Source organism: Solea senegalensis, linkage group LG13 (genome assembly GCF_019176455.1).
Source record: "Solea senegalensis isolate Sse05_10M linkage group LG13, IFAPA_SoseM_1, whole genome shotgun sequence".
NCBI lineage: Eukaryota > Metazoa > Chordata > Actinopteri > Pleuronectiformes > Soleidae > Solea > Solea senegalensis.
This window is the reverse complement of record NC_058033.1, coordinates 21,037,477-21,159,372: the sequence shown is the minus strand read 5'-3', so window position 1 is coordinate 21,159,372 and position 121,896 is coordinate 21,037,477. Positions and strand designations below refer to the sequence as shown.

The window sequence follows — 121,896 nt, the reverse complement described above, 5'->3', positions numbered from 1 at the left end:
ATATCACCATGGGAGACTTGTAAATAAATCAGACTTTTTTTTAAACGTCACATTTTTATTCCTTCAGATCCTCGTCCAAATTTCAACCACAGTATTCATTGCTATAACATCATTTTTCACAAAATAAGTTAGGAATAAAGTGAATAAATGAATGAAAATGACAAAGTCTAAAAAAAAAACGTTCTGAATCCACATCCATAGTCATTTTTTTTCTGGGCCAAAATCAAAATCTACTCTTAACCTTTTATTCTCTTAAACAGACATAAACACCCGAAAAAACAAAGGTTTGGGGGTTTGTACATTATAGCTTGAACGTAATCTGCGGTTCACCCTCCGAAGCACAAGGGGGCGCAATGCACCAATCACACTGATCATCAACTGGAGTGAAAATGAGGAAGACCAATTAGCGCAGGCTATTTCACCTGTCGAGGCCCCGCCCTCTGCTTCTCTGTTCCGCAGCTCGCGAGCTAACCAGCTAACCAGCTAACTACAATGGACTTTCTTTGATTGTTTCACAGGAAGGTTTGGTTTTCACTGAGAGTAAACCATCGCTTCACCTGCTTCACTTCACTGAAGAACACTTGTAAGTATTTCCTGTGTGTGTGTTTTTGTGTTTTTGTCTGTGTGCTGTGAAACAAACATTTTAGCCTCTGCTGGATGTTGCTCTTTGTTGTTGTTGTATTTCTGCATTTATGTGGCTATGGAACTTTGTACTGACCAAGAATTGGGGACATAAATAAACAAATGAATGTTTTAAAGTAGTTATAATTTAAATAGTGTGGTACTTTGTACTTCATTTTCCCCTGAACTCCCTCAGTTTTGTATTCTACTTCATCATTTAGTCACTTACTTTTGTCCCTTCACTTTTTAAGTGATATTAATTGTTGTCTGCTATTGATGTTGCTAAAATATAAGCTAATATTCACTTAAAGACACTGCGCTCATCTTCCAGATCACAGTAGATTAAAATCTCGTCAGACTGTAGAATTTTATGAAGCTTCATCTTGTAAAATGCTTTTTTTAAAAGTTAAAAGAAACGCTTACTACAATTAATATTTATTTTGGCAGCTGCCATGTGGGGAAATATGAACTGAAGCTGTGAGATCGACTAAAATGACTGATATGATGGACTCCATGGATACCAGTGGACTAGAGATCCATATCATGGATCATTCAGGTATCAAAATGCATGTCGGCATTGACAACCAGTTATTACTTGCACTGTAATCCATAAAACATAATTCCTACATGGATTCAGCCTGTTACTGCATCTCGGTTTGTGCTTGGTTGAGCTTATGTGATAAATTCCATCACCTGCATATCTTCATAATTTACAAAATATGTTTTTTTGTTTGTTTTGTTTTTCAAACAAACTTCTGAATGATCGTTGCTTCACGAGTTCAGCTCCTCCAGGTCAAAATCTAAAATCTGTTTTCCAGACGATTAAACAAAAAAGGTTTCCATTCTCTGGTTCAAAGCTCACTTTAATAAAATTAGAGAGCAAATTACGTTTGTAATGAAAAATAATTTAACATCCTGTAATTAAAACCAAGACAAAGTGTTGTGCCAGTCCGCTCCCCTTTAGATATTTAGATTTCAGATGGTTGTTTTAGTGGCTGTCTCAATGACTGAATTAAGGAGTTATCTTCATGGTTGATTAGTGTGCTGACTTTCTGCCTGTTTCTCTTTAATTCAGTTACCTGTTTGCTCCCTTTTGTTACTTCCCTTTGCCTCCTGCTTGGCTTTCCGGCTCTTTGCCAGCACGTCATTAAGCAATTTAAGAACAATTGCACTGCAATACTCGAAAAAGCTTAAACATGATTGATTGGTGCTTGTGGAAGCGTGGCAGTTGAATTTATATGCCTGTGGGAGTGTGGTACTTCTGCGAGTTTAACATTGTATCCTTCTCTCTGCGGAGCTCTTTAGTTGATCTATGTGTTCTTGTTTTTTTTTGGCTTCTTGAACAACGTGAGTGAAAGAAAAAATAAAAAGCATCAACAATTCTCTCTCGCTCTCTCTTCCGCCAACGATTGTGCGGAATTCCCTGCTCTCTGATTAGTCTGTGCTGCTCTGACTGGCCATTGCTCTTGGAAGACAATGGGCCCAAATAGGCTTTTTGCTAAATGCCCAGAACTGACGTGAATGAAGTGGGAAGGCGAGGCGGGGAGAAAAATGCTGTCATAAAGTTAAATGAGTGGTGGCAAAGAGAATGAAGTCAGTGACAGAGTGAGGTACACGAGAGATGGAGAGAGCGAGAGCGAGCAGGGAGTTAATTCCGGGACTAAATGGCTTTAAATGGCAGAGCGATTATATGGTGAAAGAGTCTGAGCTGGTTCGCCACCTACCACGGGCTGTCAGAACTGACATGCCAGTGTGTGTGTGTGTGTGTGTGTACATTTCAATTCATTTTTATTTTATATATCGCTGAATCACAACATAGATTATCTCATATCATCGAGAGCAGAGAACCCCAACTATTCACATAATGAGCAAACACTAGGCATCAGTGGAGAGAAAAAGAAGAATTCTGTGACAGAACCAGACTTAAAGGTATGAAACGATTAAAACTTGAAATGATTGTATCAAGTTTTATAAGTTTAGACAAGACAGTTCTGAGTCGGTGATGGCATGTTTATAGAACTAAAAAGTCATTTATACAACAGCAGCAGACATTGTTGATAACAAACTATACTGATATCAACTTTAATCATGATATTATAATAATAATACATGCATGCATGAATGCTTGCCTGAGTTTGGGCCTGTTTATACTTCAAGTATTTGTTAAATCTGGTGCTCAGCAGTCAAACAAGCCACGTTCTATCATATGCTGCTTGTGTGATTCTTCAGGTAAATAAACATACATATTATGGGATGTGTTGGTTTGGTTACATGGTGGATTTCAGCCCCCTTGTGTTTTTTTTTGTCTTCCTAAATAAGCTCTCAGGTCTTGTACGGTTCTAACGTCTCGCTGTATTATAAGGTTTTGTTGTTTTTATTTAAATCCATTGAAACAAAGATCTGCCGGTTAGCATTTCACTGACACTTGATTTCCTTTTGTGAGTTCACACGAGCACCTGTCAGGTCGACGTGACGGAGACACGCTCGCCAAATCACTGCTGATAGTAATTTATTCTATGTGTGCTGTTTACTCGTTTCGCCTCTTCCTGGTGGGTCGCTGCATTTGACTGATTGACATGGACGGAATGTTTATTCATGCAAAAACACAGCGGAGTGTGTCTGTGTCTGTTCTTGTAACAGTATCTTTGTAAGGACCAAAACATTTATAAACCACAGGGAGCAAGCACATTTTTTCTGGTCCTCTCCCACTCCCTAAAAAGGGCTTTTGGGGGGCGGTTAAGATCTGGTTTTAGGTTTAGGGTTAGGCATTTAGTAGTCATTGATATGGCTAAGGTAAGGGGCTATGCACTAGGTGTGTCCTCACTACAAATGCTGCACAGACATGTGTGTTTGTCACTGCGCATGTGGATAAATATACGGACGCCCGTTATATTTACATCTTGACATTAATTGTGATGCTGATGTACTGTGTCAGAGGTAGATGCGCACACACACACACATGCACACAAACATGTTCCAACAGCTGCATGGACATCTTACTTACAAGCCGTTTTTGTCTGCCCGAGCAAACAATTAACCTTGAGCAGAATTAATGGAATTGGATTATTGAGCAGCACACGCAGAGCAGGGAAGGTTCTGCTGCTGCTGCTGCTGCTGCTGCTGCTGCTGCTGCTGCTGCTCATGACACATGCACAATACGTGATGTACAGATATGGAACAGTGCCACATGTTTGAATAAACATGAAGGTTTGTACTGTTCAGTGTCTCCATATGATCATGTATAGAGTCGTGTACTGATGGATCGCCTTGCTCGGTGCCTTTTTGGTGCAGATGAATTAAATTAAAATGGCTGCATTTTGTCATTTGCATTCCTCAACACACAGACACGTGTGGCCACCAGTTCCTCAACATGATGAATCCAACGTGGGCTGCTGGGATGGAGGATGATGGGGGCTACTCATGGAGGTGAGAGGACGGTGCTGGCATCGCTTCAGTTCCACGGGTTTGACCGGAAGAGAGAGGTGAGACGGGTGTGAACTGTCAATATCAGTCAATAAACCAAAGAAGGACAGTGGATTTTAGCTGTTTATGTGAAAGCGATTGTAAATGCATGAAAATCGCACACTCTTAGTCTGTCCTCTAACCTGTGAAGAACAGGAAACACAAACGTGTAGCAGTCAGACGTTTTTCCAGTAACTTTCTGTGTAACTTCATCAGAGATGTTATGAGAAAGGCTTTTTGTTGATCCGTCTCCGATGATCGCAGCAGATGTTCGGCGGTCGGCCTTTAAACGATCAAGTGAACACAAGTGAGTTCCAGTGTTGTGCGTCCTTTTTACTGTGTCCCTTCTGACACATGACTCGCCGTCACACGTCACTACATGTCATGTTTACAAGACGGCATTGTGTTGTGTATTATGATGGTCCTACAACTTTTAAAGTTGTCCAGACTCTATATAAATCAGTAAAAATGCTGTGGGTAAAGTTGTAATTTTAAAACACGCTGCATAGAGAATAACCTGGTCTGTGTTGTCCTGTTTAAACTGGTGCTATAGTAGTAAAACAATGATTTCTCAGCCCTCCCTATGAAGCTCGTACTCACATAGCTAATTGCCTGGCCTGATTTCTCTGAACTCAGTGCTGTTTGTTTGCTATAGAGAAATTGCATGCGTCACAATTATGAAGGACAGCAAAGCATATACTTCAATAAATCAAAATAAACTGCGGCATTATTGATAATTGTGTGAAATTGATTTTCTTTTGTTGGTAAGTCGATTACGTGAGCGTGTGTTAAGCTAAAGTATGACACTGGAAATAACATGAATTGATTGTTTTCAGTCGTCAGTAATCAGCAGTAATTACTGAGTTATGGTGATTATTACATTTCTCAGAAGCCTAAATCATGACGAGGCTTGGAAATACATGGTTTTTCCTTTTGTAGCCTTGGTTTTCAACAGGAGTTGAGTTGTTGTTGTCTGCACCTTTTTCCTCCAGCAGTGTCTGGATCAGGGTCGGCAGGTAGACTGTGTAGGATTTTTGTTGGGATGTGTTTATCAGTGGGTAGAGGTTTAACAGTATTGATTTTTTACCTCTTTAGGACCTTTTTCATTTGCTTTGTCAGGACCAGTTGTCCTCGCGGAGACTCAAACCTTTTCTTAACGAGGCAGAATCTCCTTTCTGAAGAACGAGTTCAGTTTAGGGCTAAGATTTCACATGCATTCAGGTTAAGGTTTGTCATTAACTGGCTATGGTTGAGGTTTGTTCAGGCTGTCGTAATGAATGGAAGTCGATGTCTTGTCCTTTAAAAGGACAGCTGCGCAAACCTATGCGTGGGTGGGTTGCTTTACTTGTAAGAGCTACATTGTTATTAGATTTTCTGAGTTAATCCCAAATTCATCATGTTGATGTGCCTCATTTTAAGATTATTAGGTAACTGCCTTTAAAACACAACTGATTATAGGTATATTCATTGGATTAGAGAAGATTCTTCATTGTTTTGTTAGGTTAAAAAATGTTTGTTGATTCAATAATTTCATTACCCAATAAATAAATAAATGCAGATTCTTCAAGACACACTTGCTCATATACGTTCACTTGCACAGTTCTAAAATTATCTGAGGCATCGCCATATATTGCTCAGTCTGCACAGTTGGTACAATCATTCCTCTCAAATGAGGCAGGATTTTCAAGGTGTGAAACATGGAGCCGGAGAGCGGCAAAAAATGTCTCGCGCTCTGTGCCAAACGCAGCATGCCAGCATAGACACAGGTGGGAGACGGTGACAACACACACAGCCCACAACCTCTAAATTGGCAGCACCTTCGTGCAACAGCTGTGCCAGGTGACAAATGCAGCACAGGGAGAAAAAACAGAAACTTGTGCTACAGAGAATTTTGAACTGTGGAAAGAACTAACAGTGAGTCGTCGTCCTTAATTTTTGCTTTCACTTGTGCGTCCACTCACACAAAATGACATGAACATTTTGGGAGGGATGGGATGTGTATCTCTGTGGGCAAACTGTGTTCTTATTTACCACAGCCATCACTCAAACATTTTAATAACTGACTTTTCCATCCATCTGGCATTCCATAATATCCACATGTCGCACCGAGCCCACTCTCGTTTTCTAATGAACGCCGCGAGAGCTCGTTGAATAGGGTTGAACATCGCTCTTGTCACCATGCTGCGGACCTTACCAAGAGTAAGGTCCAGAAATGTGTGTGTGTGCATGCTTGTGCACTCTGCTCCTCATCAAAGACTTCCAAGTTGTCTAGCAGTCAATGTCATGGATGCACTTACCAAAATATATTTATATTAAAGCCCACTTTTGCCACCAACTGTCCAATCAAAACCTGGTAGAAAAAGATGATGTTTTTCATCCTTGTCGCAGTAGACGACAACCAAAAGTGTGATGAAATGTATTGAGAGAGAGGGAGAGAGGCTTTAACGTTTGTAAATAAGTCCCTGAATTTATTGGGACTTGTCACTGCAGAGGTCGATGTTGCTTGGCAGAAGTTACATAGTGTAGCTCCAAGAAGTGTCTGTTTTAAAAGAAAAATAAATAAAAAAATAACTTTCTGAGAACCACAGACTGGGGGGAAAAAAAGTTATCATTCAACTCATCAATGGCTGGTAAAACATCAGTTGCAATAGTGCTTTTCTGGTTTCATCGACCACATCTGTGCCCATAGCCAGACTGACATGCAGCCACGAGAAGCTGGTACCTGTTATACTGTACATCCTCCAACACTCGCCCCAAATTGCCACCTTTTAAGCTCTGACTCACACCTCACTTTCAAGGTGCCAGTCAGTCTGTACTTCTGACTCATTTCTGGCGTGCTATTGCAAGACTTGATCATGCATTTCTATTCCGCCGCTTCACTTCTCCTTGTATCAGAGCTCAGCACGCTCCCCCACCTCATCTTTTTCTCGCCACTACTCTCCACTGCATCAGAGGCGAGACGTGCCCCCAGCTATGTGCTGCACCTGTAGGGAATCTCGTCAGTCACCCGGACGTAGGACACCTCCTGACAAGGTCACAGAGGTCTGCCATTTTGAGATTAAAATGGCTCCATCCATCCAGCAAGTTCCCCCCTCTGGGCAGCCATTATCATAGCAGATCGTCTTGCCAAAAAGCTCAAATGGAAATATAGTGCACCATAGGCTGTGACCTTCTGGGAGACTGCTGTCATTTTCAGGTCCCTCTTGTCATGTGAGATGGTGATGGTTTGTAGTTAGAGTTCTTCCTTTATTTCTGTTTGTTGGCAATAATCGTGTTTTTAGTAGGAGAGAAGTTCATCATTTCATGTTTGTCCAGTTTTAGTATGTACTTGAGAGCAGGAGGTTACTTTTAAAATGTATACTTTTATCTGCCAGTTTTCATGCTGTGTGTGTTTATGTGTGTGTGGCATCAGGATGAGCCAGGCTCACAGCTGGGATGGGCAGGCAGCCTGGTTTAGGTCTCAATGCCCAAAGGTTTAGCACAAGCCCAGCTGTCAAAACTGGCACACGATTCTTATTAGTACTTACTGGTGCACAGATGTTTGCTTGTGTGAGGTTTTTTTTGACTCGTGCTTCACCTTATGATAATAAGGTTGCGTTCTCACACCGGGACCTCGGACCACTCAAGCTTTTATCCACCTCTCCATTATTTCTTTCTTGAGATTAAAAATGGTTGTGTTTTTCTGTGCAGGCTAAAGACAGGAAAAAAAAGAAGAAAGAATCCAGACACAGGGTCACTCTGCTGCCATTTGTTATCTCCTCTTGAATAATGATGAACGTTAAGTGCTGCTACTCATCACCCCCACCTTTAACTTCTGTCAGACTTTTTTGTGTTGTTTGAAGAAGAGAAGAAACACATTTTTAGGCCGGTTGCGGCACGCGGTGACCACGAATGTGCAGCCAAGTGGACTGGAAGAGTTTAAGTGAGAAAAGGCTTTCTGTTTTTGTTTGAATATTTCACATGCGCTTGTGAAGTTTTGCATGTACATGGATAGTTAAAGCATTAACGCCTGATATGGAATTACCCTCTAATTTGTTGAGATTTAAATGTAACGCGAAGCATTTCATGAATAGATACACATTTGTATACGTTAACGAGACACTGAATAGTTGAAATGGAACAGTTCAAATGGTTTATGATTTCTATATGAGAGGTGGGAGTCACAGGGCACCTCAACATACGCGATACATGGTCCACGATACCAATAATATCACGTTAACTCGGTTCTGTGACGATACATACATTGCACGACAATCCTATAGCGATACATCACGATATCTGTCTAACTGACAAAAAGAAAACGGCAGTGAAAAGTTAAAAGTGCAGGATTTCTCTATTTATTCCCAACATGGAAAGCAAAGTGCATAAAGTCTATATAATGAATGTGGATGGAGCACCTTTTAACGTAGCTTTATGCACCGTTATCCCGCTGTAAAACTCCCGTCTTTGGCCAGGGAACTTTTGCCCAAGTTATGCCAATAATGTGTTAATTAAAATATCGATATTTGCCATGGTGTGTCGATTATCACATTGCAGGAGGAAAACCGACGATGTATCACCAAATCCAGTATTTGGATAACGTGAATTTGAAAGATGTCTGACTGTTGATATGCCAGTGTTGAGATAATATTAAGCTTAACTGAATTATCGTGTTGCTTAGCAGTAAACATTAATAAATGTCATTTGACTTGCCGTAGTTTCACATCTCCTGCAGTGCACAGAACTCTGACTGCCACATTTGCACCGTATATATCTCAGTGTCCTGCTGATTTTGAAATGAAGCAGAGAAGATCATAGACCATAGACGGGGGGGGATCATGTTTTATCAGTCTTTTTGCTTTGGTTTTATGTGGTCGCTCAAGGCTCTAATTCAAAGTGAATGAACAGTCAACGAGAGAGCGATGGAAACGGCGGAGGGAGCGCTATAAGACATAAACAGCTGTTGGTATGATGTGCTTGATGTGATGCAGATAGACGCGACCTCACAACATGGAGCGCTGGGTTATTAACATAATGTCTTTACGTCAGTGTTGGAATTGTTTAACATGTTACAAAAGATCAGTTTCCAGTGAGTGATTTCTGAGAGTGAGCGGATGTTCATATTCCCACTGTGTTTCCATCACATGTGACTGACATGAAATATCATTCTGTCTCTGCCTGGTCTTTAATGCTCGATCACTTCCTGCCCTTTTGTTCTTCCCCCTTTCTCTTGCACCACAATTTGTTCCATATTTAGATGGCATTAGCTCTGAATTGATTAGAGGGTGAGTTTGTGTGTGTTTGTCTGCCTTTGAGCGACTCTGGGCCTTGTGGGGAGGAGGGGGAAGTGGACGAGGGTGGCATCTGATGCAAGTGTGAGGAGAGTGTGTGTGTGTGCGCACTGTCAGCAGGGATGCCAAGGCAAATGCAGCATTTGCCCGCGAGCTAAGGAGAGCTGCGATGTATTTGTCTGGAGATGAATAAGTGCACACATACAGACGCGTGCACAAATGTGTCTAATTGGCAGAAGACAGCTGCTGCCAACCAGAAAATCCATGTGAAACTGTTCATCGTGCTCTTTGCCCACGGGCAGCCACGCCACACTTAACAATTTACTCTCATTGTAATGAGTGCAAATCAGCGAATTCATCTCTTGTCTAAAACGCTTTATTTACAAGTCATGTAGCAGTTAGCGGCACAAGAGCCAACAGCACTGCGATTGTCGCGATGTTCTCATCATAGTTATGGAATATTGTCTTTGCTCCAATTACGATTCATTAGAGTGGTGATTTGGGCGGTGGAAGAGAAGCATTAGCCACAGTGAGGAGGAGGAGGAGGAGGAGAAGAAGAAGAAACTAGGGCTATTGCGATTTCATTTGCGATGTTCTTCTTCAGTTCAAAATTCACTTTGTAAAGGATTTAAAACTTTATGACGCATTACCAAGTGAGATACCATCTAAATATTATCTACTAATGGAAGCATGAAGACTTGAAGATGACAGTTTACGAAATCCTTGATCAGATACAGTACTGCATAACAAATATCCGAAAACGCCTGTCTTTGCTAATTGCGTTTTTAAATTGTGATTTAAATTTGAAATTTGTTCAGTCCTAAAGAGAAAGCTGCTGAAAATCCTCAGAATATACGTCAGACAGTCATCAGCCCTGCCTGAGTTCAGCCTGGAAGGAGAACTTGTTGTGAGTGTCCCAGTGCAGGAAGTGAGAGATGATGAGGAGACAGATGGTTCGGTTGTTTACAGAACTGAGCAGTAATTGTCACAAGTTAGTAGCTCATTACAATGATCCACTGATTTGAAATATACCATCCCTGATGCATGATAAATAAGCGATGTGAGATTCGTCTGACCCTCCCCTTCCCGCCTCCCTGCAGTGTTGCCTCCAACCAGTAGATGGAAGCAGAGCCACACGCACCAAGGGCAAAATAGGTGGGCGTGGGTTTTTCCCCATATTGTGAGTGGTGTGGAACGCAGGGACTCATCCCCCTTTCCCCAAGACAGCAGTGGCGGCCCTTTCAACTCTCTTCAATCAAGTTAACATAAAGGCAGAAGGAGACCCAGTGCTTCTTACAGGAGCTTTTGCCAGAGCCTCACTCCAAAGTGCGAGATAATGTCGCTTTAGGTCCAAACCCCCCCGACAGGAAAATCGGGGGGGTGGGGTTGGGACTGCATTGGAGGGAAGTGAGGAAGAGGAACTGAATGCTGTGATGTTTGGGTATTCTGCACATGTTTTTCTATCAACTGGCCCTTGATCTAATGTTGAACTTTCAAAGCCTTGGAAATACTGCACCTTCTACTCTCCTGCTCTTCTCTTCCTTCTTAATTAATGCTCAGTTATATGTGAAATGAAGGATTAGATTAGGCCAGGGAAATCAATAGACGGGGGCACGGCAAAAAATAAGAGGAGAGCGGTAAGCAAGGTGTCAAATTTTAATCAGGGAAGGTGAGGAACACAATATCGGCAGTGCACTCTTTAAGGCAAGTGGGCGCCTGTTCGAGTCACCTGCGTTCAGGTGAACGCAGTATGTTTCCACATGTGGAATCAGTGTGTGTGTGTGTGTGTGTGATGTCTGTGGGAGAGGTTTGACCCTGAGTTTCCCACATAAGCACCGGCTGATCCTTGGAAGTCTTGAAAGCATGCATGGGTATGCAATAATGCAACCTCATCAGCAGCAGCAGCACATTCGTTAGAATGGGAGCTTCCCAGCAGCAAGTTCTTGCAAACTGGCCTCAAGTGAGGTAAAAAAAAAAAAACAACTCCCAAATTGCTTGCATGATTTCACCAGAGTGCTGAATCCTGCAAATTTAAGAAAGCATGAAAAGAGAATTCAGAGCAGCACTTTGCTTTAAACTTGCACTTTTTTTTTTTTGATGTTGTCTCTTCTAAAAACCCTATACTCTTTAAATTTTTTAACGTGAAAAACATCGAAGCAGCTCATATTAGTGTTCGTCTTGGGGGCATGAGCCAAGTGTTCCACTGATCTCACATTGATCACTGCAGTGTACGCAGCACAAGTGTGATTATTCCTCCGTAATGGCTGCGATCGACTGAACAGTGGAGACCCAGCATTTTTTGCCAAAAACACATGATTTTACATGATTTGCAGTTACTGTTAATTGTATTACACTTATTTTTTATATCTATATTCAATCAGTTCATAAATTCCGCAGGTGTTTGAGTTCTGTGCCCTATTCGCTTATTTTCCCTTGAGTTTCAAGTTATTAGATACAGTGAGATCTCACAGCTTCCTCTCCTCTTTATATTTATCACTTTTGTTACGTAGCGTTTTCAGTTCTGGACCAGAAAGGGGGGGGAATAGGCCCTCTGGGTCCACCTATAGCTGAACTCGACTCTCGCTGAATGTTTTGTTGTTGTGGGTGAATTTAACCACATCTAATGGCTGTCTCCGTCTTATCACCACTGCAGCTCTCTGTAAACCGGATGCTAAAACCTTTTTTGCCAAGGGGGCACGACTACAAAAGAAAAGCCAGGAGACAATCCTCCGGATATTCTGAACAACTGACCCAGCATTCATCCTATTAGTGTTCTTTGTGTGGGAAAAAAATAATTCATATTGCTAATGTTACAGCTATTCATGCATAGTGTTTGACTGTTCTTTTTGTTCTTTAATTTTGGTTCAACTGAAGCGTGAATGCGGCTCCATGTGCTCTAAATAAAGCCGACAAAAACAAGAGCAGATATTGAGGGGAAATGTAACATCTTATTCCCCGTTCCTCTCGTAGCCGCTGCAGGTGTTTAGGAACAAAATATTTCAAGCAAAAATAACCTAAACATTTGGATTTCAGTCGTATTTGCTCCTCTGTGGCTGGATTTCCTTTGCTGCTCCAGGGGGAGCGTCCTGAGTGGAACCTCGTGTTTGCTAAGTGGTGTCCTTCCATTTCCCCTCCGGACATTTAGTACCTATGGCAGAACTGTGTGTTGGAAAGATAACCTTTCATGGTTATTGGATCAGATAATTGAAAGTGGAAGAAAATGGCCACACTCTCAGTGATCAATGGAAAAACTCAAACCCCAGTAGATTTAAAAAAAAATAAATTAAAATCTAGAAGAGCTGAATCTGAAGATTATAATGCGTCTCGTCTCCCACGCCGTCAGTTAGCAGACTGTTTGTTATCCTTTCTGATGTTATGAAGCAGTGTTTGTCTCAAGTTAATGAGTTTGTACACGTGCAGAACAGAACAGTGTTGTTTCATGGACTCTCAGCGGTGCCGTTGTGGCACCGATGGCTCAGTATGGGCGGATAAACATCAGGATTTGCCGGAGCATGGGCACTGGTTTGCTTCTGTGCTGTGAAAGTTACCGTATCACTAAGACGTAGCGCCGTTATAAATGCTGGCACTCGTCCAAATGAACACGGCAACAGGTGATTTGGATTTCAATATTTGGCTTGGCACGTTTGGCGGAGCAAATGAACAGTGAAATCAGAAGCTGCTAACGCTGGAGTGCGTAAATTCTGTCGGCCCCTGAGGAAATAAATTTTTTGAGTAATTACCAAAACGCTGATGGTGTTTTCTACTCGATATAACACTTGAAAGAAGTGTTCACATCACACTGATGAACATCCAATTTTCTTAAAGCGGTGGAGTTCACTTCTGAAACTTTTTTTTTTGGCTCTTATTGGTGTTTTCGGCTGTGCCCCATTCTTGCTTTACTAGTTTTGTGCGTCCTCTTTGGCTCCGTAAAGCAAATCACTCCCTGTGCACAACTCGGGTTCATGGCGATTTCAACAAAAGTGTTCATTTAAAAGTGAATCGCCATACCAAGATGACTGCTACTTGGTAGGCATCACAAGCTTTCAGGCATTGTAGAATCAACGACATTTAAGTAACATTTTCCAACATCATTTATTTAATCTAGGTCTTAAAGGAATCACACTTAAATTATACTACATTAAAAAATAATATAGATTCAAACAAATGTACTGTAATGTAGGGGCAAAAGTCTGCAGATAAATGTTTGCATATTCAAATAATGAAATGTGTTGGGAACAAGTTCTGGTGGGAGTTAAAAGGCACAGAGGAAAAGGTGCAGTGGGGAGGGGAAATCACAGAAGATGCATGGCAGAACATTAAAGAGCAGTGGGAAGGGAGAACCGGAGAGAGGGAGGAGGGAGGACTTGACTGAGACTGAGGAAAACACAGTGTACAGAAAGAAGCTTGGAGAGAGAAAACAGCCATTTGTCAAAAACGGCATGCATGCTCAGCAGACTGAGAAATTAAAAGGAAAGAAACAATTGCTTACTCATTATGAATAATTTGAACAATATCCTCTATGAAGTCAGTATTGCAGTGGTGCCATCAGTGGAGGAGCCCAACAGTGACCCCCCCCCCAATATATTTAAGGTGTACTCTGATGTGAGTGAAGCCCCCTGTGATTAAGTGAAGAATAATGTATTATAATGAAATGACTGATCCAAAAAGAGATACTGCCAATGCTCCACTCTCCTCAAACAAACCCTGATCTGTATCTACTTCACAAGAGTCCCTTATATCTATCCCACCTTCCCTTGGTCCCAGCCTTTGTTCACTTGCTTTCTTTTCTTCCTCTCCTAACTTACTACATATGTTACTTTAATTGTGCACTCATCAGACAGCTTGTCCAGAAAAGGAAGGCGCTGACAGAAAGACTTAAGCTCCACAGTCTGTGTCACACACACGGTGTCCCTGGCAGCTTTCAATCTGTTTCTCAGGCCCGGATCAATAAACTTGACACCCACAGGGTTCAAGTTGAACCAGCCGACCGAGGAAAAACCATTCAGGACAGGGAGGCTGAGGAATGTCAACATTTTACATGTACACACACGCGCACGCATCCATGCACACAGGTTTCAGGACCAGGTTTTGGTCCTGACATGTTCAGTGTTTATGCTACGAAAGATCTGAAACATGTAACACATAGTGTAGAATGTACCCACACTCATTTTAAACAAAGGGGTGACAAAGTTATTTGTCACACAAACTCTTGACTCTAACCCATAAATCCTTTTGGGTTTGTAGTAGCTTTGTAAATCAAGTAAACCACAGAACATACAATAGAACATGGAAAAGCTGTGTCTCAATCCAAGGGCTGGAGATGGAAGTCAGGTTTCGGAGTATAACTGCTGGTTTAACTTTTTTGCTGGTTTTATATTGACATTTTATACCTGTCTGCTCCCCGTGTTCAGGCCAAAATGGGGAAAAAAAAAGCTTTCTGTTTCCAAATTGAACTAAAATGATCAATCATCATTTATTTCACCGGGAGAATTGCGCTCAATCTTAAAAGACCTGACAATGGGAATCCATTGAACAGTGCCTCCCGTGTTCTTAAATTGTCTATTTACTTGCACGTTTATATTTCAGTGTTTGTTTTGTAACTGTTATCTCGCTGTTTTATTAACTATGACTATGTGCTGCGGCCTTTCTTGGCCAGGTCACCCTTGTGAAAGAGGTCTTGATCTCAATGGTTTTTATTTGGTTAATAATAATGAAAAACCCTCAGCCAAAACATTTGAAAAATCTGATTTTTTTTTGTTGACGATGACCTTGTTAGTTTTGTGGTTCTTTTTGTGGTAGTTTTGAGGGACCTTCCATCATTATTGTTGTTATTATTATTATTATTATTATTATTGTTATATTTTATCTAATGCTGGAGGAAATGGAGATGCATCAACTCAGACTCTGGTGTGTGACGTATCTCAGGCTGAGAGACAATTAAACAAGTGAACAAGTCAAAATAATTTCATAAGCAAATGGAATAATATGATTCACAAGCATAACATTACTCCATACAGATGTATAATTGCAACAGCACCATATATATGCAAGTCAACTATTCATGTCAAATATTATCAGGTGTGAATTATTGACCAGGTCAAACAAATGTAAATTCTTCACAACTGTCCTCCCTTTGTATTGATTATTTTTAGTTTGCTTTTGTTATTTATGTTTTTGTCTATTTGCATTTATCCACGAGTGTTAGTCACACACTGGGTCCTGATTCAACAAAAAATGATTTGGTGTATGTTTGACTCGAGTTGTCGTCGGTGTCATCAATCAGCTTAAACTTTCCAAAAGTTTTGTGGGACACTGCGGTGCAATGTTTTATGTAAAATTGCTGACATCATAAAAGCTATCCTCCACGAGTTTTATTGCGAGCGATGAATGAGGTCACTGATTTGACAGCAGTAATATGGGTCATATACTGTGGCCTCCTACAGAGGGTGGACTGTGCAATGTTGGTGCAATGATTTGGAAATTAAACCAGAACACAACAAGCTGAAGTTTGCTCTAGCTAAATATTTTTGTAATAATTTGCAGTCCTGCGACACTTGGCTTGCAACTGAGCAAAAAAATGCTCTCAACAATGCACTGCATCCATTACCTTTATGGTCTTTAAAACTCGGGGCAATAAAACACTCATTGGTACCATTAGAACTTCGTCATCTTATCCTTCTGAATTATTGCTGAATCAGCGCTCTCTTCATCAATGACAAATGCACCTTTTATAACTCGTGCCAACCTCCAATCAATGCACTGACAAAAACCTCCATCCCGGAGTGCACTTACAAAAACGGAGAATTATGCGTTATCTACACAGTTCTGTTCTAAGAATAAACAAAGTAAAGTGAATGAATGGAGAAATAAAGCAGCCAACAAATGAATTAAAAGTAATTTAATACATGAATGCATGCATGAATTCACCACTGCCAACTGCTGTAAAACACACAATGAATTAGTTCATTCGTAACCAAAAATCCCAAATCGCAAACCAAACAAAAAGGAGATTCGATTAAATAAACTCTGCTATCTGTGAAATAACTAATTCCAAGTCAGATTTTTTTTTTTTGCAGTTTATTTTGAACGAGTGAATGTGTCATAAAAATGTTGTTATGAAATGTATCTGATGCATTTTTAAGGTCAAGTTTTTTATTTTGGTTGTATTGGCTGTGATGAGAAGGTTGGACAGCCTCTGCTGTCGTTGGCTCACCATGCTACGAACTGAAAATTGTAAAATTTAACTAAATTTGTTCACGACTGTGGTAATGTTGAGTCCCATCCAGAAAAATGCCATGGCGATGAAATGCTTATGGCATAACTGGGTGCCAGACATGAGGCGATTAGTTACATTTGCTAGAAGCTGCTTAGTGCCAAATTGCTCGGGGAAAACGATTGTTCCTTTGGTGTGGCCAAGAAAAAGTCATCTCTCCCTCCCTCCCTCTCTCTCTCTCTCTCTCCTGCCTCGTCAGCCTTACCCTCACAGCGCGAGATGCCCTCGCACCTTTTGGACAAACCAACAATCAATACCTTCCCCATCCTGTCCTGGTGTTGGGCGACGAAGACGCCAGTGTCACATTTTGGTTAGTATTTTCGTGTCCTGTTTCTGCACAAAATATATAAATTTGGAAAGAAGAAGTGTTTTTTCCCCAATCTTCATTAAAACGGCTACAAAATAACACGTGCACTCCTCTTCTCTTATGGTTCTCAAAGGAGTTTAGGGAGAAATAAAATATTAAATTGGTTGTTCCGTGTTGCAGTGTGCAAATGAGATACCAGGCATTTTGTCTGATTTGATATTTTAATATTTATCTCTTCACTACTGGCACTGACAGGAAAATAAGTGTTGGGTGTTGTGACATGTTTCTCCAGAGATGAATTAAATGTGATTTGGAAATAATGACCATTTAACTGTATGAATCGCACTGTAGACCCACGGCTAAAGTTTGAATTAGAATTACACCCACCAATTAGTGTGGGTGAATATGACCTCTACATTTAACCCATTCACGTGTAGGTGCAGGAGCAGTGGGCAGCACCTTTATCTTTGCCCGGGGAGCAATGGGGGATTGGGTACCTTGACCCGTCCCTGGATTTGAAACCGTGACCTTCCAGTTACAAGCCCAATTCCTCTCCTCTTGGCTGTGGGCCACAGTATCATTAAGCACTGATGTTAACGGCGCTGGTAACCATATTGGACAAAGGAAGCCATTTGTTTATGATGGTGTTTGCTGTTCCTAATCCTGCAGAGTGATCTGTTTGTGTCTCTGTTGGAGGCTACCAATAATGTCTGGCTGCAGCCTGGGAGTGGGGCTATAGCTGTGTGTGACAGGCAGCGGAGGAGCTTCATATGGAGACTCGGACCATCTCCGACTGAGTTGTAGAATTCAAAAGTCTGGTTATATTTCACCAGAATTGTAGCTGATAATAGTCATTAGTTCAAGTGCAGCCAAACCTTTGCTCGTGAAGGTTTAACAAACATTTACTTGAAGTGCGTCAGATTCAGATGTTTGATATTTTATTAGAATATTATACTTTGCACTGTATTTCAAACATTCAAAATGAGAAATAAAAAAAAAGTTTAATGTAACAGAAAGAACCAATAAAGTACCAGTATCTACTGTATCAGCAGTATCAATAAAAGTAGTAGTACCTTTTTAATATTTGATCAATACCCATCCCTACCTACATAACACTCCTCACATAATATTATTTTCATAACTGAGTGACATTATGAGCCAGACAAGAGTGAACTGGGGAATTGGCAGACTTCTCTGTTGGAATTATTACTTGTGTGCATTGGGAGTGAAGGTGAAGATTGTGTGGGGTTTAGTTCACAGCACGAGGAGGTCAGAAGGTCGTCAACAGAATGTAGGCCATCCCTTTTGTACTGTTTTCTTGGAGTCATTGTTAGTTTAGTCTAAAGTTTAAACGTTGTTGTTATTGGACATGGATTTTATAAGGTTGACCTTGGCAGCTTCAAAATTATTTGCATTAAAGGGCATTAAAAAAACACCCCGTTCGTCCCAAAGACTTCCACACTCTGTGTTGATTTGCCGTCATAATTATCCTTCATGCACGTCTAACACATTTTCTTCCTTTTTCAACTCGCAAAGAGATCAACAAAGGTAATATCCTGAGAAGGTATACAACACTGCATTGCCATATATCTTAGTGACAAAGTATATATAAATGCCACCCAGTGGAGCACAGGCTGCAGCCTGCATCGCCCATAGATTGTGAATTTGGAAATGGACCAGATCATTACAGGTTGACTGGTAGTTTACACCCAGTGTGGCTTGGTGCAGGAGATGTTGTGACACCACGGATGACAGGACACACACACACACACACACACACACAGTGTGGATTCACACTGTGGTTCATTTAAAACATCACTATATCCACTGTCTAAAAAATGCCTCGCACCCAAAGTCAGATCGTCATCTTAATTAATTGGACTCTCAAACATTGTAATTGGCTCGATGTCACTGCAGTGCGGGCTCGCAGACCTTAACAATGTCCTTAGTCGTGACAGTGAGATCTCCATTAAGAGTACATCAGTGTAGCTCACTCTACAATCCTCCGTTACTGCTGAGTCTAATGGTCATTAGACCCCAGTGCGGCGCGGCCTGGACAACTTGCCGCCGCTCATGACAGTTCCATCAAATGCTCCAAACACCTTAGGCCCTAGGGTTTCATTATGTTGCCTGCCTCTGCATGCCTGTGTTGGACGTGATGGAGTGTCATTTGGGAATGTTTGTTATATGTGCAAGGTTATTCTGTTATACGCCACATGTGGAGAGCATAGGAGGGGGAGAAACCTTCACCTGATTGGTAAATTTCATGGAAAGAGTCTTTAACCCTTACTTTTCAAAGACATGTCAAGGAAATTGTTGATTGTAGAGTTCCATCCACAGGTTATAAAAATCCTTGCTGCCTTCTGTCCTCAGCTGCTGACCACGGACTGACACTTGAGGTCCTTTCTTAAGTGTTTTTTGCAGCATAGGAAGTTTTCATTGGTCCATTCAGCACTGGAATAGACCTGAATACAGAGTAGGTGAAGTAAAAAATGCCCAGTGGACTGATGGGTAAAAAATTGCCAGTCACATTATCGATTCAGTTGTGACACCGTAGGAGGTGCACAAGTGTTGTTATTATGGAATAATTGTACCTTAAGTGTGACATTGTTCTGTGATGTCTCATTTCATTCATCCTCCCTGAGTGCGAAACACAATATTTTGACATCCTTTTAAGTAATAAAACATGTCACGGAACTTGTATCTCGGTAGATTTGAAGCCTCAGATATTCAAATTTCCAAACAAATTGCCAATTAAATCGAGCAACTTTGAGCACAAGGAAGCTTGAACCTGTTGGGGGGTGCTTTTGGATTTCTGTGGCCCCAGGGCAGGTATCTTCTTTGCCCGGTTGGGAATCCAACACTGGATAACAACAGCTGTGCCCATATCAGTGCTCCAGCTGTTTCTGTGTAACAGGGGGTTTTGTTTGTTTGTCCTCAGTTCGTCTTCTTGCCTTATCAACACAGTAGTACTGCAAGATTTTAGACTTGTTCATATTGTGATGTACCGTCTGTGATGTCTTTTCCTGATTTAAAAGGCTGTTGCAGTACTGATATTGAGACTTTAGTCAAATATAATCAGATTTGTGGCTATGTTTTGTCATAAAATTACATTACAAAACTTAGTAACACAACTCCTCTTCATACTAAGCCAGGTTATTTGTGTTACAGCAGAATTTGACAATGTTTATTGGCAATTTCGAGCCAAAGAAATACACCAGATATCATTTAAAATTGGAGATATCGATAGTAACACAGATTATGAATGGCTAGAATGCAGATATTTTATTTTTATTATAGAGCATACTGCAGTATTTCCGATGTATTATCATGTGACCTCAGAGAAATGGCTGATGTCCAGCTTTATATTGAGAGGTTGCACAGACTGAGCTGCAAATGTGTAGGTTTGGATGGACGTACATATGTCTTTGCATCACAAATGATTACAGAGCAGCGGCGATGACATGTTTGATTCATTGGCTGTGGCTGTAATGGATGCTTAAAGGCACTAAGTCGTTAAGATCGTGCATGTGCGCTGTAGAAAAGGATGGACACAACAGTGACAAAGTTATTATAGATGGCTGGTCTTTAACCTTCCTATGACCTCTGTTCTCTCGCGGCGTTGGATCGTCAACGACATGAATCAGTCTGATCTGATCTGTCATTAAAATGTTTCCTCCAGCTTCAAAACAAGTGTCTCGCTTGTTAATAGATGATTTTTGTGTTGATTTTGTTGTTTGTACCCAGAGTATTGGCGAGGGAAGTTTTCCTTTTTGTAAACTTTCATTGATGGGACTAATGAGCCGGTTGAAATGTGTCCTGTTCATCTTGCAAAAGCACTTTTTTCTTTATCTTGGTGGACTTGCCTGTACATTAACCTCCGTTTTACATACTAGTGAAATCATAATCCGTTGGTTAACTTTCAGCACTGAACACAGTACAGTCATTAGAGGCTTGTCAATGGGGCAGAAAACTTCGACACGGGTGACGACATCTCTCCCATTTCTGATCTCAGTCTCCGATGCGCCGCCTCCTTCTTGAACTCGCACCCTCACCTCTGCCCTCTCCCTCTCTCCCTGCTCCTGCTTATCTTCTCCCCACAGGATAATGAGATTAATTAAAACTCTTTTGGCTCCACAGGTCACGACAGTGAACGAGATAAAATGCTTAGTCAAAGTCCTTCCCTCTCTCATTTCCTCTCTTTCATGCACATTTTTTATTTCTGTTGGGTTAAAGCGCTCCGCCTTCTCTGTGACTCTCCACCACAAGGTTAATCACAGCAGCAGCAGCCAGTGCGTCCGTGTCTGTCAGTCTGTCATTGAGTCATTGAATCCTCTGCAGCTCTGCAGTCGGCTGACTGGACCGCTTCATCCGTCCCCTCTGGTGTCCTGTATCTGTTAAATATTCAAAAGTATTAAACTTCAAAGCACTGAAGAACTGAACCTCCGGCCTTCAGCCTTGGTTTTTGCCATTATGATAAAATTATCTATATGTGCCTTTTTCACTGTGTCATAATTGAGTGTGCATCACTCTGAGCACTTTCACCACAATAGCTCTCAAGTAGGACACTTTACAGTTTTAACATAAACGGTCTCAACTCTTAGGTCAGCCTAATGCAGGACACAATGTTGTGCTGAATTTGTTTGTTGTTGCTTCTGTTTTCTTCTTGAGAACTCGATTAGGAACCAAATTGGTCATAAAATATTGTTCTTACATTGATGTTTTTGCCTGCCACCATACATGTGTGTACCCACAAACATGTCATATGCGGCGCATGACTATACAGTCATGTTCTTTTTTATTGGGTTATAAACGCATTAAATGAATCAAAGTAAAACTTTTATGTTGGAAATTCACAGCTCCTCTTTTCTATTTTATGAGCCACTCTCCAGAGATTTAAACGCACCCTCTTGTGAGAGGCGTTGTCTACTGTAACTTGGGATATTTGTGTTAAATTTTGCATTTGCGGATAGATGTGCCAAACACTGATGATTTATCTACTTTTTATGTGCTCCCCTCTGCCTCGAGGCTCTCTGCGAGCTCTCCTCTGTGTTTGTTGTCTGTTGTAAGCTGCACATCTGACAGTGTAAGGATGTTGACTGAACAGAGAGGCTTCTTGACGTGTTACAGCACATGTCAAAATACTAATGCAAGCCCGTGTTCGCGTGGCGTTTGTCCTCGCACGTGCAAATGTGACTCGACTGTAAGCAGGTATCCACTGTTGCGTGTTTGTTTGCATTTTGACTCACTAACGTCAATGTACTCGCACAGTGACACATGCTCACTGTCATGTGAATCAGCATGTGAGATATGCAAATTCTTGACATGGCATCCATGGGGAGAGGAGCACGTGTGTGTGTGTGAGGGGCAGAGACAGATAGACATCTATTTTGTCATGCAGCCAAAATAGATGTGACAGTCTTAGGAGGAGGTGTGGTCGCCAACAAGCCCATATGTGTTTCCTCATCTTTCTAATTTCCCTTTCCCTCTTTTCAAAGTGACTCGTCTGGGCTTTGGGTGTCCTGTATGATTGCAATATGCGAGTTTTATTTTCCCTTTTTGCCCAATTCCCAATTCCCACTTTACCCTCCTCCTCATCTCTCTGAGTCCCATGCTGCTTTTCTTGGATCGTTAGGTTGCAAGACATGTGAGAGCAGGATTTGTGGGAGCACATGTGCGCTTGGCCAGAACACACTGGCTGTCCTGATTTCAGTTGAGGAGATAAATGGTATCCTGATTAACAAGTTTTTGGTTTAAGAAAATCATCGAGGATCATCTAGGACAATAGTGAAAGTCTGCATATCCAGATGTGTCTTTGAGATTACTACTGAGACAGCTGTTAATACTCATAGTACAGGATTGGTGTTGGACAGAATTTCCTTTATATGAAGGTCATTTGATTGTCATGAGGATATTTTCCCTGACATAGAACATACTGACTCGTCATAGCCAATGCAACTTCTGCGATCATATACATCTTTAAAAGACATTGCAGTCAAAGCATCGTCATGAAGTTAAGTTCTAATGTAGTGAGTTTTGATTGTTTCCATTCCTCTAACTAAGACCCCGCCCCCACCCTCTCTCCACCACTGCTTATTATGTCTCCCATCATTCCAATGTTCTATTTATTAGAGCAATTTCCAGTCTGTCATGCAGTCCCACTTCAATAATTTATGACTAATAATTCATGTGGCCACTCCATTTCTCCCTGGGCTAGCCTTTGCCTTTTTCTCTTATTGAAAAGAAGAAAGAGAGAAGTCCAAACCTTAATGTTCCCCCCCCTTTTTTTTGGTTCTGGGCCTGTAGGAGAAATCAAACAGAGGTGGAAGAGATTCAGGCCAAACTCATCAGGGATCTAAGTGAGTCCTGAGGCAGCAACATAAAATATTGTACTTCCTCAGGGCACACACCTTCTTCTCTCCTGTAATCTTCTCTACAAACCTGTCACTTCTTTTAAAATTGCCATATCCGACGGTCTCACTCTTAAAGACATCCCGATTCTTTCATTCTTCATTTCTTGGTCTCCTTTTTTTTCTGATGTTGGCTAATACCACCAGCATGAATCTCCTGTGGCTACAGTAGAGGTGTTGATGCTTTTTCTGAGGTATTTTACATGCAGAACTGGCAGCAAACAACTATGAAATCAGACATATTATGTGGAGTGTCAATGCCTATGTGAGTGGTGATGGAGGTACTGCAAGTTTTCTCTTTAAAGTGACTAGTGTGCAGTGTTAAAAAAGTAATTAGTTACAGTTACTAGTAACTGTATTCGTTAGTGAGTTACAAATTATAAAAGTAACTAGGGAAAGTAACTATTGCTTTAGATTTTGGACCCCACCTCCACCCCCTCTTTAACAGAACTTAAAATTCATGTGCATGTTCAATTATTTACGATAAATCTGAATATTATGATGAAGTGGACACTTACACAATAAACTACTAACAGAAACGGTGTACACAAATCTAAACTAGTTTAATGTTGCTGTGGTACCAAGTGAATCTAACAGCAATCATTGTTTTGATTGCGTGGCACTGTCTTCGTCTCCTTCGATGTTTCATTCGGTTGGAATTGCTTGACGCCGACTTTTGTCCAGGGCATAATGTGCAATTTAACATATAAATTATTTCTTTTAATTTGATTCACGGCTAATGGCGACACTTCCAGTTCGGTAACGCCGTTTATTTTTAATGCCGTTACTCCCATCACTGCCACTGTGACACTGTTACAGTCATTGTTCATTGTTGCACACTTTGTTGCAAGGAAGATATGTGCCATGTGCTGCGTTTGTGTCGAACAACACATTGGTCAAATATGATTTCATTGTGTGCATGGGAGTAAAAACCTCCAGATGTATCTCTATCAGCACATGACTCTTCGTCCGTTCATATACCTTCCTGTGAGCTCAGTCCACTGTGCTTGTGTTTGTCTTCACTTTAACGGTTTGTGACGCAGCCGCCTGCGAATGTTTGTGTGCTGCTCCTCACAGTGGAGAGTTTGCTCGTTCAGTCATCCTTCCTGCTCACCTGTGGGTACCATATATCTCTGCCCCCTTAATCTCATTTGACTGCATTCCTTCAGCCGCCGTCGCTGCCAACTACCCTGTGTGTGTGTGTGTGTGTGTGTATATGTGTGTGTCTGTGTTTCTGTTGTCAGGAGCCGAGTAATGAAAACGCATCAAGCCCTCATTACCTGCCAGTGGTTGTGGGGCCGAGTGGTAGTAGACCTTTACGCTTGCAGACACACACAGGGGAGATGACACTCGGATAGTGTACAGTCGTACACACGTGTGTGTGTGTATACACAACCACAGATACACATGCTTGAGCCTGAGGCGGGCTGCAGTTTAAATTACCCAGCTGTCATCAGGCTTTGATAGATGGGTCCTTCTCTCATGGCTGCTCAATGATAGGCTATTATTGGCCGTGTAATTTTTCTGCGGCCGTGTTTGGATGGGTGGCCAAGCTGATTTGGTCACTGGAGCGCGTTTTCTCTTGGATATGATAGCCGCCGCACAATTACAGTAATGTCATTTTTCACTTCCTTTCGTGATTGTCGCTCATCAGACACAGAATCAGATATTGATGTTCTCCAACCTTAAAGACAATTATACAACACGTTCATGTTTTTAATTTTAACACTTGGATAATGAAACGACTTATTATTTCATGGCATCGCAACAACATGTACTTCGCGTTGGAGTGATTGTGACTTTTGAAGATGTAGCGTATATGTCATAAATTCATGATTTCTCTTTTCAAGAGTAAATGGGGAAACTATTTAGATTTTGATTACATACATCGATAATGTACATACTGCTACAATTGAATCTTTCCCTTCCACTGGGGCCTGACCAGTAGAGTCACTGTGTTCCTGCTTGGTGTACGTTTGAGGTTAATTAACGTCAGAGCTTTTTTAAAAGCAGCCACTTAGTGAGGTGGAACTTTTGCGGCTCCCAAGTTCACGTGGCGTTGAACCCACCACCTTCTTGTTAACATAACCCCTTTCAGTCAAAAGTTCTATTTGATTTGTACAACATTGTTGATACAGGTTATCGACCTACACATAGACATATTATATAACCATGCACACACTGTTCCAAATTCCCTCTAAGCCCACTCCACCGACATCACGCCTCTGTGGCTGATATGATTCTGTGAAGGGCCAAAAGTTGAACTTTAATCACTCAGAAGAGAAGGCAGAGAACCTTGAGGACAAATTGGATTTATTAGAAAGAGATAAAAAAAATAAGGGTTCGGGAGGGGGAGAGCAAAAAGCGAAGAGGCATAAATGGAAAGGCAGAGAAGTTAAAACAACTGTATAGATTCAACACTAACTCATCTGAATTGTAAAGTGTCTGCTTTCACATGAGTGGTGGTGGGACTGGAGGATATTAAGGCCATTGTTGCAGTTTCTAACTGACTTTAAAATATATTTGTTAATGGAAATGAAGCCTCCTCTTTGTTGCTGTTCAGCTTTTGGCTGTGAGATGTTTCTTGTCACCTCTGTTTGTTCGGAATCTGTGGAATTTCTGTGGTTTTCTCTTGTCGTCGTGTTTACACAACATGTTCAGGGCAGGATGTTGCATCTTTATTCTGCCTGAACGCTACAAACACAGAATGGGGGCATCATTCCTCCACCTTTTTGTGCTGGCAGCGCAGGTGGTTGCAGAGGGACAGGATGCTAACGCTGTTGCACATCATGACTTTGGTGACAGAACATCGCCATGTTGTCTAGAATCGCACGATGCCCACTTGTTTTTCGCTTTAAAGTAAACAAGAAAACTCGGGGGGGTCCCGGTGTTAGTATAAGGGACTTTATGTGTTATGACTTTACGCTACAGTGCATTCTGTCAACAAGCCTCTACCATCTGTGTCAAATGTTTTGTTCCAGTTACCTCATCACTGCCGATGCCTCTGGCTGTTATGCTCTACTTTTTCCACTCTTCTGGCACCGTACGATTGAAACTCCCTTCAATGCTCTTGTCAGTATCTGCAGCTGGAAATCTGCCCACCTTTGCAACCTCAATCTAGACTCGACTGACCCCCCCCACCCCCTTTTCCCCCTGCTTTGCTACGAGACCTTTCCATCACAAGTGACACGTGTGTTGCAGCGATGTCTGGAATACAGAACACAAGAAACTGCCAAGTGAAGGTCAAATAGAAGTCACAGCTCACTCCTGCAGGCTTGAACTCGGAGAACCTGCAGGTGCACAGGTTCTTAAGAAAACTGTTTTCCCATCATTATCTCAGTCCAGGTATTTCTTGAACTCTATTTAGCTCACCTCATGAAATGGTCTCTTATTTATTTAATTTTAAAATGTGGTCTTACATTTTGAGTGGGAAACGTCACAGGGGCAGATTTGATGCCAGAGAATTTGTAAATGACTGAAAAAGATGGATTGAGCCCTCATGTGGAGGATACAAGTGGTAGAAGATGAATGCCAACGGTTATGTCATTAATCATTCGATTATTTGTTTTTTTAAAGTAACTTTCACTGAATTAGACAAGTGTGTGCAATATTGGATGAAAGGTCAGTAAAAAAGTATAAAACAGTATGAAATACCAAAAAAGAAGCAAATATAGTAGAATATAGTGAGTGTATTTTCCCTCCTTCTTGCCTGAAGAAATTCCTAAATGATCCAGATCATTAATTGTCATTTTACTAATTGATGAAATACTAACAGCCTCAGCAGTTTCATCTAAACAACAATGCCAGTACAAGTTCCTGTTGCATTTATGCAACAAGTGAAGCGGAGTTTCTGCACAGATAAATACTGTGACATTGTGTGTGTGTGTGTGTGTGTTTACGCTTCAAATCCACTTACAAATCATGTGTATGTCCAAGTGTAAATTGAACACATTAAATATTATCACATATGGATGAGCAGCATCTAAAGCCTCTTATATCAAACCGTCATGGATGAGCTGCATGGAAACACTTCCCCTTCTCGCGCTCTCTCTGCCTAATTCCCCTGTGGATGTTGCACGTGGTGCAACAGCTGATGAACTGTACGCCATTGTGTAGTTTGCTGTTCACAAGCACTTTAGTTAAATGTACACAGCGGCGATGGGCGCAGGGAAATCTCTGGGAAAACAGTAGTGTTGTATTTGTGAGCATGGAGAGCAGGATAATTGATTCCTTACTACTGCAACAACATGTTTAGATAAGCCCTGATTAGCTCTTAAAATGTCTAGAGGTAAACATTTACCTTCTGCAGGGAGCAACAAATTAAAGTTTTTTAAAAGCAACATCCCTAATTAAAAAGGCACTGCTGGCAGATGGACAAAATAAATCACCAGCTTCTCTGTCCACGGAGTAACCTCGTGAATATCAATGTGGCGACTTTATTACGTCCATGCACTCACTGATAATTGTCATCTGCTTTTGCATCTGCACCGTATTTAGTTTTTTAATGTAATTATGAGCAGCTTAACAAAGAATAACTGTATGCTATATAGAGTATTAGAAAGATAAATGTGATTCTCAACTCTTAATATATCTGAGTAATTGTTGCATTTAGATGGTTTAAGAAAGTTTTACTTTGAAGGGATATTTTAGAGAGACACTTCTGTAAAGAAAAAGTGCTTTTGGTCCATTATCCGTCGGATGAACGGCACCATTTATGGATTATAGATCGGAACAAGAGGTCGCACAACATGTTAGCACAAAAAACCCACACAAAACAGGTGCTCAGACTCAGCAAATGATTACAAAAAGATCAAACAAAGGAGAAGAGATGCAAAATGACCAAACTTGAAAGCGGAAACATCCAGACACACAGTATTGTTTACACCTGTCTGCACATCACTCTGTGCACAATGAAGTCTTCAGACGCTTGCCTTATAGCTTTATTCTCCATTTGTCAGTGAAGAAGATAACCAGTCTCACGTTTTCAGACCCTGTGCTGAATGAGCGCTCACAACTGGGGGAAAAAAAATATTGGCAGCAAGGTGGTGTTCACCTCAGTTAAGGTAGAAGTCACAGCTGGACGGTCCAGCTCCACCATGAGCGATTTAACACTTGCTATTTAGCCAAACCCAGCAGGCACCTGCTGGTTGGTCACACAACATTGCAGATGTGTTTGATTTGGATTATTTAGCGTAATAGCCGAGCGGTGCATTAAATCCATTATATCAGGCTCCAGGTGGTTTTGGAAATGTTTTCATCAGTGGGCACAGACCAAGTGAAACTCATTGTGACTTTAAAAACCCTTGGTAGTTTCATGTGAGACTTGTAAGATTTGAAATCTCTGCCAACTGTCAGAGCTTCTCTCTGATCAGCCTCCCCTGCCCTGGGATCGCCCTCGGGGTCCCGTTTAATCTGTCAGCTAAACTATATCATCGCCTCCCTCTTATTCTTTATTCTGTCGTTCTATTTTTTCCGTCCTTCTGTTGTTTCACCCCCGCTTGTTATTTTGACTCCTTTGATCATTATGCATCTGTGTTGCTGGATCCTCCAGCAGTGATACTTTTTAACCTGTGAATGCTTTCACATTCTCTTATAGTTCTAATTTCTCTTTTCTTCTTTGTCTTTTTTTTTTAATCACTTTCAACCGGTCCTCAACTCTCCCTCCCTAAGGACGTCATTTAAACCAAATGATTTGTTCTGTCTTTATTCTCTTCAATTCTCCAGTACTTTATTTCCCTGTTTCTATTCTTTCTGTGGCCAATTTACTTCCCTCTCACTTGCTTTCACTCTTTCTTTTCCTCAGCCTGCTATGTTTCCCTTAGGTCCCCCCCCCTTTTATCGCCCAGCTAAATTATACACTCCTTCATCCTGTCTTAGTTTTATCTGTGGCTGGTGCCTCTCTCTTCCTCAGATCTTCTTTTCTTCAGAAACATTTCTCTGCTTTTATTTTTCATTTTAGTCAACCTCCTCTCCACATTAACTCTAACAGTGTGTGTGTTTGAGTGAGTAATTGTGTGTGCGCAGATGGCATCGCACACCACCAAGCCCCGGCTCCCTTGACAAAAAATCCATTATCTTCACGATGTTCCTGAACATGGAGGAAATTGAGTTACGCAACCCTATCGACTTTCTAAGAGTTGGAGTGCTTTTACCTTGAACTAACTTGAATCTCTTTTTACGTGTCTCTCTTTGTGTCTTTCTTTCTTTCACACTCATGTGCCAACATTCCCATGCAGATGGAAACCAATTGTATCTCTGTTGAAACCCCAGAGATTCTTATCAAATGAATAAACTTGGTGATTTTGAATTCCCTTGCAGCTCAATTTCGAAAAGAGTGAGGTAATTACTGTTGGGCCTGATAATTGAGGCTTAGACCTGAAATACCTTGGACTCTAGGACCCAAATAGACAAACATGTAAAAATCTTACTGTCCCCTTTTGATAATAATCACTTTAATTTGTCGGGACAATTGTTTAGCTTCATTTTTTTCAACTCAGGAGCTGGTCATACAACTCTTTGGACAAATATAACACTTATTAGTAAAACAATTGTTGAATTTTAATACACAAACACATTTCATTTAAAACAAAATGTGCCTCTGATGGAAAGAAACCTTGTTTTCCTTCAACTAGGGCTGTAAATTCTGGCTCGACCGAAATTCTGATTGGTTGATTTTTTTGCTGTGTTCATTTCATACAGTCTATGGTTAATTTCATCAGGAGGTGCTAATGGGGGTGTTTTCAGAGCACCCCTGTTTCACAGGTAACAGCCTGTCTTCAGAGAATACCCCCCTTGTTTTCATTTTTTTGGATTAGCCCAACCCACTAGAGACGGATAGATTAAAAAACGTCCACGTTCTTCAACGTTCAGTGGTTTAATTTAATTTTGAGCTTTTCATTTTAGGCTACAGTCTGTCCTCCACTAACATCCATTGTCGCAGACATCAGCAGTGTGGCAGCATTTTACAAAAATAGAAAAGCTAACTTGTCTGCGTTAGGTTGCTCCGCCCGTTTTGATTATACGAACATCAGAATTGGCATATTTCAATGTTTTAGTCTAATAATCGTCGATTTGTTTTACAACTGCAGGCGCACTTGCCCGCAACAACGGCAGCAGCTAATATTGAACTATTGCCCAGCCCTAACTCAGCATTATTTAGCTGTTTAGCAAGAAATTCAAGTATTGTTTGGAAGCAAAAATAAAATAATTCAAGTCAGCCATTTTTTTTGGTTGTTGTGACAAAATCTGAGCTAATTTACTGACAAATTAATCAGAATAAAGCCAGTAATTACATTCACAATCAAACCTCACAGCATGCACCCGAGCACCGGCGCCGTCAACCCACAGGAAGAGGATTTGCATAATGCAGATACTGTCAAGTCATTCACAAAAAAAATGACTTATGAATGAGCCACAGTGACACGAACAGCGACGATTTAAATTATAGACTGCGTGATTGTTAAACTTGGCTCGATGTTGTAATTAATTTCTTCTGCCACAGCGAGTTGCACACGGCCCCCCTGCTGCCGTCAGCTGATTGGTGTTGATGTGCCGAGTTTGTTCCCTCGTCTGTTAACGAAGACGGATTTGACAAGTTGCAAACCTGAAAACTAACCCATTGCCAGCAAAGCGGAAACAAGCCCCCTGTCCATGTTTCTTGCTTGCTCTATTAGTCATGAGTGCTGGGACTGACCTTGGTTTTTGAATCTGGCATCAAAAGAATGATAAGATGAGGCATAAACGTACAAAAGGATGAAAATGTCGCCGCTTTTCTTCAGAGCCGTTTCATCCCGAGATTTTTATCTCTCTGTGACGCATGTGTCGGTGAAGAGAGTAGATCCTTATAATAGCAGGCAATTTTGCCTCTGCTGCTCCATCACAGATGTATATTTTTTTCCCGCTTTCAAATTGACGCTTGGTTTTATTGTTGCACCTTTTCTGTCAATATGTCTATTTCTCAGTGGTAATTGGTGGGGAAAAAAATGTTAAAGTAAGGCAAATGCACATGGAATCCTACATTCAGTATGTTTCTACTTCTTTTTACTTGTTTGATGTGTTTTTACTTGTTTTTTTTTTTTGCATCTCAAACTTGCACAAGTCATTTCCAGTTACGTAAAAACAGCATCATTTGCTAAAGCCCGAAAATGTAGTGGGGAGGATTTCTGTCCACACATTTATTACTTATTGCCGTGGGTGTCTCTGCTCATGTTTATCCATCACATCATCGCGTCAATAGCCCAATCATTGCTGCTGAACGGGTCTGTCAATACGAGAGTTGCCCACAGCACTTAAGCCATGATGGATTTGAGAAAGGGTTACAGTGGTCAGGAGAAAAAATAAAAAAAAAGAGTTCCCCCATTTCCATTTTTGCTTTGCTCACCTGTCAGGTTTCATCACCGCCCCTAACACGATGACATGTGTGAGGTTAAAGGTCGAAGTGAAAGGCTTGGAAAGAAACGGTAGCTTTGCCTTCCTCTAGAAAAGTGTGTCTGCGTAACTTGAAATCACAAAGGTAAAAATAATAACTTTTGTGCATGTAAAGCGTATTCACACGTTATTTTGAGCGCAGCGACTTCACACACAATTTGGCAAAAGCTCAGATCAATTAGTGGTGAGACTTTATGGGCTCTCATTTAGCTCATTCCTTCCTCTTTGGGAGTTGTTTGAGTCTCTTGTCTGCTTCCCCTCACTTTTTAACACAAGCTTTTTTTGGTAAGTGATGAAACAGTAATAAATGTGCTAATTTATGGCCTCTCCTCTGCTCTCTTCACATATTAAGAAGGCACGATTATTTTTTTTTATGATGAAACCACTTTGAAACTTAAGGTAATGATCTAACAGGAGCATTCACAATTAGAATTTGTGAAAATGGATGAGACGGCTACAGTATATTTCTGTGATACTGTTGCATGCTGGGGAAGGAGGCTGAGGGTCAAGGACGGCAACAGACTCAAAAAAACTGATCCGCAAGGCCAGTAACTTTGTGGGGATGGAGCTGAACAGCGCCTTTCACCTGCTTCATCACGTGCTACCCAAATGTTTGATCATTAAAAACTTTATAATTTCTCTATTTATCAGTGTTGAGATGATTTGGAGATTTGATTATCAGGTGAGATGACCAAGGATGGAGTTTCTGGAGTCAGTATTGGAAAAGGCTCACATGTGAAGAGAACTGAGAGAATGCCAAACATGAACAAGAAGATGTTAATAGTTCATCCTCTGTCTGTCTGTCTGTCTGAGAGTCCCAGGATTTTGGTGTTTAAAGGGTTTTGGAGGCCTTTCTCTGCTGATACCTAGAGCTGACCTTAGGGGGGTAGTTGAGTTATCAGTCCTCTGCCCCAGTTAGGTTATAGGCTCAGTGAAAATACAGTATAAAGATGCACATTCTGTAGACAAATGATGGGTGCCAGTGCTACACCGAGGCCTTGGTGAATAGCGAGTTGGAGCTGTCACTAACTAATACATAACAGTGTTTTGAACACTCCCATATCGGCACATTGTGTGCAGAATTTAACAGCTACCCATGTTCTTATTTATCATATTGCGCTGTTTCATAAGTGGTATTTTATTTAATTATTTGACTTACTTTTCATTTATTGTTTTGTATAATTACATTTGTAATATTTGGTACTTCTGTAAATCTCTCAATCTGGCATATAGTCACACAATGTCATCTGGGATTAATAAAGTATTCTGATTTCTAACAAAGTTTCGATGCACACTGTCCTATTAAAGTGCTATGAAACTTTCCTGAGATCATATGAATGTATACTTATGGACATAAAGACTGAAGTGGAAGAGGAGGGGGGTGATGAGAAGGCTGAAACACTGAAGAGCGGAGGTTAGGTGACATTAAGCAGTTTTTGACCTCAATGGCGTGAAAATATATCAAAGTTCAAAAAGCTAATGAATATCAATGAAAAAGGCATTGATGAAAGTGAATCGGCCGTAGATTAAAGATCAGATCCCGCAGTGAATGTGATGACGCATGCGTTTATTTCATCAAAGACGAGCACGTCAGCACTTTCGGTGTTTTAAAGGCCAACAACCTGTCGTATTTTCCTCTCCGCCTCCTTGTGAGCCTCGGAGTTGTTCTTCACTGTGTGTGTGTGTGTGTGTTTTTGTGTGAAATGTGTAGTGATACGTGTGTGTATACTTCATATACGTACAGTATAGTGCTCCGGATGTTGGTGTCAAACTGCAGAGAACGTTGACACATTACAATAAAAGCAAATACAGCTGGTGTGTATATATACTGTATATCTGCTGCTGGTTATATACAGTTTGTCTATAGATTTGAACAACATGGCATCCGGGTGGAATGGTGTTGTTTGGGGTCCCTGTTTTGCATGATGGGGGTGATGTTACATGATGTCAGCAAATGGAGCTCCAAACTTTTTACTTTGCCGTTTGCATCGTGCCACAGAGGCTGAGTGGGTTTGTGTTTAATTGTGTGAGTTAAGTGAATGCCCTGTGGATATTTATGGATTTTGTAAAAAAGACTAATGAAGCCAAACCAACGGTTGCATATTCTATTTAATTATGTAGAAAAGAGAAAATAAACAAAGATTTTGGAATAATCAGTGGTTGTTGTTGTTGTTGTTGTTATTGTTCTTCGTTGTTAGCTGTATGCACTTTCAAGGTGAAGTCAAGTAAATCTCGTTGTACAACTTGTATAATGACAATAAAGGCATTCTATTCTATTCTATAAAACGTGGAAACAATCGAGTGGTGTTTAAACATACTGCCCTATACTCTCCGGACTCATACGTGTCAGTGTTGATGTTCTTGCATGTGTGGGTTGAACTTTGAAAGGTGCTGATCAGCAGGAACAGTGATGGGTTAAATACCCCCATGTCTTGATGCTTTGATCTCACTGCTGACAGTCGGGAGGGTCGGGTGGTGCTAACGGAGGGGGGGAGGATGACGACAAGGGAGATGAAGGGAGATGGGCCAGGGGGAGGTAGTTGTGGATGTTGAGGTGGGGGCAGTGAGATGAGTCGGTGCTCGAGGTGGAGAGAGGGAGAGAGTGTTGGAATGCAGAAATTGATTTTGAGGGAAAGACGGTGAAAGACATGTAATATGTATGTATACAGAGCACCTGCAGCAACAATGTATTGCATACTTTATTGTATCGTATACTTCAAAGCTATTTAAAGTATACAATTCAAAAGTAGCTCCAAATTCACTGGGAACAAGACAAAAAAATGGCTTCAGTGGACAAGCCATCAAACTTAAACTAATTTTACCTTTACATGGTTGTTAGATATGTCATGGTCTTAGATGAACTGGTATATTGCTATAACTGTAGCTCTAAGGAACATGTTGATGTAACATGACGGCCTTCAGAACGTTTCTATGTCCTTAAGTTTTAGGTTCGATTTAGGCCAAAACCTGTCGGTGAAATAAAAACTGTCCAGTAAATGGGAATATGTGAGCTCTGTTGCGAGAAAGATGCCTTCATCAGCATCAGTGGGTAATCGGATAAGCCGATCCCCTAATGAGGTTAGTGCTGTGAGCAAACTGTTTAGTACAGAAGCAGAAATGGAACAGAAATCCTTTTTTTAATTCTCTATTAGATTCTCATTGATTTTGACTCCAGTGTCTTGTGATCAAGTCCTCAAAGTTCATTCCATGGCGCCATCAATGAATCATCCCGGACAGTGGTTGGTCTTAATTCCTTTTTTGGGAAAACAGTTTTGTTTTCACAAAGTTTTTATTTCACAAGATGTGCATATAACTTCATCCCTTGTACTCCTGTTTATATGTCCCTGTGCTCCATCCTTTTGATTTTAGTGTCTGGAAACGTCTCCGCGGAGAATCATTAAAGATTCATATTGACGTCTTAGAAAAAGTCCCTTCAGAAGGGGAACAATGCAGACAAATACACCTCAGGGAAATAGGACAGGACGGAAAATGAAAAGGAAAAGCAGGCAGAAAGACAGACAGACAGACAGACAGACAAACAAGCAGCCCACCAAACCGTGTCAAAAACAGATGCTTGCTCCCTGTTCTTCCTGTCCTATCTGGCTCTGTGCTCTCCAGCCCCACTCTTCAAAGCCACAGCAGGAGGTGACACTCTCAGCTCTGCTCCCTGGCTTCCATATAAATCCTCCCCAGTCTATTTACCTTCTGCAGGGATTACAGACGACATTCGTCTTTCACAAGAAGCTCATTCTCCCCCCCCCCCGTGTGTGTCTCTGGCTCAATCACTGTGTGTGCGTGTGTGCGCAAGAGGGTGTCAACAATTGTTTGTCTGCCTGTGTGTTTCTGCGTCGACATGTGAGGCTACTTTTATCCGTCATATTTTGCATACGAAGCGTTTTATTTCGCCTCAGTGGCTGCATGCTCTGTCATGGTCTCCGCAGCGTTTGTCTTTGGAGATTGGAAATACAGGCTGGTGTCACACGATGACATTAGCATTCATTCATCCCCCCCACTTGTTCAGCTGAGTGAGTGGGTAAATGGACGCTGCAACAAAACATTTAGATTTGTCTGGACAATCAGTCTGCGTTTCAGGTCAGATAAGGAGAACAGACTCTTTAGTGTGGTACTTTAATTAAATGGCTTTAGTGATTAAATTGGATGAATTGATAATCCATTGCAGGGATCTAATTTCCTTTGGTGCATCATTACAATGGAACTGTGTAAGGAGATTTCTAAAATGTTAACACCCCTGTGTGTGTGTGTGTGTGTATATCGCTCATATTATTGGTTTATACACCATCACATTTGGAATTGTCCTACAATAAGCAATGTTTCTGGTGAGTAAACCATTTTGTGAAAAGACAAATGCTTGGATTTCTAAGTGATTTTTGTCTCGAGGCAACTGAAAACCTTCATGTCAAGGATTCTGAAAGACAAATGTGTGATGCGCCTCCTTTTTTCTACTTAAAAGTCACCTCTGCTATCTCGCTTGCCTTCGGGCCAAAGCCTTTCGACACCCCGGCGACTGCAAACCAGCTGTACTTCATTAAATGAGAGGCTGTATTTGTAAAATGGCAGCAGTGTTTGGAAACGCACCTTGATACCTGTACGTCCCCCCGCCATGTATCACCGCTGTTATTCACCTCCCGAGAGGAGAAAATTGATATAATTTAACTTGGTAAAAGTGACGGCTTACAATGTCAATTTCCCCCACTCGGCAATAAACTGGTGACAGCCACAGTGTTACCAATTACATCGGACACTTACCTAGAAAAGACAATATGTCAGTTCTAATATCTGGAGAACACCTACTTCCCGTCTTTAGCGTGAGGTTTCCATTGCGGGCGGGTGGGCGACCTCACTCCTGTGGTGCATTTGAAAGTGCCTGCGCTGTGGATGAGGAGTGTAGTTGCCGTTTGCAGGTTCTCATCAATATTCAAAGTTCTATGTTGCTTTACCCGAGGGTAAATTTGTTGCGCAGATGGGAAATTCAGCATCCCATAGTCAAACATCAAGGCATCATAACAACACACGTCATTGTTACCAGGTTCTTTTTGTTTTGCCTACTCAAGAAATTCATCAGTATGTGGAAAACCCAGTGTTGAGACCATGAGACTTCTGCTGTCCTTCCTTCTTGTACCAATAATCTACTGAAGATGCCAGTTTTTAGCTCCCTTTGATTTACAAAATCTGGGCTTCTTTGGAGATCTAAAACTTAAGCATTGCCCTCCTTTTGGTGTTTGAGTCGTGTTCCTCTCCCGGGGCCAGTGGAGAAGATTTTAACAAAACTTGACTGTGCAAAGTGCATGAAGACCAGCCTGCCTGGCTAGGATCTCAAGCGTGACCCATTTGTGTAGACAGCATGATTATGCAAGTTTAATCCCGCACTTTAAAGATGTAAAGCCAAATAATATGCTTGTTGTGAGACACTTTTTGGCTGCGGGGTGTCTCCGAGGAGATGGACTGTGAGTGCAGTGGTATTTTGGAGGAAAGGAAAAGTCATCCATGTCAAAAATTAAAACCGTGTTGGTGTTTACTTTGACTTTGACAATAAACAGTGACCTGATTTCCCTGCCAGTTCATCCCTGTGGTACGATAAGAGAGGGTTTTATTGACAAACGTCACATTCAAGCCGGGGTAATATGAGGAGATCAGAGTCTTGGGCAAATTAGTGTTTAGTATCTGTCGTCCCAGTGGGGGGGACTTATTGTTTTTGCCCCCATGTGTATATTGGTGTCTGTTATAGACTTTAAGGCTATGTTGAGACGGATAAAGCAGCTCTTTGCTTTGTGACGGTAGTGTTGTAGTTTAACCCTGAAGCTCTGACTCACTCATTGACTTTGTGATGACCTCTCACTGAAACAGACTACATATTTAACAGCTCAGTGCTTCTGGTTTAGCTGTTTTAAGGATAATATTAGCAATGAAATCACAGATATGTGTGGTAAGTGAATTATTCTGCTTAAGACGTTATGGATGATGAACTATGAGGGACTGCCTCTTCTGTTTACTAATTAGGAACACCCGTATACATGTATGTATGTTTGTTCATGGTGGTGTACTGGAGTGCGTAAAGTTGCTTTCAACCTTGGGAATTAACCCCCACATAATGTTTACTTGTAGGTTTTCTGTTTCGGATTAAATCTTTACGATGTGTATGCTATGCAGAGCTTCTATGAGTCTCCTGAACATTAATATAAATTAATTCCACACTCAGTTTTACAGTTAATTGCTGCAAGAGGGAGAATTATTGCTAGTAAAATTGAGGTCGTGGTCTAGTAAAGCTTGATAAAACCCTTCTATAGATCCCCGTGAGAGGGTTCATTCAGAGAATACAGATACTATGAGCTGTTGCCCTTGGCTTTGCTCGCTCTCTCCGCAGCCTATTTCATTATTCCACACGTTTTTTCACTGGAGCTCTGATCTGTCTCTGCTCTCTGTCTCTCACACAGTGATGCACTGCTGAAACAGTCAGACTTCTGTTTGACATTGACTTTGCAGATTGTGTACGTATGCATGTGTGTATGCATGTAAGCCTGTCTGTTTTGGATCATTTTTTAAATATAATGTTGTTGACACAAATCTGACAGTGACGCTACGACTTCCACACGAACATATACGCGCGTGGTTTTCTTTTATAGTCAGCGAGGAGTTCTTAATACATTCTTAGATCTGTTCATGAAACCGACAGCCTACTTACGCTGCTTTTGTGAGGAGCGGCAGCGATCTGCGCTGACAAAAGAGCATGACAGACAGCACCGAAATAGGCCGTGATGTTGTGCTGCTGTTATACAAGCACAAAGTTTCTGACAACAAAGCACAGCTCTGACCCAGTCCCTCAACTCAACTATTTACTTTTTTGAGGTTAAGCAAACTGCAAACCTGTACGGTGAGAAATGGAAAGTGTGGAATAACAGAGTTGGAGTGGAAAGAATGTTCCAAATCAATCTCGTGTCCACTTCGTTTTTTTTTTTGTGGACCAGACATATTGTCCACAAAGTGGAAGACGACCAAGGATGAAACATTTTTGCTGTCCTCTCACGCTGTCGTCTCTTCGTGTGACAGCGGGAGAAACGGATGGAGTGAGGCAAAGTGAGAAGGCCTAAGTGCAAGAAAGATGCATCCAAGCTCATAATCTAATCTGATATCCAATTTGTTGAGTTACCCTAACCTCCCCTTTCTTTGTCCTTCACCCTCCTTGATCCATCCGTTCATGCCTCCCTCTTTGTCTGGACTACACCGCGCTCCAGTTTTTACCCGGGTGTGAGTGCATTACTTACTCGTCGTGCAGTACGCGTCGACCAGCCGACGAGGTTTGCGACGCCGCCTCACTGTCGTCTTGCTTTTGCCTGCAGTGACTTTGAGTGTTTGTCCTGCAAACAGGATTACACCACTGTTGACTGAGGGGGAGAACTCAATATGTGACTGCAGGATAATGTCTGCGAGACTCTTTTAAACGTCTCTTTTAAGTAACTTCTTTTTGTTGGGCCAATAGGCGATGAGTTTACTGCGGTTTAAAAAAATAACACGCATGGCTATTCTGTGATCTGGGAAGTCCCAAACGGATTATACGGCCATCATTCCTCTGTTACTGAAAAGTAAGGGAGCTAAATATATACATATGAGTAACTGGATGTTATTTGTACAAATACATAATTTAAGTGTACTGGGAGGGAACAGTATAAGATCAGCTGAGCATACTCTGAGATTGGACTTGACATTTAAACATCTTGACACATACAAACCTATTTCATTTTTGTGACCTGCTACTTTTTTAAAAAGATGCCTTTGCTCTGTTTTCAGAAGACCATGATTTGTATTTTCTCAGCAGATTTAACCTCACTTACTCCGAGAATTTTTTTTTTTTGCGTGAAAGTCCTGCCTTAAAATGTTTCCCAGCAGCTTTTGTTGGCAAACCCAGAGTTTTGAAATGTGGCCGTACCAGCGATGCCTAATACTACATTTGTATAAGAGTTGTGTTCACAGCTTAGGTTCAGCTCCCTCTGTTTGGCTGTGTAATGCCCAAATTCTTTGCCACTGGTCCTGTTCTGCCTGGACAGCTCTGAAATGAGAAGATGAAGATGAAAGACCACAATCTCCACTTGCCTGAGCTGGTTGGCAACAAACATGTTTGGGGTACTTCAAGGACAGTCCTGGAAACCAAACTGAGTGTATTACTTATCCTGTTATGATGTCATAATTCACATCAGCGTTCAGATCTCTTTTGTCGTCACTGAGAGTATTTGTAACTTTTTTTTCCTGTGTAATCCATCACTGCCACTGCAAGATTGCTTCTGTTTCCTGTGGAATAATTGCATGTGAGGGATGCAATATGAGCAGCGTGAAGGAGATGATGTGCAGGGGAATACAGATGGGAAACATCACAAGTAACTGTGCAGTTTCCTCCTCTTCTTTTTTTCTCCTCGTCAACAACATACTCATCTTTCACTGCCTTGCGTTACTTTCTTGCTTGTTGTATCATTTAATGCAGATTAAGACTGTTGAGCGGTGTACGATCCCACTTTTCCACTTTGTTATTCAGTGTTTTTTAGGACTTGTAGTGATATTTAAAGAGAAAGTGTACTGGATAATAACGTGGATTTAAATAGTGGAGTTTTTGGATATCATAACCATGTTCCAGTCATGTTCCCGGTGCACTTTGAGACGTGCTTTTAATTTGTTCCGGTGAGCAAAGCTTTGACCCAGTGACTCATTATGACTCATGAGGATGCATCCATGAGCAGCTGAAATGAGATGTCCAGGACTTTAAGATGAGTCAGAGTAGAGTTGGTTTGATGTCTGGTAGTAGACGTTGTTTCATAAATGCTGGGTTTAATAGTGAAGCTCTATTGCAGTCGTGTTACCTGTCATTACAGCTGGCTTTCCAATCAGCTGAGTCACACAATAAGTCATCTCGGCCCGTTTGCTGTTTTCAGAACAGACAAAGTAAAATGTTTTCTCCTACCTCAGTAAATCTAAATTATTACCCATGTCAATTTGCACTATTCGTGCTTTGCCTGAAGATGAACAAGTTAAAAACATTTCCCCCGTTTCTTTAGTTCCAATAAAGTCTGCCTACTCTCAAAGACGTGTTTTTTTAAATCAGCAACTGCTTACACTTTTATTCTGAAGATGTTGAACATTGGCCAAATGTCTCTCACTCTGTGGTTGTGTGTACACAACAGACAAAAACACAGGAGGACCATGATGTCGTTCACTGACCTCTTTGTAAATCACTCCTGTTTTTATATCTCTGCTCCTTTTTAATTTCAGTAAAAGACTTTAGTATGAAATGTGACCAGAGTGACACAAAATAACCCTCAGCTCCTCTTGTGATTTGCTGTCGCAGCAACAGCCTCTGTGTCTTCATTTGCTCTCTAATGCATGTTCCATTTAGGCTTTTGTTTAATGGACAGCTCCATTAAACGCCACTGTGAAATTTTTTGTTTTTAAAATGACAGCACTTCCCTGAAGCTCACACTTAGTATGAGTCATTTAAAATGTGACAGAACGGCCATCGTTTGTCTATTTGCTCTCAGCTTCATTAACGCTCTTATTTTAGAACATTGAACGCTACATATCAAACAATATTTACCATTAGTGTCGAGACAGTAATGTACATCTCTAACTGTATCTGTGCTGTATCTGGTTTCAGATGGTCCTGGTGTCTCTTTTTCAAAACCTATTATTGCATTTGATGTCTTATTCCAAGTCCAACTGCTGTCTGCAATATCTGTACGTATGGGTTAGATTAAGAATGTGATTGTGACATTGTTTGGGTTAAAAAAAACAACCCCCGACATAATTTATGCACCACAACCTCTACAACGTTACATTTGTGCGTACATGTCACTGCCTTCTGCATGTTGTGTTGGTAATTGATGACAAGTGGATACGATGGGCTGAACGACCATAACAAATAAAGTGGTTTGGATGCAGGACAGTAACAAATTAAAGTTTCTGGAAAAGGTTTGCTGTGGAAATTAGATTATGTTGCATTGACAGATGAGAGCTGAAGTTTACAGCAAATCATTGGTATATTCTTATACCAAAGTTTCTTCCATGTTCCCCTGAGTTATGCTGATGCGCCGCAAACTCCCCCTTTTCTGATGTTTTCTGTCTAAAACTCCGATTCTTTGCTGTCTTTGCACTCTTATCATGTTTGGAAACGGAGACATTTTCCAACTGGAATTGCAGATCTTTCCCATTATAGCGAGGTCACCACTCATCTCTGTGATGGACCGATGCCCTTTGTTGGTTTCTTTTCTTGACGCCTCCAGAGTTTAGAGAAGTTGATCAAAAAGAGAGACAACTGCGTAGTACAAGAAGCAAAAAAAAAAAAATCAGTGCTGATTTTCAGCCGGAGTGCCGCTGAGACGACTGTCAGAGCCCCGCTTTAAAAAATGCGTCTTATCTTTTTTGGCTTTGTCGGCTCAGTTTTCTTCAACCAAATATCATCTTTTACCCACTTCATTTTCAAACGCTCTCTTTAATCTGACACAGAGAGGTAGCACACAAACAGAGTTGAGCACCATTTGAGTTGTGACTTTGTAAAAAAAAAAGTGACCTGTTTGGAGCGAAGCCCTTTGATGAGATTTTACACAAAATTGAATCTGGGAAGAAAATGACACCTCTCATGAAAAGTCATTTCATCCCCCTGCATATTCGCTATTGGCACATAGATCACATAATTCATAAAAAGGTGTCGTCTGAATGGTCTGATAATGTTCTATTACTAAGAGGAAGCTTTCTGTAAGGTGTGAAGTGAATTCTGCTTCTGCTGTGTAATGTAACAAACTTACATGCAACTATTTCATCTCTGGTTTTTAGAAATCACCTTTTCTTGTGATTATTGAAGTGCATAGAGTTCATGTTGACCACAAACACCAGAGAAGTTTTAATTGCAAATTGACACAAGGCACAGTGCTTTGAGAAGTATAGCTTTGGACCTTTATAGCGTTCTTTAAAGTCACTTTTTCTTCTTCTTAGATACTTTATTAATCCCCTTAGGGAAATTTTAAGCTTTAACATTCAGTAAAATAATTTTAAGGTCTGTGCAGAAAAAGTCTTTAAGATGGATGCTCATCTTTTATTTTCCATCCTACCTCTCACCTATACATTACGGCCCTCGATGTAAGACATTATTGCTGGAGCCCAAACGATCAGCTCCTTATGCTCTGCTCTATTGTCTCCATATTGGTAATGGCCTTTCCTTTTACTAACCCACTCTATCATTGCTGTCAGTCCTCCTCGCGTGTCATCTTCTCCCCAGAGATGTGCTATTGCTCCGATTCCTTTTCTTCAACCTCTCCCACAAGTGTGATGGTTGGAGAGGGAATTAATTAACTTTTTCATGTCATCTAAAGAAGTAGCTCTCTGCCTGTCTGTCAGTCTGTCGATCTACGGTATGTCTGCCATCTGTTTCATATCCATTTCTGTGCTCTGGCTGTAGTAAACAGAACCTGGCCTATAGGTTAGGGTTGGGTTTTGTGCGGTGAGGTTCATGACTGGGGAGGCACTAGTCGAGTATTACAATTTTGGCCTTAATTGAAACATTTAGTTGTTTTAAAAGCTTTTAATTATGCTTTAATCAATTCCATACTGTTCAGCAATACGATAGCAAGAAAAATAAAAAAGAACAAAAAATATTTATTAATACAAGGTCAAATTTTTTTGATGGATTTTTTTTTTTATTAAAATTGAAAATTGTTTATAGTCTTACCTTTTATATATGTGTGTATATATATGTGTGTATATATATGTGTATATATATATATATATATATACACACACATATATAGATATATATATAGATATAGAGATATATATATAGATATATTTATATTTATTTATATAGATATATGATATAAAGAGAGGCAACTGCCTCTCTTTACCTCGCTGTTCTCTGCCTCCCCTGATGGACGTCACTGGTTTCTTGTCTCTACAATTCCTCTTTGTTTGGATCTATCCTAATCGCCTGTTTTGTTGTGGTAAAAATCATTGTTTTTTTAGGTTAATGTATTTATGTGGCATCTTACGACCGTATAGAAAATGTTTTTCTTCGTGTTCCCTCTGTTTATCACTCAATTGATGGTGACGTTTGCCCTTTTTATACCAGTAAAAAAAAATGCATTCTTCATTGATATGTCCCTAGTTATATTAGTCCTTCACTGCTGCCACAGTGGCTGAGTCTCTGAAATGTCAAGAACCCATACAGGCAAACCTTGCCAGTGGCTCTTTTTTCCTCGCAGTCCCTCGTTCCATCAAGTTGATCGCCTTAAAGTTATTTCAGCTTTTTTCCAAATTGGATTTATTCTAAACAAGTAATACTTCAGAGATGCTCTCCCAGCAGATTGTCATTGGATTGAAAGGAGAAAAAAACCCAAAACCATGAATATGAAAAGAGGGCCACACTCCAACTCTGTTCTAAATAAATAGAGTAAAATCACTTTATGTTTTAAGAATGAAAAATGGACTTTTCATAACTTTTCTCTGCCCTTTAAAACAACATAGCCTGGGGCTGTAAGCTCCTGCTGGACACGATAGGCTCAGCCTCAGCAGTGTGTATATTTACTAAGGCCCATAACTGTATTTGGGCATTATAAATCTCATAGATAACTGCATCGCGGCGGTTTTCCATGGAATTATGGAACTGCTTTTCTGTGAAGGGTGTTTAGAATGAGTATTATCCACATATGGACAGCTGGGCTCTGTTTTACTGTTCTCTATGACTTTGGTTCTCTTTTTTTATTTACCTAAAAATATGTTGCTGGCACAAACAGGCAACACTGTCTTCTTAACAAGTGAGACACTCTCACTGTGACGTGAACTTGGATCCCTCGGTTCTTCAGAGGCGATGCAGCGCAATGCTGTGATAACACTGGGCAGCTCCCAGGTGTGAGTGTGCGAATTAGTGTAACCATTCTCTTCACATGCAGCTACTCCCTCAGGTTTCTTCTGCAAATAGGCATGTGACCCCGGCAGCCTTTCCTTGTTAAAAGGGTGAAAAAACCCTCCCTGTTGTCAGACGGCCGAGTTAAAAATAGACGGCGTTGAAGACAAATGAAGATGAAGACCTGTTGGCTGTATTTTGCACCTGCACAATTACTTCTTTCACTGACTATTGTAAATCACTTAGGATGGATCATCTGCAGAAATTATCGCTTAAAACTGTCAGCTTTAGAATAAGCCTTTTCTATGAACTTTAAACAAAGTTTTGGCGATTAGTGCCCAGATATTCTTGCCACTATAATTGAGATTTTCACTTTACACAGGATTAGAATTCTACATAAAGTTGTTCTCAAGCTTGACAGACAACCTTAATATTAGATATATGTCACTAATTCTTACACATTGGACCTTTTAAAATGTACAGTAGTGTTGATGAAACAAGTTTGAAAAATTAACCTTATCTTTGATGGGGAACAGTTTTTATTTCCACCTTCTCCTCACTCTTTTTTCACACTGTTTTTTAATATGTGGGACTCTATCTGACACATTTTGTTGCACCTGAGCTTCTTTTGTCTTCAATTCAGCTTTTGTGCCATTGTGCTTAATTGAATGCCGTTTACTGTATCACATAAAGCAGCGAGAGCTCAGGGTTCAGGTCTGTCACACATGTTTTGCCTCTGGTGGCAAAAAATTATCTCGTGTGAAGAAAAAATAGTTGAAACAAATTGCTTGACTATCCAACCGTACATACTTTAAACAGCCTGGCAATTAGCAAAAGGTTGCTAATCTTTGGAATTACCTGCCCATGTGCTGCCATTTTTGAGGTGGTTGTGTTCTTATCGGCCGTTTTCTGCTTCAACAAGTCGGGTCTTAAAGTTACACGGGCGACGTTTAAACAAAATGTGAAGTTCACGAGCTTTGCCATGCAGCTCATCCTTCAGTTTGTCATCGCTGACACCAACTATTGCTATCAAATGAAACAAAAAAAGAGAGACCGAAATAGCTGAGCATTTTATCACTTTTTTTCCCACTACAGATGACTTTTTCATCAGTTCTGTCACGCTGGCCGCGAGTCAAGGACTGTAGTCTTGGCTGTTTGCCGCGCCGTACATGGTTAGTTACTTAGCTGCCAGAGGTCACGACTGTCAAATATTTCAGACTAGATTTCTGTTAGTTTTCTTTGGAGTGCAGCTCATGTGGATGCTGACCTATAATAAGCCACTCAATTTACACTTTAAAATATTACTCATAACTATTTCAGTCATTTAGTCTTTGAATACAAAACAAGTCTTGCACGAAATGTCTCTCTGTTAGTGCCATCGGGCTAAAATATCTTAACAACTATTGGATGGATTGCCATTAAACGCTTTGCTGACATTCATAGCCCCTAAACGATAAAGCCTAATGACTCAGCTGATCTTCTGGCTTTTTATCATGATCAGGCCAAGCTTTTATTTGTCCAGTACTCCGTTTAAACGCCATCAAAACTGATAAGATTCCCTCCAGCCTCAGTTACTGTGTGGCTGTGGCTTACATGGCGGAGAGGGTTGCTATAGCTTGATTCTTGGCTCCTGCGTGCCGATGCGTCTTTGGTAAAGACAATAAACCCCTGAAATTGTCCATGTGTAAATGGGATGTAATGGAATCGTGCAGCAGCAGAATTTTTATGTGACTAAGTGAATGCAAACTACAAGTAACCCTGACCCCAGAAAAGCATCCATATAAACTTTGTGTACATGTTTAATCAAGAGTTCTGACCTAAATAATATGCTTGTGGAGAATCATTTTGTTATACAACATAAAGGTTCCCGGTGTCATTAGAGATGCTATTAAAGGCCAGAGATGGAAGTTAGTAAAGTAAGTTAAGTAGTAAAGCTAGTGGTGTTCTTCACTAATGCTTAAAGTCCCAGAGTCCCAGCACTTGCCACAGCTGCATTGTTGACAACGCAGGGCCTGACCACATGGACAGTAATTGGATAGTTTGGTCTACAGTGGAGCTGGCATGATATTCATTACTGCCCATCCCATCCTTTCTCTGTGTGTGTGTGTGTGTGGGCGTCTCATTAGGCAGCGTTCCAGTGACACCGTCGAGGCCAAGGTCACTTCCTAATCCTTTAGGGGTCACATGGATCTACACCGAGAACAGATGACGGAGCACACGGGTCCATGTTGTCTGCAGGGAGATGGTAATGAGGGTTACCGTCGGTGTTTAACAGTCAAACACTCTAACAATGTAACAGCGATTCGTGGAGAAAGAGGAACGTGTAAGTGAGCAGACCTCGGCTCCAACGTAGAAAAGATGATTATCAAACCAGATTATTAGACTTTTTGTTAAAAATGTGAGCAAAGTTTACTTTTCCATTTGCTCCTCAGCTGTCACTTTTTCAAGTGGTGAAAAATTGTCTGTGTGAAGATTATTCTTCTGTTTATTGATTTTGGAAATGAAAGTTTCACTTCAGTGACACGGACGCGGGTTTCAAGCGTTTATGACATTTTACTTTTACATTAGCAGTTAGGTATAATACAAACTGTTAAAAAATAACTGTTTTTTTTGGGCAGTAGAATTGACTTTTATTGTGTGGACATTTCTTAGTGTTTTCAGTCAAACTCCATAAAACACTACAGAGAGAAAGTGGTGTGGCACTGATGGACTTAATCAGCATTTGTTGAACACATTTGACAGTGGTTTAAATGTAATTTGTCTATTTTTAGAAGTAATACACTACAGTTTTAATGAATGGATCAAAATAAAATAGTTGCGTGTGGAAATAGTAATCTGGAACCCATAAATATGTTAATATAGGTTGTTAAACAGCAGGTCTAAAACACCTTTTTGATTAAAAAGATAAAATGTAGGTAGGTTTGTAGGTTCAACGTTAGAAAATACACTCAAGCCTGTTCTAACTCCTTGAGGACAACAATTCATGACAAATCTGGCAATGTCAGATCGTCCCTTACATTTGCTTTTTAACTTAATTGCAAACATACACAGATTTGAAGAAGAAAGACATTTCTATGTGATTGTTTACTAATGGTGAAAGGTGAAAAATGAAGTCGTCAGATACAGTTATCTGTTACACCTGAGCACATCCATGTATCTCTCAGGTTCTTGTACCAATAAGTGAGTCATGGCTGTTCCTGTGCTAAAAAGCTAACTTAACCTCGTGTCACTGCGAGACGGATGCAATCGGACTCATCAGTAAAACAGCTCGGTCAATCCTTTGCAACTTTGCAAGTCCAATTAAATGCCTGCCTGCTTGAACTGGCTTATCAGAGCAGGAAACATTGCCAAACCCATCGAGTAGCAAAATTCAAATGTGCTTGTGATTTTACAAGCATGCACAAGTGGAAAATGTAAATGAGGAATTCACAGGACTTGGTCCTCGGATGCTAACTCGACATTGCCAAGATTCATTTGAATCGTCTAATTAGTGGTGTCGTACTCACTGTTCCATGATGCACGTAACATTGCGTCCTTATGATCTTCAGTCATTTGACCTTGTCATTTATCAACAGTCTAAACCATTAGGGAAACAGTGGTTAATTATGTTAAACCTTCATTTTTAAGTGCGCCCTTTGAGAGCCTTTTTTTTTTTATTGGTGTAGACCCTTTTTTTCCTAAACGAAATCATTATATCACTCTGGCCTTCGTGGTGAAGTGACATTTTCTGTGGAAATTGAGGACAAAGCAGCTAAATAAACTGCCATGAGCGCAGCATGGTTTTGTAAGTGTTTCCCCTCACAGTTAAGCTACAAGTAGGACATGTTTTTAATTAATTCCCACTTTCTTTTCTTCAAAATGTAATGAAAAGAAAAGACAAAAATCAGCATTCATTCCCAGATTAGCAGACTCGGCAGTAGTCATAGGTATTTATCAGCTCCGGCACCAATCAGCAGTACTTTAAAACAGCGCTTTGCTTGTGATGTGATTCAAAATGGAAAATAATGTCAGGACGTCTTTAAATCTTTTCCCACTTGAGCCCCAAAATTACAATTATTCTAATTATCTCAGTACGGTTCTGCGCTTACCTGAAGCTGACGTTGAAGGACTGATACGTCTACAAGGCGACTTCAGCCTAGCAACTCTTTTTCGTGCTCAGTTTGTGGCCGTTTGGGGGAGTTTGTCTCGATTTCCATGGAATTTTTACACCGATTGCAAGGGAGTGACTTTTTCTGACTGCTGTAGGTAGAGCCAGTCTAGCTGCACCCGGACCATACCAGACCATTTTACTGTGGTACTATGGGTGCCAAAGAATGTTACTAGCAGTCAGATGTAAGTGGATTTTCTTGAAAGAAACATACATGAACTTGGAAAAAAAAGTAACAAAACTACAGTTAATTATATCACTTGTCATGACTGAAACCTGAAGAAAGAGTTCTCACTCTGAACCCACACTGAATACTAAATGTCAGTGATTTGCAAGTATAGCCGGGACTCGTGAAGCAGCGACGCCTCTCACAGATGGACGGATTGGTATTTTTCTCAATGTAAGTGCCGAGGTTTGGTTCGCACTGCGGCAATAAAGAAAAGTAGCACTTTGAAATAGAGCGGTCTTTGAATCTGTCACGGCTTCAGTGACACGTCTGGCTCTCCAGAGTACCGTCGCTGCTATCTTTGTGCTTCCAAAGTGATAGCGTTTGATAAAAAAAATGATGAATGATGTGTAAAAAGTAGACACCATGCCACAGGTAATGTTGCTCCTCTATTCCACACGAGTTCATTTGACTGCAACTTTAAGTTCATGGTAAGATGGACATCGATGCTCCTTTTTTGCATTTCACCAAAAGAAAAACAAACTTTGTTTGAAAAAGGTTCATTTATTCAGATTAAAGCTCTTTGTCTTGGATATTATGTGATCAGGACCTCAATTATTAACATGTAACGCCTGTGTGGCTTCCTCAGTGTCTTCACTATAGTTTTCCTGGGTTCCTTCAGCCTTTAGGGGGCAGTGTTGGTTCACATCCTCACACCTCATGTTAACGTTGTGTTAAAAGTGCTTACAATTATTTAATGGAGGAGGGAGTGATTGAGTCAGGAGGAGAAGAGGCAGGGACGACGTAGGAGTTTGGAGAAAGAATAAGAAATATTGTGCAGGAGAGAAGGAAAAGGAGAGAAGCAGGGCGAGTGCAGATGCAAACAGAAACGTGGGTGGAGAACAGAGCGGGGAGTGCTAACATGAATGTGATTCAGCAGTGAGAAAGTTAATTATGATGTGTTTAGTTTGCACTCCTCTCCTCTCTGTGTTTCATACGTGGAAACCAGAATTCAGCAGTGACGGCAGGTTCTCGCCAAAGTGAGGCGAGTTCAGCGAGGGATTGCTTTTGGCTCGGTACATAAAAATAGCTCTGTGTGTGTTTACAAAGGCTAAATATACAGCAAAGTGTGGCAGCCGCAGTTAACCAAGCTGAATGCATTTCCTTCGCACCCTCAACCCCTGTCCTCCTCATCCCTTTTCCTGTTCTTTGCCCTCCCTCCCCCTCCTCTCTTTTGTCCTTTTTTCCCCTCATCATTGTCTCTTCTTGTTCCTCTCCAGGTAGATAAGGTCCTTGATCAAGTGGAGGCACTTATGGCAGAGGAATCAGGCTACTCTGAGAAATTAATACACTCCAAACAAAGTGAATGTCAGAGGCTTCCTCAGAAACCCTTTGTCTTCAGAGGTAGGTCAAGAGGGTTGTACTGAAAATAATTCAGGAGTAGGTATTGAACATTTTTACATTAATTCACTAATAAAATGCACACAAAGATGAAGACAAGCCATTCATATGAAAGCAAAGGCAGAGCAGAGTAACTGCGGTTAAAAAAGAGCAAGTAAATGCATCTTAAATTCAAAACAGGCCAAAACGGCACTGCAGCTAATCTTCTGTTTTGTAGCCTGAGGCAGAATTATGTACAAATGCATCCTCTGGACAAGACGTTTGTCTGTGGCAGGGTGTAGTGCTGTCTGTTCTTTCAACGGTTGGATCCCAGTGGTTCAGGCGCTGGCTCACATTTTCATTTTTGTCATAATCTGACCCACTTTTCCGCATAGTCGCATGAATGTAGTGGCAGAGAGTGGTGCAGAGTATAGTAAAAAAAAAATCATGCAGGTAGTGGTCTGATTCACTCGGTCGATTAAGTCAGTGTTTACTGCACGATACAACAAATACAGACCGAGTATTTTCTTTTTTCCATTGAGACAGTTACACATGAGATTTCTTTGTTCTGTTCTTTCTGAGCTCGTCACGCTCCTGAATTGTTAGCGGTTTAGTTCTGTGTCACAAAGGTGAATCACAAAAAACGTACATATCGCAATACCGAGGGCGCTCAAGTCCAATTTAAATAAATTAAAGTTGTGTTGGCCGAGTTAGCACCGAGACTGCAGTATCCCAAAAACTGTTGGATGAATTGCTGTGAACTTTCTAGCAGACACTCACGGTCCCTCAGTGACAAATTCTAATGAGTTTGGTGACATTTGAAAGTTCCTTGATTTCGGAACAGACCATTGAGACGGAGAGGAAATGAGAGCAGAGTGAAATGAGCATCGAAACACAATGCAGGGCCCCGTGGATTTCAATCAGGCACAAATGCGCCAAGAGAGAATGCCCTCAACAGTCTGACAGTTTTGGTTTGAGTGATCGGTTTTCTGCAACGTTGGTTTAATTGTCATGAACTTTAGTCCAAATTCTATGGATTTCTAATGAAATGGAGGATCCAATTAATTTTATTGTGGATCAATATTGGCTAGAATATTTGTATTTATTGTACACTGTGAAATATTAATATGTGCCAGGTAGATTAGCAACAAGATGTTGACTCCTAATCCTGTTCATAATCTCTTCTTTAACCACCACAAGGTTTGTGCTTAGTTAGTTGATGTGTAGCAATTTCACTGTCACTTTTATATGATTCATATTTAAATGTATGTCATTTTATTTGACCTTTTACCTTTTTTTTTTTTACCTAATCCCATCCTCATGCTTGAGGGTCGGGGACCATGGTAGCCTCCAGTATCCGTCTCTTCCACTCCTTCCTGTTTCTGGCTCTTTGGTTTTCCCTTCCAGTCTCGGATGTCATCACTCCACCTCCTTTGTGGTCTCCCACGGCTCCATCTACCGGCAATAGTCCCTTGTGGGATGTGTGTGGAGATGCTCTGTGCGCTGGTGATGTGGCCGAAGTATTGGAGCTTCTGCCTTTTTTATGATGTTGAGTCGTGTTTTTTTGTCATTTGTGTGATGGACAGTCCAGCTGGTTGCTAGGTTGCCACAGGCCAGATAAGAGTTCTGAGCACTTTCAGTTTAGTGGCTGCTTTGAGAAGCCCTATCCTTCCAGATTACTTCTAGGCTTCGGAGGGCTGACTGTTTCTTAGTTAGTTGAAGTGCAGTAGTTTCAATGTCACTTTTCTATGATTCATATTTGTATATATGTCATTTTATTTGACACGTCACCAGTGATGGAAAATTCTGTGGCGCATTCTAAGAGGTTTGAGTAAGAACATTTTGATGGATCACAGGTTACGTTCAGGTTGTGTGTTTGTGTGTGTGTGGAGGAAATGTATGCAGATCATGACCTTTCCAGTTTTGCGTGCACTCCACTTGTTCTAATGCTGCCAAACGAACACCTTTTGACTTTGTGTCGCCGCGGTAATGACTTGTCCGCCAAATCCTACAATACAAATAATCAGAGCAGCGTGGCTGAGGGTAAAAAAGAGACCCGCGGCTCACGCTGTGGCTTTAAACATCAATCTATATGCTACATTCTGATGGAAATAAACAAAAAATCCAATTTGTGCTAAATATATGCTGCGGCCGCTGTGAAAAGCCAACGTAATGGCATTCTACAGATTGGACTGCTTTTCACCAGGGAGGTAACTTTAAATAGGGCCTCCTGAAAGCACCCAGTGCAGCGTTCAAGTGACTGTAATGAAGCCAATCACTTTTAATTTAGCTTCCCTGCGTCAGTGCTGTGATGGTATAATTGGGTTACATAATTAACACTAGCAGGAAAACAAAGCAACACTTCTATCTGTGTCTTGCAGGAGGACATGGAGCTAAGGACTGCTGCTCGGGGTCTGATTAGGATGCTTCTGAGACCACAGGGAGGAAGAGAATCCACGCACCGCCGTGCTGCAAACAACAGGTAAAAATGGCGGAAGGTACAGCCAGAGAGGAGAGGGGGATGAGAAGGAAAGAGTAGATTAGATGAGATAATTGGATAACTGACGGGAACGAGGATGAGTTGGAATTAGGGGAGAGTGTGGGGCAAAACAGAAGAACGAGGAAATGAGTCTGTCCTAGGCATAATTGGCATGAAATGTTACTCGCTAGAATAAATGTTTGAGCGTGAAAGGTCACCAGGTTTTATACAGAGAGGAGCATTAATATGCCTGCACCTTTGATTCTCTACCTCTCTTTCACGCTTCCTTTTCCCCTCTACTTTAATACTTGTCCAAAAGTTTTGTCCAACCAGCTCAACATGACACGCAAGTTTAATGCCGACCGTCAGCAGAAAAGAAAAAATAATAATAATCAAAAAAACGGAAAACGTTCCATTTCCATCACAAGCACATGGCACTCCAAACGAAACAAGCCTGAAATCAATGCACTCATTAGTGAAAAGATGAGCACATATTAATGACGAAATCACCATATGCAATCCTTAGTTTCATCGCGGAAGAAGAAAGAGTTGATGAAATAGAATGCAAGGTCTTCGTTAAGCGCAGTGACAGCAGCCTGCTTTTCGATCTGCAGGGAGCCGGTGCTCAGGGACGGCCCCCGCGCTCTCGGGCTACGACGTGTAGAAGAAGACTTTTATGCTGAAGACTTGACTTTGAAGCTTGTCGAGTGCAGCAGACTTCCAGCAGTGTTTGACCAACTCTCTCCAGATTATGTAGCGGGGAAGAGAGAAAGTCGTCCGTCATCAGTTTCTGCGGCAGGAAGTTACCAATCAGAGCCCAATCAAATCCTCCTCTCTGCAGTTATCAGTATAACTTACAGGAACTCCAAACTGTTGTAGAGATTTATAGCTTTGCAAAAAAGAAGCTGTAAAACATGACTCGCAAGCTTCTAAACCAGAAGTTACACAACATCTAAGGGATTTCATCCCTATAACTATATAAATCGTGGCCTAAACCAGATGATCTTTTGGATTTAACTTTCAATTTGTATTGTTCTTTGTTCTTACTCACAATATACAAGGGAGCGGAGAATTTGTCCCACCTTTTTTTCCATTCATTCTCATAAGATTATAGGTTACAGGATGTATTTGTACATAATTCACTTTAGCAATTTATGCTTGAAAAGTTAATCCCCACTGCAAAGCTCATGATTGCAAATAAACTGCAGTAAAAACAAGTTGACACCTGCTGAGCGCGTCAGACTTATGGCCCGTTTCCGCTACGGTCCCGGCTCGGCTCGGCACGGTTTAGGGTGGTTTTCCACTACAAAAATAGTACCTACTCAGCGTGGGCGGGGTCATCACTGCACGGTTGCATGAAACTTTGTTTTACGCTCAGGAATTTGGGCATGATAGTTATTTTTATTTTTAGGTATATTACTGTATCGTGGAAAGACACAAGTGAGACGAGACCGCTTTTTTATTTAGGTAGATATCGGCCAGTTGCTTCCCGTCAAGTCAAAAATGATGATGGATACATTTTATCTGCATGACTTTCCCTCAGTTGCTGTCAGAGCTCATTATTGACAGACGAGGCAGAGAGAGAGTCAGTTACTGTCTGTGTTGAGCAGCATGCCATTAAGCTGGAGTCCTGAAGGGGGAGAGAGAGCGAGAGGAGGACAGACTCATCTTGTGTCTCCGCTCGTCTGCCAACAACACCATGACTGATTTACACAAACTTTTATGTACCCATTAGTGGTTCCCTGTAGCCCGTGTTGGATGTCGGGAGATCAGAATACATGCATGGATGCGTTGTGATTGTGTGAGGAGTGGGTGTTGCTCTTCGCCGCTGACTGATGTGCACTCAGCGGCGTTCATCTTGATGGCGATCATCTTCGGTTTATCCACACAGGGATTTATGGGACAGGGACTGCAGCACTGCTGACAGTGAGAGGCAGGTGTAGGTAAAGTTTAACTTCATGAAATGTCTGTTTTTATATATAAGGAACAATAAAAGCTAAATGCATACATGACTTCATACATGATATCCAAAATGACATAAAAAAAAACTATTTATAGAAAAACTGAATTGAAATAAACTAGAAACAGTGCTCCTGTAAGTCACATAGTGTTGCTTTAACACCTAAAAAAAGAGATTATGTATGTGATTTTGATTTGGGTGGATGTGAATTATTTTACAGTGAAGATTTTGATCTCATTCTTCATCTGTTAGATCTTTTTTTTTGAGCCACATAAATGTAAATTCTAGAAACTGGGGTTGGATTGGCCCTCTTTGATCTACAGTTGAACTATTATGGTGCGTGTGTATACTCTCTGTAGTTTCCATTTCACTGCTACATCTTCACAGCACCGGGCTTCTGATTCTTGCCCTCCCTCTAATTTTGTCAGAAACAAACGCTGTCAGTCACATCAGAAGTCTTTCTGAGATTCACGTTTGTTTGATGGGAACAAAACACTGTAAAAAAAAAAAGACTTGACGTCCATCAAACAGCAGAATATTCTGCATTTGTGGTTCATTTTTCCACATCACAGTCTTCATAGTCATAATCTTCATTATATAATCTCATCCCATGATTTTATTTTGACAAATTGACTGACATGAAATTCCATTCATCCTACACATACACAGATATTTACACACAGAGACGCTGCACGTGGATACAGACGTACACAACATATGTACAAGTGTTGCATGACGAGACATTGGCTGTTCCACTGGGGGAAGAATCTGACAACGTTAACTGCCACTCGTTCTCCTTCTGTCAGCTCCGGCTCCCCCAACAATACCACTCCCACTGGGAGATAGTGAAAGGAACGCAGACGCTCATGCAGCAGCAGCAGCAGCAGCCTCCGAATCCCGTTTGAGGGGATGATTTTTCTTCATGGTTCAGTGGAAAAGATGTGTTAGATTCACAGAGAGAGAAGTGTCCAAGTCTCCCATGTTATTGTTAATGTGGTCACTTGGGTCTCGGAGCCAGTGGCACTACATCCAGTGGGCTCCTCACAGAGTGTGACATTGATAGAAGTGGCCTCAGCACTGGGAGGAAGCACAGGGACTTTGACATCAGTCCAGTGTCTACGACGAGATTCAGCCTCTTTTGTCACGGGGTAAATTAAGTATGGTTTACTGTACCACACTGCATTTAGAGGCTTGGACTTGATTCATAATTGGCTGTACACTTTTGTGTTAGGAACTGGTTTGCACATACATGATTCATCACTTACTTTCCCGCCAGTCGTATTTAAAAGTTAGACACTGTTTCTCTCGCTGGCAAAAGCTCAAACATGCTGGAAAATTGCCCAAAGTCATGGTTTAGACTGAAAAGCAAAGCAAAGCAGTGTCTGTGCAGTTGTGTGTGTATCCCGAGCTCCAAAGCTAATGCTTGAAGGCCAAAATGCCAATTACTGGCGATAAAAGCAGGTGGGAGGAAGGGGGGGGGGCATCCGAGACAGAATGCAGAGCTTAGGTGAAACGTGGTCAGGTGGAATTTGACAAGGTGCTGCCCTGAGACCAGGATCTGTACACGGTGTTTCTCCAATAATTCCTCCCATCAACACAAGTAGAGTTTAGCTTGCACCCACCCCTGTGGCACGAGTGTTTGTGAGCATGTGCATATATGTGTGTGTGAGTGTGTTGCAGTTAGGCTGGTGCATAACTTTGCTTTAATCTGTCCCAGTGCACTAGGCCAGAGTGTGCACAGTTGGTTACATTTTCCTTTATCTCCTGCTTCTTGTTATCCATAATGAGTGCACGAATAAAACGGTGCGTTTGGATAAATAGCAAATTAATAATTAATTTGGCAACTCCTTAGCTGTAGTGAGTTGTTTGTCCTTCACAGTAATTTGTTTCTAACTTTTATCTGAAATCTAAACCTAAACGGCTGGCTTTAAAACAGTCCGATACATTTTACAGAGTGAATTAAATGCTGTTGCACTCAGCCTACAGTGTCACGGTTTCCATGGTAAACTATCTCTACTCTGTATCGTGTGTTGTAAGCGTGTGAATGTGTGCATACATAAATGATCCATCTACTCGACATGCCTCCGTCATAGGGTTGCATATTTCTCCCTCGTTCCCTGGTAACGTGGTAATATCTGCACACAGGGAAAAATAACGAACATAATTCTCCTGTGAATGTGCAGATGAGGGTAGCAACTGCTTTTCATTTGTAGAAACAAACAGCACAAACATTTCCACTGCTGCTCGAGGTCACCTTCATTGTTTTTTTTGTTTATCTAGAGAAGACACCCTGAAGGAAATGATGCTCATCATGAATGCGGCTGAATGTGACGTCCGTGAACACGTCACTGCTCTCTGTGTTTTAGGGCTATAAGTTTCTATGTTAATTATGTGGAAAAACCAGTCCTGGCACCAGGATGAGATGACTGAGGGAGCAGCTATTTTCAAAATGTGAAGAATTGTAATTATTACGGGTAAATAACAACATTGGACTTCTGTTTTAAGTCAAATACACATTTTTTCTTGTAGATTAAGAGCTGAGAATTGTTTGTTTTGTATTCTCTCATCCCTTTTTAGTACGACACGTTGTATCCCAGACAATCGTGCAAAAAGCTTTAACTGAGGGGGCGAAGCCTCATCAAGGCCCCTTTGGGCGCCGAGTCTGGCAAGGCAGCACTGTGTGTGTGTGTGTGTGTGTGTGTGTGAACAGACGCTTGACCTTGCTTTTTAATGCAGGAGAAACTATGACGGAAAACATTGAATGTTAGAAGACAAAAATAAACAGTAGTACAGTGTAAGTTATACATGATAGGTGAAGAATAATCCTAAATGCTCAGTGGAAACAGCAATGTAGCAAACACTGAACACTAAAAAATAACCAAGTGACCCTTACTTAACCCTAACGCTGTGCATGGATAAACGTGTTGTGCGTGTGGTAATGTGACAGAGGGAGGACATATTTTATGAAGAGGTGTTTCTTTCTTTTTAATTCTTTTTAACACTTCAGGGTTAGCGCTTCACCCGTCGCTCACCTCGCTGCTCACCCTCTTTGAGAGCTGCTTTCAGAAGCCCGATTTCACTTTGACGACGTGTTCTCACTTCAGTGACTATGTCCATTATGATATCTATTTTCAGTGCGTTGAGATTGAATGTATGCACTGGTAAGCATGCGTCTTCTCGGCCATAGTGTATGTTGTAGTGCACTGTGGTTATAGCATTAGAGTCTTTACTGTGCAGCGGCGGTGACCTAAAAATGAAAATAGATTTGTGTTCGACAGAGTTCACATGGAGATGAATATGTTGTGAATTTTTAATGATGTTTACGTTCTTTTGTGACCCAAAAGTCACTGAATGGACTTTGTTGATGACATTTTACTTCTCGTCCAAAAGGCTTTTGCACTTTGCAAACTTTGTGGCCTCTGTAAAACGTGCTCACTGTAACTCCACTGTGTCCTATAACGACATTGGACTTTGGACAAGATGTGACAGAAACTGCCGGTGGGAGTAGACGACAGTCATCTGGGAGCTGCAGGTTGTTAACAACAGTCATTAGAGGTCACATGGTATCGCTGCAGTCACAGGAGGCTAAATTAGACAAGTTGTTGAGTATCCTGGGAGAAGTACAGATGGCTTCGTTCAATTCCTCTTTCATCCATCTATGTCAAAACTGGGGAATCATCGCTCAACAGAGGACACAACCAGCTCCAACCTACAGTCCTGTTCTTTATTCTCCTTCCTGTGAGCACTGCCCACATTTCAGAACCTTCAGAAGTGAAGAAGTCTCTTGGCATCTATACACACATTCAACATTGAGCTCTCCTGAGAATCTTTGCCTTATTTATTTGACACGTATGTCGTTTGCTCTTGTGAGAGAAAAACAGATACATGTCATTTACTTCACATGAAGAGCTAATACAACTCATTATTTGTTGTATGCATTATTTCTTAAAGTTAACTTATTGATTTTTTTTTTGGTCATAATAGTGTGTGCTAGTATTGTTGCTTTGGTTTTAGACTGTAGGCCAGAGGTGTCAAACTGGTGGCCTGTGGGCCACATGTGGCCCCCCCCAATTAATATCTTGGTTATGATAAAAACGTGACCTCCTCTTCCTTTAATACATTATGTTACATGTCGCTTTTATCCAAAGCGAATTACAATAATATATAATTACAGTAATGTATTGACAGAATATAACACTAAATGTATATGTAACATTACATAGGTGTTTTAATTATAGCTGTGCACATTATTATTTTGTTGATTTTAGATTTATTGCTCTCTTTTTGCATCATTAATATGTTATTATTGTGAATGACACATCACTCCATGTCGAAACAAGCACTTTTACTTTGAAGTTCAATGCAATATCATCAGTGTCTTGATTGCATTATAATTTTAAGGTCATAATGCCCAAACACTACAGAAAAGTTGTTTTTTTCCCCCCACCTTGACCAGAGTAGACGCTCATTGTCCCCCAGGTCATTTGAGTTTGACACCCCTGCTGCAGGCAACTAAATATACTATATCACGCTGAGCTCAGGGAAAGTGGTGGACATGAGCTATGGACCAACTACATAATCAATTTATTACCAAGTAGTAACCCAGTTCTAACAAAGTGAAGCTGTCTGGAATTTATAGAAAGAGGAATATACGTTAGCCTTCCTTACATACACGAGTATGATCTTACTCGTGTATGTGAACCTATTTAAATTTTGTATGTGCGTTTCTGTTGATGTGTGTGTCTGTTGGTGCAATCCACACAGTGATAGTCCTTATTTACCTCGAGTGAACAGCACCGAGGCACAACATTTACGAAATCTATGAACGGGTCACATCATTTATACACCTTAGTGGCCATTGGAGATTGGCTTGTTCTAATTATTTCATGCCTGGGAAAAGTAAGTGAAGCTGTGAGGAGGAGAACTAGCTCCATGTTTCAACATTACCTAACGGGGAATCGCATTCAATTCACTTCAAAATAGAATATCGCTTTTCTTGCAAGCAGGTTTATTGAATGAGTATGGGCCCAATGTGCTGCCCTAATCCATGGCTCTAATGAGCAGATCTATCTCGTGATTTAGGCCTCGCACAAAATAGAATTCCACCCCATTGATGGAGCCGCTGTGGCTTTATCTGCCCCTTCTTCAAGATATAAGAAAGTGTCGCAGAAGACGCAGAGTTATAGAAAAGAAAGGAGTCTCAAGGTCATGACAAAGTGCATCATCATCATCTCATGAAGCTTTGATATAAGCTGCATCTTTGTTGGCTTGATACTTGACACCAGAAATGATTGAGGATTATTAACAAACCGTCCAAAAGTAATCCTTCCTTAAAAACTCCGGCTAACTCTGTCAACGTGGAAATAAAAATGTAGGGCATTTGACTGGCAAAATGCAGCTGCTCGTCTGAAAGAGCAATCCCCGTGATGGTCCATTTATTATTCATCTGTGTGGGGGTGAGAGGAAAAAAAATAAGAGGGAAAGAGGGCAGAAAGTGAAGTGTAAAGTTTTTTTTAAAAGATGAAGCAAAGTGCTGACTTTGGAAGCTGAAACCTAGATGAGTACAGATTTGAATACAAACAGGTGGGAGGGAGAGCTGTACAGTGCACCGAAGCCCTTTGTAAGCATTAAGCAAATACTGTCTCAGGGTTTAATTAGTGCGAGCCAAGCAAGTGACTCAAATTAGGACGAGAGTATTGGAGAATAATAATCAAAAACAGGCGAATCATAATGGAATGGGTAATGAATGGTGGCAGCCATTATGCCTCATACAGCTGGAGCTTCATAGAGAATGGCAGGATAAGGTCCCTAAAATTTCTCGATTCACTGGAGCAGAATCTGGTTTGTGCAGCTCTTGGTCCTGCTTTCAGAAATGGAACAAAACCTCATTCAACAACCAAATCTTGTCCTTTTTTTTCCTTTTTTTTGGCACATTGAATCAACTTTTGACCTTGGCTTTTTAAAATGCACACATGTGCTCGTCTTCGCTCTCTCCCCAGAGTGAGTGACACTGCCTTTTTGGTGGAGGTGGCTCTCCACCTGGTTTAATTTCATTTTTGGTCACAGTGAAATGGATTTGATTCCTCTCTAATAACTAACAACCAGTCGTATAACCCTTTCCCCTTATCTCACTGTAAATGCATCAAACAGACTCGGTGTTAGGAGTCACCAACTTTTAACTGAAATACCAGTTTGCTGTCATGTCTGAGTTGAGTTGACATATTCTTCACCAAAGGCCTGGAATATTTTGTGTTTCTTAATATTCTGCTGCTCACTACTCGATGCTAGTGTCCATGCACACTGTTATGTCCCTGGCCTAGGGAAACCAGTGGCAACGTGTGTGTGTGTGTGTGTGTGTCTCTCTTTCCATAGAAAGCCAACTAAGTCTGTTCAACCAAGTCTGTGCAGCAATTTTATTAATTTCAGAGAGGAACAATGCCAAAATGAGAAAAAACTTAGCTTCATCGGTTTGCATGTGGCTTTTTTATTGCTAAAATAGCAGTAGTATTTTTAAAAATTATGTTTTCCACTTAGTTGTAAAAAATCTGTTTATCCCTTTCCAACGTCGGTTCAAGGTTTGAAACTACAAGCGAGAATTTTGTTTTGTATTTTTATATTTATTATCTATTTAATTCCTCACGGCGATTTGTGTGTTTACACAACAACGCTTACACACTAGGGTATGCGAGCGCAGTGCATTCTGGGAGTTGTTGTCGTCCATCTACATGAGCCGAAATGACATTTTTCTGCCTTTCTCGGCCAAGAAGGCACTTACTTCAAATATTATTTCACATTTCTACTACATAGATGACCCAGTTTTAATAGACATTCATCTTTCCAGCGGTGAAATATTCCTTTAAGCACTCACACTACTGCGACAGCTAAATCATGTAAGGACTGATAGAAAATGAAAATATAGGATTCTAACTTTAAGGCCACTCTACCCTCTCCCTTTGAAGTAGTAAAATATTCTCCGAGACCTTTCACCGTCTCACCGTCTGTGTTTTTTGTAAAAAGCTGGGTTCATATCTCCCTTTGTTCAGGCGGGTATTCTAATTGTATTTCTCTATAATGGAGAGCCGTCAGTGGATTAAGCCTCTGATAGCAAAAAGAAATTGAGAGTTATATGAGAATGTACTCCTGGCAGGGAGAGGGACAGAGACCTTTAGCTCCTCGTGGATGGAGGAGAGACCGACTCTCCTCCATCCACGAGAGAGGCGGGAAAAAAGTAATAAATCTTAAATTACATGACTTCTGTGTTTTCTTTCTTGGGGAGCAAAGGTCAGGAGTCATGTTGCTGGAGACGCCGCTCATTACTGAGCTCAGAGTGAGAAGCACACATGCCAATTTTCAGCGGGTTCCACAGACGACCTGAACAACAGAATATTTGTCACCGCTGCTTTTTGACAAGGTCTCGTAAACATTTAATAACTTGCACTACGACAGTTGAACCCCTTGAAGTTTGTAACATTGTTTAGAATTCATGAGGCTAAATAATGCACATTAGGATAAAGAAGTCCAATAAGGGCAATAATTATGTAAAGCCGAGAGTTATTTGATCAGTCAACCATCGAGTAATTAATGTGTGATTTGCCTCCATAGCAAATATTTACGTCATTTGTTAAGCAAAGAAAAACAGCTGCTGAAATTGTTATGATTTGCTAACTTTCTTTGTGACTCTGGACTGATTATATTTGGGTTTTATGTTGCTGGTGAAATTCTGTCTTTTGAAGGAGCTGGTTAGTTTGGATAAGGAGAGGTCGGATCCATCCGGTCATGACGTGGACTGGTCAATGAGACACTGAGCAATATTTCCTCTAGAAGTGTAAAAGAAAAAGAGACCGTGGGAGGACAAATGAGACCATGGCAGGCCACCACAGTCTATGTAATTGATAGGAAACACTGCATTAGTTGCAGCTGTAATGCTGCCAACGTAACTGATTGTTTGATTTGGAGCTGCCACTGTGACACCTCAGAGCTTTCTTGGCATAACTGTAGCAAATCTTTTAAAGGGGAAAAACGAATTCAGCAGGCATCCATTAGAGGTTTTTCCCCTGTAGGATCTTGACCTTGAACATTTTCTTTCAAGACCGCAATCTGACCAAACTCTGAAGAATCTGAAGCTGGTGCCTGTTTTGGTTTAGTGAGTTCTTGTCTGCTCGTCTGTTTGCCTGGTGGCCACAGTTTGACAGCAGACTGTATTTATCAGTGAGCGTGTGCATGCTTTTTTTTTTTTGCTTTCGGAATCGCTTACTCTATAAATAATTATTCTGAAATGCATGTAAGCGGCAGACACCGAGTCGCTTAAATGACAGTGAAGTAATTTGAGCAGTCGCATGCGTTTTAATGCTGCAGTGGCATTAATCCTGCAGGAATAAACAATTCTTGCCAAACTTAAGTGAAGCGGTGCCAAAACCACCAAACTTTGACACTGATATGCCCACCAGTTGGCTTCCTGAGAAAGCGATTAGGATTATTTAAATGCTGATTTTGGCAAAGCCAGTGTAATTTAAGCTGACGAATGAAGTTTTATTTCAAGGCTCTGTGGGAACGAAGCACAAAGGCGTTTATTTCTGTCACTCTGTCTCTCTCTTTCTGACTGTGTGGCCTCGCCCTCTGTGACTGAGGCCAATGAGTTGCCAATAGCAGACTCTTGGCCAGTTCCACTGCACGACAACTGTATTACAGTTACCGCAGCTCCCTTTATTTAAAAGAAAACATTCTACCCTTTCTTTTTCAGTACAACCTCCTTCTACACATCCATCCTTGGCCTCCAATCACTGGCACTTTCAAATGAATTCCACCAGTAGTTTACCACTATAGAGCTGCAGATAGAGATTACCCATTAAAAAGTAGAAAGTTCTTTTTTTATAATCAAACAGGAAGCGAAGCAGAGACATATCATTTGATGAATGACATGGGTGAAGTGTTGTTAGTGCAAGAATCAAACCAGAACTCTCTGTGCTGTCAGGCTGAGAGCGAGAGAGACGAGAGAAGGACCTTTGCTAAAGAATGGAGAAAAACCAAGTGTTTCTAACAGACTAAAACATCCAGACTCCTCCCTCCAGGAAACCTGAGGAGGAATACAAAGACTAAATACGGTCCAGTGGAACCGTCACACCATGAACCAGGCTTTTCCACTCCCTTTGTTACAGCCACTGACTGAAGGATGTGCTCAGAGAGGTGAGCAGGCAGGCAGAGGTGTTCATTGTTCAATAAAAAAGTTCATTCTGAAACCATGGCTTATATAGAACATCCAATGTAATTGTTATTTCCTCACTCGTTTCCTACCTGGATTAAACTAGCGTGAAATGACTTTAGCTGCCACAAAAATAAAAAAAGGATAGAATAAAAATAGAGTTGCTGTATATGAAAACACCATAAATGCTTCATATCCGTGCTCTATCATATTTTCCTCTTCTCTTCAAAGACCCCGGAGTCTTTCTACTTCACTAAAAAAGTCCCTTTAAAGTTTGTGTTTGGTTGGGATTGGGTTCCAAACTTGTAACCATTGATATATTATATATGTGCGAAAATCATTCTTCACAGTCGAGCGCAAAAAACCAAGCAACGCTTATTTATTTTTTTTGAGAGAAATGTGCCCGTGTATGTTGTTTACGTCGTTTTAAGGTCATTGTTGTTATTCTTTTGCAAAGTGGAATGAACAGTTCGACTCGGAACTGCGTTATAAATATTTATAGACGCAGACTCAGAAATGTGGAAATGTGCCGTTGGAAGAGTAAGGATGACGGACTTGAAGAGAAATGGAGGAGGAGTGAAACATACCTCATATTCTCTGTGCAGTCAGTGGAAAGTTTCTGAGGAGGAAAGTGTTCGCAGCTGCCCCTGGGTGCAGAGGGTGCGCTGACTGATGAAGGAACGCTTTCTTTTGCACCGAGACGGTGGTTTGGTATCTGTGAGCCTCGGGGGGGTTTTCTGCTTCTGTGATTACAGAGGTGCTGGAAGGATGTTATTAAGAAAAAAGCATTGAGACAAGGGAAAGGAAAAAAAAAAAAAGGAGTCAAATTGTACATTGTAGACTTTATTACTGTATAAAACTGAACTTTTTCATTTAAAAAATGATGGTTTGTGGTCAGATCTCGACGGGCTGTGTTTTAAAATTGACATTATTGTTACACTGTATATTAACGTTTACATTGCTGTTTTTTTATGGCCCAATTGCTGCTGTTCTGTGGTGGCTTTATGGACGCTGCCTGTACCTCAGCTGCAGGCGAGATCGTTTTCCACGGCGTGCGAAACGGTTAGTCACCAAGTTAACGTCAAGATGACTGACAGCTCTCACGGCCGCGGGGAGCACATCGGCTTCAGTTTACGATTATTTCTAAATGTTAAACAGAGAAAGTGATTCGTATGCACTCCAAGTGTTGACTGAATCAGATTGAAGGTAGAAACAAATGGTTTTTTTGCTTGCATCTCATTTGTAAACATGCACAATAAGCCTGTAGTGTTTAAACTGGTGTTGTACAGCCAGCAGGCTTAATCAAAAATGTCTTGTGCACCACACGCGGCCGGGGAACCAGACATTTCTCACCACTGCCACAGAAACCAAACTAATCGCTAACGATTATTGAATTAAGTCATGATTCAGCAACATTTTCCCAGTTTAACCAAATCCTTGACGTCCTTTACAAGAATCGGCTGACAGGACCTTTATAAATAACTGTATTGTTTTAGCTCCTTCCAACCTTATCTGTACATAAACATTATTTCTTGGAGACAAAATCTAGGGCAAATCTTTTGCTTGAATGAGAATTCAAACACATATCGCCCTGAAGACAGATTTTGAGAGTGAAAAGCATTCATACAGTATATTGTTATCAGTCATAAAAGGAGAAGATGACTGCAGACTGTGATCCATGCTTCCACACAGTCAGTAAAACTGCTTTCAGTTGTGGTTTTGTCACGGCAACAATAGCACGACCAGAGAGAGAGAGTACCACAAATCAGCTGATGGATTCGTCTAAAGCCTAACAGATAACACAAATGACCACAAAATTAGGTCGCTGCACCACATCAACCTCACCCCTCCCTCATTAAGACACCACCTTCAGAGAGAAACCTCTGGACTTATGTCTTTAAATGTCCCCCCCGTCCCCGTCCCTCCTCTGCTGTGTAATTGTTTACGTGTGATTGATGGGCTTTTGCAGGAGAACGCCGCCGTCTCTTTGTCACACAGAACCAAAGAGATCTCAGCCTGTGTCTCTGCACCGGGCGAAGAGTCATATGTGGTGAAGCAATATTAAACCGCAGAGGTTTTTTAAAGCTAATAATATGCACACGCACCCTTAGGCCTGGGATTGTTGGAAGAGATACAGAGATTAATCTTTAATCTCCCAGATCAGAACAATTGCACAGCGGGGTTTGCTGGATACTGTTGGCATGAGACGGCAAAGCTTGCTTTATGGGGGGAATGAGAAAATGACAATTGGGTCACCGTTGAATGTCAGGTATTGCAGAGGTCCTCTGAAGAGAAACAAAATAGACGTACAGAGAGAGAGAGGGAGGGAATGGAATGAAGGAAAAGCGCAGCTTTGGCACATTTTCAGACTCTGATTGTGCTGAAAAGGAAATGCTCTGGATAGACGACCCACGCCGCTGGACAAATTCTTTCATTGTGTTTCAATTTCAAACCAGAGACTCCTTCACTTTCCTTCTTCATTCTTTTTCCTTTCTGTGCCTCATTCCACGCTGCCCTCCTCCTCCTCCTCCTCCTCCTCAACACTGCGTCCTTGTTTCATTTCAAACAAATGCCACTTAACAAGTTGTTTTTCCGCTGGTCCTTGAAAAGTAAAACAATGACCCCGGGTGAGCTGTGGTGGCAGGAGAAGTGTGTTCACATGGTGAAATGTTCAGGGTTGGAGTGGAGAATTAGCAGCTCTCGCATGGATTATGTGAAGATAATGGAATTAATCAGATTGAAAATGGAAGAGGACAGTTTAGCCACAATCACATCTTCTGTCTCAGTGTTTTTTCCCCTTTCCAGCCCAGCCTCTCATTTTCCCTCCACACACACACACACACACTGCTCCCTTTTCTATTTCATGCTATTATTATTTTCCACATATTCCTGATGTGGCACTGTGGAACGGAACCTGCATAGAAAGCAGTCTCCCAATTAGGAGCGCTCTTTTCATGTTGAGGCACTGTGCTGCATATAAAGAGAGAGAATGCATGAATAAAAGTGGAGGCAACTTGAGTCCACACTCGCTGACAAGATGCAGATTCTTGATCTTGTTCATTTTCATAGACACGCACACACGCACACACACACACACACACACACACGTACACTTGCATGCAGATGTTTTTGCTCACACATTAAACCCTTCGCCATTTTCCCCTCTCGCCTCCGAGGCTATTGGAACTCTTTGTGTCATCTGCAACAGCACTGCACTTCTATCCACAGTTCAAATTAAAACGTTCATCTTGTGTCGTGTGTCTGATGGAATAATTTGTCGAGTTAGGTACAGTTTTTTAACTGAAGTGTGATTGTACGATTGTGAGCTGCTGCAGTGTAGTTTCTTCGACTGGGCCCAGATGCTAGCAGCTCTGAGGCTTTAAATTGTTGCCAGAAATTACAACACTTTGCTCTTTTTCATTTTCTTTTTGTAAACTTCAATTTAGAAGACAACATCTCCGCATTTGATCAAGAAGTCAAGAAGAAACCAGCAACATCTTATAACTGTTGTCACTACGTCCTTTTTCTTATTCTGCATTCTCTGAGTCCGACAAACATTCTTCGCGGTCAACGTTGACCAGTGAGAAAGGGACGACATGGAGGATTTGTGTTGCTGTGCAGGCGAGGAGAGAAAAACAATTCAGAATCTGTGGATGATTCTCCTCCACAGATAAAACCTAGTATTTTGCTTTAAGATGAGACTAACAAACCCCCACCTCACTTAGCAATGATGACATTGTGCTGCACTTAACAATTATTGCTCAAAAATGTAAATAATCTTGAAGACAACTGCACTGTTTATTCGTCAGCAACAGTGTCGATGTGACCTGATTAGAAAACGGGACATTTTTTCACAGTTTGGGAACCCTTTAATAAAATAGATTGTAAGGAAAGTGGGAATATCGAAGCCCCAGAAACCTGATCAGGAATGTGGAGATGTTTTTGAATGATTATTGAAAAGTCTGCAGGAGGTTTCAGGGGAATTAGTTATTGCATTGACGCAGGGTCATGCATGAACAATTGGAAGAAATTGAGCAAATATTCAATCATTTATTGGAAAGAAGAAGAGTCTTTAATGGGTTATCGATATTGGATGGGAGGTAATATTGAGTGATGACGCTCATGCACGAGGAATTCATTTCAGGGTCACTTTACCGGCTCTCTGCGTTTATTGTATAATAGTAATTGAGTTTGACGAGGATAAAAACTCTGACGATAAATCATCAGTCGTGCATTTAACTGCAGCGTACGATATGTTCAATATGTGGGATGAAGAAGTTGAGAAAGGAAATTATATTTTACTGAGATTACCTTTGCAACTGGGTCACAGTGAGTTAAAAAAAAGAAAGAAACTTAAGCTAAGTTTGGGGAAGGTATGAGTTTTTTTTTAAGTGTTTGCATGTGAGAATAAGAGGTGCAAAGTCGATGCTGGTGCGTTTCACTACATTTGACACTTGGCTCAGCTTCTGGCATCAGATAAATCACTCTTCTCACAAGATGTGTTCTCAAATCTCTGGGCTTAAGATAACTTCTGTTGGAGCTGCTTAATTTGACTTAAAAGATTAATGTGGACTCAAAGAGGCGGTGGAAGTTGTAGAAGTTAACTTGAGGCCTGCGTTGGCACTGTGTAGTGTTCAAAGGAGTTCATCGCTTTCGTCAACCCTAAAGTTCGTTATTACTCTGTGAACGTCTTGGAAAGATGTTTCCTCAAAGATTTATGACGATGCACTTTAGTGTTTTTCTATACCACCAAATGTGCCGTTAGATTTACAGTTAGTAGGAATTGTATTCTTTATTGACCGGCGCTTAAAGAAAAAAAAAACACAATTTAATGCAGCATCTTTATGCAGACACGTTGGCCTACCTCCTTGTTGGTTGTGACACTGATTACTTGTTTCCCACAGGACGCTGTTTTATCGACCCGCTCCCTGTGTCTGAATACACGCACGTGCACTTCAGACAATCCAATAAATACATACAATAGACACACACACACACTTGCTCACAGTCCAGGGCCGAGGGGGAGTTGTGTGTGTGTCAAGATAACAATAGCAGCCGTCTGTAAACGTTGCCAGCCTCACCAACGTGTGAAATAATGGCTAATCTCTGTGTAACTCTGCAAGAAACAAAGGCAGGGAGGGGCTGTCTGAAAGGCTCAGTCTGTGTGTGTGTGTGTGTGTGAATCTGTATAAATCACCTGTGGTATTAGAGAGCGTCCTGCAGTGTTTCGGTCTAGCTAATAAAATAACTCGAGGCTGTTTCCGAGCCACCCACAGTGAGACATCCCCGAGTTCCTTAATCTGTGGCCCCCTCCGTCCACTTCACCGTGACCCAGCTCTCCATCAAAGCTCGCTGACCCGTGAGGTGGACGCTTGCCTCAGTGTTGCATGTGCATGCGTTTTCCATCACATGCCAGCACGCACAAGTGTGTGTCCACTGCTTTCCTCCTCTCTCTAGTTCACTCTCATAAACAGCAGAGATCAAACATGTGAACGCTCAACCAATCACATGGTTGCAGAATAAATGTGTTTTTCTGTAGATATTTGCCGGCATGTTTGCCTCAATGCAGCTATTTAACATATGATCCTACAGTTTGTACAGTCAGTGTTGTAATGTAACAAAGTACAAATACTTAGTTACTGTACTTGAGTAGAATTTTGAAATATTTGTACTTTACTTTGCTATTTATATTTCTGAAAACTTTTACTCCGATACATTTCCCTTGGCCATCTTCGTTACTTGTTACTACAAAATAAAAGTTGACGTCGCTAGTTGTTTTTAGCGGCACCAGCTGTTAGCCGCAGATTCCAGACGCCGGGTTTCAGCTATCAGCTGAGTGGCCAACCGGAGAGCGAGAGAGCTTGCGGAGATACACCGCAGATTTGATCTCCAAGTTGAATTAAAACATGCTTTTATTGTGAAGAAGCCACAATAAAAGTCATATTCAAATGTATGTAATTGCTCACTTTGTTTTTACTTGTTAATACTTTACTACAGTAAATGTCAGGTACTTTTACACAAGTAATATTCTAAAAGGTGACTTTAATTTCTACCAAAGCCATTTTCTGGTAAGATACTTGTACTTTTGCTCAAGTATTGCTTTCAAGTACTTTATACAAGACTGTATGTGTGTGTGTGTCCTCACTAAGAGGGCTGTGTAAGAGTGTGTGTGTGAGTGCACGCAGGGGTTCCTCGTCGTTCCCGATTGAACAAGAGGATTTCTATCTTTAAGAAAGAAGCGGCCCTGAAAAGGGAGAACATTGCGTCCCACCGCCACTTGATTTAGCAGAATTGAATCTCGGCGTGAATAAATTCTGCCGACACGATTTAGTGAAGATACAAGTATAGCACACGGGAACAAAAGCAGGTGCAGCGGATATATGACGAGGACGAGAGAAGAGCTTTTCTATCAGTGTTCCCTTGTCTAGCGCGTAGAACAGCTTGTCCCACATTTCTGTTATCTCTCACGTCCTTCATATCGGCTGGTCCGCACTATAATGCCGGATGAACCTGGATAAAGAGTGAATAACCTCTAATTTTTTGTTTTATTCTATTTTTAAAGTGACATTTTCTGCAGTAACTACCATTGATGTAGTCTTATGACGTGTGTGTACCCATTACCAGGACCTACATATTAATATATAGCTCTATATAACATTAACATTTGGTATCAGAATGTTGAGGTGTGGCCATGATAGTTTTACAAAATGTATATATTGACTAAATATTTAATGTGAGCTACTGTTATGTGAATTATTTATTCCTTTATTATTATTTTTGTCGATTCATGACACACAGTGGATATGGGCAGACCTGTGAAGCCAATGAAGCACTCACACACTCACACACACACATACAGACTGCATGCACATTTAACGTATGATCTCGTCATAGGAATTAGGATTAGGGAACATGGCATGCAACATGCTTGAGAGGCTTTACATGTAATATTCAATATTGCAATATCCAGTTACATGCAACATCCAATGCATGTGACGTAGTGTATATAAGTTTGAGGTGTTTACCTGTGTAACTACTAGAATTTTCCCACATGTGAAGTTTGATCTGAGAAAATATTGAAAGGAAAAGTCTTTTTAAAGGGAATTTAAATCATTTCAAAGGAAAAAGGCCAGAGGGGAAAAACTACAAATGATGCACAGAGGAAGTGTGACTGAAAGTCCACTGTTAATCTTACACAAGGCATAATTCCAATCCTAACAGATTTTCCTCTATTCAGTGTAGGATTTGAAGCATGGAACACCCAAATTCATCAGTCTCATATTTATTTCATGCTGTGGGCAAACCAAAGTTTGAATATTTCAGCGTCCTATTACACTTCAAAGCTGTGTTTGGCAGTTTTTCTGAGACATAGTTTGCTCTTCGCTATCCCTAGGTCTCACTTCCACATTTCCACAAGAACCCAGGTTTGACAAAAAGAGAGAAGCAACTTGTGGCCACAGTTTTCTCATCTCATTTATCATCCTCTCTCTCTCTCACACACACCTCTTAACACGTCCTCATGTTCTCTTTTATTATAGGATCTTAGTGTCATCCTATTCTTTTCCCCCCCCAGTATCAGTGACTAATTGTCCCATTGTATTTTGCCCTTGCCCCTTTTATGCCTTTTCCTCTTTGGTCCATAATTCCATTCACCATCTCCTGTGATCTCCCTTCATTCATCCATCCAGACTGTCCTTTTACCAAAGAGTAGCATTCATTCACCTTTCAGCCCTTAGGCTTTCAAACACGTTTCTTTTTTATTCCCAAAAGTGCAAAAGCTAAAGGAGAGCAGAGAGACAGATATAATGTACGATGGTTGAAAATCAAAGAATCATTCTTAAAAGTATTCAGGTCCCTTTTTTTTGGTGGGTTTGTAATGGAAATGTACAGAAACATGCGCCGTCATTCAAATATAATAGACGCTGAAAGTTCCCCAACAGTCACGTTTGCAGGAATTTCACATTTTCTACGGAATTAATTTGACAGAAAAGGAAAATATGTTACACTACATTCAGGGACTACCATCAAAGGTTTGTGCGGTAAAGGATTGCATGTCAAGTTCAATTATAAATGAACCGTTATGCAAATGCTTCCTGATCCATGCACTTAATACATCAGCATGTTTGCTCTAACAACTGTTTGGCAGGATAAGCAATCACAGCGCACGCCAACCTGAGGCTTTAAATAAACATTTATGGAGATGCCTCGTACCCGTCGACACAGACTTTCCCCACGAGCTGGTGAAAGTTATCAAACACCGTCTTTGTCATTTGTGTTGATTAGTTATAGTAGTAGCACCTGTACACGGGCGGTAGCTGTGCAACCCAATGAAAACAAAGCAAGGAAACGATGTAACAAGGTGAGGCATAAGGAGGAGGATGGGGAAGGACAGGACATGCACTGTGAGGTGATTAAAGACATAGGTTGAAGCATGGGGAGGTGATGCTGAGATAAGATGGCATCGAGGTAAACATCTTGTCCTGAACTTCATACTAGGGCTGAAACAATGACTCCATTCATTGGTTTGAGTGTTATTTTAAACAATACATTTCTTTTCTCCATATAACAAAGAAAATCATTTTAATTTTCAACATTTTCAAGTGAATCGACGGATCCATTATGAAAATAACTGTTATTTGCTGCACTATACTTCATAGTGATGTGGCCTGTCAATAACTATCACCCAGTGTGTATTAGAACAAAGTTTGCCTTGAAAGGTCACTGAAAAGAAGGTGTTGCATGGTATAATGGCACCATGTTTAATACCAAAGAACGATGTCGTTGTCACCAACAATGCTGAGCTGGTCGCAGCCTTGTTAATATCATTGATTTGCTACCACACAATAAAAAAGATAAAGTCATTTCTTCAGGGTAGAAGAGTTTGGTTGTGCAAAATAAGTCTCTGTACCTGATTTCACTCATCTTTCCCCTCGTGTTCTGTTCTTCTCTTTTCTCTATCGGTGATGATATTTGATATTTTGTGAAAAGTATTTTGTTTTTTAGAAGTTGTTTTTAGGGGTGAGATAAATGTGTCACTATGTCGCTCGTTTTTTAGTAGAAAGGTTGTGTATTTTTCTTCCGTCTTTAATAAAAGGGGTTAGGGATGAGTAGAAAATGTCCATTAAGATTTTTCTGTCAAACGAGAGGAAACATTTCTTCAAAACCAACCCTTGTCCTTGACTTAATACCTCTTCACAATGCTTCAGTTTTCTCTTTTTATGCTGCAAAACAACCACTGAGCAGTGAGCGAATGCTTCATCATGTCAATCCTCAAGACTCCTGCAAAGTTGTAAACAGTCTTTGTAAATATAAACTAAAGACACGATGCTGCGCCAGAACCCTCTATATTCATGTACTTAACGTAGCTGTTTCCAGCCAGTATTTACATATCCATATTCATTTTCTGAATTTTGTAGATGATGCTTTTTGTTCATACATTTTGTACCTAAATCATACACAGCTGTTATTTCCCTGCCGGTGCTCGAGTCATTTTATCACCTTATGATAGAGTTAGTAGGGTGCCGCGTGCCGGCAGGAGATGCCACATTGTGTTATGGATTTTGCCTGTAGGAGAGAAACACGGTGTCACTTCAGACAAGTGTCCTTGTGTGTCATAGGCTTGAAGTTATGGCAGGTGAAGTACTTCATTTGTCTAACTGAGCGCTGACTGACGCACACACTCGTCCTCCTTCCTCTTCCTGTCGCTCTCTCTTTTGTCTCCGCGCCGTGACGCATCATCAGCGCGGATCACCGTTCGTTTTGCTCATTTTCCCGACGTGTCCACTCCTCACCGCCGTTACCTCGGGCTAAGTGCTGCAGTGGAGTGCAGGTGGACATGTGTGATTGTGTGTCACCACCTCTTCCTGCACGTTGTTGTTTTTTTTTTTGCTAATTAAGCAAGAACGTTCCGCCGCGTTTGCTTATTTAATGGCTCATGAATCAGAACTGTCTTCCTGTGGTATGTCTTCCCAGTGGATTGGTGGCTTCATTTAGAATATAGGTCAAAATAGATATTCAAATATGATTAATGTAAAGACCAGTTAGTATGTCATTGAATGTTAATACCACAGCTTGTAAGAGGTTTAATTAACTCTCAAAGAGACCAGTTTCGAAAAGAAATACCTACCCAGGGTATTTGTAACAGTCTAACGTTGCCATAATGAGAATTTGCATAGTTTTCCTCTGGCTGATTCTCAAACACCTGCCACTGATTTCCCAAAAAAGAAGCAACTGAAGCACTACTAATCTGTGTTTACTTAATTTAATTTATTTTTATTCCTCTACATGCCTGTCTTCCCTTCCCTCGCTCTAATCTCACGCTAATAAAGGCGCTAACATCTTAAATACCGCTAATGTGTCTCCGCACCCCAGACAAGTGATCTGGGCCATTATTGACTTAGCATACACACACGGCAATCCCGGTGATGTAAGGAAAATGTAATTGAAAAGGAAGCAGTCTGCAGAGAGATTGAGAGCACCTCGGCTCTCCAACAACCGCGCACACTCTCTGTGCTAATGGAGACAATGTATTTCTAATGGCACCACCCAGACTGACGAGGTAATTGTGATGTATTAGCATGCCGTGGCTGAGATTAGATTACAGATGACATGGTTTTGCAGTGTGTGTGTGTGTGTGTGTGTGTGTGTCACTCTGGGGCCTCCTGTTCCCCTGATTGGCCCTGGGTGACAGAAAAGGTATTGACTCTTTTTTTTTGCTTTCATCCTAAACTGTGATTTATCTTGCAGAGTCACGCTGAGTCACGGGGGAGTCCAGAAGGGCTTCAGGCCACGTGCAAATCAGGACACGGCTCAGTTTGCTTGGGATTGTTGCCGACGAGTGATGAGTTCTTTGACGTGTTATGAAAGCCGTAAATTACGACCCAACCGGTGACCTGCAATTTGTCATTTCTGTATTTAAGATTTGTTTATCTTATTACTCACTCTGTGTGCTGATGCTATTGCCATTACACTGTATATGGATATTTACGCACCCTGTACACAACAGCACGGAGAGGAGAGGGTTTATAGCAGGGGTGTCAAACATACGGCCCCGGGGCCAGAACCGGCCCGCCAGAGGGTCCAATCTGGCCCACAGGATGAATTTGTTAAAATGTCACATTAATCTAAACGTAATGTCAAATGCTCCAGATACCCGTGACTAATTGTTTGTGCCTTTTATAGATCCAGTGTGCTGTGAAAATAGTAAATTTAGGCATGATATTGTTGAAATTGCACCTATTTCTCAAGAAATTTCATGTTTTGTAAAATTATCCTTCAGTAAATGTAAAACAAAGGAGAAAAAAACAAAGGGGTTCTTGTTGTTCATAGGTTATTATGCTATTATTTTACTATTTTTACTGGTCCGGCCCCCTTGAGATCAAATTGTGCTGTATGTGGCCCCTGAACAAAAATGAGTTTGACACCCCTGGTTTATAGAGTCGTGATAACATGCACCAGAAAGATTTTTGGCAATGGTGGTGTATCAACAAAAGCTATGGATACCGTGTGTGTGTATATGTGGGCACGTGTGAGTGAGGAAGAGAGGAAAAAGTGGTGCAAACTATATGTGTATCAGTATTTTGTTCCCTTTTTCCATAAATGGAATTCAATTGGTAAAACCTACTATATTTGATATTTTATGCACTGTCTTGTTTAGGTACCTCAATGGATATTTTAGGGGTTTTTACAACATACTATGATTTTCAGTCATTTACTTTCAGCTTTACCTCATGTTCTGAATAAATGAAAGGTGTCTTGGTGATGACGGAGCATCAGTAAATCATTCATAAACTCAGCAACACCATATCCATAGCCGTATTGTGCAGCCACAATTAAGAGGAAGATGGAAAACTGTTGTCAAACTGTCAAACTTTTTGGCTCGGTTGGCATCGATGTGTGTGAGAGTGATGAGGTCGATCTCCAGCAACATGGTGTGACTCCATTTCTTCTTTCACCTCAGAACGAGAGCACGTCTCGTTCTATATAACCAGCAATACGGGGATCAAACCTCTAAGCATCACCAGTGTCATCTTTGTTAGCGGATCAGCATAAAGTAAAGTAGACAGAAGCTGCGGTCACCTGCTCTCGTCTCTATTCATTTCCCCCCTTTCTCTGTGTGTTTTATTTCTCTTAGGACCAGTGAGAGGTAGTTTCTCCTGTTAGGGAACCATCCACCATTCATAATTGGGCTGCTATTTGAGCTGAGGGAAGCAGAGTGTGCTGGCAGTGGGGGCGGGGCGGGGCGGGCGGGGGGGGGCACAGATTGCTAAAGTGGGTTATTATTGAATAAATGATTTTCATTTGTAACGACATAAGTGAAAGCAAGCAGACAAACAACAGTGTATGAACATGCGCTCTCGTCTGATGTGATGAATGAAACACAATGTAGTATGAGACAGCGACACAATTAGTTTGAACTACATGGTTTACATTGTTATACAGACAAAATACAAAATAGCCACAAAAGTACTGGCACATGCACACATGCTAACCAAGGAGTAATTGATGGGCATCGTCAAAAAGCGGCTCTGTGACTATTTATAATTTCCGGAAATCATGTTGTTGTCATGTTGTGGAAACTGTAATGTGTGTGTGTGTGTGTGTGTGTGTGTATGTTTTTTTAAATCTCCACATAATTCACAAGCAGATTATCCAACACTGTGCTGAAAATGCCTGAACAAGCACTTCCTGCTTGTTTATCCCTGGAGGAGTGGACAGCCTTTTCACTTTAAACACACACACACACACACACACAAGTATTCTGAGCGTATACACACACTGGCACATGTGTGCAGATAGTGTTTGTCTTTCTAACTTGTGACTAACTCCATCTGAATGGTATCAACGTCTTGTATCGTCAAGCCAGTGTCGTCTGACATTGGGGAGTCAAAACACGGCAGAACGATGGATCCTGTAACTATAACTCACCTAAATGCATAAATTATATCAATTAAACCTGTGTTTCTCCTGTCATGAAGCATTTTAGAAGTGTCGTATATCCTGAAAAGACATCTTTTGGGTTTTGCCTTTTATTAGAATGACAACCAGCCAAATAAAAGTAGAATCTTGGCTAAAAATGAAAGGACGTCAGTGAAATATCAACTGCGTGGGACTTTCTACGCGTCATTGCAGTCATTTTGCCGGGTTATGTCATCTGTTCTTGCTGGTGTATCATGATGTTTGCTCATGTTTTCCTGTTTTATCTGTCATATTTTCACTGTCTCAATGTCAAACTGGAACACGGACTCTGAATTCACAGGAGGAGATGTTTGCTGGCAAATCTATTGTTGTTTTTGTAGCCTTTAGAAACTTTCACATTTGCGATTAAGTGTTACCTCTACTGTGAAAATCATGCTTTATGAATCACCTTGGAGAGTGAAATCACAAAGACATACCTTTGGTTAAGACAGTAATAATAATAATAATAATAATAATAATTATCTGACTCGGCATGCTGAACAGATCCTCACACGCTGTATGATGGTGGTGGTGGAATAACAAAAACTGAAATATAGCTTTTTTTAGGTCTATCAACACTTAAGTCATTTTGGGACAATTACAATTACTTGCAGATTGTGTTGATTGGACACTCCAAATCGACCATAGTGCGGGAGTGAATGGTTGTTTGTCTGTTTTTCGGCTGGGATTGGCTCCAGCTGCATAAAAACATATGCTTTTAAATATGAAAATGTAATTTAAAAACCCTTTCTCATGCATGCAAAGCCACCAATGAGAGCAAACAACAGGGAACAGCAGCTTTACTCTTTCTGCAATATAATATCCTTTACTTGTAAAAGGGAGTTGGACATTCTGTTTTTTAGTTTCTACTACATTATGTCATCTGTCGCATACGACTCTTACTCTGTCATACGCTTGTGTTTAATTCAGTTTAGTCAATATGCAACTGATCGTTCATGGATAATGTGCTGTGTTCTGACATCTGTAATTCATTCTACCATAAGGAGACACTCAGCGGGGCTTTCTCAGCTTGATGGCTCGCTCCTCCTTTCCTTGCCCATCTGTTTTTCCTGATAAATCGTCCCCTGCCAGGCTCCGTCACCGTGAGGAATTCATAAAGAGCTGACCCACACATATGGCCACTTCACTTCACTTTTGATGCCATCATCACTGCACCGAGCATGAGTAAGTTGTGCTTCTCTGCTTGCAGTGTCGTGCCGAGGTGATTAGGTGTAATGTGATGACTGCACTTGCTCTTGGTGCATGTGGACATGATCCATAACTTGTAGACATAAACTATCTCCTACACTTTCAGTCCATTAAGAACTCTTTCTGCTTTGCTTTAATGTGGTGGAATGTAGCCGTTGGATTAAGTTTGTTGGTTTTTGAAAATCTCCGAATGTGCAACATTTTTGCTTGGAATCGATTAACTGTGATTTCGACTAAAGCCTAAAATGCTTGAGTGGAAGCTATAACGTTAGCTCCCTGTTCACATTCTATATCTTTAGTTCTTTTGTGGAGAAAAATAAAGTTTGCTGGGTTAAAATTGGACAGGCAACAACTTCTAAAGTCGGCATCATCTGGTTGAGTTGTTTTCATGAATATTGTTTGCGTTTCTGCAGAGACAAAATAGAGCATGAATGCAATTTTCATGGTTGTGAAGGCCGCTGCTTTGGCCCTGATTCTTAATGTTCTGCATTAAACTCAGACGCAAGCTTATCTATATGGAAAAGAGTATGTTAGGAAATTCCAGAAACTTACAAGGACATTTGCAGATAAATTGGGCCCAAACTCTTTTTTTCCATGTCTCAAATGAGGTGAATTTAAATATGATTAACTTTTCAATTTACCTTTTGATGTGAGCACATTTATTTTGTTCATCTTCAGTTCATGTTTATATGTATATGTATGTATGTATATGTATGTATATATATATATGTGTGTATATATATATATATATATATATATACATATATGTATATGTATGTATATGTATGTATGTATATGTATATATGTATATGTATACATGTGTGTATATATATATGTATATGTATATAAAGGAAATAATCAATTGTGTTGATATAGGTCTGTGTAGCAAATATGACACAAATGGTTTTATAGGGTTAAGTGTATTTGTTCATTTCAGCCTTGTTCCTACTTGTAGTTTATAGTTTATACTAAATAATTACACTACACCGTTCATGCAAGTAGACATCATTTTGGATGTTTGGAACATCTTTTTTTTTGCTGCCATAGTCAGGACTGACCTTGCGGGTGTTTCAGGAGCTCAGTCGCACCGTCTCTCTTCTCTTTACTTCCTCTTGCAGCCTGTAAAAGCAACAGATACACATTGTGTGGCAGAAGTGTGTATCAGCTATACTCCTGGATGCATCAGGAACAGGGGGGTAGAGTGTGATTGATTGATGTATCTTTTAATATGACAGCCGTTATATTCAGCCCTGACATCTTTGTTTTGAAGGGAATGGATGTCGTCGAGGCCGAAGCTGCAGGTTTCTGTTACTTACTGCGTTCTCTCCTGTCCTGTCCTCAATATTGTTGTTTGTGACAGATTGTTATTGTGCTGTATCACAGTTCGTTTCTACTTTGTTTGGAGAATCAATATGACTCCACGCAGATCCTTGCTGTCAGCGGTGTTTTGTCACAGTGTGAAGGAAACTCACAAGCGTTTGTGCCTCTGAAACATGCACGTTAATGTGCAGAGGGTGGAAAGTGTAAGTCACTGACAAAGATGCGCTTAAACAGACCTATGCCTGATTTACATGTGATTCAGCCAAGTGTTTTTTACTGTTAGCTGTAAAAATGTCGTGCCCAAACACCGTCTGTCTCTCTGAAGGAAGCTGCTATGTACTGCACATGATGCCTGCTTTAAAGTGGACACCAGGTGCTTTTGGGTTCTTTACTTGATATGCGAGACATAGTGAGAGCCTTAGTGCAAAGAAATGACTTGTAGTGGTAAATATTGATAATTCAAAGCAAGGCCAATCCACTTATGATGCATATATGGTGTTCAGAGTGGATGCTGTGTTTTGCTGTGCTTGCAGTGGCTGCATATAGAGTGCCAGTTTTTTTATCTTCTAATGTTTTTGAGTTCCTGTACACAGCAGGTGTCTTTGTTCACTTAGAAGTAAATAACGTGTTGACATTGTTAATGAATACGGTCACCACGTTTAAAACGATACATGATTTCATTCCTACTAGGGATGACACAATACCACTCACAAACGAGTGTGTACTGATTCGGTATCGGTACCGATGCAGGTCAAAATGACTGGATCAGATATTGGACAGGAAAAATCTAAAATGTCAATAAAAGCAGCAAAATCATTATAGCTAATTACATCCCTTTGAAGGCTGGAACAACCACTCTATTGCTTGCCTATTGCAATATGTAGAACTAATAATGTAGCAGAAGGTGTGATATGACACTTCACAGTTCATTTGTGTACATTTATACATACATTGTGTGCAAGTTTATCAATGTATTTTTATTTTTTTTCCCTAAAATGGGCTTAAAATAAGATTCCCTACTCTGAAACTATTCAATTGCCGTTTTAAAAACTGTTGACTTCATACTTTATACATAAAGTCCTGTACACTGCTGTGTATACTTGGTCATTCTTAATTCTGCAGTAATATGTAATAGAGTAATATGCAACTTTGTCATCAGCCAAACTCCAGACGTTGGTATGTGTTCCCTTTTAAAAGCTGCAGAAAAGTCACTGCATTATTAAAGAGCGTTCATGAATGCATTGATGTGAACATGTAGCGGAGCTTTCCTTTCATTTATCACGTGCCGTGTTTACATAACGCACGGCAACGTGATTTAAAACACGGTAACAAATCATGGAAACACCAAACGTGGGTCACCGGTGTCGGCTTTGTCAACAAGCCAAAACAACACGAGCTAAAAGCCTGACTCACAATTACTTATTAAAAAAAAATAAAAAATGGAGGGAAAGTGCAAGCTTTGCATGAAAGCAAAAAAAAAACAACCTGCTCTCCAAGTCCTAAATTTAAGCACCTTTCAACATAAATTTAAAGCTGTGATGCTCTGCCAGTTGGGAAAATTAGCACTGCTAGTGAGAGAGCTGACCCTGACTGGTGCTAATTAATGTAATTTTATTCATTTCTCTCCCTAACACAGTCACTCACACACGCTCTGCTTTAAAAAAAGAGGAAAAAATCATCCCCACTGGCATGAGGCCTGAGCGGAGCATAAATTCAGTCTGTTAAAGAAACAATTACGAGCGATCTCAGTGGTCTTATTCATTGTCCGTGGTGTTCCTGGAGTGAAATGCTCTGTATTGTGTGATTTTTGTGGATGTTGCCACCTTGGCGATCTGATAAACCTGCATCTCGTGCCTTGTGCTCCTCCTGTGGTGACGGCTAATGTGCTTTTGTTAACGTACCTGCGACACCTGACAGGTTAAACAGAGTGAACGTCGCCCAGAAGATGGAGGCTGATTAAAAACCACACCATCGTCGGTGAGAGATTTATTCACCACATCATACAGCGCTGCTTACGTTACTTACATTACTGTGCATGGGTGCAGTTTAATGTGCTCCCAGGCAGATGCAGCACCAGCTGTTTGCAGGACCTTGGATCTTCAGATGAAATGAGGAAAAAAAAGCAAGTTTTGATAGAACAGGTGGTGTTGACAGAGTTTTTTTCTTCACACAGGTCTGAAAATGCAAAATATCAAGACTTTAATAATCTTTCTTTCTTTTTTTTTTTCTTTAAACATGGATGGTGAAACTTCGATCCCAAACTGCATCAAGTTAGTCACTCCACCTTTGAGTGCAGTGCTCACTTAAAGTGCACTCTGCGAGTTCGGCTGGTGAGTAAGTAGGCAAATTCAAAGAAATTGAGAATGATAATATTGATTGAGAGATCGTCTCGAGATAATGCTCTGTAGCTGTAGCGCTGCGTTGCCGTATTAAATCCCGTAAGTACTCAGAAAATGTAAAAGTCACAGTAGTACTACCTTTTGAAGTGTCCTCTGAATAATAAGATTTATTTTAGGGTACATTGAAAATAAATGAAGACAATCTTCCCTCTCCACACTAACTCAACCGCTTCCATTTCCATGTCGCCTTTGCTGTCTCCTTCACGGGGCGGGATCTGGCACCAGCGACAGCCGGGACTTGGAAAGTACTCGCGATGCTATTTAATTGTCTTCACCGGTTGCTGATAATATAGCTCTCCTCGACTAAACACCCCTAAGACAGTGTCTGGTGGATAATTTTTTACCTCTGTTCTCACATAAACATGTTACTTTTAAATAAGTAATGGGGGCCTAATTAACTTGAGAACATTACTCTTGTTGTTTTAGTAAGGAGGTGTTATTTAACGCTGACAGGAAGTGAGAAAAAAAAAACCAAACCGGTGAGTGAGTTTCATTTCCAACCATAAAAGATCCAAACACAATTATTTATCGATGAAATTATTGCAAATACTTTAAAGCTCACTGACAAGATTCCTAAATTTAGCAGTAGGTGGAGAAGTAGGACATAATGTGTCTGTGCAATGTGCAAGGGCACAGGAAGTTGCAGCCTAATTACAGAACCTTATATAAGCTCATCAGAGAAAATGAGGGGAAATAATCAGATGGATCAGGCTTCAATTTTTAGAGTTCACGCAGCGTCACGTCTCATTTTGAGAGATAAGGAAAGCTCCTGTCGCTGCATCAGAGTTAAATGTCGTGCGTATTTACATCATTTTGGTTTCTATTTCATTAGAGGTTCTGATTCACGGGAGATCTTCGTAGCGTATCGATCGTAAAAACTTTAATTTCAAGACCTCAGTGTTTCCATTGAGGTGTTTTTATGCACAAATCATAACTAAGCCTAAAAACGGTCAAATAAAAGCCCACCTAGAGTGAGAACGGTCTTTAGAAACCTGCTCAGGAGCAAAATGTAACATTTTCCACATTTTTGGACCTTAAGAAACACCTTTCACTATCATTCAATTTCAAAACACATTTAGATTGAGGCTGTATTTAACCTGACCAGTGGTCTGAAATGAGCAGCAGACCCTCCTGTTTAAGAGGCTAGAACTAACCGGTTTGGAGTGGCCTGCCTTTATTAATTACCTCAACAATTAAGGGGACTGTCAGATTTCATTGAGATGCATTGTTCCAGCACTAAAATTAACCCGTTAGTCTCCAGCTCTCCCCCGAGCTCCAACAGCTAAAACCCATATTTTATCCTCGTGCCATGTTCCACAAACAAAGTAGGTTATTGCATGCTAAGGACTGCTGTCAGTGCACCTGTTAATCCATTCATTTATCTCCAGCCTTCACAATGATGCTGAATCTGCGATTCCTCCTGCACATGAATCATACGTGGTGTCCTGACTGTTGTTGGATGTGCCAAACATAAAAATACAACCTCCGGCCACGTGCATTTTTCTTCACAACACGCATGAATAAAGGCACATTAACATGAGCCGTTTCCCTCATGCATGATTAGTGGTCCCTCTACATAAACACCGTGCCCACACACCGGGGACTCATTAATTACTGGCTGGTAAGGGAACCAGCCTTTGGGACAACACCGCACACGGGCATGTAACATAATCCTGCTGACACTAATAACCGGAGGCTTCAGTCGGCACGAGAAAGAAAACCCCCCACAGATCTGCACAAGTGAGAGGTAAGACGGGATGAGTGAGAACAAGGCGTAAACAAAACGAGGGCAGGGAAGCAAAAGGAACTAGCGTGACATGCAGTAAATAAACAAGAATAACAGAGAGCAACAATCATCTGTGGAGAAATAATGAAAAGCAACTGAGGTTTGAAGGTATCATCAAGTCTAAAGGTGAAATATGAAATACTGCATTCTCTTTGACACAATCAAATAAAAAGCACCATGTATAGATCCATCTGTGAGATGGAAAATGCCATCGAGGCCCAAAGGACCTGGTACATTTTTCTTTTCTGTGAGGTTATAATGTCAGTGAATGTACATGGGTACCAGGGCAATGCATATCAACACAGGGGAGAGGAAAGGGCATCGGACTGGACTTTGGGTGACATTTACAGGGAGGTGACGTGACCATGTGGCGATGGAGGGAGGAAAGTCAGAGGACAGCGGGTGCATCGGAAAGTATATACGTATTTCATCCAGTCTCTATGGACGTAGCATCCATAAAATTGAGGTCTCGCTCAGTAGTATTTACCTTTTTGAATTATGTGAGATGCCAAGTGGACGCTTGTCAAATCAAATCATAACAAACTAAACACCAACAATGTACGCCTTTTTTCTTATTTTATGGTTGATTGATATCAAAGTTGCCTCATGATGACGGGTTATCATACCGAAATATTCGTTCCATACAGGCACCGATCTTTTTAAGGTTTAGATGTTGATCTAAATGCGGGTGTATGTTCTGCCTGCAGGAAAAGAGACTTTAGAAGAAACATAGCCTCGTTTCTGAGACTCGTCCAGTATGGATTGGACTCAACTTCACTGAGCTACATGCTGCTGATAGGAGACTCAATAATATGTCCTGCATGTGCACACTCACTTGCAGCCAATATGCCAAACAGATTGAGCAGGGCATTGCAGTCAGAGCTCGTTTTGAATCTGAATCTAACGTTAGAATCACAGTAGCATGTGGATATTGGAGTTCATGCCTCCCGTGGATTTTGGGGAGTCTCGATTCTGCAGTTGGATTACATGCCACTTTTAGGACCTTTCTGTGTAAATAATTGTCACGATTTTGGTCATTTTCCGGGTGATTTACTATGCATCGGAAATGTACTCTATTCTCCTGAATGGTGCTAATAATTACAAACAGAGCTGATGGTGCCAATGAAACAAGAGCTTAAATAGCCCAATATACTGTATGAAGTAGAAAGGTACTGTATTTTTATAATGCCCCCCTGGTGCCCTGATGGAAAAAAAAAATCACGCAGCTCACTTAAGTGCCCTCTTGAGTCACAAGACACACGCTAAAGTACCCTCTCGAGTGGTGAAACCATGAGGAAGTGCCCTACTGGCTGCCATTCATTCGTGGCCTCTAAGGCAAGATATACGTGTTAAAAATAGATTGTTTCTAAAGGAGAGCCTTTTTGAAGTGGAGGAAAGTGATGCAGTGCCCCGTAAGATGCCCTTGCAACTTTGTTTCCTGTGGGTGCCCTTGCAATCAAACAGGGTGTTGTTAGGAAGTTTCTTACCATGTCCCAAAGGGTGTCCTTAGAGGAAGTGATATTCAGTGCTATATCGAAAAATGCCCATCTCTGTGAAAGAAAGTGATGCTGTAAAGCAGTGGTGTCAAACGTACGGCCAGGATTTAAATTTTTTATGAATTAGAATGTAATTGTAATGTAAAAAATAACTAGTACCGCGCGCGGTTCTGAACGGGTTCGAGCCGACCCGCGCGAGTCGCCGTGTGCCACGGCTCCCCGCGCGCCTCGCGCTCTCACCCGTTCATTCACCGCGCGCGGTACTAGTTATTTTCAGTACTAGTTATTTTCAGCGGCGTCCCCGCACATGTCGATCCAAATTTCGGGGGGGATCGGCAACGTATGGCAAAGTTATAGGGCACTTCCTGTTTAAAATGGCCGACTTCCTGTTCGGTCAAATGCGCGTCCGTAAACGTGTTCAGGGAAGTTCCCTTGTCTTACATATCAAGTTTTGTGCAGATCGGACAATCTTAGAGTTGACTTCCTGTTTCGGGCATTCCACTTCCTGTTGGGAGGTCATCTTTTGCAGACATGCTCAGGACAGGTCCCTGGTGTGACATATAAGGTTTCATGCAAATTGGACAACGTACGGCAAAGTTAGCGGGCACTTCCTGTTTAAAATGGCCAACTTCCTGTTCGTCTCTGGAAACATGTTCAGGGAAGGTCCCGTAACTCACATATCTAGTTTTGTGTCAATCGGACAATGCAAGACTTTACTTCCTGTTTCGGGCGTTCCACTTCCTGTAGGGAGGTGACCTTTTACAGACATGCTCAGGACAGGTTGCTGGTGTCACATATAAGGTTTTGTGCAGATCGGACAATGTACTGCAAAGTTAGAGGGCACTTCCTGTTTAAAATGGCCGACTTCCTGTTCGGTCAACGGCGTCTCCGTAAACATGTTCAGGGAAGGTCCCGTAACTCACATATCTAGTTTCGTGTCAATCGGACAATGTAAGACTTTACTTCCTGTTTCGGGCGTTCCACTTCCTGTAGGGAGGTGACCTTTTACGGACATGTTGAGGAAGGGTCTGGGGTCCCACATACTAAGTTTCAAGTGGATACAACAATCCCTGTTGGAGCAGCATCAAAAACTATAAATGTAATTCTGTCTGCTGTCACCAGGGGGCGCTGTTTTCGAAATTGAATATTTTCATATAGACGTCTTTAGGGCCGGACTGTCATCAATCCTAGCAAGTTTGGTTCAGATCGGACCAGGATTCGCGAAGTTGTAGCAGTTTGATTTTTTGTCCCAAAAATCCGACTTTGCGTCGTTGCCATGGCAACACCGTTAAACGATTCGTCGTCATATTGATCACACATCATCTACCATGTGCTTTGACTGTTGTCACCAATTTTGAATGCGGTCCCGTAACGCACATATCTAGTTTTGTGTCAATCGGACAATGCAAGACTTTACTTCCTGTTTCGGGCGTTCCACTTCCTGTAGGGAGGTGACCTTTTACAGACATGCTCAGGACAGGTTGCTGGTGTCACATATAAGGTTTTGTGCAGATCGGACAATGTACTGCAAAGTTAGAGGGCACTTCCTGTTTAAAATGGCCGACTTCCTGTTCGGTCAACGGCGTCTCCGTAAACATGTTCAGGGAAGGTCCCGTAACTCACATATCTAGTTTCGTGTCAATCGGACAATGTAAGACTTTACTTCCTGTTTCGGGCGTTCCACTTCCTGTAGGGAGGTGACCTTTTACGGACATGTTGAGGAAGGGTCTGGGGTCCCACATACTAAGTTTCAAGTGGATACAACAATCCCTGTTGGAGCAGCATCAAAAACTATAAATGTAATTCTGTCTGCTGTCACCAGGGGGCGCTGTTTTCGAAATTGAATATTTTCATATAGACGTCTTTAGGGCCGGACTGTCATCAATCCTAGCAAGTTTGGTTCAGATCGGACCAGGATTGGCGAAGTTGTAGCAGTTTGATTTTTTGTCCCAAAAATCCGACTTTGCGTCGTTGCCATGGCAACACCGTTAAATGATTCGTCGTCATATTGATCACACATCATCTACCATGTGTTTTGACTGTTGTCACCAATTTTGAGTGCGGTACGATTATCTGTGTAAAAGTTATTCCCGAAATCGTAAAAAAACTTTTTTTTGGTGTATTTTCTTTCACCACAAGGAGGCGCTGTTTTCAAACTTCACCGTTTTTTCATAGACGTCTTCAGCCATGGCCCATCATCAATCATAGCAAGTTTGGTTTGGATCGGACCTTCCATCGCAAAGTTATAAGAGTTTTGTTTTTCTGATGCGAAACATCAGAATCATCACGAACTTTGCCGCCCCCTATCTCGCGCGCCATGTGACATTTGAAAAAACTTTTGATACCGTGAGCTCCTCAACTGGTCCACAGGGACCTCACCAAGTTTGAAGGTGATCGCACGAAAACTCTAGGAGGAGTTAGTTCAAATACCATTGCTGCGAATTCGCCAAAATCGCCAAAAAATGGCCAATCAACCCAAGATGGCGGATTTCCTGTTGGGTTTGGATCATGGTCATAATGTAATTTTTTCTTCATCCTGACCCACTACACATGTGTACCGAATTTCGTGCATGTGCGATATTTGTGTTGGTCATGGTGAATTTGGACAGGTGGCGCCGCACTTATTGGCCCCTCCCACATTCAATTTTCGACGCACATTCCCCGAACCTTTTTCAGACGTAAATTTACACCAGGATTGATGCGGTCACAAAAATCTGTGAGTTTTGGGGTATGGGAAAGGCCTCAAAAAGGCGATTCATTTGGGGGAATAATAAGAATAATAATAATAATAATGAAAATAACTAGTACCGCGCGCGGTTCTGAACGGGTTCGAGCCGACCCGCGCGAGTCGCCGTGTGCCACGGCTCCCCGCGCGCCTCGCGCTCTCACCCGTTCATTCACCGCGCGCGGTACTAGTTATTTTCAGTACTAGTTATTTTCAGTACTAGTTATTTTCAGTACTAGTTATTTTCAGTTATTTTCAGCGGCGTCCCCGCACATTTCGATCCAAATTTCGGGGGGGATCGGCAACGTATGGCAAAGTTATAGGGCACTTCCTGTTTAAAATGGCCGACTTCCTGTTCGGTCAAATGCGCGTCCGTAAACGTGTTCAGGGAAGTTCCCTTGTCTTACATATCAAGTTTTGTGCAGATCGGACAATCTTAGAGTTTACTTCCTGTTTCGGGCATTCCACTTCCTGTTGGGAGGTCATCTTTTGCAGACATGCTCAGGACAGGTCCCTGGTGTGACATATAAGGTTTTGTGCAAATTGGACAACGTACTGCAAAGTTAGCGGGCACTTCCTGTTTAAAATGGCCAACTTCCTGTTCGTCTCTGGAAACATGTTCAGGGAAGGTCCCGTAACGCACATATCTAGTTTTGTGTCAATCGGACAATGCAAGACTTTACTTCCTGTTTCGGGCGTTCCACTTCCTGTAGGGAGGTGACCTTTTACAGACATGCTCAGGACAGGTTGCTGGTGTCACATATAAGGTTTTGTGCAGATCGGACAATGTACTGCAAAGTTAGAGGGCACTTCCTGTTTAAAATGGCCGACTTCCTGTTCGGTCAACGGCGTCTCCGTAAACATGTTCAGGGAAGGTCCCGTAACTCACATATCTAGTTTCGTGTCAATCGGACAATGTAAGACTTTACTTCCTGTTTCGGGCGTTCCACTTCCTGTAGGGAGGTGACCTTTTACGGACATGTTGAGGAAGGGTCTGGGGTCCCACATACTAAGTTTCAAGTGGATACAACAATCCCTGTTGGAGCAGCATCAAAAACTATAAATGTAATTCTGTCTGCTGTCACCAGGGGGCGCTGTATTTGAAAATTAATATTTTCATATAGACGTGTTCAGGGCCGGACTGTCATCAATCCTTGCAAGTTTGGTTCAGATCGGACCAGGATTGGCAAAGTTGTAACAGTTTGTTTTTTTAGAATTTTCTACCACCACCAGGAGGCGCTGTTTTCAAAATGTACCGTTTCAGCAACACAGTCGTCTTCAGAACTAACCATCATCAACTATAGCAAGTTTGGTTGGGATCAGACCTTCCATCGCAAAGTTATAAGAGTTTCATTGTCTGTTGTGAAAAATTATTATTATCTCCAACTTTGGCGCCCCCTATCTCGTACGCCATACAATATTTTGAAAAGCTTTTGATAACTTTTGATGCTCAACTCGTCCACATTGATCTCACCAAGTTTGAAGGTGATCGCACAAAAGCTCTAGGAGGAGATAATTGAAATACAAGCTGTCATACTGTCTGCTGTCACCAGGGGGCGCTGTTTTCGAAATTGAATATTTTCATATAGACGTCTTTAGGGCCGGACTGTCATCAATCCTAGCAAGTTTGGTTCAGATCGGACCAGGATTCGCGAAGTTGTAGCAGTTTGATTTTTTGTCCCAAAAATCCGACTTTGCGTCGTTGCCATGGCAACACCGTTAAACGATTCGTCGTCATATTGATCACACATCATCTACCATGTGTTTTGACTGTTGTCACCAATTTTGAGTGCGGTACGATTATCTGTGTAAAAGTTATTCCCGAAATCGTAAAAAAACTTTTTTTTGGTGTATTTTCTTTCACCACAAGGAGGCGCTGTTTTCAAACTTCACCGTTTTTTCATAGACGTCTTCAGCCATGGCCCATCATCAATCATAGCAAGTTTGGTTTGGATCGGACCTTCCATCGCAAAGTTATAAGAGTTTTGTTTTTCTGATGCGAAACATCAGAATCATCACGAACTTTGCCGCCCCCTATCTCGCGCGCCATGTGACATTTGAAAAAACTTTTGATACCGTGAGCTCCTCAACTGGTCCACAGGGACCTCACCAAGTTTGAAGGTGATCGCACGAAAACTCTAGGAGGAGTTAGTTCAAATACCATTGCTGCGAATTCGCCAAAATCGCCAAAAAATCGCCAATCAACCCAAGATGGCGGAATTCCTGTTGGGTTTGGATCATGGTCATAATGTAATTTTTTCTTCATCCTGACCCACTACACATGTGTACCGAATTTCGTGCATGTGCGATATTTGTGTTGGTCATGGTGAATTTGGACAGGTGGCGCCGCACTTATTGGCCCCTCCCACATTCAATTTTCAACGCACATTCCCCGAACCTTTTTCAGACGTAAATTTACACCAGGATTGATGCGGTCACAAAAATTGGTGAGTTTTGGGGTATGGGAAAGGCCTCAAAAAGGCGATTCATTTGGGGGAATAATAAGAATAATAATAATAATAATAATCCTTCCAGTTTCAAGAGGGTTCTTGCAACCTTGTTGCTCGAACCCTAAATATTAGATTTTTCACTTCCACATACCTGTGACTGAATGTTTGTGCCTTATACAGATCCACTGTGATGTAATGCACATGTGTAAATAGTAAATTTAGGCTTAATATTGTTGAAATTGGCCTTGTTTTTCTCATTAAGTGTCATATTTTGTAAAAAGATACTTAATTGAATGTAAAAAATGTGGAGTTCTTGTTGTTTGTAGGTTATTGTGCTTATTATTTGACTGGTCTGGCCCTCTTGAGATCAAACTGTGTTGAGGATGCACCTGTGTGAGAATGTGGGAAATGATGTACTTCCAAATGTCTGTGCACGCCACTATGTGTATTTGTATGTGTTCATATCACATGCCAGATGATAAAGTAGATTTTATCTTTATTCCACACTCATGCTAAAGGTTTTTATATGGTCTATAGGGATAATGGCTGATTGACTCATCGATCAACTCTAAAGCCAGCTTTTCATCCAGCTTGACGCTACATTTCCTTACGTGGCTGTGACAGCTCGTGGCAGGAGAATACGTACACAAAAGTAGGTGAAAGGGTGATGAAAGCATGAAGTGTTGCGTGACGTGCTGCAGGTGCACTTACTGTTTAAAAACCTCTAAGGAAATTACATTTTTTTTTTTTTACATGCCGAGGGAATTTCCTCCACCAGTTGTTTGAAAGTCAGCGTAAAGGTGTACTTTGTTGAGATGTTTATCGATGACAAGTTGAACAAAAACCACTCAACCCCTTAGACGCCCTCCAAAAATCAATTTTATCTGGAGACGAACAGGTGGCTCCTCTGAATCATGATGTTTGCTGTTACGGTGGCATTCGGGGTCTGTCTCTCCTTCTTACTTTGCCGCTCCCTTAATTGCTTCTTAAGCTCTGTTGAAATACTTGCCCCGGGTTCGATCGTCATCTGTCATTCTAATTGGTCGTAGAGAAAACAAAGAAATGCACAATCTCCCCAAGAGAATTTCCTCAACAATATCGACTTGACAAACGTCTTCGCTCCGCTCTGCTGAATCTGTTCCGAGAGGTAAATAGTTTAATTCAACCATTCAATACACACATTTCAGTGAATGCACTGAATTCTTTATGTGTCGTCGTACAATGAGGAGATTTCTTACGATGACTCTGTTGGGTCTTTTTTTCTTCTTCTTGGAAACACCAGAAAGCATCTTCAAAGCTTTATCTTCAATGAGCCACACATCTTCTTGACCTCTTTTCACCCGTCCGTGAGTATCACCCTTTGGCGTTCGGAGCATTTCTGTCCAAGTGAGAGTAAAGTCTTGCGGATGAGGTGAATCGGTTGCACTGACTCGTTTGAAAGGCCAGGGAAACAGCTGCAGACGCACTGTGGCAGGTGTGACACAGAAACCCAAAGCAGCATGGCAAGAAACATCTGCTCAAGTGCTCTCCAACACATGAAAAGAGACGAGAGGTGAGGTTTATAGAGAAGGGAGTCGATATCAATTCACTGGCGCGTGATGAAACAGATCTTTGACCCAGGTTTTTGCAGGTGTGAGCGCATCAACACCTTTTTTTTCCATGTTCACTACATTTTCAAACGCACTCCTGAGTTAGTGATTATACAAGCGCGGCCCAATCCACGTCCTGTATGCCACTCTCCAAGGAAATGGCGAGAAAACAACCCCACACAATAGAGGTGAATGAATTATTAGTCACTCGCACCATATGCATTTATCTAGTTCTTGTGTTGGCACACGGGGGCAGTCGGAGCTGCATTACGACACATGAAGTACAACAGATGAACCTTGTGTTTATTAAAGGAGACGTAGTGGTTAAATAAGCTACTGTTGAGGATCATCTCTCTTTAATATAAAGGTTGCTCCTTCATTTATAGTACCAAGTATATCACACCCTGAACAGATGACTCATACACCTTGTGCTTATTTCTCCTGTCGCCCTAATGGGTTTAAGTTGTTTTTGTGAAGAAGTATTTCACTAAATTAAAGGGGATTAGTAGCTCAGGAGCTTTTTAATCGGCTTTTATACATTACCTCGCTCTTATCATCATCTGCAGTAATAATAGCTGCTGATACATTTTGTTCTGTTTGTGCTTCGTCCTGATTGATTGTGTGTTTTTCCCAACGTCAACCATATTTTACACAATTTATAATTATTTTGGTAGAAAGTTCTCAACAACTTCGTCACTCTGCATTCACTGTTGCAGAATATTGTGTTTCTTTCCCACTTTTTTTTACTTTATTGCTTCATTCAATTTTCTGCTCTTTTCTTTCCAGAAAGATAAAGAAAATTCACGAGTGATTCAGAGCGACCAAGTGGAAGGCAAGCAGGTGAGTCATTTTTGTGACATCTTTCTTTGCCGTTTATTTTTATGCTTTATAGACACCTCTGCACACCTCTGTCAAATATTGCAACAGTTTACATCAGGCAAAAAGCATACGGCTTGGATGGGAAACGGAATAAACTATTACTACTTTCAAGCAGATGTAATGGGTCATAACTGAAACTCAGACAGTGCACTGTGGTGATTTAGTGCTCGCGGGGCTTAAAGGCACCAGGGAGATTTATGGAGACTTTATTGGGAATAAATAAAGCTGTCTGTGTTCTAAACTGTGACACTTTCTAATTATGGCCTCCATCAATGTTGACATTGGCGGTTGAAGAGGAAGATTTGTGTTGTGTGCGCGCACTTTCTCCTGCGCTGGCATCAAAGTATATATATGTGAATATCATGGATACCTTACATGTATATGATGAAAGTTCAGCAGCTATAGCTTTTACATTTGCTTCATGGTTATAATGCAATGACACCACCCAGCAGCAGGGAAACCAGTGGCTGGTGTCGGTGATATAATTGCATCATTTCCCTTCCTACTTTCCCATGTGACTGTTGGAAAACAGCAACAACACAACACAATACCAAAAGAGGGGAAAGGATGCACACACATGTGTGTCATACGTACAGTATACATACAGAACACCATACTAATATTGGTATAATGTGTATGGAAATCTAAAAAATGTACACAGTAGCTAATATCCATCCATCAAGAGACGTCTTAAATCTCTGTACAGTGAAGTAGCCGGAGACTTAAACACACTTAACACAGATTAACAAGCCCTAACTCCCTGTTGTTAATAGATTGCTTTGTAAAGCTGCCTATTATATGCCAAAATATGTTGCCTCTCCAGTTGAGTTCCAGAGAATCGGTAACATAGATAATGTGCATTTACTGACACGTGTAAAATAAATGACTCAAAGAATAAAGCTGTACACGCCTGTGATCCTGTACGTTTACAGGATCACCCCCCAACATGAGCCCAAGGATTTATCCTCAAGAATAATTATTGAAGAGCATGTATCACACCAGGTTAATGAATCCCTTTGAAGTGCTCAAAATAGATTTAAAGTGATATGGAACCTTGATGGAATGACCCATAATGTGAGCGTGATTGCATGGAGTTCTGCTTAATGTTCCCAGGCTATGGCACATGCACATTACCTGGCATGGAAAATGAATTTCCATGCATCCTGATTTGAATATGTTATTCAGGGTTAGAAGTCACATGTTTCCTTTTTTTAAGTTCAGTAGCAGAAGGATGCAATTCAGAGGTGGTAGCCCATAGTCACGCTTCTTCTTTTTCCTATGAGTGCGAGGTCATCACTTGTTTCCACTCTGTATGACTCTGTAGACTCATGAAACGTATAAAGAGTTGTGAATAGTTATGTATGTTATATTAGCTCATAATTCACTCTGGATTTGGCCCAAATTAACAGACGCTATATCACTAAGAGCTTTGGGGAAGGAAATTGCATGTTTTATCTGTAGTGCGGTGGCCAATGCAGCAAATGGAATTAGTTCTGGTTTTGGATTTAAAATCATGTCAAATTCGGGAACATTCTCTACTTTGAGATGCTGGGGGCGCTGCACTTTACACACTTATGCTGGTTTAGACACTTTAGTGAGGACCACAGTCAGCAAACATGTTTTTGTACAGAATAAGTAAGAAAAGAGAAAAAAAGAAAAAGTAAATGTGCTGGTGTCAAACTTAAACAAACATGTAGAGAAGCAATGATTACCTGCTTGAATGTGAGTCTATGTCCACTGGCACACACACTCATACTGACCTGTTGGCTGTACTGGGGATCAAAGTCAATGAACATCGCTGTTCGCCAGTGTTTGTACAGAATTATTAAAACTACCACTCACAGATTGAAAACTCAGGAGAAACAGTTTTCATTCATTTCATTACTTGAACACTGAAGTTCAGTTTGTCTGTCTTTAATGATTTGATGATGTATGCATGCTCTGTTCAAAAACAGTAATGAGGGAAGTCCAATTATGAGCTTAGTTATGGACGTGCTGTGTGTGAACCGGCTGAAATCGAACTGTGTGTGTGTGTGTGTTAATTAGATGAGATGAATGCAGTGAAGTAAAAAAAATGTAGAAACTAACATAATATATGCTGCTATACGTTCTCATTTTCCATGCAGCTGATTCTCCTGAGAGCACATGACTTGTCGTGGGACTTATTCTCCTATAGAATATTCATCATCCCTTTCACTTCAACTGCTCTTTATTTTTAGATTCATTACTCAGTGTCTCGCGGCCTCTCGATCAGGCACGGCTATTATGATCTTCAATTCAGTCTCCTGAATTCAGATCAATACTCGGCTTACATGTCCGTGGTCCAGTGGCCTTAAGAGGCTCTACCACCAATCGAGTGAGCGACAGGTTCCCCAGGAGACGATGTGTTTCCCTGACGGCCACAATGTCAGTGCAATATCAAGGACAAACAAAAGAATAATGAACTTGTTGTGAGATTGGGTTTGAGACATTTGATCCAATACATTAAGATTTAATGTGTCTGACTTTGCAGATTTGGTTTTTAATGGATATCGTTGTCGTAAAGGCTTCAGCCTTATTTCCATTTCATGTAGATGAATTTAAACTCGTCTTTTTCATGGATATACCTGTAGATCTCTTTGCTCCATTGGAGTTCATTCCTTCTTGGTTTCATTTATTCCATTAATTTTATGCTTCCAGGCCTGCGGATCAGGTCTGATTGCATCTTGCTCAGGTTTATCAGTCATTTCACTCAGTTGCTGCCAGAGAAGCCCTGAAATTGACTGAAGGTTTTTTTTTTTTGGAAAAGTCTCACAATATATTCAGCCTGCATCTCAAATGAATCCCTCTGTTGGAGACCCAATGGTCAAACCTTTCTGAGGACACGTCGAGCAGAGTATTGATTTTTAACGCTATCTATTTATCTTCATCAAATAGGACTGAGACCTGAATGCTCCAAAACAGACAGCTCTGTCCTTTGTCCCCCATTCTTTTTCTCACACAATCCCACCCCTTTCCAACTCCCCTGTCTCCCCTGTCTCAGCCCCTCCACCCCCCCATCCCCTCATCCTCTTAGGAGCAGGTTATTGAAATGAACAATAGTGGGGTTTTTTTTCCCAACTTTCTGCTGCTGTTTGCACACACACACGTACACACACACACACACACACGCACACACACAAAGAAATAGTTTTCTTTGTGTGTATGTGCTGTCACATTTAGAGGTCAACAAACAAACAGACCGGGACAACACAACATTTGCTGCACTAACATCTAAACAGGTGAGTTAATCATAAGCAAGGAACACCATTGTTGTTATTTATATGTATATCGACTCCAGTTAGAGTTGCCAACAGTTGAATTGGTTGAATCGTCACAAACACAAGAGCAAAACACCGCTCTAGTTTGTACAGTGGGTATCAAAAGACCATTTTCTTTTTTTTTGCCATTTGTTTTTAAATATACTTTTGCAACGATGACTTTGAGTCATACTCAAAGTCTCCCCAAACCAGGAATAGATTGGGGAAAAGAAAGAAAGGAATAAAACAAACAAAAGATCAAAAGCTTCACAGAGCTGAAGGAGCTCCAATATCAGCTCCGTCTTAGTCATCACATAATAACATTTGTTTAACTCCCCCTGTAGAGTTTCAGCACTGGAACTGCCTGATATGTTATGTTTATCTTTCTCAAACAAGGACATACAGTAGAGGGAAATGTGTGATGGGAGAGGAGATTGCGGCGCGCTGGATTTATGCTTTGTGCTTTTTAACGGGCGGGATTTCAACGACCGACGCGACGTGTCGAACAAAAGTAAAGCAAATTTGTATCTGTAAAGTTTTCTTTTATGGAACTGGCAGCAGAAATGGTATGAGTCAGTTATTCTTCAATATAATACAGCCCTCGTCATTAAAGTAATGACACATAAATTACATTTATACCTGGAATCCAAAGGGACACCAACATAGTTCTGTTTCCCTTCCCGTGGCTATTCATAGTTTCTTTAAAAGGTAAATGAGTATCTGTCCATGAGTTGTCCCTCATCTACTGTACACCAAAAGTCCTACACATGCCATTAGCTTTTAGATATAAGTTGTACAAGGCCTTTCTTTTCTTGGATGCTCAGTTCTTTAACAGAGCTGCATCAGGCGTTTGTGTTTGTGTTTTTATCAGACTGCCACGTTACATTTTTACATTCAAGCGTGCTGTGATGCAACTGTCAAGAAAGAATAATGACAGTGGGTGTGCAATTGCTGTACCTCAAGCATCCATAGGGATTATAGTGGGAGTAAAAATGGAAGCAAAGTGATGGAGGACTTTCCCACGGTGGACAAACTGCGTTTCCATGTGAAACTAGAAAAGCCTTTTTTAACCATAACATGAATCATAGGTACAACCCATTTAAACCATTGTCTTTTCCTGAACCTAAACAAGTTGCTTTCATATTAATCGACAGTCACAACAACTAGTTGCTAATTAGACACAGAATACAGCATTAACAAATGACTTATGGTGACTAAACATGGTCAATATTGATCTCAAAGTGTTACTCATAAAGAAGCATTGGCCATTTTACAACTTTAAGCACACGTTTATTATCGTAATATGATGGAAATAGTCAAGAATATCTGCCGCTGTATAAAAATCACTTTATATTCAGGACGTTTCTCATGCCATACCTGTTTTTTAAATTTCAATATCCAGAGGGATGAAGACGGGCGACCCTGTCGTTTAAGAGACTGGAATTCAAACTGTAGAGTCGTCCTGATCCCTTGGCTTTAGCAGAGCCACACGTCTCATGGCCGAGTGTGGAACGATGAACCTGAAAGTATTATGTGTTCTGACTACTAACCTGTGAGTCTGTGACTTCTACTGTGACCGGCAGAGCGGTGCAGCAAAAAGAGACCGAAATAAAAAGGGAAAGAAGTCTAATTTAATTACCAAACCTGCAATCATGGTGTCATAATACACCAAAAATGAATGCACAGATACTGTACACTCACTGGCTTTTGTATGTTCAACTACTGGTTAATGCAAATATCAAATTAGTCAATTTAGACACTTTACGTATAATATAATACATGGTGACTGTATGTAGGTGTATTTTCTATAAAGTACAAACTTTCTTTCTACTGATGGACAATCATTTTAAATTATTAATATGTCCTTTTGTTATAGGCGGAAAAATGATGCAAAAAGACAAACAAGAGTGAAGTTACGAGGTCAGTGTTTCTCAGTTGTTTGGGGCAAATTTATCACACCCTTACAGCGTTTTTAACTGCTTGTCATTGTGCAGAGTTCTTTCTGAGTCTGCTACACCGAAGGGCATTATAAATGGCAGAATCAGTGCATGCTGTGGTCCATGGCATCTTAATGTGGTGTGCTTCACTGGCACATTCATTCCATAGTCTGCGGCGGCTTTGCCCGCAAGGCCACACTCGTTTCCCTGAGCAGTGGAGGACACAATGTGACTCCTTTTTTTTTTTTTTTTTGCAATCTGTGCTTAAAGAAGCATGAAACATCTCATCAACAGCAAACGGCTGGCAGTGGCTCAGATGGTGTGTCATTTTCTTCTTCCGTAACGTCGGCTGCTACAGAACCTTGATAAAATGTTTTTACTTTGTCACTTTTGTGCCGACTGAGAAAAGGCAAAGAGGCGCAACAAATCTTAATGCCTTGAAAATCACATAAGGATTTTGTCGCTGTCCCCTCGCTGCGATAGTTATAAATAGAGGTCCATACGACTTCACCTTCTCCCCCCCAGATCTGATGAAGATGAGTGAAACTTTTTTTCTCGCCCCAAAAATCCTGTATTGCATGTCAATGAAATCACTTTATAATATTTCGCTTTCTCCCTCTTGCAACACTGAGCAAAGTTGATGGGATGATCATGGAGCATGTACTGCATCAAATGCATTTCTGAGCCGCTGTACCACATGGTTTCTAGGGCACATTCTCATTGACAGGCGTCCTTATGTAGGCTTAGCGTATAATATGCAGTGCTTTTTTTTTCATACAGCCCCATATCAGAGTCTCTTCAACCGTTTCATTTTAATGATGATCAACTGTGCAGTGAAGAGGGTTCGAGAGACACTGTTTTTTTTCCTCCTTCACGGGTTCACATGAAGTCATTTGATGTTCATTAAAAAACAAAACGAAAAAAAACCTTTAGATTACCATGGTATGGACCTTTTTTTAAAAAAATCTTTATTATTTAGTTTATATCGTAACAAATTATTGTGACTAATTTATGGCCCTATCTGAAACACTTCATGTCATTTAAAATTGGTAAAAGAAGAACTGAAATTTAAAACATATGCTCACAAATCTTGGGTAAAATTCTCCAAAATTCTCTTAGTCTTAGACTTTTAGAATCACTGGTTTATACGATCTTTATCAGTAGGTCATGTTGCGAGCTTTTAAATGATATATTTTAAGAAGGAAATCAAGACAAAGCATTCCTACTGTGAGGTCAACGACTCTAAGAAACAAGCAGTAAATACAACTTGTTAAATAAATAATGTAGGTTGTGAATCACGGTCCAAACCTCAGCAGAGCAAAGTAGTAGCGGGGGACAGAACTTGTACATATGCACATCTGTGCCTTTTTATAAATGCATGATTTCTTTACTGTTTGTTTTCTCTTCACTCCGTAGCCTCGGGCAGGTGTCAGTAAGGAGCGAATGACAGACCAATGACAAGAAGAACAAGGTTGTTGTTGGTGACAGCGCATGTTGTCTGGCACCTGGGGTACTGGAACGCGTCCAAAAGTCAGAAGCACTGTGTTAGGATGAAGAGCAGCTAGAAGTTGTAAAGAGACTTGTTTTTTGGGGCCTCTCCAGGTGTTCTCTACTCTGCCCAGAAAGGATAAGAGATGGTGGAAGGATGCATGGGGAAGTGAGATGTGGATGGATGGAGGGATGGATGGATGGAGTGAGTGCCTCGCTGACTGAATGTGAGGTGGGCCAATTTTGGATTTATCCAGTGACATAAAAGTGGTCACCACAACAGATCCTCCGCCTCCATCTTACCCTATACCTCCAACTGTCTGCATGTCCTCCTCCAAACCATCTCAACCTTGCCTCTCTAACCTTATTTCCTTGTCCTGTCCATCCTGGTCACTCCCAAAAGCAAGTGCACTATGATAACAATACTATTTCTGGCTATTTCAAATCAAATATGCCTGGTCCTGCTGCTGTAAATACCCACAGCTGCATCAAATATTTATTTATCCACGCACTGCAGCTTAGGTGCAATTCCAGGTTTTAACATGTTACAGAAAACTTCTGAGCCTTTCCTCTAATAATGATACTGAAGCTGTGACAACAAAGCAAATGTTTTTATTGAGTTTCAGGCCCAGGGCAGCGAGCTGTCAGCGTGTCAGCGTCAGGAGTGAGAGTGAAAGGCTGCTTTTCAGAGATATATTGACAGAGGAAGAAAAAAAAGATTAATAGATCAGATGGATGGAAGAGGGCAGATAAATTGGGGATATTACTTCCCTTTGTCGTTTGAATGGTTGCTGCCAGAGTTAAGGATGCTTTCTCCACTTTTCAGCTAATTTATTATTAAAGAGCTCTGATGAATCTTTCATGCAGCGGAAATTAACGAACACGAAGGAGTGCATAAATGAAGAGAGCGATGAAAGGCGGCGGCGGGGCCAAAAAGCAAGCGGCAGAAGGTAGTAGAAGACACAATAGAAAGGTGCTATTAGAGAGATGGAGATATAATTGTGAAAAAGTGACTGGGTTAAAGCCGGGGGAAGTCGACTGCCAGAGTTCCTTTTTGTGTGAATCTGTGAAAAGGAGAAGACGAGTAGAGAGACGGAGAGAATGAGAGCAAAGGTATGGATGAAAGGAAGCACCATGCTGCTGTGGCCTGGTTCATGCATCCCGAGCAAACAATGGGAAAAGTTTTTCTTCTGTTTACTGCTTGTTTCACACACACAAAGATCAATAGCTACAAGTCACACTGTCTTAATATAGACTGGGACTGAAGTTTCCCTTTTCTTTTCCTCCTTTGCTTTTCATGTGCTCGTCAGATTGATTGATTGCCGCCGTAATTCTTCGCACCCAAACGCTGGCCTGGTTCCAGCTCCCGAGCAAACACCGACAACCTCAGAAACCATCTGTTTCCGCTGCGTTGTATTTCTTATCTGAGCTATTCTGAAAGTCAACACTGCACACACTGGTGCCCTCACTCAGTCACCTGTCGGGTGTGACGCTGGACAGTTGGACGATTAACAGGCAGACAGACACGAGCAACACTGACCTTGTTCAGACGCCACCGTGTAACAATAATATCTCGTCCCAACAGATTTTGTAATAAGGAAAATAACTTGTTCTGTTTTAAACGAGACCTTAATCTTTCTGTCATGTTTACTAAATGCTCTGAAACATTTTAATAAAGCTGCAGCCACTGCGAGTATTAAAAACTTGCCAAATGTGGACATTACGTACTCATTACAATAATAGACACTTTAATGTAGTAGCTATTACATTTGCTGTTGTTTAGGACGGCGTGACTGTAAGTACAGTACACTTTACTGCCCTGCATCACCCCATTAAACTAAGCTCCTATTTCTCCGGAAGCCCACAACTTTTCAAAAGAAGCAACTCATCCATACAAATATAGTGTCTGCAGAACATGATTGCATGCAGGTTGTCTAGCCTGAATGTGGTTTTTGTTTTTGTGCCAAACATCAAATAATCACATTTAGTTTCTCAAAGGAAGGAGTGTTTCTGATTTCTGCTGCCAAATACATAAAAAAAAAAGATATTTGTGATCTTACAAAGCGTCTATAGGGAAAAGAAGGAGTCGTAAATAAATAAATATAGTATTAGAAGTGATTGGAAAAGGGAGGAGAGCGGGTGGGGGGAGGCAGAGAGAGAGTGAGTGAGTCACAGTGAAAGATAAGACGTGAAAATGAAAGGAACAGAAGTGCACGCAGGAGACGGTGAAAGAGATGAACAGAGAGGGAACAGGTGATGCTCATAGTTATCTCCTCCGGGCATCAGAACATAAATATTAAGTCCTCAGAAGAAAGGAAGTCCCATTCTAACGCGGCCGTGAGCCAATAAATGAATACTGCACTGTGGTTTCTTTTCTTTTTTTTCTTTCTTTCATCATAAAATATGATCACAGTCTGTCACAGTGTGTGGACGCCTGCAGACCACATAAGAGCACAGGGAGCTCTGTGGAGAGAATCCTGCTCCCACAGTCATAAGCCCATATATCACACATCCCATGAAATAACACTGTCCCTAAGTATCACTCCCTCAGGGTGGGTTCGCTTTGATAAGAGGCAACACGCTAGTACATCTCTCAGCTTTAGACACATCACAAAAAAAACAAAAAAACACTCTGTCTATAGTATTTCGTTAGAGGGTGGTCGCAGTGGACGCACGCCTGGTGCATGCTGGGAACGTGCAGCGCTTTTAAAGAGGTCAAATGTTTGTGTTTTGTTTGATTCCAGATACACACATTCGCCATTATTTTTGGAATGACCTACCGAGCACTACCAGAACAGGGGGGCGTCCCGGTCTCTTCAACACCCAGCTCTTCCAAGAGCATCTTCTGTCCTAGCACGTACCCTTACCTCCTCCCCTACACTATCTCCTTCTGCACTTGCATTCACCCTCTATCAGTCCACTGTGGAGTTCTTTCCAAGACTTCTTCTATGTTGCTCCGCTAAATGCTTTAATGTCAACGTAGAACAACGACTTTGAAAGATGTCGCGACTTCTAGACGTATGTAAAGTCGGGGGTTGCTTTCATAGTTTGGTTTAATAGAAAAGGAGAGTTTTGATAACAGAGCACAAACAATGTGGGAATGTGGAGGCAAAGCGCCTCCTCCGTTGATCTCATCACACTTGGTGAATGTGCTAATTAAAAACCTCATTTGTTCTAACTGGTGTTGGCATATCATATAAAATCAGTCCTCCTCGAGAAAGAAAAGAATATACAGTACATTTGGGATTTTAGTTTTTATTTTAAATATTAGTAGCCAAAAAAACAAAACAAAGTACAAGTAATAGTCTTTGGTGATACTTTGGTGAAATGAAACATGCTGTGGTTTCAGTGTATTATCAGTATACTGTACCCATCTGTTATCACGTAAAACATGTACAATATCCTGGATAAATATAGTATATTTTGATTACCTTATACTTTTCTTTAATTCAAAGTCTTCATCTGTTGTGCGTTATTATTATTGTTGTATTGTCAGGCAGGGACAGGTGACATCTACATCTACAGCACAATAATTACTCTTTACCTTTGTCTCTCAGTCCCTGCAGAGACTGAACCAAACTATGAAATCATCCATGTCTGTGTTTAATCATGGGACCAAATGCATATCCTGTGTGATATACGGATGCCTATATATACCTAGACCTATGATGGATGAAGCGTCCCCGTCTCTGACCTGTCTCCCAGGTGACTCTGTGGGTAGAATGAGAAAGTGTGCACTGGCACCACAGCCAGCCGCGGCCTCTGTGGCCCAAAAAGTCACTTGGTCCTCGCAGCACTGCCTGTGAGAGCTCATAGATCTTCATCTGCCGAGCAGTGGGGGTACAACAGATGTTTGGGGAGCAGGCTGGAGTTATGGCCTTAGGGACTACTAGCAAAATTGTTGTTAAAGTGCATCATTTATCTATAGACAGGAGGTCCTTTGCTATGTTGTGCTCTCCAACATTAAAGCAGGGAGTAACGGGCGAAAAAAAACAACCACAAATAATTACCATTCAGTTCAATGTGCTCAGATTTTAAATGGCACCTTTGGTGTTCTTTTAGTTTTTCCCTTTGGCTCTCACTTTGAATCATATTTTAGTAGAGTTTAGAGTGTGAGAGGCGACGCCGTGTTGTGTCGATGCTGCTGATTTAAAGTTTTTGCTGCGAGTGAGCTGAGGCAGTGAAGGAAAAGACGTGTGCTCCACTGAACATTTGTGGATAATGAGTCCTTCCAGAAATGAGATTTTATTACCAGATATCCACCACCTCCTTACCAGTAGTTTGTAGTTTGATAAGTGACATGCACAGAGAGCTGCTAGCTGTAAATAGACCGAGAACATGGGGATCATTCAAATCTGTGTGGTGTTTGGGTGCTGATATCGCCGCCAATTGGTATGTTACTGCATATAAGAAACTACCGTTGAAGTTACTGCATTCCCGCCTCCACCACCACCATCATCATCATCAATCAGAATTGTTTAATCTGAAGGTCCCAGTTGCACATAAAATGCACAAATATCAAGTAAAAGTTGAGATTCTGTGCAGTGGAACAGCTCATGGCTCTGTTTTAACATCTCTGACATACAGCATGACCTACACGATTTCCTATGGGCGATTGAGAGTTGAGTCAAAGGTTTTCCAAGCAACTTTTTCCTGTTTTGTAAGGTCATAAACACTGTTTTATTCCTCTTAAAGGTTATTCTTTTCAAGCCATTGCACTTATCAAGATAAATAAACATCCATATCAATCGGGTACGAAGCAAACTGTCACTAAGCCGTCTGCCTAATGTGACATTTAGCTGAGACACAATTGATGTGATATTTGTGAGACGAGCTAAACGGATGAAAATCAAAGGACCCAGACGGAGAGACGGAGCATCTGCCAACCTGACATTTACTTGACTCAACTGTCTTACCACTCATAAAGGTCTGTTTGTTTGCATGTCTGTGCAGATCTGCAGGTACAATATGTGTGTATGTAAATCCTGAAACATTTGCTTATTGAGGAAATGTAAAAACGTAAGAATGTAAATATTTGCTGTGTGGAAGAAGAGAAGAGAAGTCTTGCATGAGTCAGACGGAACTATAGGCAGTTGCTCCCTGCACTGAGGCTGGGGTAAATCTGGAGGCCTGTGCCTAAGCTCTCAACATCCCTTTACACCTTCATGCCTGCATTTGTGAAGGAATAATTATGAACTGCTGTATATATGCGCTCACTGCAGCAAAAACACCTGAACAACAATTTGATCACAGATCCTATGTTAGTAGAGAAACATGACGTTGTGTTATGCTCTAAACACGCGACGCCGTTCCTTGTCTCTGCGTAACGACTGTGGCTTCTCTCAGATTGAAATATGAATCGTTTTATTACAGTTAAGAGTTAATCACATGTTCACGTGCTCTAATTGCTGACATGTACTGAACAATATCCTTTGCAAGGCTGTTATTATAGTGCTGCTTCGGGCGTTGCATAGCTTAATGTTTGAAGCTCCACTTCTTTCAATATGAATTCTGCGCTGACTTTTATTTTATACATTAAAACTCTTTTGGGATCATAGTTAAAGCCACTTGAAAATTCTTCGTGCAGGCTGGAGAGCCTTCCCCCACAAGTGCTTTATCCAAGTGACTTCACATAGAATACTGAAACTGTGATTGGAAGTTTGTAGGCTCTTTATGTGAAGGGAAACACACTCTTCTCTTGAATTAAATTAAGGAATTAAGCTCCATTTCCCTTAGTTTTGGCCTAATTTTAGGTCCGTCCCTCCCTCCCTCCCTCCCTCTCAATCTCTTCTTTCCTCCTTTCCTCCATCTCTCCTGTCGTTCTCGCTCTCTCCACTCCCGCCTCACCCTCGCTGTCTCTAATGACATCTCAGCGTCTTCCAAACTGAAAGTCCACTCCATAACAGTCTGAACCATAATGAGCTCATTTAAAGGAGAGGAACAGAGGGCAGCCACTGCTGTTTCTGACAGACAACCATTTAAGAGCAGTCCACTCTGGGCCTTCAGCTAACGAGCCGACCAGCCATGTCTTCCCATCTCTTCCCTCATGAAAGTTTGCAATGTGGCTGATTTGCGATGTTTCCACTCCTCCACTCTCTGTCAATCACATTTCTCCTATTTTTCCCCAAAACATCTCACTCGTATCACCTGTCTGTCCTCAGCCACTCTGTCTCAATCTCTGCAGATGTTTTCCATTGTTTAATCTTCAGCATTGGCTATAACTATTATTTAATCAGTCGAGCAGTTATTATACATTATTCAGTCAGAATTCACATCACACTTTGGCCATCGGAAAAACCCATATCAGTTGACCTCCATTCATAGCCCGATGATGACAGATGAAGTCTGCTCTGATAATTGCATACCTTAGTCTCTCACAGGACTATAAATCATGCCAATCAAGAGTAATGGTCATTTTATGGTGGGATTAATCTCAATAGCCTTGTTGTCCATTGGATGGAGTAAGAGGTCTTTCATCCATCAGTGGAGGCAGAGTGAGTTCCTGAGGTGATAACCTCCCTGATCTCTGTGCTGCCTCCTGAGGCTTCTCATTGTTCTTTGATGGCTTCGACTGATGTTCATTTTCTCCCAGATCTGAGCCTGTGCTGCGGTGTTGCGAGCGTCTTTCCCACCTTCTGCTTTGTTTGGCGTCCTCTAATGTCTTTATCTCCTCGTCTGACGCTCTCATCCGCTCGCTATGTTCAGCAGAACAAATTGGGTTTGATAGCTCGATTAGCTCCAGCTTTCCACCTGCTCCATTATTGGTTAAATGCAAACGGCTGATTGTGGAACACGGAGAGGCAGAGCCTTATTTCACTTATGTCATCAAAGACATTTTAATACACCGACTTCAAGGAAAGATAATGTGTAACTAATAAGGTTAAAGATGCTTTTGTTCCGTTTAAGTGCCATGGCGGTGCTGAGCCAGTGGGCCTTGTTGCACCTAAATAGAATTTTGCTATTTTTGTAATTATTAAAGCTTTTCATTTTTGAACCCTTGGGGGCAAGAGTGAACATCACATCAACATAATCAACTCAGCCATTTTGCTCATGAATAGATAACGTCCACATGGAGCTTTGTCCAACATCTACTGTCCTTGCTTTGTTTTTTCCGTCTGCTGTTTGGTGCTTGACAAGTGGTGTTATGTGGCTTTAAGCGAGAAAAAGCTGCTTGTAACTGCGGGAGAACAGGCTGATGGGTTGATGGGACTGAACTGAAACAATGAGGTTGCAGGCTGTGACACGGGGACAATGAGCTCCACCGAGCCCAGGGAGACTGCAAAGTTTGGTGATCCTTTTTCTCACAATGCATCAAATGGTCCATTCTTATTCTCCTGAATTTTGCTTTCAGTGCTCACTTTTAGACCTTTTAGAGCAGAAGCATCACTTATTCTCGCTGCCAATATGAAGATTAAAATATATTTCAAGAAGGCACTTTTTAATTTCAGACGTCCCTTTTTTAAATTTAGCAAATTATTGACTTTATGAGTCAAGTGAAGATCACACCTGTGACGCAGGCACTGTCCCCTCACATAAGCCAACTGCTACCTCTGCTGGGATTTTAAGCAAATTAAACACAGGGCTGTACCAACAGTCGGACATGCTTCTTCTTCTTCTTCTTAAAATATCAGGTGTTTAGTGCAGTGCAAGCATTGTTTATTAAAAGAATATGAGGCATAAACTGGGTATAATGTGAAAAGAGAACCAATTAAGGAAAAATGTTGATATCTAAGCTCAGCAAAAAGTCCCTAAAGTTGATAAGAGGAATGTCACCTTCATTAGTTTGTGTAAAGATAGTGAGGAAAGCCTGAAAACACAGTGGTGCACTGTTGTGCATGCGTCGCTTTTCTCCCACTTGTTTTAATTGTGTGAGTGTGTGAGTGGTTGTCCGTCGTCGTGTGGCCCTGCGACGCACTGGCGACCTGTCCAGGGTCTACCCGCCTTTCGCTCTATGTCAGCTGGGATTGGCAACAGCAGCCCCACGACCCTCATGTGGAGGATAAAGCTGGATGGATGTGCCTCAGTGCCTTAAAGCCTTTTACTCGGCACAGTACCGTCCACAGTGATGAGTGGGTATGCGCTGCCTTAAGCGACATCACTGGCTTTTTTTCTTCTTTTCTTTTTTTCTTTAGGATAAACTGTTGACAGCTGCTGTGCAAAAACATAAATAATATTTGGCTAAAATGTTGTGTATGTTGTGAGTGTTGTGTATTCATTAAAGCCGCTATTTTTCAGAAACGGCACCGGGATCAAAATGGCACCTGTGGGCTCTGCACTTCAGTTCTTTTCCTTCCAGCAATCTTCCCCTTTTGTCCTCCTCCAGCTCTCCATCTTCTTGCAGAGTCTCCTCTCGCTTGCAATTTCCCAGAATGCCTCTCACCTCCCCCAGGACTTTTCCTGGAATTACTTGCACACCTCTCTTTGCTTTATCTGTCTTCTCCTTTTCTGAGTTTCCTCGCCCTCATCTCTATTTCTGGCCATTGCCTAAATCCTCATACCTGCTTTGCCAACCTTGTCTTGTGCGCCCACTTCCTCTTGTGCGATGTCAGGGTTGCCTGTGGTTTTATGAGTTCGGCAGCGGCAGTATGATATTGACCTTCCTCCACCTCCAAGTAAGTCTCTGCTAATAGAGAGACGGAGCAGTGGAATGACCAGGGCCAGGTGCGCCGACCTTGGTCTCAGTGCAGCAGCAGGGGGCACTCTTCAGCCTTCACTGCCACGTGTGACTTGGACACAGCTCGTGTGTGAATCGGGTGAACAGCAAGGGGGAACAACAATGCTGCAGTTGTGCGACTTGTCATTTAGTGTGCTTTATGTGTGTGTGTTCATGGATGGCAAATCAGTGTCCTTTGCTGTACATGAGAAAAGGGTAAAAGCTTAGTGGGGGAAAGGGGAAGATTCTGTTATTATCTCTCATTAATATGTATGACATGATCGCTCTCTCTCTCTCTCTCTCTCTCTGCTGTGTGTGTAAGTGTGTGTGTGTGTGCGTGCGTCCATGCATGTGAATGCACATATGGATGAGTGGGTGTGGCTGAGTGATGACACCTAAGGTCGTGTTAGAAACTGTGGTGAAATCAAGTGTGTGTGTGTGTGTAATCTCAATCAAGTGATTTCCACTTAAAGGCCTGATTACATACAGGGGGCGTCGTTGTGTAACATTCCACTCTGTAGTAATCATTACAAAAAAATAAAGGGCAAATAAAAAATAAATAAACTGGCAACATAATAATTAAGTAAGTTCTGTGCTAACAATCTCCCAATTAATTCAGAAATGAAAGGGCTGTCACTCGCTGATAAAAGAATCAACTCCATATATTTGGAGTGAGATTTGTGACGTTGGTATTTATTTTTAAAGAATTCCGAAACTTTTGCAATAACTTTTCCTCGATCGGACCCATTTATCAAGTCTGCCATTTCGCCTGGAGAAGGTTTGACGCCCTCATAGTTTGTATTCCGGTGGTTTTGAAGTGATTGACGGATTACACGGAATCACCAGACAGTTGGACAGATCGCACTTCTCGTTGGAGTGGTTTTCTAGACGAAAGCCAGATCCTTTAACGTGATTGAAATTTGCGACGTATCAGACTGACTGCTTGGAAATATCTCTGCATGATTGTTTACTGTGTGCAGTTTGTCCTAAGAACGGACGACCAAGCTCATTTCAGCTGAACTTCAAGAAGACAATAAACGAGACTACAGACGCCATTAACTTACCAAAAGATATTAAAAATGTCATGTTGGGATGTGGTGATATTAAAGATCTGCTTGCCCTCAATTTCTTTGGAATGAAACGACTTCAAATGAATCTTAAAAGTGTTTAATATCTCAGTGCCATCTCATTTTCCTCCATCAAGATTGTACTTTTAAAATGAAGTGATTCCTCTTTGATCCCTTGCTGTGATTCAACTTTGCTTTTATTGATGCTTAGACTGCATGTCTTCAGTTCATTAATTCAGGGAATGAATTGGTCTTATCATTATCGGGTTCATCACTTTTTAAGGCCTCGTCATTACACATTACACAGAGACTCTAATTGTGGCGCAATCAAGGTGTTTCCCGCCTATTACGCTTTAATGGCTTTTGAATTTCTATTGTGAAACAAATACATACTGTATGAGGCGGTGCTGACACAACAGACGCACACTCTATATGAACTCTGCTTATTATGCAGTATCTTTGTTGCATACGCGCATCTATAGCCATATATGCATCTATTATCGGTGAGTGAGGAGCGGGGCAAAAATAGGACACAGTAGGATATACTTTATGTGGTACAAGCACACACTGCATGTACTTTTGTGCTAGATACATGAGATTAATGTGACCGGTATCGTGGTTTCTCACAGAGTGACTCCGTTCCACTTCTGTACCTCTTGTGGTGCCTGAAGGAGGAGCTTAGCGTGATGGAATCGGGCATCCCGTGGTCAGATCCATCCTGTTTTGCAAAAAAGTCTAAAGATGTGTTAAAGTTTGTCTTCCTTTATAACGACAATTGACCCTTTTCCACTATGGTCCCGGCTCGCCTCAATGTGGGCGGAGTCGTTACTGCACGGCTGCGTGAAACTGCGGTGACTCAGAATGAGTTAATTGAAAAGATATTTGTTCAGTACTTCCTTCCATGACACAGTCACAGGACTTTAACACAGCAGCAGGGTTTGTGATGCTAAATACACCAGATTTTAGACATTTCCCTGGTAGTTGTTGGAGATGAACCCACGTTTTTAGGATTGTTAAGTCTTTTTAACTGATCTACAGTTCGGCATTGTTCGGCTTGATTCTTGCGTCTCTTCCTGTGACCGAGCCAGAGCAGGTACTAAAAAAAGTACCAGGTACTATACTATTGTAAACACGAGTAGAGCCAAATCAAAATCTCAACAATTATGGGATACAGACTTGAACGACCTCTGTAATGCTGGAAAATGTACCATCATACCCAATTTCAACCACATGAATGGATTGTTATTAATTAAAGTACGCTACATTTCTGGATGATGGACATTTGCCATGTTACTGTGTTGGCAACAAAGCTTCCATCTGCTGTTGTCTGTGGAAATGTTCTCAAATGTTTTTTTTTGCCAAAATTTGATAGAAACGATTCATGTTCTCCATACTGAACGTAACCTTCATGCTTTTAGAAAATGAGTGTAAAAGTGTAAACTTGCCAAACAAGGCACACACATTATTGATTATAGTTAGTTTGAGTAGATGAGCAGGTAATAAATATCCGCACCGCAGGTGACAGGTGGGCCAAGTCCTATTGGATTCAGAATTCTATACTGTAAAGGTCACGGACTCGATAACAAGCAGTGGGACCATCAACGGGATTATTTTCACAAAATGTCCTTCAGCGAAACTTCTCCAGCCAATTACTTATGAAAGAAATGAGTGAATTTTAAAGTTGTTTTTTAACAAGTTTTAAAAAACACTTTCAGGTTGTTTTTTGTATTTACCTGTGAGCCACAAAGGAAAACCAAGGTCAATATCTGCCCCTCTTATGACCACATGGGGAAATGTGTCTGCAGTGAATAATGGGGATGAACCAAAACAATACTCAGTATCAGTATTGGTCTCATACTGGCCAGAATAAATAAAACAATACATCCAAGATAATCCATAAACCCTAAATATGCCATAAATCTTTCACATAACACAGACAGCATGTGTTAAAGAGAGGTTTCCTTCACCAATGTCATGTCACAAGGTCATAAAAGAGAGCTACAACTGTATTTCTTTGGTAAATGCATCAGAACAAATGTCATATTCAGCTTAGTTTTTTAAGAGAGGTTGTAAACTGGGTCCCAAATGAATAATATGAACAAAAAAGGCATTATATTCTTCTGATTTTTGATTATCAAGGTTACTTAGTCTGTATGACTTGGTCATTGAACCGTGTTTTGTTGTCTTACAGTGAGCGACCATCAGCAGCTCCAGGGCAGATGTCAACCTGCACCCATCTTTGCTCCCTTGCTGCACAGGAGACGAGACAGGTAAATGCCAGATGCTGCTGTAGGCTGCTGGAGGTGTGCATGCACACACATTCAACCGGGCCACTGTGCTTGGCAGGTAGAGCAGGGAAATGCATTATTGATAGTGTTTGAGTTTTGCAAAGGAAAGCAAGAAACCCCTTTGATCTCTTCATAGACGACGCGTCGCCCGCAATCTCCCTCAATTTCAGTCATGTGCAAACAGCACTGCGGGGTAAGAGTGACAAATTTCTCCTTGATCACTTCTCCCTTTTCTTCTTTCTTCCTTTTCTTTTTTTCCCCGGCTTAAGACACACACTGCCCAAGGAGCAATTGTTCTCATATTTGTCTTTCTCTGTCACTGGGAAAGAGAGCGACGGAGACGCAGAAGAGAAGAAATAAGCCAACATGATTCCTCTGGTAATTGTTGAATGATTGAAAATTGAACATGGGAATTTGTTGCCAATTAAGTCTAAATTCATAAGGTACTCTTATCTCCTGAATTGAATTTATATGCAGAGCGATGCGGCATGTGTTGGAGCAGGGGGCATAATTGCAAAACATGGCCAAGTGAGTTATGCAAATGGTGCTCATTTCACCACAAATTTGAAGTGACTTAGCCTATACCCATATTCATACAATGCCTTAATAGCTTAACCATAAGGTAGCGCTGCAGTAATTGCTGTGTTGGATTAAAGTGGGAGGAATAACTGTCCCTGAAGGCAAAAGTTAAAGAGAGAGCGAGGGACAACACACACACACACACACACACACACACACATAAAACGACTGGGTTGGATCTTTCTAACTTTATTCTGAAAGGTTAACATGTGTTGTTTTTTGGGGTGGATATAAAAAGCAAAGGTTTAATACCACGTGAACTTTGTGAGACATATTCACAGTCACAAACTTTGGCTTTGAAGTGAGATTAGGAGCAGAGATGCTAGCACCAACACCTGCGGCCCGGGTTGGGCACTGTGTGTGTGTGTGTGTGTGTGTGTGTAAATGGGAACGCACATCTCTGTATTTCACTGACACGGAGCAGTGAAGAGATCAGGCTTATCCTTTGTGACACTTACTTTTAAGTCCTTTTTCCAAACCGGTTGGTTCAATTTACTACCGTCTCCCTGGAAACCACTCAAATCCCACGCAGACCTACTCCGACATACATGAACTCACACGGTCGCACAAACACACACTGCCGGACAAACCGTTGACCTTCACGTTGCAATCTCTGAGGTCGATCAGTCGGCCATTCTTCCATGTAATGTTTACATCTCTGTGGGCTATTTGGCCACAATGGGAAGATTGCCTTTGGTCGACAACCTGTGACCACAGTGGTCATTTTCCCCGGCTTGACCGCAGGGTGAAAGCGATCAAAAGCATCACTTTTCCTACATATTTAAGGAAGAGAGTGACGGGAACAAACTTGTTTTCATACACACACACACACGGCATGAAGTGTTTAAAGGAACAGAAAATCACAGCATTGTAAAATTGCTCTAACGCTCTGCGCATATTTGATTATATTTTTGCATATTCATGAGAGAAATATCAAATTTCAAATCTTAATAACTCCTTAATATGGAGGAAATAAATTGTGCGTGCTATTTGGAGTGGTTGGGTTGATTTTAAACATTTGCTGATGATTGATTTTAATGAGCTTATTTTGAAATGATTAACGTTGCTGCCTGTCTTTAATTATTTTTGAATACATGGCAAGTAGCATAGTGTCTCTCATATTATAGTTATTGTCTATTCAATTCACCAGATAGCAATTATTTGTTTTTTTCTTTTTTTCTTTGAGACCCCTGAGACTAATATGTGAGGCAGGAGGTTTTCAAATGCTCTTCCTAATGTCTGCCCCCACAGCACATGAGCACTATTGTGTTCCTTAATGATGGATTTGCACATTTTATGTGTTGCACCTCTACAAGTGGTAATTTTTAAGCTGAGGAATGTGATAAGACAATGAGCCAGTTCAATATTTATGGATTTTCTTTGTTAAAACATCGAGAAAGAATGTTTCCAACCAAAGGGAAATGAAAGATTTAAAATGTAAAATTGTGAAAGTTAAGAATAAACACCCACATCTGAAGATGGACTCCGTCACAGCAGTTTATACATGTGTGAATAATTTAAAATGTCTCAATTTATGAATAATAATGTTAATTAAGCCACGATTATGTGAAATTAAAATGTTAAGGAGCTTCTGTTGTTTGAGGGAAATCCTCACAAATCCTCTCAAATGTGTTTGTTGTGCTTTTATTAATGTCAACCTAAAATACTGCTGCGTTACATAACTGTTGCTTTAATCGTACCTGATGATAACTCCGTGGTAGACAAATAGCTAATTATGAAATGCAGGGAACAAATCAGTCACACGGTGAAATGAAAGCACAGACTGCCCGCGCTCGTGTGTCGCTGCAGCGAGGATCCACTGTGCGGAAATGTATTTGAACTGGGACTTTGGCAGCTGCTGACTCTAATATGTCAAGGGGAGTTTCAAATAGAGGTATTTCTGTGGATGCAAAATCAAAGTGCATGCATGACTGCAGCTCTCTCTCTCTCTCTGTGTGTGTAGTATAAGATTAGTGGATGTGTATTTGAGTGGGAGCGATGACCGTGGATCCACGGGGACTGGCCTGAGAGCAGGTGTACTGCTCTGTCCTGCAGCCATGCCAGGACACACAGCGACGCTGTGCCAGAGACTCTCCCCGTGTCTGTCCTCATGTCTCCCAAACTTACTTCTCAACTCATGTCCTGTCTCTTTCATTCACTTTTCATCCCTTGGTATCCTTCCTCTATTTCTACTTACTGCCCTTGCCCAGACCACACCAAATACCCTGAGGACATTTTTAACTTCCTCTCATAGGGAAACCTATGATTGTTACATGATTTATCATTTATAGCTGATCACATCTCAGCCCAGTTTATAGAAACACATACTGTAAACAACCCTGCTGCAGGAGCGTGTCATCATATAAACTATACTTTATAGTCTAATATACATGATGTAATAAATACAAACACATTTTGAATTGTTATTTGTATAAACAAAGGTCAGCTCATGCAGTGACCTGAATGCATTAAGCAAATTATGAGGTGTCCGCTGAAAAACCCTCTTTACTTGAATTAATTTCTCTTTGTTTTTCACTGTTAAACATAATTATATGTATAAAACACCATTACCAAGTGTAAGTGGCTTTGGTAGCACATGTTCCCCCTTAAGTGCTGAATTATATCTTCTTTTAAGCGATTCTTTTCAGGAATACGACCCACACCGGTGAATATTACCATTCCAGTGACATTTCACCACTTTCGTATTTTCCCCGTCAACATTGTCTTGCCATCCAAGCTCCGCCCTTTAATTCCACTTTCCTTTGCTCCCTGTTGCCTTTCCACGCTCCCACACATATATTAAAACCATCCCACAGCCACAGCCACCTGGATCATAGCCTCGCTCCATCTTCACCACATGACATCGAGCGCACGCATGCACGCTCACATGGACACGCGTGCGCACACATGGGTGAACCCCCAGAATCTAATCTAACCTTCCCTCCACATTCATGCCTCTGCTTCACTCATCTACAATCCTATCAGGCATGCAAACACACACACACACACATACTTCCACCTGTTTTTATCTCCTCATTATTTTTGTCCACTGTCTTTCCTGTCCTCAAGATGTGTCCAGGAACTTTAAGATATAAAGGCATGATCAGCTAATAATAACGCAGCACACCTTGGCAGGCAGTTGAAGTGAACATCTTTTTGAATTTCACATTTCCTCTCATTAGATGCACGATTTTGTTTTTTCCCCCCCTACGGGAGTCACTTATTTCATTTGGTCATTAGCAGGCAACAGATTTCACTATTTTTAATTCACAGTGTCCTTCCAAACAAAGTATTTTAAATCCCCTCGGCCTTGGATGTGACATTGCTCCATTTGCCAAAGGGAAAAGTCACAGTTCACAGTAGATTAAGTCAATGGCTGGAAAGAAATGAAATACCTTTGCCACTTTTCCATTTTCCAGCGTTTACTTGTTGAGGTTCCATTGTTAACTGCACGGCCGACCTGCTTTCTGTCGTCACCTTTTCTTGTACATTTGATGGCTTTTGAAAGAAGTAACACACGCGACACAGCGGAGAGGGGGGTTCGGAGTCAGCTGCCAGGAGGATTAATCAAGAGGCTGACATCTGTGACACTCCACTACAGTAGTAGTGGCCACAAGAGGCTGGAAACAAAGCGTGCCAATCCATACGCCTGTCCCTGTCTCTGCCTCAGTGCTGCCCACACATGTGGGTAATTGGTCAAATGCGATAGATTAGACGGTATCACAGAAACTGCCCCTTCAGTTTTGGTTTCAAATGACCTGTTTGTCTCAATAAAGTGTCAAATGTGAAATGTGGCCGGTGCCCGAAGCCTTAGACGACGTGTCTCATTTTTGGAGTAGCAGTTGTTGGAGCTGTTTATGTGAAGCTTGTGCAAATCTCGGCCTCATGCAGGCTTTCAGAAGCTATTTTGATCTGTTTATGTTCACTTTTTTTTTTCCATAGTTGTTTGTGCTTTTGTGGTTTCAAAGATGAATATATGTATGGAGACAGTCCTGCGGGCCCTGCTTCATTACTTCAGGTTCATTGTGCAGCATATACAGTTTGACAGCTTGATTCCATTTCACTTGGCGCCTGCTGTCCTTACCTGACGTTGAAGAGAAAGCAGCGTGATTTGTTGTTCGCTTGCCAGTCGTCATTGTTTATTTTGTACTTGCAAAGTAGGTCTGCATGAAGAAATTGAAAGAAAGGACTATTTTACAGGATATTGCAACTGAAAATAATGTATGGCCTGTCTGTATGATGCATAAGATTAATAAATGACGGGAGAGGACGTTATTCATGACCTGCAGTATCCTTAAAGTTAACGTTGCTGAGCTCTTGGTAAATCTAGTCCGAGCCGTGATTTACCAAAAGCTAACCAGAAAATACATTACTTGTGGTTTCTTATCGGTTCTCCCATCTTCTTCTGCTCAATGCTGTCTGTCTGAATCTGTGGTGATCTGGTAAAGTGCTTGTCTGTCTGTCTGTCTCAGACTGTTTTGGCACAACAGCTAGAGGAGTTGCCATGCATTATATTTGAAATTCAATGTGTAGTTCAACAAGCTTTTTAACAAACATTTTGATAAACACACAACTGTAGAGAAGAGTAAATAATAAATGAAAAAAAAACAACTGATAAAAGCTATTTTGCTGTTTCATAATCATAACCACGCATGAATAACAATATGTAAACTCCTAATGGGCATTAACAGCCTGTGTGTATGTTCCAAAAACAGAGAGTTTAATTACAGATGCAGAAGTCGAGGGTCAGGGTGACTGAATCCCATTTAGAGCAGCGTCATCAGTGCTGATGGGATGAAGGGCATAGGCAATACTGGGAGTGACAGCATCACTGCAACAGATTCAAACATTACACAGTATTACAGCTGCAGTTGAAGGTGTAAAGTGATCTCTCTCTCTCTCTCTGTTTAAGGACATATTGTACTGAAGCGCATTATCGACAGGTCAGAACGTAAATGAGTCAGTGAGCGTGAGCTGGGCTCATTTTCATGCTCGGAATACCAGTTGGCAAGGAAAAGATGTTTCAGTGCCACAGTGCCTAGCAACGTGGATGATTTTCTCCTCAGAGTATTGGTAAAAAAAAAAACATGTATTTCTCTATTTTTCCTTCTACTTTCTCATTTTTGATATGAATTTAATTGTTTATATTCGCAGCAGAAAGGAGAGAAACAAATAAATTGCGACTGCAGTTTTATTGTTCGTAACCGAAGAAGACATGAAGTGAAAATAAACGCTTGTAACTGTTTCATGGGATGCTCGTGGCGCAGCGGTGCAGAGAATGCAAATTAGCTTTTAACGATTTTGCAGCGTCATAGCACCCAGTGGTAAACAAATAACCTTTACTTTGCCCTTATTAGACAAAAGCCAATATACGCCCACTCTGCTTGTGTCGATGATGATGATGATGAAGTTTTTTTTCAAGTCAAATCTACTGGAAATGAACAGCAGCCGTTTCAGAACAATCAAAAATCAGGTCTCACTTATAACTAGAAATAACACATTTCTATGAAAAATGAACACCAGCATATGTCAGGGTTTATTATATATGATGTCTAATCATATTTCTTGTCTCACTAAATTCAAAAAGTGAGTCTGTTTGTTTTAGAAAGTAATAATTTTGCACTACACTAAAGGAGTCTCATCTAAAACACACACACACACACACACAGCTGGCGACCGTTTTCTCTCGACTGGACATCATACGCACCGATGTGAAACCATGCAGAACAGTGTCTATGTCTTTTTGGCTCGGTCCAGATTCCGTCCAGGCTCTGTGACGACCTCCGCCAGCGACTCGAAGCTGGATCAAAAATGACCAACATTTGATGCCAAATGATGATTTTTAAACGTGGTCAATGACTTCCCAGTGAAGCTAAAACTATTTGTCCTTCATCTGTCTCATTTAATCTCTCATGTTGCAAAACAGTTCTCTTTTAGTTGATAGCAGTCCAAAGCTCTTACCAAACTATCCTGATAATGCTCCACTGCTTATTTTAAGATTCACCACCTCATCCTCTCTCACTCTCTTTTTTTTTTCCCAAGCCCTGCAGTTATTTTTGTGCTGGTGCCCTTTTAGTGTTCCTGTCTTTCAGGTGTGTGTGTGTGTGTGTGTGGAATGCATGGTTTGCAGACCTTTTAATACTAAAGGAGGAAAATACATCTCTGCAAATGGCATCAGTGCTTATCTCACACTGGGTTTATTAAACCTCCGTGGCATAATATAAAATGAGCTAGAAGAGAAAATAAAACAATAAAGCCGTACACTTAAACCAGCAGAGGGTATGATGGGAATAAATGAGCTGCTGTTTAATTTCCTCGCAGGAAATATTTGCTTCCCTCGTTTCTGTACGACGTGCACTCTATGAAGGATCGACTCCTTTGCGATCGACGAGATTTAGAATCCACTTTTCTGCAGAAATGTGTCGCTGTTTTTTATGCCGCGCTCGTCTTGAACCACTCCGTGGAACGGATCACGATTCTAATGAGGATTCTCCGTTGATGCGTTGGATCACTCGTGAATCAGAGGCTGGATTTGAAACCATAAAAAACCCAAAAGTGTGTGAAATTAAAATGTCCACAGATGAAAACAGGCATGATCGCTCACATATGACGACGAGCGGTAATAAACTAAAGAGCGCGGAGTCCGCCTCGCCTCAGGTTGTCCGGGGACTGGAACAGTTTAATTGAGGTTTTATTAGGGATCTCTGGAGAGGAATTGAACTTGTCAGGCTAATCGTCATAATGTTGGCCTGAGGTCGAGGCCCATTTTTATCTATTCCATCACATGGGGCAGGGTCACTTTAGTCAGCGGAGGATTCCTTCGCAGTCACACTAGGCCACACCGAGAGCTAAATGGTTGTGTTGATTAACTTTTAATTAACTATCATCTTCTGAGTCGCCATTTTTTTTCCCGACGGTGTAGTATTTGGTCTGTGGAGAAATAACTCAAGAGTCATTAAAAGTGCTTTAAAAGTTTCCGTCTGCAGAATCAGAACGTCTCTCTGTATGGAAATAGAGTGAGTTGAAGACGACGCATTGTTGTTTCTCTTTGTCAATTCAACACACATTTCCGCTTTAATTTGGTTCTGCTGGAAATGACCAAGTAAATCGAGCTTCTCTTTTGAAGTCTGTTTATGTCCCACGGGTTGTGAATAACTTAGTTGTGCGTCTTTGCCTAAAACGTGCATATTTGAGGCGAGAGAAAGCAATGAATCAGCTTGTTTGCATTTAAATGAGTCTCCTTCGCCAACGTGCATTCAAAAATAATCTTGCAAACCTATGGAGTATTCCTCTTAGGGTGTAAACTGTGCCATGTGCATGCAGTACACGCCATACTATCAGGCTTTTGTAATCATTCACTGTGAACTTCATATCACATCACAATCACTTTTTGTCGCCTCAAATGCAAGAAATCTCCACTGAAACCACGAGGCTGATTAGCACACAAACGATAAATAAGGACCATGAATATGTTGGAGACGTCAGAACGGCAGCGGGGATTCAGTCGGCAAATCTCCGACTCCGCAGTCGTTAGGCCTGGGATTTGACACCCACTGACACATTTTGATAGAACCAGAAAAGCATGAAATTGAAAATAAACTGTTGGATGTATTGATTAATTCCAATCCTGTGGTGGATTGAAAGCGACGCCTTTGTCGAAAGCGGAGGCAAAATGCACTTTAGATGCATTACAGCAACACACTGTGGACCACAAGTTAGAAAACTGGTAGAATATGATGTAATGTTTTCTGATACTAAACCAAATGTGAGGCCTCGGATTCGTGTAATTTATTCATAGTTTCCCACTCTATATCTAATGTAATGCATACATCAAACTACTGCTATGATTTACTTGGACTTGAAACTTTTATGTTTAGTTTAGTTTATATACATAGTTTCTATTAAAATTAATTCCAGAGAGACGCCAAGTAATCTAAAAATCAGCAGAGACTGTACGTACACAGAGACTATCGTCCGTATCCAAGGACACCTGTTTTCCAAAGACACGACTGTCCATGATCCCCGCTTTTATATCGCGCATCCCACCATATCACCGTGATCTAATACCACGGGGTAAATGAAACTACCTTTTTATTGGTGTTGTGGCCTTCTGTGTCAGTGGACACCGCTATAGTCCGTTATCTCTTTTTAGGTCAGTGTGTACCGTCATGAAAGATGCAACGTGAGGTCAAACCTGCAGTTTACTTTCAGAAAGTGTAAGTTCACAAAGCTGCAGACACAAGCACCAAGCTCCTCCCCGAGATAAAGGAAGCTGCTGTGCAACCCTTTGAGAAACATATTAAAGACGTGGCCAAGTCGATCATCGTCACACTGTGTGTTATAACATATTAGATAATGACGTGAAGCCAGAGTTATATATCAAACACCAACACTAACTGAAAACACACGATGGAGACTCGTAGCTGAAGGTCATCGCTCGCTGGGCACGAGCTTTTCCTGCAGTGACTGTTAAGTGGATTTGTGCTAATGAGATGCAAGATGCAAAACAGCAGACCGACCAAGGACAAGGACAGGACAGGACACAATAGCTCAGTGAGACAGAATTGGAATGGATTTCGGCCAATCGTATAGAAAATCTGCATGAATAAAGGGGACGTCAAAATCCAGCTCTTGTATTTTTAGTGCATGGAGAAGAAGTGAATCGAGCATGTGAACGACTGTGTTACATCTTTCACAAAGAATCAGCGCAAGATAGGATTAGGAAAGCGAAATTAAAGTGTTTCATCACTTTAACTTTTTCAGTGTCAATTTAAAATAAAAAAAAGGCTCCAAAGGCAAACAATCTCATTTTATAAAGAGTAAAAGTTAATTTAATTTTTCCTCAACCACACAACTCATACAGTTCTATTATGAGTCAGCAAAAAACCAGCAGTAGTGCGTGATGGTGCACTTATGCTGCAATAGCTGACACATCCCAAAAAGTGTCCCTTAAAGTCTCATTTTTGCCAGATCTGCCTGAATGTCCTCTTTGAGAAGGAAACATTCTGACTCGTCAGCCGAGGTATATTTGTCAGACAGAAACCAAACTCGCCAGAGGGGCAGCGTAATTAATCTGTGCTAGACTCAGCCGATGTTCAGGTTGTTAGCACTAGGATGTCCTTCCTTTCGAGGGAAAATGTCAGTGGAGTGGATATGTGTTGCTGCCCCATGCACGCCTGTGGAATGCCCTCCCTGATACCTCGCGGGCATCTCAATCCACGGATAATTTTAGCAGAGGACTTAAAACTTTTCTTATTTTTACAGGTGCTCTCCATCTTATCTTGTTATCGTTGGTCTGTTCAATGGTAAAAGTTTACGGGGACTTAAATGAGCTAAAGCAGGGGTGTCAAACTCATTTTTGTTCAGGGGCCACATACAGCACAATTTGATCTCAAGGGGGCCGGACCAGTAAAAATAGCTAAATAATAGAATAATAACCTATGAACAACAAGAACTCCTTTGTTTTTTCTCCTTTGTTTTACATTTAATGAAAAACATGAAATTTCTTGGGAAATATAAGTGCAATTTCAACAATATCATGCCTAAATTTACTATTTACACAGCACACTGGATCTATAAAGGCACAAACATTTAGTCACGGGTATCTGGAGCATTTGACATTACGTTTATATTAGTGTGAAATTTTAACAAATTCATCCTGTGGGCCGGATTGGACCCTCTGGCGGGCCGGTTCTGGCCCCCGGGCCGTATGTTTGACACCCCTGAGCTAAAGTAACAAGCTCGTCACACTTTAATAGACACATCCTCACATCAGAGGAGGTCACACCTATCCCTTGATACAG

The 121,896-nt window shown here is 41.2% G+C and overlaps 1 long non-coding RNA gene across 2 annotated transcripts; it reads left to right on the top strand.

The window, feature by feature from the left end:
- The first annotated feature begins 493 nt into the window (after positions 1-493).
- On the top strand, positions 494-111,486 carry LOC122779236. 2 transcript variants are annotated; one of them, XR_006361541.1, is made up of 6 exons: positions 494-583; positions 3,966-4,103; positions 50,256-50,379; positions 52,737-52,837; positions 92,711-92,764; positions 111,418-111,486. It is a non-coding gene; the product is annotated as an uncharacterized LOC122779236 (long non-coding RNA). The 2 variants fall into 2 exon arrangements; XR_006361542.1 differs by lacking the exon at positions 494-583 and adding an exon at positions 1,075-1,177.
- The last annotated feature ends 10,410 nt before the right edge of the window (positions 111,487-121,896 follow it).